General features: G+C 32.9%; 2 protein-coding genes, 3 non-coding genes and 1 pseudogene across 5 annotated transcripts; 2 read left to right on the forward strand and 4 right to left on the reverse strand.

Moving 5' to 3' along the window:
- Window positions 1-3,184: 3,184 nt before the first annotated feature.
- On the reverse strand, window positions 3,185-3,291 carry LOC121204368 (small nucleolar RNA R71). Its single transcript, XR_005899293.1, has one exon. It is a non-coding gene; the product is annotated as a small nucleolar RNA R71 (small nucleolar RNA).
- Window positions 3,292-26,550: 23,259 nt separating this feature from the next.
- Window positions 26,551-27,404, forward strand: LOC107953062 (uncharacterized). The gene has a single exon (XM_016888290.2). The coding sequence runs from the start codon at window positions 26,624-26,626 to the stop codon at window positions 27,209-27,211; it is 588 nt and encodes a 195-aa protein (XP_016743779.1). The 5' UTR covers window positions 26,551-26,623; the 3' UTR covers window positions 27,212-27,404.
- Window positions 27,405-28,789: 1,385 nt separating this feature from the next.
- Window positions 28,790-31,373, reverse strand: LOC107955857 (probable protein disulfide-isomerase A6; annotated as a pseudogene).
- A 19,100-nt stretch (window positions 31,374-50,473) lies between these two features.
- On the reverse strand, window positions 50,474-50,579 carry LOC121204309 (small nucleolar RNA R71). The gene has a single exon (XR_005899237.1). It is a non-coding gene; the product is annotated as a small nucleolar RNA R71 (small nucleolar RNA).
- Window positions 50,580-81,325: 30,746 nt separating this feature from the next.
- On the forward strand, window positions 81,326-83,881 carry LOC107953046 (transcription factor MYB15). Its single transcript, XM_016888271.2, has 3 exons — window positions 81,326-81,884; window positions 81,987-82,116; window positions 82,743-83,881. Exons 1-3 carry the CDS (start codon window positions 81,752-81,754, stop codon window positions 83,689-83,691), a joined length of 1,212 nt encoding a protein of 403 aa, XP_016743760.1. The 5' UTR covers window positions 81,326-81,751; the 3' UTR covers window positions 83,692-83,881.
- A 3,102-nt stretch (window positions 83,882-86,983) lies between these two features.
- LOC121204223 (small nucleolar RNA R71) lies at window positions 86,984-87,090 on the reverse strand. Its single transcript, XR_005899152.1, has one exon. It is a non-coding gene; the product is annotated as a small nucleolar RNA R71 (small nucleolar RNA).
- Between the last annotated feature and the right edge of the window lie 57,089 nt (window positions 87,091-144,179).

The raw sequence follows: 144,179 nt of genomic DNA on the forward strand, positions 1-144,179 counted from the left end.
ATTAGAATAATCAGCTACCTCCTATAGTTGCTACGAATCCTACAAATCCAAATCCTGCTCCTTGTACTATGTACGATTATGCCAAGCCCACTCTAATTGGGGCTAAATTGAGTATTGTGAGACCTACTATTGCTGCGAATAATTTCGAACTAAAACCGAAAACTATTTAGATGGTACAACAATTTGTTCAGTTCGATGGTTTGCAAGATGAAGATCCAAATACTCATTTGGCTAATTTTTTGGAAGTCTGTGACACTTGCAAGATAAATGGCGTTTCTGACGACGCCATTCGCCTACAGTTTTTTCCCTTCTTGTTGAGGAGTAAAGCTAAATTGTAACACCCCTAACTCGTATCCGTCGTAGGAATAGGGTTACGAGGCATTATCGGATAATACATTACATTCTCATACATTTATGCATTCAATATTATAAACTATCCACAACCATTCACATTGTCCCTTAAAAGGTTCTACTAGACCTTAAACCATACTTAGAAGTGGTTTGAGACTAAACCGATCACATATAAAAACTTTAAGAAACTTAGAAAATTTCCTTTAATTACAGGTCACACGCCCGTGTGAACAGGCCGTGTGAGGCTAGACACGCCCGTGTCACAAGCCGTGTGAAAACATGGTATACATACTAACTTGTAGCACACGACCGAGGACACGACCGTGTGCCAGGCCATGTGAAAATTAGAAAGGTTACTGAATTGGGTCACACGGCCGACCACACGCCCATGTGCCAGGCTGTGTGCCATACACGGCCAATAGACACGCCTGTGTGTCTAGGTCGTGCCAAAATTGTAGGGTATATTGACTTTATTTCGAAGGGTACCCTAGGGGACACATGGCTGTGTAACATAGCTGTGTGTCGCACATGGCCGAGACACACGCCCGTGTCTATACCTGTGTGGACAAAAATAGGCCATTTACAAAGCCAATTTGCCACCCTTTTCTCTTGCATAAAAATCAACCTAATTGGTATCATTTCAAGACATTTATAAGCAATCAAAACCAACTAATTCATACACATATTATGTCATCTTTACACAACATTTCAACTACTCAATTCCATAACCAAAATATACCAAAATCATTAAACTTGTATGACTTCTAAATGCATTTAATCATCACCTATTTCATATCACAAAACTCATCATATCATCATCTCAAACCAAATCAATTCATAAAGTATTATATACGTGATATACATCACGTATAACACTTATCAAACACATAATTCAAGCCAACTTAGATGGCTATACATACCACATTTACAAGCCAAAATCTCATGGCTAATATTATAACTCAAAACATAACAAGATAACACTAGCCTATACATGCCATATGCCATATATACAAAGCTTCAAAAGTACCAACAAGTTGATTCGATAGTGTGATAATAGTTCTTGGTGATCCCCGATGTTCGAGTTAGCTTCGATACTCTATAAAACAAAAACAAATAACACACAAAGTAAGCTTCATAGCTTAGCAAGTTCGTACTAAAAGTACTTAACAGTTCATAATATACAAAACATCAATTAATAAAAACTTAGTAGTTCTTATATCATCATTCAATTCTAATCTACAACCATTTAATATGTATATACAAATTCATCAAGCTTTATACACATAGTATTAGCTTCCACATAGGTAACGTACATACCTAAAGTTTCCCGTATTTATTTATTTCATTCTCACCTCTTTGTTCAACACATTAATTCGTTTGGAAGTCTTTTAATGCTCTACTAACTCGCACACTTAGTGCATTAGTGATTAGCAGAAGCTATAACAAACTCACACACCTAGCCCCATTACATTAAACCGAAGTTATCTTGATATCGCACACTAAGTACCTCATATAGCCGAAGTTATTCCAATTCGCACACTAAGTGTTATTTATAACCGAAGCTATTTTTAAACATACACTAAGTGCCAAATATCGTGGATTTATTGTCTTATGCAATCATAGTCACATATATACAATTTATGCATTATTAAAGCAATAAAAACATAATTGTAACAACATTTACCACGTACAAACTTACCTCGTACTCGGGATTGACGAATCGGATCAATTACTCGATAACCTTTGATTTTCCCCGATCTAAATTCGAGTTCTTTCTTTCTTGATCTATATGTATTTAAAATTAACCCATTTAATCACCAATTCATTCAATTTAATCCATAAACACATATTTGGGCATTTTGCACTTTAGCCCTTAAAATTCCACATTTATTCAATTTAGCCCCTATTACATAAAAACACAAATTACTCAAAATTCAATTAAACCCATGCTTAGCCGAATTCTCTATAGGTCCCTAGCAGTCCAAAACTTTTATTTATTTCACAATTTAACCCCTCCATTTACACTTTTCTCAATTTATTCCCTAATTTGCATTTTTATTCAAAAATCACTTTATAAAACATGTATATCAAGCACCAAGCTTCCATAATTCATCATCAAACATTCAAAAGCTCAAGCATTCATCAATGGCAATTCACAAATTCATCAGAAAATTCATAAATTAGGGCACGTGCTAGCTAGTACTCAAAGCAACGATCATAAAAACATAGAAATCATCAAAAACTGAGCTTAAAACACTTACAAATTGAAACTCACAAGTGCCGAACCCTAAGTTAACATGAAAGCTTCCTTTTCTCTTCTTCAAATTCGGCTAGATGATGATAATAAGAGAAAATGGCTTTTTTTATTTATTTTATGTTTAATTGCTAAATTACAAATTTAACCTTAAATAAAAACTATTTAAAACATCCATTTAATGCCCCTTTTTTTTGTCAATTTCCACTATCCATAGTATAATATCAACATAAAGACATTTAATTTAATGTCACATAACATTTAAACACCTTTAGCAATTAAAATGCAACTTTTGCATTTTACGCGATTAAGTTCTTTTTCCAAATTAACCATTTAAACAATAAAATTATTTCACGAAACTTTTACACATATATTATCAAATGCTGTAAACACAAAAATTAATATTAAAATAATTTTACAACCTCAGATTCGTGGTCCCAAAACTACTGTTCTGATTTAGCTAAAACCTGGCTGTTACATAAACAATGGTTGAATTCTTTACCACGAGGTTCTATCACTACGTGGGATCAAATGACCGAGAAATTCTTATTGAAGTATTTCCCACCGGCTAAGACAGCTAAGCTAAGGAATGATATCTCTTCCTTTGTGCAGATTGACTCAGAGACCTTATATGATGCATGGGAGAGGTATAAGGGTTTATTGAGAATGTGCCCTCACCATGGGTTACCTTTATGGCTATAGATTCAAACCTCCTACAACAGTTTGAATCCCTCAACTAGGCAGTTAATCGATGCAGCAACCGGTGTTACTCTGAATAATAAAACACTTGAAGCGGCTTATGAATTTATAGATGAGATGGCACTGAATAATAATCAGTGGCAAGTCATGAGGACGAAGCCGATGAAAGCAGTCGGTGTTTTCAATTTAGATGCAGTCACCATGTTATCAAATCAGGTAGAACAATTAAATAAGAAAATTGATGGTTTATATGTTTCTACGTAGGCTCATCCGGTGATGCAATGCGATACGAATGGAGAAGGAATGAGCAATCCAGAATATTCACCCTACGGTTCTAGCACACAAAATTATCAAATCAACTATATGGGTAATAATTCTAGGCCTCAAAATAATCCTTACAGTAACACCTATAATGCAGGTTGAAGGAACCATCCCAATTTCTCTTGGAGTGGTCAATGAAATCAGAGAGCACAACCCCCTCCAGGCTTCCAACAATAACCTTACCAGCAAGAGAAGAAGTCGAACCTTGAGGATATGTTGAAGAAGTTTATCTCGGTGTCAAAAACTCGCTTTCAAAACACTGAAGCAGTACTTAAAAATCAACAACCGTTGGTTTAAGGGTTCGAGACCTAAATCGATCAACTTGCAAAGTTGATTTCAGAACGACCACAAGGTAGTTTGCCTAACAATACCGAAACTAACCCGAGAGAGCAACTTCATACAATTATTGTTCATGAAGAAGAAATGTTAGTTGAATCTGACTCAAAACCGAGGCAAGAATGTGTGGTAAGTAACGGTAATGTTGAGATAAGCCAAAATGAACAAAAATCGGTTAGTAAAGATTATAAACCTCGAGTGCCATATCCTAAGGTGACGAAGAAAGACCACACGGACGAACAATTTGGTAAATTTCTTAAACTTCTAAAAAAGTTACATATTAACTTACCATTTATTGAAACTCTTTCGTAGATGCCCAATTCTGTTAAATTTTTAAAGGAGCTTTTGGCAAACAAACAAAAGTTAGATGATTCGTCGCATGTGGAACTAAATGCAGTGAGCTCAGCCATTTTGCAAAATAAATTAACTAACAAATTGAAAGATCCAGGGAGTTTTACTATTCCTTGTTTAATTGGTAGTTTGAATATTAATAATGCTTTGGTTGATTTAGGGGCTAGTATTAATGTCATGCCCTATAAAATGTTTAAACAATTAGGTCTTGGGAAACCCAAACAAACTAGGATGAGTATTCAACTAGAAGATAGAACCATTAGATTCCTTAGGGGTGTTATTGAAGTTGTTCTTGTCAAGATTGATAAATTCATTTTCCTAGTTGATTTTTTTGTTTTAGGCATGGATAAGGATAGTGATGTACCTTTGATTCTAGATCAGCCCTTTTTAGCAACTGCCAGAACTATTATTGATGTTAGTACAGGTGAATTAATACTTCGTATAGGTGAAAAAACGATTACTCTCTAAGCTCATGATTTTGTTAAAACATCTAGTGATCGAGATGATCTTACAAGTTTTGTTAATATGAGTAACTATGTGGCTCAACATTCTTTGTAGGAAACACCTCAGTAAAACACGATAGAGCTACGTTCCAGTCCATGCAACAAAAACAGAACGACTCATGAAGAACGAATGTTATAGATCGATGAACTAGATGAATGGCGGACACATGTCAAGAAGAAACCGAGAAAACACGATAAAAAACCAAAGCGACGCCATGACAAGCATATGGATGGAACGAAAAAATTTAAGGTTGGAGACAAGGTACTTCTAGATAAAACGGATCCTCGAATTGCCACTTTGGAGCTTGATGCAAACAGATGAAATCCCTTTATGGTACTGAACATCTTTCCATACGGTACAGTCGAGATAACTAATTCTGAACTTGGCACATTTAAAGAAAATAGTACTCCACTTAAACCTTATTTTGATCATAGAATTGATAATGAGAAAGAGGAGCTTCGGCTCCGCAAACCACCGTGACCATGCGAATACGAGGTAAGTTGAGCTTAGACTTTAAATAAGCGCTTCTCGGGAGGTAACCCGAGTGTTAACAGCGCTAATTTTCTTAATCTTATTTCATGTTATTTTTAAAATTAATTAATTTTCAAAAAAATCTTTAAAAAATGTTTATTTTTTGACCCACACGGCCTAGCCACACGGGCGTGTCCTAGGCCATGTACATAATAAAGGGTTCGACAGTGAGTTATAGTGCCTAGACAGATGGGCCGTGTGAAACCTAAAGCTAATTTTTTAATTTTATTCCAATTCAGTAAGTTACACGGCCTGACCACACGGGCGTGTGTGATCTCACGTGGGCGTGGGAGAAGCGAAGGAAAACACACATTGGCACAAAATACGACCGTGTGAGAGACACAAGCAAGCCACATGGGCGTGTGAGATTTCATATGAGCGTGGGAGAAGCGAAGGAAAACACACACCTGGCACATGGTTGTGTGAAAACTAGGTTAACTTTTAATTGCACACGGGCTGAAAATGCTCCACACAGTCGATTGTGTTACACGGCCATGTGGCCCAAACCCTAGATTTCCTTTCTCAATTTGTCTTTTTCTTCTTCCCCAACCAAGCCACCCATTTTATTTTATTTTATTTATTATTATTTTTTATATTATTTATTTTTATTTTACTAATATTTATTTATTTATTATTCTTATATTTAGATTTTAAATTTCTTTTAATTTTTTTAAGGAAAACACACATGGCCTGACACATGGTCGTGTGAAAACTAGGTTAACTTTTAATTGCACACGGGCTGAAAATGCTCCACACGGTCGGTTGTGTTACATGGCCATGTGGCCCAAACCCTAGATTTCCTTTCTCAATTTGTCTTTTTCTTCTTCCCCAACCAAGCCTCCCATTTTATTTTATTTATTTATTTTTATTTGTTATATTATTTATTTTTATTTTACTAATATTTATTTATTATTCTTATATTTAGATTTTAAATTTCTTTTAATTTTTTAAGGAAAACACACATGGCCTGACACATGGTCGTGTGAAAACTAGGTTAACTTTTAATTCCACACGGGCTGAAAATGCTCCACACGGTCGGTTGTGTTACACGGCCATGTGGCCCAAACCCTAGATTTCCTTTCTCAATTTGTCTTTTTCTTCTTCCCCAACCAAGCCACCCATTTTATTTTATTTATTTATTATTATTTGTTATATTATTTATTTTTATTTTACTAATATTTATTTATTTATTATTCTTATACCTTGATTTTAAATTTCTTTTAATTTTTTTTACTATTTCTATTTTTTAGTATTTTTTTACTATTATTATTACAATTACCTTTAAGTTTATTGGTATCATTGAGTTTATTGTTATTATTTTTCGTTTTATTATTTTCGTTTATTTATTTATCTTTTTTTTTAATTTTGTTTTAGTTGCTTTATTTTTATTTTTTATTTTCTTCAACTTATTTTCATTATTATCTTTTGAAATATATTTTTATGGTTGTTCCTATTCGAGTTATAACCCCTTAATCTTCACTATTTGTATTTAGTTTCTTATTAGTTTGCTCGGAATCATCCACTACATCTAAATTTGTCTACAATTCTGCTTTTCACCATTCTGGCAATTTCATCCAATATTCAGGACAGTTTCAGTTTTCTCTCTCTTATGATATTATGTTTATACTGTGATTATCTATGTTGGTACATTGAGGACAATGTACATTTTAAGTGTGGGGAGGTTACTTATATAATTATTAAAAAACCCTTGAATTATGTCTTGTGTTTAAGTAATTTTCTCATACTTCTATTAGAATGAATTTTTATGGATTTTTTATTTTTATTGATGTATTTTGGATTAAATTCATAGATATTTGTGCATTGGTTGTTTTAAACTTTAAGACATGAGATAATCAAGCATGATAAGTTTATTTTCAGAATTAAAACTTTTAGGTTGTTTCCCTGAATTAATGTATTACCTTGAAGTTTTAAATTTACAAGTTTGACATCAAAACCATAATTTTTTTTGAGATTTTGAGCCTTTAGAGCATATATTTTTCTTGTTCATTTTATTATTGGTTATGAGTGTGTCAATTTGATTTGTTATTCTAGAACTTGCTTCGATTATGCATGTCGAGGCCACACCTTTGATTTGATATACTAAGATGATAAAGGCACTTAGGTTTTAACCCACTTATCCCATAAAAAAGCCTACCTACATAATTAACCATTAGATAACCCTATTGAGCCTAACATATCGTTTCTTGATTTAGCCATTAATGTTAACCCATAACTCATTTTTTTTTCTTAGAAACTTTTTCCCGTTTTATTGAATCCTTTTTTGTCGAGATTTGATTTGGTTAGTTGCTTAATTATGCTCTCTCGTTTGATTTTTTTTGATTTGCTGAATTATTTCTTATTGTTCTCAAAAAAAAAAAGAAGAAATAATAAAAATTATATATAATAAAAAATATTGATCATTATTTAGTTCTATGTTGATTGAGCTTGAACAGTTAAATTCATATTTTGAGAAGAAGTTCGTTTTTTTTAATAGTTTTTGATTGATGTAATTGTTTTTTTTTTAATCAACATTTTTTTATTTTCCTAGTTTGGTAATTTATCAATTAGATATCGATTTTAACCAACTTCTTCATCTTTTCTACACACTCTTAACCTAAGCCCCATTACAACCTCTTAAAGACTTTTTGATTTGTGTACTATATCATTTTATAGTGGTGGAGATTTGATTTTCATGCAAGCCTATAGGAATGACTTTTCATGATTGTCTATTGAGTGCTTATTATTGAACATTAAACAATTTGAGTGATTTGTGTGAATCTTTAGTGAGGATGTCGATTTTTGTCGATTTTGAATTAAAGGTAATTAATTAGATAAGGGGAAATACCTACGTTTTCATGCTTTAAAAATGTTCGACTTGGATTGTTTGAATCTTTAGTGCTCTTGTAGTTGCATCATCAATGTATGATTATTTTTGCATTATGACTAAACATCGTTGATGAGAGTTATAAGTTGAGAAAGATTAATTTTAATTGTGAGTTAAGGATTTTGCTTGAGGACAAGCAAACGCTTAAGTGTGGGAATATTTGATAAGCTGTAAAAATTACATATTTTAATCTCATTCTTAATTCATTTTCTGGATGATTAATTATGTAAATTAGTGAATTTGATGCTCCTAATTCTTTAAATTCATGTTTCTATACTTAGGAGAGCATTTGAGAGCGAAAGGAGCAAAAAAAGAGCTAAAATCGGACAAATAGAGTTGTTTCCAGGATCCACATGGCCTGGGCATTTCTACACGGGCAGGCCACACGCCCATGTGCCAACCAGTGTTGATATCGCACTCTACTTCCAAAATACGCGAAAAAACCCAATTTTAGGCTTTATGAGCATTCTAAAGTCTATAAATACCAATTAGAAGAAGACTTAAGGGAGCACTCAAAGAAGATTGAAGAAATCACTCGAAGAACGCCATTGGAATCAACTTAGAAGCAGATCTCCTTCAAGAATGAAGATCTCCATCTAATTTCCTTTGAAGTTTTATTGAGTTTCTTTATGCCTTTTGGTTATTCTGACTTTGAAATGTTTTCATTCAAGATTATGAACTAAATTCCCTAGATACCTAGGGAAGATGAAACCTATGATGAATATTATTATTTGATTTATGATTTAAGCAATAAATACTTGATTCTTGGTTTTCAATTATGTATGCTTATATCTTATTTTAATATTTTTGAGATATTAATTCAAGTTTAATGTGCTTATTTCAGTAGAGCAAAAGTCTCTGTTTAAGAGTAGATCTAGCATAATTGAGTGGAGTTGCATGCAATCCTAGAAATAGAACGACATAAATCTACTGGATTAGAGTCAAATCTAATAGAGGAATCCATAGATCGAGTTAATGCGACAATAGGGCTTTTAATTATAAAGAGATTTCAATTAATCAACCTAAAGTCAGTTGTTCTTACTCTCAAAAGAGATATTAACATAATTTAGGGATTTCTACAGATCAAGACACAAGTGAATAAATCGTTTAATTCAGATTCATAATAATAGGTGAAGTTTAGGTGGATTTTTTCCCTGGTATTGTCTATCTTATTGGTTGTCTTCGGTTATTTTTCTCATTTCATTCTCTGTTGCGTTCGTAGTTAAATTAGATTAGTTAAATTAGATTAAAAACAATAACTTCAATTTATCGGCTAAATAATAGAAAAACGATAATTACTAGTACTTTTAGCCCTCGTGGATATGATATTCCCTACTCACCATAGTTATACTATTGTTCGATAGGTGCGCTTGTCTTTGTCGTAATTATAGTTAGTTTAGTAACCATCAGCTACATAATCATTTTCGAGTCTGATGATCATTAAACTAACTAAAAGTACGACAAATGTAAGCACACCTATCGGATAATAGTATAGCTATGGTGAGTCGGGAATATCGTATCCACGAGGACTAAAAGTACTAGTACTTACTATTTTTCTATTATCTAGCCGATAAATTGAAGGAATTGTTTTTAATCTAAAATTAACTAAACTAATTACTAAGAATGCGACATAAAATAAATTAGGAAAATAATCGAATTAAACCAATAAGATAGACAATACCCAGGGAAGAATCCACCAAGACTTCACTTATTATTCTAAATCTAAATTAAAAAATTTATTTACTTGCACTTTGATCTATAGAAATCCCTAAATTATGTTAATATTTCTTTCGAGAATAAGAACAACTGACTCTAGGTTGATTAATTGAAATCTTTTTCTAATTAAACCCCTATTGTCGCATTAACTCGATCTATGGATTCCCCTATTAGATTTGACTCTAATCCGGTAGATTTATGACATTCTATTTCTAGGATTGCATACAACTCCACTCAATTATGCTAGATCTACTCTTAAATAGGGACTTTTGCTCTACTGAAATAAGCACATTAAGCATGAATTAAAATCCTGAGAATATTAAAACACGAAATATGGATACATAATTGAGAATAAGAATCAAGTATTTATCATGTAATTCAAAAATCAAATAATAAGATTCATATAGATTTCATCTTCCCTAGATATCTAGGGAATTTAGTTCATAATCTGGAATAACATCATCTCAAAGTTAGGAAAACAACAAGACATAAAGAAACTCAATAAAACTTCTAAAAAAATTGAATGGAGATCTTTAATATTGAAGGAGATCTGTTTCTGAAATGAATTCGATGGCGTTTTTCTAATCTTTTCTTCATTCTTCTCTGCGTGCTCCCTTAGCTCCTCTTCTAGTGTGTATTTATAAACTTTAGAATGCTCAGAAAGCCTAAAAATTGGGTTTTTCTGCGTGTTTGGGAAACAGGGAGCGATATCGACATGGACTGGCACATGGGCGTGTGGCCAACCTATGTGGCTCACACGGGCGTGTGGCCAGCTCGTTTCGCTCACACGGGTATGTGTCAAGCCCATATGAAAGTACCCAGGCCGTGTGGTTCCTAAAAATAGCTCTTTTTGTGCGCTTTTGGCCCGTTTTTCGCTCCTTTCAATATCCTATGCTCACCTAAGTATAAAAACATAAATTTAAAGGATTAGGAGCATCAAATTCACTAATTTACATTATGAATCATCCAAAAACATGCCAAGCATGGGATTGAAACATGTTACTTTTATGGTTTATCAGAGTCTCATACGAGCATACGAAAGCTCTTTTGCTAACCTGAATCCGAATTAGGACCAAATTGTAAAATTTTTAAAATCTCAAGCCGACATTGCGACATCATGGTTTCCATGTCATGACATTGCCAGTAAATGAGTCATGTCACGGCTTCAAGCATCATGACTTCATGACGTCAGTCATTGTTGGTCTATATCACGATGTCGGAGGCTTGTGGTCGCAATGTTGCTCCTGTTATTGGTAATAATCACATTGGTATACTTTTCATGCTTTCCATTGAACACCTATATGCATTCATACATTTTTCTACAATCTAAAACACGATTATTCCATATCATTTCATACCAATTCAAGCTTATAAACAATGTGAAATCAACATTTAATAGAGTACTAACCAACCTTCATCATTTAGACATAATCAATCTTATATAAACTATCCATACCTAAAATAATTCATTTTTTCCAATTCAACATGTCTCACTTATGCAATTTGGGAACCAAGCAATTTAATGAACATGACATAAACTAACCAAAGCATACACTATGCTATATATCATGTTTAACATTCAATCTTACCATTTTTAAATCATTCATCAACTTAGCTACTCCAACTAGCTCACTTGCAACCTTTAACATGCCAAATCATACAAGTTTAAGGTCACCATTCTTAGTAGCATTAACTTGACCAAATCATGCATCAATTGAGCTATATGCCATGTTAAACATTCAAGTTCAACCATCATCAATTTACCATATAACTATCAACTCAAAATGACCATTTGCACACCAAGATACCTTTATGTATTGTCACAATATTTAGACTCAAAATGCACATAATCCTACCATCTTGTTGATAGTGTATGCTTCACACCGATCCGGTTTGACAAGTTTCGCAATGTGATGATCTATAAATAGGGAAAACAACTAGAGTAAGCATATAATACTTAGTAAGTTCAAATGGAAAATACTATGCTTACCTTGTTCCTACATAAGCATAATAACTACCATAGTTTGACATAATGTTGTCTAGAACATGACACTTACAACATCAACAAAACAAGGTAAGCATATATATACATACATATCCATGAAATTTAAACATTATAAGCAACTCTAAACATATCAATTCATATTATTTTACACAACTTATCACAATGACATATTCAATCAACAATCCATAAGATTATACCAAGTATACATGATGCATTTCAGTCACATTTTTTATCATCAATTTATAAAGATGTACCATTTACGTATCGATCCTTTTAATGATATTTCAAATTGGTTACCAAGTCCTTTTCTTCACATTTTGATGTTTCCAATTTCATTGATATCATTTTGCTCAATGGAAAACTAGTAAAATAGACTTGGATATACAAGTAAACTACATCATACTAAATTGCTCATTTGTAACACCCCTCACTCGGTCCAATTGTCAGATCCGAGTTACAGGATGCTACAACAATTATTGGAACTTATACAAATGCATACACAATAACAAATAAGAGAATTGGCTACCACAATCAACCTTTAGAGATGAAATCATTACTAGTTAAACATTTTAATAAATAATAAAAATATAATTATTCGAGAAATAAGGATCATTTTGAAAAATTTGGAAATCTAGCATAAGTATCGATACCAAATTAGCATGTACCAATATTTATGTGCTAGGTATCGATACTAAAGTAAGTATCGATACCATTTTAGCTTTTTGCCAATTTTTGGTTCAAAACATTTTATCAATGCCTTTGCAGAGGTATCAATATTTTTATCACGAGTATCGATGCTCGTGTTTGTGTATTGATACCAAACTTGGTTACTATCAATTTTTGAAAATGTTCCATTTTATAATATATCGATACTTTGGTCCTGATAGGTACTTTTATCCAGTTTGCTAAAAATTTACAAGTTAAAACATACTTTATGTTCAAAACAATTTTCCTACTTAAACATACTAATAATACTTAACTCAACCAAGCTTATATTAAGTATTCCAAAAACATTCATACATCAATTTCCTAACCTGTAAACCAATAAATATCACCTATAAACATTTAAGTAATCCATAAATCAAAACTATAAGAAAGTCAAATTTTAACAAAAATATCCCATATTACATTTATTTCTAGAGTTCAAAACCACGAACATACTTAACCACAATGTCTTGCGTGGATCACTTCCTTGCCACTTCACACACCTCGAACACATTATTTCTTTACAGAATTTAGATTAAGAGTGTAAGCTCAAACAAGCTTAGTGAATATTTGAAAGCACTACTAAGCATGCGCGATAGCATAGGTTAAACAAAAGCATTCTAAGGCAAATTGGTATCCTATTTCCTATTAGGTCAAAGAAATATTCTCATGTTTCATTATCTCATGTAACCAATTACATATATTCACATACAACACAACTCATACATATATAAACATATATTTAAAATATCAATAATTTGGCAACCTAGGAATATGAAACATATAAATGGACTCAATTACCACATATTGGATAAACGCATCTGCATCACACTAATGACTTAAAGAGTCTAACATGTCCTATAAGTGTAGCATTAAGCTACACACTCTCCAACACACCAACATGTTTGGATGAATAGATTTTAGCTCAACATTCCCTTATCTATCCAACCTGTCTTGGAGCCTCAACGCACAAAACAAAAGGGTGAGTGCTCACAATCCTATGGCATGCCAACTATATCCAATGGATACAAGAGTTCACAAGGCCAAAATATCCACAATTACACATGTTTATTTACTGCTTTAATGTACATAATATCTGTTCATATTAATCAGTTTCACATCACAATCTCATACATTACATGCTTTTCAAACACACATTTATTTGCACTACAAGTGCCATAATGGATCTCATCGAGCTATCATATATCAAACCACATAAACGTGCTTTAAAACTAGTAAATCACATATCACATTAATTTATTATCATATTTTACCTCTTGCACTAGCATCATGTATCACAACATATCCGACTTAATCATGATTTTACAAACAAGGTGAAAGTATAGTAAAGACTTACTCTTGGAACTTAGGATAGGGGTTTAAGCTAATCCTAAGCTCTCGATTAACACTACGAATCACGCATATCAATAGTAACTCTGAAACAATCACCGATCGCGCTTCTGCTTATTAGCCGAAAGCTCAAACAAGCTTTTCCTTGCCTTTTGACTTGCTTATAGTGACTCTTAATTGATTTGGAACTTTTTCACACACAAAAAACACATTCCAATCCATTAAAAACAGTCTTCAACAAAACCAAATAGTAAGGAAAACATAAATCAAGCCTCTCCTTTCTCATTACCGAAACCTAGCTATTTTTTCCAAAATTGAAGTTTTGACATTCTAGCCTCATTTTTAATCCTCAATTTCAATTTTAAACATCCTAAATATCATTTAATTTCATTTTTAAACCATTAATTTTACCTAATACATGGTTCTAAAATTTCTGAAAATTCAAGCTCTTAAGAATATATAAAAGAGGGAAAATGCTTGATTCTTAAAAATTTGATAAGCAGCTATCAAATTGAAGTGGAATAATCTACTTAGGTTAGAATGAATCGAAAGTCACTTTGAAACATGAGTTTACTCAAGATTTTGAGATTTTCCATTTTTGAATTCAAGTTTGGTTTAGAAATATTAAATCTAAATAAATCTTCATATAATCGTTTAAGACTCAATTTGAATTAACAACACTCTTTATTTAATCCTAAAAAGTCAGAGTATTACCTTAATTTGTTCATAACGACAATCTACAACTCTAATTCAATATTTGAACACAAGAAAAACAATGACAAAATTGAGGAAGAAAACATCATATTCTTTGAAATTAGAGGTTATTTTGGTGTTTGGGAGGTTAATAAATCTGAAAGGATAAGTCAATTTTGAAAGAAACTCTTTAATTTAAGTTTAGGGAAAATTTGAATGGGTTTAGGTTTTAATAAAGAAGAAGACTAATTTACCCTTTAAAAGACTAATTTCCATAAAATTGGGTGATTTACCCTTTTGGTCACCCTCTATTTCTTCCATTTTCTAATTAGGTCCTAACTCAATTAAAATCCACTATTTTCAAATTAGATCTTGTAATTAAATTTATTTTTAAGTCCATTAATAAAATAAAAACCTAATTATGTAATTTTTTATATTTCAACTAATTATTTACAACTCTAAGTTCGGTATCCGACTCAACCCTCGATTTAATAACCTGATTCTACTAACTCGATTTTTAGGATATGACATCGTCCAAGCTAAATTTACTTCAGGTTAGGGCTGAACTTATATCACAACACATCAAGTTACTCATCCGAGCGAAACCTGTGTTATATAATACTCGAGGATCCGCAACGAATGTTGGATCTCGTTAAAGTCTGTAATAATCTTTGTACAAGAGTGCATAAGACCTATTTGTAATGCCCCGTACCCAAGACCGTTGCCGGAGTCGAACACGAGGTGTTAACGGACTTAATTCATTACTTAAACAGCTCATACAATTCATTTTAAAATTTCTAGACAAGCTGGCTAACTGCATCATAGTCGCTTTAAAAATCATATATTGAGTTCCGAAACTTGAAATATAATTCCGTAAATTTTTCCTGAAACTAGACTCATATATCTATCTACTAATTTTTTTCTAGAATTTTTGGTCTGGCCAATTAGTACAGTTTATTAGTTAAAGTCTCCCCTATTTCAGGGTTCAACTACTCTGACCTCTGTGTATTACGAATCAGGTATCTCCCTGTACAGAGCTTCAATGACTATGCCGTTTGTCTCTAATAAAACTAGACTCAATAAGGAATCTGTAAATATAAAGCATGACTTCTAATTATCTTTGTAAAATTTATGGTGAATTTCCAAAGTCAGAACAGGGGATCCAGAAATCACTCTGGCCCTGTTTCACAAAAATTTAAACATCTCATAAAGTATAACTCATATACCTATTTTGTTCCATCCATATGAAAATAGACTCATAATTCTTCAATTCCATATATTATTCATCATCTAATTGTATCTCTAATATTTTTAGTGATTTTTCAAACTCACGTCACTGCTGCTGACTGAATCTATTTTATGGTAAATTTTACCTATTTCATGGTTTCCATGGATTAGCTAGCAATTTAGCATACATAACACCAAATATGATCATGATTAGCCATTCCAATGGCTAATCATTACCAAGCATTTCCATACCACTCAATAACCATATCATAAGACTATATACACAAAATGATTATAATGCTATACATGCCATACTCAAAATATACAAGCCATTATGCCAAGATGGTATACGGATAGTGTGAGCGTGCCTCCGACCGTTTCTGATTTCCGAGCTGGCTTGTCAACACTACAAGGAATGAAAAGGAGGGAGTAAGCATAAATGCTTAGTAAGTTCACATGCAAATAGCAAGTAACATAACTATATAAGCAAACATAAAACATCATTTGCATAATCATCACCGAGACATTCATATCACATTTTCATTTATCATCTTACCATATTGTTGTTATATCGAGTTTTCAACCCGAGGGTTAAGTACATACATGTTCAAAGTATCCATTTCACAACACTTACCAATACGTCCCTTTCATCTTGAGTATTCCTCCATTTGAGTAGAATTTTACCCGTTGAACACATCGGAATATAATTCGGATACATGGAAAGTTTGCACATAAGTGCCACATATGTAGCCAAGCTACCATGTAACCCGCCCATAAGTGAACTCGGACTCAACTCAACGAGCTCAGATGCCTAGTTACATCTCTCGAACTCGGACTCAACTCAACGAGTTCGGACATTCGCATCCATAAGTGAACTCGGACTCAACTCAACGAGTTCGGATGCTCAACCATCCTAATGACATGTCACTTGTATCCTAATCTATTCCTAAGGTTCAAACGGGCTTTTTCCCTCGATCTCACATTTGCCGTCTTCCATGGAATATCGAAACCGATACTTGTAGCAATTCATATTTATCAAGTAGTAAACATAATTTGCATATTACTCAACATTAACCACAAAGCATAATATTTCACGATTAAAAATCAGCGTATCATATAATTAACATCAATAACTTAAAAATAACAATTATGCTACATTATTTACACATGAACTTACCTCGTATGCGAAAATGGCTACTTTTACCATTTCGTCCACAACTTGGTATTTCCCCATTTTAGCCCGAATTTTAGTTTTCCTTGCTCTATCATTTAAAATATAGTCTAATTAGGACTCACATTATTCAAATTGACCCAAAATCATATTTTGGAAAAATTACAGTTTTGCCCCTAAACTTTCGCATATTTACACTTTTGCCCCAAAGCTCGTAAATTAAACTTCAGCCTATTTTCTTATGTTTTATGACATGCTGATCATTTTTCCCTTCTATGGAAACATCAAATTCTCACTCTAACATGTACTTATGACTATTAGGTATTTTTACCGATTAAGCCCTTTTGCTAGTTTTCGCTTAAAACCGAGTAGCACAAGTTGTCTAACATAATTTAAAACCTCATATTCTATCATAAAACACCAAAATACACAAATTTCACCTATGGGTATTTTTCCAAATATGAACCCTAGGTTGAATTATTGCTAGCAGAAGCTTAATCGAGCTACCGGGACTCCAAAAACGTAAAAATCATTAAAAACGAGGCTAGAACGAACTTACAATCGAGATTGGAAGCTTGAAAAACCCTAGCCATGGTTTCTCCTTGCTATATTTTTCCATGGGGTTGAAGATGAGAAAAATTGGCTTTTAATTTTGTATTTTAATTCATTTTACCCCTAAATGACCAAAATGCCCTTACTACTAAACTTTCCAAAAATTCCATCCATGTCCAATTTTTGTCCATAGACTTAGAAATTGGTAAAATTTCTATTTAAGACCTCCTAATTAATATTTCAAAACAATTTCATACTAGAAACTTCTAGAATGCAAGTTTTACAAATTATTCGATTTAGTCCCTAATTTCAATTTAAGCACTTTATGCATAAAATTTCTTCACGAAATTTTCACAAAATCATGCAATCATATCATAGACCTTAAAATAATCATAAAATAAATATTTCTATCTCAGATTTTGTGGTCACGAAACCACTATTCCGACTAGGCCCAAAATCAGGATATTAGAACTCTCCCCCCCTTCAGGGATTTTCGTCCTCGAAAATCTTACCAGAAAAGTGGTCTTCACTTTTAATCTCATATTCGGTGTCGAAGAACTTTCACTTAGGCTGTACCTCCAATACATCTCTTTAATTTCTCATATGATCTAAAAGCTTACAGTCTCAACTCTCAACTGTTCTTAAATTTTCAACCCTTCTCAGTTTCCCATGATATCATGACATAAAACTCGGATCTTAACTTGATTAATGGAGACCAGAATTCTAAGAAATCCAACAATAAAAGAGACCTAAAATTCCATGAATCTGATGAGTAGGAATTCATTCAATACAGATATGATTTATAGATCTCGCTAAACATTTAACAATAGGATACATCACATTTTTCCTCTTTCCACCATAGAAATAATTCTGATATGGCCTCAAGAATAATCCTTCTCATTTCCATCCCAATATCAACACTGACAAGGATAATTTTGATAGATCCCAATGTTCAGCTTTAACCCCTTTAGCAACTTCGATTTTATGTAACATCGAATGCTCTAAACTATCACATTACCTCACTGTCTTGAAACACATCACAATTCATACAACAGTACATTACTGAAAGTCAGGAAGTCTTTACTCAACGTAGACTAGTCTAGTTCAGACGCTACGGTTACCAATATTCTCATCTATCCAAACTTTGTCAACATGTAATAAACTTTTCAGCTTTCACAAGACGAAAACCTTATCATTCGTAGTGATTTTAACTAATATCCAACTCTTTCTAATAAAAATACACTTCTCGTTCAGACTATTTACTCTTTTATCCGTACAAAAATGAAATTATATTATCAGACTTGAAAAAAAATAATCCTGACATAATTGTCACATGAAATCTTTCAAATAAATAATTCACCATACCGACTGAAACTCGCGCTTTTATCACCTATGCCTTTACTGATGTCAAATCCTTATATAGAAATTAGAAAAAAATCCCAATACTAAAATCACCACATTACCAAGATCAAATTAGAAGTATAGTCATATTTGATATGATTATCACGAGCTGAAGAACGTACTTCGAACATGAGTCATAATTGACAAATTATGGAACAAAGATAACAAGAAAACTGAATAAAGAAATCCAGAATAAAGAGATCCAGGATAAAGAAACCAAAGATACGATACTATGCCGGAGAATCGAAAACCAAACTCATAGAGAAAATACAGAATACCCCGATAATTCTTCAAAGAAAGAAAGTCCAAAAGAAAACATCATTTAATCCCACTGGAATCAAATATAACAAGAACAATATATCTTCCCATACATATATATCAGATGAAGCATCAAGTAGAAGAAACAGAATCATAATATCATATGTATTCTCTCATCAATTCTTATCAGACGAAATGAAATAGAATACCCGATGAAATAGAGCAATATAAATTATAAACCAGTCAGACTACCAATGCTTTCATCCAACACCAAGATTAAAAGACATTCCCATATAACAAGAATTTCTTCAGAAGATCAATAGCCATAGAAATATTTCTGAGAACGGGTAAACACATAGAACATCTTAAAAGAGACTGCTAAATCTGTCCAGTCATAACTGTCACACTCAGATAGTTCACATTTCAAATATCATTTCCCCAACTAGTTCTGCCGTCACAAATTTCATATTAAACCATTCACTAAAGAATGCCAGTTCTGAATAAATTTCAATTTACACTTTTCTCGATCTTGCACCTGAGTAATTCGATTTACCAAAGAGAATTCCTTCTCTAATTGGGATAGTGCATAACTCCAATAATCTTTACGTCAATCCGATACTTTACTGGCTCTGACTTTACTTATCAGCTCATTTTCAATCTCTGATCATACTTATAATTATTCTATCACTAAACTCTTTGGGTTCTCAACTGGAAACTTATTCAATACAAATCTCATGAAATTCCATTATAAGTACCACTTCGGTAAGGGGGAGGGGTTGTAGGACCTCTGACTCGACTTTCTTATACATACACATATGACACAACTTCCATCATCATAGTAACATCATCAAAATCATGTCATTCATTCATGTTGGCTTACACCAATTTTCCTATTGTCCCATTTAGACAATTTACTTATGCATACATTCTATGTTTTCTAGACAGCTTTACTTATCCATTCATTTAATTAAATTAAGTCATGCTCATGACATCATATAAGACCAAACAAACATAGATATTTGCATCACAATCACAACTTTCATTTCGTGCATCATCATGTACATATCATTACAATCATATAATTCAGTCCAACAATTTAACATAGATAAGTTCATTTCATTATAATCCTTTATCTCATAAAAATTATATATCATTAACATTTATCAACATTCGACGTCCAAATCAAGACAAGGAAATTTTCACTCGTATCATAATATTATGACCTTTATTCATACCTCTACAACTTTCTATTTATTCCGTTCATCTTATCAAGTAAGCCATATACACTACATCATATGAGCATGAAGCAAATATGGATATTTATCACATATGTATCATAAACTTTTATTCATACTTTTCTAAACCGAGACTTATCATAATCATAATTTTACTCAAATACCTTCACATAACATTGAACATGTTCGGCGCAGCTCGGTTGGAGAGTACCCTGTCTAAATAAGACGGTACTCATACGCGTCGGAAGACATCACACTATCACAGATCAGTGGCATGTATAGCTAAACTTCTACACATGCTAGGTTAGTCCGAGAACCGACTAAACCTGCTCTGATACCACTAAATGTAACGCCCCGTACCCAAGCCCATTTCCGGAGTCAAACACGAGGTGTTAACGGACTTAATTCATTACTTAAACAGCTCATACAATTCATTTTAAAATTTCCAGACAAGCTGGCTAACTGCATCACAGTCTCTTTAAAAATCATATATCGAGTTCCGAAACTCGAAATATAATTCAATAAATTTTTCCTGAAACTAGACTCATATATCTATCTACTAATTTTTTTCTAGAATTTTTGGTCTAGCCAATTAGTACAGTTTATTAGTTAAAGTCTCCCCTATTTCAGGGTTCAACTACTCTGACCTCTGTGTATTACGAATCAGGTATCTCCCTGTACAGAGCTTCAATGACTATGCCGTTTGTCTCTAATAAAACTAGACTCAATAAGGAATCTGTAACTATAAAGCATGACTTATAATTATCTTTGTAAAATTTATGGTGAATTTCCAAAGTCAGAACAGGGGATCCAGAAATCGCTCTGGCCCTATTTCACAAAAATTTAAACATCTCATAAAATATAACTCATATACCTGTTTTGTTCCATCCATATGAAAATAGACTCATAATTCTTCAATTCCATATATTATTCATCATCTAATTGTATCTCTAATATTTTTAGTGATTTTTCAAACTCACGTCACTGCTGCTGACTGAATCTATTTTATGGTAAATTTTACTTATTTCATGGTTTCCATGGATTAGCTAGCAATTTAGCATACATAACACCAAATATGATCATGATTAGCCATTCCAATGGCTAATCATTACCAAGCATTTCCATACCACTCAATAACCATATCATAAGACTATATACACAAAATGATTATAATGCTATACATGCCATACTCAAAATATACAAGCCATTATGCCAAGATGGTATACGGATAGTGTGAGCGTGCCTCCGACCGTTTCTGATTTCCGAGCTGGCTTGTCAACACTACAAGGAATGAAAAGGAGGGAGTAAGCATAAATGCTTAGTAAGTTCACATGCAAATAGCAAGTAACATAACTATATAAGCAAACATAAAACATCATTTGCATAATCATCACCGAGACATTCATATCACATTTTCATTTATCATCTTACCATATTGTTGTTATATCGAGTTTTCAACCCGAGGGTTAAGTACATACCTGTTCAAAGTATCCATTTCACAACACTTACCAATACGTCCCTTTCATCTTGAGTATTCCTCCATTTGAGTAGAATTTTACCCGTTGAACACATCGGAATATAATTCGGATACATGGAAAGTTTGCACATAAGTGCCACATATGTAGCCAAGCTACCATGTAACCCGCCCATAAGTGAACTCGGACTCAACTCAACGAGCTCGGGCGTTCGCATCCATAAGTGAACTCGGACTCAACTCAACGAGCTCAGATGCCTAGTTACATCTCTCGAACTCGGACTCAACTCAACGAGTTCGGACATTCACATCCATAAGTGAACTCGGACTCAACTCAACGAGTTCGGATGCTCAACCATCCTAGTGACATGTCACTTGTATCCTAATCTATTCCTAAGGTTCAAACGGGCTTTTTCCCTCGATCTCACATTTGCCGTCTTCCATGGAATATCGGAACCGATACTTGGTAGCAATTCATATTTATCAAGTAGTAAACATAATTTGCATATTACTCAACATTAACCACAAAGCATAATATTTCACGATTAAAAATCAGCGTATCATATAATTAACATCAATAACTTAAAAATAACAATTATGCTACATTATTTACACATGAACTTACCTCGTATGCGAAAATGACTACTTTTACCATTTCGTCCACAACTTGGTATTTTCCCCATTTTAGCCCGAATTTTAGTTTTCCTTGCTCTATCATTTAAAATATAGTCTAATTAGGACTCACATTATTCAAATTGACCCAAAATCATATTTTTGAAAAATTACAGTTTTTCCCCTAAACTTTCACATATTTACACTTTTGCCCCAAAGCTCGTAAATTAAACTTCAGCCTATTTTCTTATGTTTTATGACATGCTGATCATTTTCCCCTTCTATGGCAACATCAAATTCTCACTCTAACATGTACTTATGACTATTAGGTATTTTTACCGATTAAGCCTTTTTGCTAGTTTTCGCTTAAAACCGAGTAGCACAAGTTGTCTAACATAATTTAAAACCTCATATTCTATCATAAAACACCAAAATACACAAATTTCACCTATGGGTATTTTTCCAAATATGAACCCTAGGTTGAATTATTGCTAGCATAAGCTTAATCGAGCTACCGGGATTCCAAAAACGTAAAAATCATTAAAAACGAGGCTAGAACGGACTTACAATCGAGCTTGGAAGCTTGAAAAACCCTAGCCATGGTTTCTCCTTGCTATATTCGGCCATGGGGTTGAAGATGAGCAAAATTGGCTTTTAATTTTGTATTTTAATTCATTTTACCCCTAAATGACCAAAATGCCCTTACTACTAAACTTTCCAAAAATTCCATCCATGTCCAATTTTTGTCCATAGACTTAGAAATTGGTAAAATTGCTATTTAAGGCCTCCTAATTAATATTTCAAAACAATTTCATACTAGAAACTTCTAGAATGCAAGTTTTACAAATTATTCGATTTAGTCCCTAATTTCAATTTAAGCACTTTATGCATAAAATTTCTTCACGAAATTTTCACACAATCATGCAATCATATCATAGACCTTAAAATAATCATAAAATAATTATTTCTATCTCAGATTTTGTGGTCACGAAACCACTATTCCGACTAGGCCCAGAATCAGGATATTACACTGTTGGCATGCCAATCATATTGTAACCTTTTACTAAGTTTACACGGGCATCAATTTCACAAATTTCAATACCATCCCTGTAATTATTGACATTTACAAATCACACCTTGTAAAGGATCACATCTTTAATTTCCATATCATGTAATCGTCCATATTTTCACATTCGTACCTTGTATTACTACGTAATAGTCATTCATCACACAATGTTCAATTCACTCCATTACTATCCATATATGTCAATTTCACAAGTATTTCAACTATATTCAAACATATACATATATATATATATTAAATTAAACACAAGATTACATATAACATAAAGTGAGATAGTAAGTTTCATATGGACTTACTTGTTTAAAATGTGAAATGAGTGGATTCTTCAGGGGTTAATCCACAATTTTAGCTTTTCTCCTATTAGCCCCACATTGACACAAATCTTGATCTATACAATTATTTTTTTATAACCAATCAATACCAAACATTTTCATACTATGCCATGATATGCATGATGCTATATAAATCTATTTTCTGATTCATCTCATATTTTATATTTTATTCAATTTAATCCCTGAACTCTAGATAAGCATAACTTTCGGTTCCTAATTTTGGATTAAAATTCAATTTCATATATTTTAATTAAGGACTATATACTTTCTATTTCTAACATAATTTTATGACAATTTTTATATTTATTCAATTTTTATTATATATAGTATATTTTTATAATGTAACTATAAGAATTGTTTTGGAAGAGAAGAAATGAGGCAGAATGGCCAGGGGCCAAGTGTGGCTTGCTCAACTATTTGCAAACCTAATTTAGAGACTTGGAAACCCTGATAGCAATGCCTGCATCCTGCAACATATATGGACTATTCTATTCCAGTTATCTCTCCTGAATAACTAGGATGTTGTTTTTTAATTTTTTTAATTATTATAAATATAAATATTTAAAATTTCAAGAATTAGAATCAAATTTACTTTATGTAAATATTAAAATTAAAATTTTTTAATTTTTTTTAAAAATTAACAAAATATGTGAACTTACAAACTAAATTTCTTATTATATCAATAAAAAAGATTACTCAAGATTCATTAAAGGTTAGAGCACTTAAGCAATTAAAATGGGTAAAATATTGAAATGATTACTAAACTACTATTTGTGTTCTATTTTGGTAATTAAATTTTTAATTTTTTCAATTTAATCATTAAAATATTTGAAATTAAATTTTTTGTCATAAAATGACAAATGTTGTAAAAAATTGAGGACTAAATATGTTAATTTTGTTATGTTTAGAATCAAATTAATAAAATGTGAAAATATTGAAAGGCTAAATTTATTATTAGACCATATCAACACTATCAAATTTAAAAAAAAAATTGATTTTAACTAATTTATGACTAAATAAAACATTAAAAATTGAATGAAAAAAATTTAATTACTCAATAATTTAATCACCATTAATTTTTGGTAATAGTTTAATGAATTAAAATTTGCAATTTGTTTTTCTTGAGAAAAGTTAACATTTTATTTCATTTCTTAATCATAAAGGCAAAGCTGAAGGGAAAATAAATATACAAAAGCGTGTGTTCTCATAAAGGAAGGCCTTTTCTCTTCCACTTTAATCATTTGCTTCACTCTTTCCAACCAATATATTATTGACTATAATACCCTTTCACATTAGAACTCATATTTATTTCTCATTTTTCTTGTTATTGTACAATTGAAAAATAAAAACATATACTCCCTATTTTTTATTTATATTCTTTTTTGAAGAAAGTCAATAATTTTTTATTTGAGTTTTAAAACTCACGTTTATCCTTCACAATATTTAATCATCTCTCCACTATTTGATAATTTAATTATCATATTTGTCTATTCATATAATTTAATATGGATTTGGAAAAAAAATTAAAAAATTAAAAAATTTAATTCGTTCATTAAGTTGTAATTTCACTTCTCTATATTAATTAAGATCGTTCTTTTTACTAAAATTTTTTTTCATTGAAAGCTTAGCTACAAATTGTACATTAAAAAGTTTATTACAAAGTATTCACCTTAAAAATATATTCCTACCATGAAATATAGTTGTATTATTTCTAAATTGTACAAAACCAAGTTAGCATGCATGCTCGCTCTAAATAGGCATTATAAATTTGTAAATTTTCAGATAGTATGAACATTATATCTTTAGAGTCGTGTTTTAATGATTTTACTTCCATGGAATCTAGAGGTAACATGATTACATATAATAAGTTCAAATAAAATCTTAACTAAAATTTTTATAAAAATATTTCGATATTTCACAAGTTTACAAATATACTATCAATTGAAACATGCATCTAAAACTAACATTATATAAACTTAAAAGAACCGCAGTTACATTGACAAGTTCAGTTGATTTATTATTAAATTATTAAATTAATCTTTCGATGAATATAGGTAAATTAATAGTCTAAAAATATTAATAAGATTAACATTATAAAATAAATATATTTATTACTTAATTTTTATTAATTTACAAAAGTCAATACTTATAAAATTTAATATTTTATGAAATAACACCGTTTCAAATCAATTAAAAGGAGCCGCAATTTTCAGTTTTGTCATTTGTGAAAACATTTTGTTCTGCTGATGAAACAGTAATAGAGGACAAAGAGAGGGTTAGATTTGGAAGAAAAATAGGGGACAGCTAGATTTAGTATTCTTTAATGTGGCGTGAAACCGTGTTTTGCTACGAGGTTCCGCCGCCCATTCTGCACACTTGTCACCAATCACCCTCGTTTGTTTTCGTCTCTCTGCCTTTCCGCGTACCAAACCCCCTAACGTAATTTGCATAACACGACACGTCCACATACTAATCCCAATTATCATCCCCAGTCCTTCACTTCTCTCATCTGCAATTATAAATCTTATCATCTCTCATCTGCAACCAAATATCTTAGGCTTACTAACGAAGCTTAATATGGCGAAGACGAAGGGTGATGTAGCTCAAAGAGCATGGAGTCTATTGCGTTTAGCATTATTATGGGCGAGAAAAGGTGGGGTGTTCAGGAGACGGCTGATGATGGAGCTACGATTGCTGCCTAAGTTCCTCAAGGGTCTTGCTCATCATCAACCTCATCGTCATCACCAACTGATGAGCCATTATAAGGAACGCCAGCTTTCATTCGACGAGACGCCCATTTTTCACATCAAGATGCACCGTCCAGCCTCCATGCGATTCCTCCTTCCTTGCATTAGCACTGAGGAAGTCGATTTTGACTATGATTTCGGTCCCAATGATTACGATGGGGTTTACGGGTATAATGATGGTGGGAGAAAGAGTTACTCAACGGCATCTGATACTGACGAAGAAGATGGAGAAGTGGAAGAGTGTGGATATGAAGGATGTGATGAGAAAGAGAACAGTCCATATTATGCAGTGGAGGAAGAAGGGATTGATTCAAAGGCGGAGAAGTTCATAGCTAGCTTCTATGAGCAAATGAGGTTACAAAGACAGGTTTCATATTTGGAATATAGTGAAAAGCTTAGCACAGGCTCAAAAAGCTAGAATCTCCACAAATATGTCAACTTCATCATATTGCATATCCTACAATATCTATATTTTTTTCTTCTTTTTAATTTTTTTATTATTTGAGTTACAGAGCGTTTTGTAAGAGATGATCAAACAAAGACACTACAGCTTTTTTTTTTTAACGAGGATTCGTGTGTTTATAGTTTCATCAATAAGATTTAAAGACTTACATTTTGAGTGCAATAAGTTGATGCTTTTGTATTCAATAACAGATTCACAGGAGTTTCATGAATTTTCTTAAAAAAATAATTTGGGGTGTAATTAAAAATTTTAAATTTTTTATGAGATTAAGAATGAAATTTTTCAAAAATTTTTGAGAGGTCCTGCAACCATTTAGCACTGCCTTTGTTTGTATTAATGCTATTTATAAACGTCCACTCAACGGATGAAGTACGAATTGTTTGAACATCCCTACCTTTATAAATAGGAAAAATATTTGCTTCCAAAATTTTAAATTTTACAAATAAATTTATTTTAAGAAAAAGAGATATATGTTAATCTTTTAAACCTATTTATAAAAATAAAAAAAATATTGTTAGTGTATTATATATTTATAGATATATATATAAAAGATTATTATCTTATACATGGCCAGTGAAATGAAAAACTCTACAAATAGATAAAATTATTATCCTATACACTATTAATGAAATATACCACTTGTTTTTAAGTGTATATATATATATATATGTGTGTGTGTGAGTATTTGCGAGTGTAATTACTCAATGAAGTAAAAGGCAAGGCATTTAGCAAAACGTAAATATCAAACATATGTTTATTATTTAAAGCCGTAAAGTTGTTGGTATTTTAGGCTAAAATCAATCATTTTCATCTCATGGCGCCTGATATGTACACATTCCTTTCAGCAACTCATAATGCAATCTCTCATCAAACCAACACCAGAAATCTACTATTTTTTAAAATCTGAATTCACCTTTGAATTTTAAATTTATTTATTATCTGACTTTACTATATATTTAAATCTAATTAAAATATTCTTTGAATATTTGAATTCATTAAATATTCATATTTAATATTTTAAAATAACAATTTTTAAAAATAAAAGGAATAATGAATTAGGATATCAAATCTAAATCTATTATTCATAAAAAAAAATAAAGTCTATTATCCAAACAATCATTACCCACAAAATTGAAACAAATTCGAATAATGAATATTCAAAGATTAATATCTGCATTCAACATTAAATAATCGTAAAGTGCAAGTAAGGTACTCAAATTCTAATAGAAAAATTTTAGATTGGGGGCAAAATGAATTTTTAATTTTTACAATTTATTTGAATAGCTTATATCTTTATAGTTTTTAAAAGGTTAAATCGATTTTTTATCATTTTTAGAGGCTAAAGTGTAATTTTATTTTTACTAATTTAAAATTTTAAAAAATTTAAAAGACTTAAATAAAAAATTTTATATTTTAGGAGCTGCCAAAGCACCTGCGAACCACTCGGCTACACCCCTGCGAACATGTGTTTCATCCACAATATAACGTGAACAATAAAAAGGAAAGCAGTCAAAAAGCATATCTCAAGCCAAATGCAGGAAGAGCTCAATTATGGGTTGCTAGACCAAGCATGTGAACTTTATTCAGATTCCTTCATCTTTGGTTATAGAGACGGTGGAGACTATATGAGGAAGCATGTGAACTTTATTTAGCTCCTTCTTAGTTATTCACATGGATGCAGCATGAGGATGCTCCATGTTCTTCCACATATGTACAATAAAATTTACTTACATATCGTAAAAGAACTAATATCAAAATTTAACCATTAAAATATGATTGAAAGGAGAATAAAGACTTGTTAGAACAGTCTCAGAATTACAACTATATGAAAACTTTGTTTGAAGAGGCAGTTGAAGCAACCTAAATTTGATAACTACGTCAAATAGGAGCTTCAATTGCCTAACAACTAAAGTTGTAAGTTGCAAACATAATTCTGCTTAGCATTGGGGAAAGAGAGTTAAAAAAAAAATCCATGGAAATTCAGTGATGTAAGAAGTTCAGGCAAACTTCGACACATAATTCTGCTTAGGATTGACAAAAGGGAGTTATTTTTAATTTAAAACGTTAAAAAAATGAATGGAAATTCAGTGAGGTAAGAAGTTCAGGTAAACGTTGATAAGATATTCCTCTTCAGCGTGAATTCATCAGTTTTTGCTTGGCTTATTGACTGCACAATAAAACCCAGAAAACAAATAAAAAATTCATGGCTTAATACCATCTCAAATGGCACAACAAGAAGAATTTTACTTATATTCAACAGCAAAGATTCTTACCTTGTCAAGAATGCGTTCCAGCCGTTCAATTTCCTTCTTGGGATAATCAGCACCTTTTTCCAAACAGCTTTTAGCAGCTTTCAAGTAGATCTTTCCATACCTGTTCAAGCTTAGACAAGACTGTTTTCTTGTCGTCATTGCTAGCAGACACAAATTCCTTCACTAATGTGTCCAAGCTTGGCAAAATACCAGCCTATGCAGAAAGGAAGGGGAGAACGATTTTACCTCCTATAGAAAGACAAACATGATATAGCATTATATATACTATGCTAACCTTTGAAGTTAGCTGCCCTTTTGTATCACGACTGGTGCCACACTTCTCATTGATGAAACTAACAAAGTCATCCAATTCCCTTTCACCATGGTAGTCTTCTCCAGCTTTATTGCCCTTTGGGAAAAATTGCAATGTTGGATATCCACTTACTCCATAGCTGCACTTAAAGCAGAGAATTTCTAATCTTTAACTCTCAAAGACAAAGGGTTGGGCTTATTGGCTAAGTTATGCTTACTTTTCAGCTACATCTGTGTATTTGTCAACATCTAGATTGGCTATCACTACATCTTCTTCCAATTTAAACGCTGTAGCTAATTTCTCATAAATCTGTAGGGACAAAGACAAAGGGTTAGAAAGGAAATCACCACTTGGAACCAAAACGATCATGCTGCCTTTATTAAGCATCGATATAGATGATAACAGGAGTGAGGCTTTTGCAATGACCACACCTGGCAGAAAACCAATACAGAACTTGATCAGACCACTTTTTGCAGAAAAGATTGAAGCAAAAGAATATCAACAACAAAACAAAAAAGGTGCATGCTTACCAAGGTGCATAAAACTCAACCAGCACATATTTGGTCTCATCAAGGACAATCTCATTAAAATTATCATCATTTAGCACCACAACACTGGATGGCAAATTGGCAATCTTCACATTGGTCCCTATAAAACAAGACATTAGCAAATCAAAATCCTAGTGGGTTTAGACATTGGTCCCTATAATCTACCTCCTTCACTGTTTACGAACTCAGCAAGGGACTCTGCAGTGCGTGGTCCTACATACCTGGATAGAACAATTTTTATCTACTAAGAGCATGTTTTAAATAAAATATTGATTCCAATACCAAAACTTAAACAAGACTAAAACTCACTTTTTAGGTTCCAAAGAGCCTTTAGGAAACCACTGAATGGTTGGGTAGCCTTGAACATCATACTTGGTGCATACACTCTTATGCTCATCACAGTCCACCTACAATGGCATCAACAAAAGAAAAGAATTCCAAATAAAACCAATTGCAATATATAGCAAGAAAAACATTATATCGCTAACCTTTCCAATCAAGACGGACTTAGCCCTCTTGAAATTAGCCCCAAGCTTCTCAAACTCAGGAGCTAGCTTCTTACAGTGACCACACCTGTAATTGGATAAATATATGATTTTGAGAATGTAAATAGCACGAAATGGAATTAAGGAAAAAAATCGTTTGATCCTAATAAACAAGCATTAAAAAACCAAGGGAAAAAGAAAAAAATCATGGATGTTGTCGTCACATTGGTGTAGCTGAAGATGGATCTAAGGAGCGATTAATGTAAAACACCAAAAATCATAAAGCATGAGATTAATAAAAAAGAGGGCGATGAAGAATGTAACCAAGGGGCATAGAACTCGACGAGAGCTCCTCGGTCGTGACCAACTTCTTTGTCGAAGTTTTGTTGGGTTAGAACGAGGACGTCGTCGGCCAAGGCTGATGAAGCGAATAACAAACCCAAGGTTCCGAACGCTAACAACATCTCCATTTCTTGTTTATCCTTTGTTTCTAGTTTTCGATCTTACGTACTATTTTCTATCGACAATTACGATACCATTTCGTTATAGTAAACTATCTTTTTTTTGGGATAAAATTTTAGAAAAGGTTGGGCTTTGGTGGACTTAAAGCCCAATCACTGAATGGGGGACTCTGCTTCAAACTTAAAACCCAATCTGTCATTCCATGGACTAATGAAGTGAGCTGCTAATGATGAAATGTAGCATCAAATCAATGTGAATCTTTTCAACTAGTTTGTTTTTATTTGGATCAACGAGATTTTTTTTTTCTTACAATCGCAAAAAATATTAGGGTAAAAGTAGGAGTTAAATTATATTTTCTTCGTTTTATTTAAAAAATAATAAATTAATTTATGTAGGTTAGATTAAAAAGTAAATTCATTATTCTGCTAAAATTTTTATCCATTTTTACTATTAATAACTAGTCTTTGTACATGTGCATGGGTACATATGGTGTGCCAAATGTCACTGTCTAATTTTTCCATTAGTATTTAACAATATAAATTGATGAATTTTTTAACAAAAATGATTGGTTTACTTTTTGGCTTAACGTACAAGGATAAATTTATTCATTTTTTAATTAAAGGGGTACAATTAACGTACAAGGATAAATTTATTCATTTTTTAATTAAAGGGGTACAATATAATCTGATTCTTAATATAAGGACTTTTCATGGCATTTTTACCAAAAACTAATGCCAAAAATATATTTATAATTTATTTCACAACTTAAAAAGAGTTTTTTTTAATATAACAAAAAAAATTAAAATACCAATTTAATAATTTTTTTTATTCTTTACCACTATTTAACTATTAAGCATTTCACTTTTATAAAATCAGTTGAAAAGTTGATAAAAGAGAAAATACAAATTCTTTTTGCTCTTAAGAAAATAATTATAAAGGGAAAAGTTAATAAAAGAGAAAAGCAAAATTCTTTTTGCTCTTAAGAAAATAATTATAAAAGAAAAAGTTGATAAAAGAGAAAAACAAAATTCTTTTTGCTCTTAAGTAAATAATTATAAAGAAAAAAAAATAAAGAAAAGGAATGTTAAAAGAAAGAAAATAATGTATAATAAAGGAAAGTAAAATATTCAAAATCTTCTTTTTTTGTTAAATTATGGAAAATAAAGAAAATGACTGGTTATAATTTTTTTCTCAATTAGATCTTTTTATGAAATAATTTATGCAAAAATTAATAAGATAAAAAATGTACTTTTGTATATTAAAATAAACCTCACTTTTCTTTTCATGCTTTTTCTTAAAATTGAGGTAAATAAAAATAAATGCTATATTTGGTTGGAGTGTTATTTTTTTTCCGAATGTTTTAGTTATTAGTTATAAATTAATCATAATTGAAAATTTTTAATTACTCATATGACTTGTTTGTGATAAAGAGAAGGAAATTTTTTTACTTAATTTGAAGATGCTTTATTTTTTTTATTGCGTGTTTAAATTTATACTAATTATTTTTTATTTTATGTCTAAATATTTTAGAACATATGTGTTAAATAAATTTTTCCCTTGTATCATTACGTTAATAACTAAATTTAATATAAGAAATTTAAGAGAAGAACCTCAAGTTGTGGTTTTAATGGCTTAAGTATTCATCTATCCCAAAAATTACTTCATTTCGAATCATCATTATATCCAAAATGTGTACCATAACTTAGTATGATGAATATAAAAACTCATACTGGTTTCTTTTTTAACTTAAAAAGGAAAAAAGGAGACGAAAAATTTTTCTTTTCTGATTTAAGGTGTAATTAATTTAAAATTTTTAATTAATTAAATTTATTTAATTAAAAATATATTCTCGTCCCAATTAGACATCCAAGTTGATATTTAAAACACATTTAGAATACCATGTAGGATTGTTGTTAAGGAGGTAACAGAGCTTAACGACAAAGTGACTATTTCGTAATAAAATGATAATATAAATTACTAAAACATAATATTTCAAATATAAGTGACTAAATTATAACACGAGGTAAAACAAAATTTAGTTTGCTTTTTTATTTTATTTTCAATTAAAAAATCCAAAAAGGTAGAGACAAGAAGAGTAGAAATTCATATTATGTATCAAATTTAAGAAGGGGACAGTTGAAGGAGCAGTAATAGACAAAATTTCTTATTATTCCACCCCCCCCCTCTTTTCTTTCCAAAAAAGTACGTTCGATTTTAATGCTTCCATATCAAATATTGACATGCGTTTGGAATTAGACTGCTAAATGTTTGTCTGGCCTCAACTCTTTACGCCTTTTTCATATATATTGTATAAGATAATGGTTAAATTTCACTTTATATCCCTTGTTTAAACTCAAATTTAAGTTTTGGCCTTTGTATTACACTCAAATTTGAGATCTAATCTCTATACTTTGATTTTAGATAATGTCATTAGCTAGTGTGAATACTTTATTCTAATTAAAATTTTGACATGGACTTTAAGAATTATTAGCGTCATTAAAATTCTTAATTAAATTTAAGTCCATTATAATGCTATTTTTTTATCATATAGCACCAAATGTGTATTTTTTAAATTCTAAAATGTCACAAGAGTATTTATCAAAAGTTATATTTAGTAAAATGATTAAATTTTAGGGTTGGTGTGATTAACTGTGTTTTAGCGAAGTTGATTTTATTTGTATAATAAGAGCTCTCCAGCATGATGAACTTTTAAAAGAAAAAGCAGGAATGAGTGATATTTGAACACGTTTTAAGAATGGTGATGTTCATGGTACATTGAGCAATTAATTAGGTAGTTGAACATCAGAGGAATCACATGAACAACAATTTTTGTTTTCTCTTTTTGCTATTTTCCCTTTCACCTACTGTTTTTGTTATACAAAAAAAAAAACTATGAAAACTGATATCCAAAACAACTAAAACCCCACGTGTACTTATTTAATTTGAACTTTGATTTTTTTCATTATCATGCATGAACACCAATTATTTTTATTTACTCACTTTCAAAATTATTAAAAACTATATTACCCTCTCTTCAAAAGACCAATTAACTCATACAAAATTAATTTTATTTCCGTTTTAGGCTAATTCATATTTAATTTATATTATTTTAAATTTTATATGTCTTTTTATTTATTAAAAGTTTTTATGTAGGTAACTTAATTTTTTAATGCTCAAACATATTATTATAAATTTAATTTTTATATGTTATAAATTACATGATATATAAATACAACATAATATAATATATTATAAAATAAAAAAATATACAAGACATGAACTTGGCCCATACCGTAAACGGATTTTGTCTATAACTTATGTTTCTAGTCTAAAATCTGAATAAATTTTCGGCCTTAGATAAATAGCTTTCATCTGTGAAAATTTTAAACTTAAAAGAAAACAAAACTTTGTTTTCAAAAAGCAATCAATATATATTCAATGTGATGTACGACATTGATGACAATTTTTTTTTCATAAAATATAGTTGTAAATATTATTATTTTTACCAACTCCATAAGTATAAAGTTATGTTTTATTGCAATGACAAATTTATGCATGTCAATCATTTAACCATGAAATGGGACTTCTGATTCTTACAGGATTAATGTAAGTTTGAGAGACATCCAACTTCTATTTCGAGTTTTAAGTACATTTAAACTGGAGACGAAAGAAAGAATTGTGGTCGTCTTGCAAAGTCGACTTAATAGGTATCATTGTTTCGTATAAGAATTTATCGAATTTAGAAAGAGAGATATAACAATTAAGTAGATTTTGGTTGAAAACTTTGACACCATAAATCTACATATAATAGATTACTGCAAAACAAATTCTTTAACACTTACTAGAAAATAAATAAAGAATTAAAAAATTAGAATTTTACTACACTATGTAAAATTTACTGTCTTAGAAACGAATTTACCCTGATCGATGTAATCATGTAGTAGATGTCGTTCTCTAAGGTTAGCACAGTGCTTTAATATTTGTATACCCAAATAAAAAATGTGGAATTCCATTGATATTGCTATTCTCCGGGAAATCCTAATAGGATCAATTTTCATTAAAATTTAGAAGGATGAACGTGATTCAAAGAAAAAATGACAGAATTTATAAGAGAATTATAAAGGAAGGTGATCCTTTCTAAAGTTTCTTATCCTTATAATTTATTATCCTGATTAGAGTATTTGATGTTGCTGAGGGACTTGTTTATGGAGACTTTTATGAGATAATTATTTAAGATAATTCAAGAGATAAATCTAACTTTTGAACTAGAATTTCAAGTCTATCAATAACACTGCTAAAGGAAGAATTGTCTAAGTTGAATGCTTTCCTATATTTTTATGGTGTTTTATTTGACACTCTTTTATGTTTTTTCTAGAAAGTTTAATTGATTGGTGTCACATCCACCAATAATAATTTTCTACACCTAAACAATAAATAAATTGCAGTATAAGGTAGGGTCTATTTTATAGAAATTAAGTTATTTAAAATTGTTGTTCAATTCAATCACGTTGCATGTCTAAATATTATATTACCCACGATATGTGAAGGTATGTACAAAAATAAAAAAGGGAATTTAAATATGACAAAACTAAAAATAAAAATAATAATTGAAATAATAATAATAATAATAAGCAAAAACAAAATTTAATTAAATAAACCAATATGATGAAATTCCAACTTCAGGCTCGATTTTACTACAGTTTCAAACCGATCCTTGATAACAAATCTTCTCATTCAACCGATAAGTTAGTTATGGTGATCAAGGATGCCTTAGACCACCAACCCTTTCGTGTGTAAATTCATCACAGAAACGCTCAACAGCTAGTCCTTATCGAACGAACAACCACGAAACAAGCATCCACAATTTAGTTTTCTAGTAGCCTTGCGAATTAGAAGAGTCCAACTCGTGTAAATTAATCACAAGAATGCTAAAAAACTAGTCCTTACCGAACGAACAACCACGAAACACGTATCCATAATTTAGCTCACTAATAACCTTATGAACTAAAATAGTCTAATTCAAAACAACGATATTAACCGGGTGAATTGATTAAATCTGATTACTATTTAACCTTTTCTTCAAGTGAACAGTTAGCCGGTACAAAGATAATTTTCTTTCCATTTGTTGTTTATCTTTCTAATAATTAAAAGGAAGAAAGCTACCTATTGAATTGCACTTGTTTAAATTAATGATGACAAGAAATGGAGCTAACTAGAAATCATTTCATTCACTTTTATTTCATCTTTATTTAATATTGAAAAATCTAAATTTATTACTTTTGATTATATCTATAATTACTTAATATTACTCCAAATCATCCTATGCTACTTCTTTCATTCATAATTTATTTTATTTTATATTATTCATGAAAAATAATTCTGGTCTATCTAATTCTTTAGTATATGAATAATATAAATATATATAGAGTAGCATATATAACATGTTCATGTATCTATAATTTTAATATATATTTTTTCATATAATGCTTAGATTATTTATATCTTCCATTTTCAAGATAGAGAATATTACGTGTTTAAACACATTTAACTTCATTCCTTTATTTTGTCGCAATAACAATAATATCAGTTGAGTCTTACAAAGCTAAACTACAAAGCTAAACTCAATTAACATAATTTTAATATATATTTATTAAAAATATAAAACTGATACATAAAATATCATAAGGAGTAAAATAACAATTTAAAAGTAAGATGAAACCAAACAAACATTTATCACAATTATCTCACTTCACTACAAGCAACTTTTTTTTTTAAAGCTTTCCCTTCTGAATTGTTGAAAACTCTATTGCTTGTTGTACTTCATGTTTGAACAACTACAATAATAGTTTTCGTGCAGTCAAAGTTCTTTTGTTGACATGTTTGATTGTTACATAAGCCTTGATTGCATCTTGTTAAATTAACAAGTGAGGAGAATTTTTTAACTGGAATATGGATTAATCATCCTCATTTATTCGACTAACTTGAAGGAGAAGGAAGTGTTGGATCTAGTGCCCAAAGTATATTATTTCGTCTAAGTACACTTGTAATTTTTCGAATAGATTGGTTAATAAAATTATTCATTAATTACATTAATATATTTTGTATAATTGTCCTTACATGGTTGTTGCACTCAAAGCAAAGTGGAAGTAAATGTTGCTCATTAGTTGTCTATTGTTTAAACTGATGCTAAACAGTATTACGTACTCAGATCATAGTACGAAAAGATAACTTGTATTAGTAGATGAACCTAAACATGTCCTTAGTCTAACTATAAATGAGCAAACCGATTAAAAAGACTAATATGTCATTTATCAAGTCTAATTGGGGAGATGCCTTGTCTTGAGCATTCGAAGCAGTTTGTGGTACGAGAATAGCGGAGAAGATAGCTTGGTTGAAAGCCGATAACAATGACTGTCCGCTAAGCCAAAAACACAAGTACAAATTCAATTAAGGTTTATTGCTATAAATATCACAAACCGGGTCGGTTTTTAAAATTTTAAGTTTTCGCTGTGCAAGAAAACCATTTTCAAATCGGAATTTTTCCAACAAGCTGACTGCCTATAAATGACTCATTTATAGAATAAATATAACACCTAAAATATAAGAGTTAGCAATGGCGGTGTCTGCAAGTGCACAAGTCAAATTGTAATATAGTTGCACAACGAATTATCGAAAGTATTTCAAGGATCATACCCAATCGAGGATGGAATAAATAATGAAACATTTTTTATAATAATATGTCTAAATAGTAATAGTTAATTTGTATATTACGATAGACCAAAAAATATATTAAGAGGAATAAAAATAAAATAAAAAAACAACGAAAATAAATAAATAAAAATAAAACAAATGAATTAAATCGATAAATCAATTAGGAAGATTAACTCGCTTTAGGGTTTGTAACTAACTTCGAATTAGGGTTTTGAGATGGATTAGTAACCTATTAACTAATTATTACGTCCTAGTCTCTAATTAACTAATCGATTGGTTGATTCTAGCTTATCTCCCGATCTCACTTTCTCAACCAGGACAAATTACGATTTACTCGGTTCGACTTATCTTCTGAACTCGTCTAGCCTATGATAACTTATTACGGTTGTCAAGCCTAATAGTTTAAGAAAACATAATTTATACCAACTAATCCATCTTGGGAAATCTCAAAGACTCCGTTAATCACATCCCTATCCACTCGTTAATCTCCCCTTAGGTATTTAGCCACTCATGTTATTCATAGTCTCAACTTCGATTGAATAAACATGTGAGAAACACGACCAATTCGGAGAAAAAAAGAGATTTGAATAATCGTGGATTGAATATCAAATGGGGAACGGAGTAGTAAATCTCTCCATTGGAATAAAGAAATAAAATGAATGCAAAGGAAAATATAAACTGAATACTTTAATTAAATAAACAAACTCTTGAATCAAAATTGATTCAAGAAAAAAAAAGTTATGAAAAGCCAAAAAGAAAATAAACTAAAACTAATTCTAAACTATGAGGGTGTAACACCCCAAAACCCGACCTAGAAGTTTAGACCGAATTTCAGAAGTCACATTAATTGTAACATCCCGAAATAGGGCCTAAACGGAATAGTGGTTGCGAAACCACAAATCCGAGGTAGAAAATTTTATTTTATTATTATTTTGAGGTTCATGGTATGATTGCATGATTGTGTGAAAATTTCGTGATGAAATTCTATGCATAAAGTGCTTAAGTTGAGGTTAGGGACTAAATCGAATAATTTGCAAAACTTGCATTCTAGAAGTTTTTAGTATGAAATTACTTTGGAATATTAATTAGGAGGGTTTAAATAACAATTTTACCAATTTTAAGTTCATGAAAAAAAATTAGGACATGGAAGGAATTTTTGAAAGTTTAGTAAGGAGGGGTAATTTGGTCATTTGGATATTAAATGAATTAAAAAGGGAAAAATAACACAAAAATGGTCATCTTCTCAATTAGTTTCTGCCGATTTTTGCTCTCCTCCATAGCTGGGGTTTCTTCAACTTTCAAGCTTCATAGTAAGTGATTCCAAGCCCTGTGTTTAATGATCTTTACGTTTTTGGAGTCCCGGTAACTTGATTAAGCTTATTCTAGCAATAATTCAACCTAGGGTTCATATTTGGAAAAATACCCATGGCTGAAATTTGTGTATTTTGGTGTTTTATGATAGAATATGAGGTTTTAAATTATGTTAAACAACTTATGCTACTCGGTTTTAAGTGAAAACGAGTAAAAGGGCTTAAATTGGAAAAAAATACCAATAGTCATAAGTATATGTTAGAGTGTGATTTTGATATTGCCATAGAAGGGAAAAATGATCAGCATGCCATAAAACATAAGAAAATAGGATGAAGTTTAATTTACGAGCCTTGGGGAAAAAGTGCAAATATGTGAAAGTTTAGGGGTAAAAATATAATTTTGCCAAAGTTTGGGTCAAGGAATTTTTTAATAAATGTGAATATTAAATAAGTTAAATTTTCTATTATAGATCAAGAAGAACGAAATTCGGGAGTAGATCGGGGAAAAGAAAAAGTAAAAGACTAAATTATAAAGTTTAGTCACATTTTGTATCAAGGTAAGTTACAGTAAATAAATGCAATATTCTTTTATTTTACATTATTATTGTCAATTTCCAGAATTTATATATTTATGTTATGAAAATATTTAAATTCGAATTTAAGGTGACAGAGGAAAAGTGTTAGAAAGCCTCGGTTGAACCCTAGGAATGTTAGGATATTAGGGTTGACAGGACAGAATAGAAATGAGCCATGTAAGTCCATATTAGAAATATGGCTTTGGAGACAGGATTGAGCCATGTAAGTCCATATTATATATGGCATTGGAGACAAGAATAATTCATGTAAGTCCATGTCAAAGACATGGCATTGGCAGGATATTGATAGACAGGAACGACCCTAGTATCCTTAGTATTCCGAGTGGTTCAACGGGTCAGGATACGAGTTAAATTACAGTGAATTAACAACAAAGGAAAAGTATATTATACTTATGAAAAAGGAAAGGTCAGGTAAGAAAGAAGGTAAGGGAATAAAGAAGAAGATAGAAATTGAGAAGTAAAGAAATTTATGATGTTAGATGATATTATGCATAATTATCCATTATGTTGAATGTTGTGATTTATTTGCTTGTAAGCTTACTAAGCCTAGTGCTTAATATCTTTATTTTCTTCTTCGTATAGTACTTATCTAGTCACTCGGGATCGAAGGAAACGTCGGAGGCCGATCACACTATCAAAGAAATAACTTGGTATAATTAGACGTTTTGTGTTGGGTATGGCATGTATAGAAACTTAGCTACTTTTGGTATAATATGAACAATGAATGATGTATAAATACTTGCTAGTGATTAGCTAATAAAATAGCCGATGATATACATGTTTATTAATATGTATGATTGAATGATGATTATCACATGAAAATTATGAAAAATGTGAAAGTAACCTAAAAACAGATTCAAGTAACAGAAATGATGTAACTTTGAAAAATCACTAAAAATTGTATAAACATAGTTTGAAGATGAATAATATATTAAATTAAAGCTTATTATGTATATTTTCTTATGGAATAAGCAAAACCGGTAAAGGTATTATATTTTATGAGATATCTGAGTTTTAGTGAAACAGGGTCAGAGCGATTTCTGAATCCCCTATTTCAACTTCGGAAATTCGCCATAAATTGTACAAAACTAATTAGAAGGTTTACTTTATATGGTTAGAATCCTTGTTGAATATAGTTTTAAGAGAAACAAATGTCTTAGTCATATGAATTTTTTACATGAAGAAACGTGATTCGTAGTAAGAAGAGGTCAGTGCAGTCGAGTTTTGAAAGAGGGGAAACTTTAACTAATAAACTGTACTAATTGGCCAAGTAAAAAATTCTAGAAAAAAATTAGTAGATAGATATATGAGTCTAGTTTCAGGAAAAATTTACGGATCTTAATTTTTAGTTTTGAAACTTGAGAAATGATTTTTTAAGCAACCATGACGCAGAAAAATAGTTTATTCCGAAAATTAAAATAAGTGGTTTAGAGTTGTTTAAAATGTAAGATAAGTTTAGTAACACCTCAAGCTTGACTCCGGTGACGGTTTCGGGCGTAGGGGTGTTACATTAATCATTGAAGTGATTGTGGGAAATTTTAGTTTGACAACTCAAAAAACGTTACAGTATTAATAACATAACTTACAGTCCAAAATCGTTTACATAAAATCAGATTTATAGAAAACACTTTATTAACTAGTTTTAAAAACAACGCGACGCTTCCGAGACCTCTGCAAACCGAGGCTAGCTTCAGAACACTTAAATATACCTGAAAGGGAAAAAATTAAAGAGGGTGAACTACACAAGCTCAGTGTGAGTTTGACAAGTGACTAATCACAGAATTACGGAACCCAATTCAATAGCGAAACAAACTTACAAATATACGCAGATTCAAAATGTAAACTTGGAATCAACGTCCCAACAGAATGTAACAACTCAAGCACACCAAGTCACACACAGACACTCAGTCACAAGTGTTATTCAGTGAGATAACCTTACACCTAATACACTCAAATAGATGCATATGAATGCAGTCAAGTAATAAAGACCCACCCATCCAACCAAAACATCTCTCCGTCCCCCGACCATACCCTAAAAGAGTTGTTTAAGCTTATCAAACACACCACATAGGACCTCGAAAGGCCTATCCATCCCTACACACCATGTATGTAGACTAAGCCACTTAGATATTAATGCGCAGTAGGGCTGGCGTATATGCAGTACAATGCAATGCGGTAATCTACTGTACAAATATGTTGCAGTTTAAACTGCCAGATCAGGTAATGGTACGCAGCAAAGCTGACATACGTGTGGTACAGTGCGGTAAATCGCTGTACGAGTAAGTTACAGTAAACTGCCAGATCAAATCAGAATCGGTCTTTTTTCTCTTCACAACCAAAACCCCAAAAGTTTTATGCAAATGCATGTATACAGACAGATGTACAAAATCAAAATACAAAATTTCCAAACAGTCATTCGGACACAGAAACTCACATCCAGTCAAACAATTACAGAATTACCGTGTAGTCACAGAATACGCACCACACACAATTACTCACACACCAATCACTCAGAACCAGAATTGCGTACATTCAGCTACTCGGATTCAGAATCAGTTGCATAGTAACCTCAAGTAACAATTAAACAATCTGCTTAAATAAAGGTATATCTATATAACTTACACCAATCTAGGCCGAATCGAAGTCCTAATCACCTTTGGTAAGACTTAGCTAGGAGTCGAAACATACATAATCACAATCAAGCTTTGATTTGCCATAGAATAAAATTTAGCGAGGTAGGGCCACACGACCATGTGCTTCGGGCCGTTTAGAAATGCTTAGGCCGTGTGGGGGTCAACACGCCCATGTGGAGGGACACATGTCCATGTAGAATGAGGCATACGCCCGTGTGACCTAGGGACACGACCGTGTGATCCGGCCGTGTAACTCTCTGTCCGGTTGTACTAAAATAGAGTGCAAGGCAGACACAGTCGTGTGAGGGTCTCACATGCCCATGTACCTACCAAACACGACCATGCATCCAAAAAACATGCCCGTGTGGGATCTCTAAATCCCCAAATTAGCCACACGGCTATGTGCCCAGGGGACACGGCCGTGTGAAAATCGACTAATTTCCCCAAATCAGCCACTCAACCGTGTGGCACCCAAATTAGCCCAGAAACCCTAATTCCCAGTTGCACACGGGCATGTGAAACGCCCGTGTGGGGGCACATGCCTGTATGGCCACCCGTGAGGTCACGAAACCACATCGAAATTGACTGAAAGCTCAGTTTTGTGACATCAGAACAAACCCCAGTCATTAACCACTCTTTAATCAATAAAATCTTACAGAAATCTTCTAGATTCAACAACAATTTCATGTAAAAAATAAACAGTTCAGAACACAAACACCAGATGCTGAATTTCACAGCAATTCGGTACCAATACCCAGTTTAGTACACACTCGAGATTATCAAATACTACAAAATTGAATTAACAAATAAAAAAATTGAATAGAAGAGTTTCAAAACCCACACTTGATTTGTGATTTAAGTACCCGCAAAAACTCGAACACCACACCTCTCCAACCAATGCTTTTACCGACGAAGGAGTGACCAAGTGACAAACAAGAAATGTAAATTGAGCAGCGCATATAACACATATTTGACGGTAAGAGAACAAAAAATTCTTTATAAACCAAAGGTTAAGTTTGAATTTTGAAAAAAAAAAGAAAAAAGAAAAACAATAAACAGACAGAGAAAAGAGAGAGGAGAATGTGAGATTGTGAAAAGATTTCTCTTTTTTTTCACATCTCCCAATAAAAATAAATAAAATAAGTATTTTAAACCTAAAACAAAAATAAACCAAAATTATTTCCCCATATCACACGTATAAGGACTCAAACCCCAAACCTCAAGGAAAACTAACTTACAACCAACCACTAGACCAGCAAGCCCATTTTGACACTAAAACGTGGAAAAAACTCAAATACCTGATCTAGCCGCTGGCCCTACTTACAAATCTCAAAACTTCTAACCCCAAAACCAGAACGTTACAGAAGGTTTTTTGAAGGCGTCTAGGATGACTTTATTACATTCAACCCCTAATGTCTTATTTATAGAGGTGTTGAAAACCCAAATTAGGTCATTGGCATGTCCTAGGTCTTCATATAAGTTTGATTACACAGATGAAAATAACCCTGAAGTACTTGGGTAACATGTCGGCTTTGTGTCGCGCGACACCCCTTGAATGGCACAGCACGACACTCTTATACAACCTTGTGTCATTCCTTTGGTGCTTTGACATCCCAAGAAGCTTGTGCATCACTTGATCCTTACTTCCACATTAGTTGGGCCTTTATATCTCCATCATACACAATCAATTGAACCAATTAGCACAATCTAAGACCCATGTCGGCCTATTGAGTCACAACATCTACAAAATGTGTTAAAAACACTTGTTTTTATTAACTTTTAATCCTAAGGCCTAATTATTGAAAACGTAAGTTAAAATCCTATATTGCCTAGAAAACAAGCTCCTTGAATACAGAATTGACCCGAATTGACAATTACATTTGACTGCAGGTTAAATACCCCCACGCTTAAGTCTCTGCTTGTCCTCAAGCAAACTACCCAAAAATAAAAACTAAAACTAAAACTGCGAACAAGAAATAAATAGGCAAGAAAAAGAAAATGTGCTTGAGCCTGCTTGATACACGAGATTAGATCGGAACATTGACACTAGAATGATTTGCCTAAATATATAATTCTAGCTAGAAATTTAAATAATTCAATGTTATTTACATCTAAACAGGTTAGTTCAATAAATTACAAAGTAAACATGTCAAAGAAAATTAAATATAAAGCTTCATCAAAATGTATGTACAAATATAGTACTTACTTGTGCATAATATAGTTAGTTTGAATATTTTTCTCTTACTCAGGTTATTTTAATCCGCGCCTTGAACTATAATGCAATAATATTTCCCCGTTCCAATAACCGTGGATTTTTCTCGAGCATTTTTTATAAAGGTTATACTAGTTATACTACATCGTTCCAATACCAATAGATTTTACCGAGTATTTTCTATTTAATTCGAACATCCTATATTTCTACATATATAATAACCTATTCATATCTACTTTTATCACTTGGTATATTTAATCTATTTTTCATATTTACAGTCTAATGAACTTAACTAATTAGTCTAAATATAAACAACCTAAATTATTTAGTTTCATGCTAAATTTACAATTTACACAAACAACTTGGGTATATGCTCCTAACCAATCACTTGTATTTCTACAAGCTCAAGTACAAACATGTAATTAAAAATTGGAAATAAAGAAAAGAAAATAACAAAAAAGAAAAATATTATTTTCTTTTAATTTTTTTAAAATATTTTCCTAAGTCACCCCCACACTTTATTCGACACATTGTCCTAAGTTACCCGATTGGCATAATACATGCAATCTCAATTGGTGGGACTACTCCTCCTTTCGATTTTAGCTCACAAATGCAGTGCCATCATAAATTGCGGGGTTACTACTGAGAAGAATGCAATATATAAAATACCAAAGCTCCTAAAAAATTTAAAATAAACTAATAACCAACATCCCAAAAACTTAAGTTCAATGTTCGAATTAAAAATAACTTAAAAATTGTCCAAAATTAATCGGGATCAATTTTCAACTCATCGTCATCGTCATCGTCATCTTCTACCAATTGTGGGAATCGTATAAATAGCTTTAGTAGTGGCATTGGTATCGACCATCCATTCTATTGTCAATGTGAATTAGGATGTTGCTCATGTCTTGTTGATCTGCTGTAATTCGGTGTAGCATATTAAACTAGCTTTCGTACTTGAGGAGCTTGAATACGAGCAATTTTAGTATGTTTTAGTTATGTTTTCTTAGTTTAGTTAAATTCAATCAAAAGTGTATTTTGAATCTTTTATTGTCCTTAGGGGTCGAATGAGGCCTAAATGCAAGACCATTCAAAGGCATAGGAACTAAAAGTTGGTCACTGTGTTTGTAACACCCCTTACCCGTGTTTGACGCCGGAACAAGGTACGAGGCATTACCAGACTTAATCACTAATCAACGTATAAAAACCGATTCGTAATTTCACTCTAATTTAAAAATTTTTCAAACACATTCAAGTTGTCCCTTAAAAAGAGCTTACAAGGCCCATATCATGCTTTAATTCAACCACACACATAGGCAAGCATGCACATTCATAAATTGCATCATTTAATTAATAACATAATCAAGACTATCCACATTAAATGACTTTATACAATAGAGACCTTCAAATAACATAGGTCAGTATTTTAAGCCAATTCTTAGCAACTTAATAACAATTAAACGAGTCTCCATACATGCCAAAGACTTAAAATACTTTAAAACCTTTATATATCGATCAATAGTTTGATAGTGTGATTTAACCTCCGACGACCTCCAACTCAAGCTAACATCTGCGACACTATAGGAAAAAGGAAAGGAAGGGAGTAAGCATTATAGCTTAGTAAGTAAGTATGTAAATATTAATAAACAATACATTATCATACTTTAAACAAAGTCACAATATGTTCCCGGAATATTACCATCACAAACACACATACTTTCACTATTACAATCATAAACAGGTTCAAAATAAGCTGTCTAACAGAGTTCCAGAAACTAAATTATTTATTTTTGGAGCTACAGAACTTCAAATTACAAACTGTTAATTTTCCTTAAAACTAGATATATTCTTACCATAAAATTTTCAGAATTTTTGGTCTAGCCAATTAGTACATTTTATTCATTGAAGTTACCCCTGTTTCACTACTCAACTGTTCTGACCACTCTTCACTACGAATCAATTTTATCCTCGTACAGAATTCAAAGGATGTTCTCGTTTATTTAATTTGAAACTAGACTCATTAAGGATTTCAAGCATATAAATTATATCCCCTAATTATTTTTGTACAATCTTTAATGATTTTTCCAAGTCAGAATAGGGGATCACATAGTCATTCTGAACCAGTCTCTCAAAAACTTAAATATCTCATAATATAGAATTCCTTTGCTTGCTCTGTTTCTGTTATATGAAAATAGACTCATTAAGCTCTAATTTTATATCTCATTCAGCCTCTGATTCAATTTCTAATATTTTTGGTAAATTTTTAGATTCATGTCACTGAACTATCCAGAACAGTTTTATTGTCAATTTTGATCTTTCACACTTCAATTGTATTCATCACTTTCCCATAACAATCTTTCCAATTTCCAATCACATATCGAGCATATTGCTCATAAGTTACACACGTATATACTTACACTTATCATCACAAAGTCATACACAATTTCAATTAATCAATTTCCCAGTTGAACACTTTGGAATAATAACAGATACGCGATGGTATCGCACATAGCCCACCTTTAAAATCGAAGCTCTCTTGTACACATAGTGGCCTTCACTTAATACCAGTCATGTGACCTAGCTCGATTGTACACATAATTTTGGCTCTCTTGTACACATGGTGAACACTTAGTACCACCCATGTGACCTAGCTAGTTTATCTCGTAGCTCTCTTGCCTACATGGTGTCCTTCACCTGGAACCACACATGCGACCTAGCTACATATATCCCATAGCTCTCTTGCCTACATGGTGTACACATAGTATCACCCATGTGGCTTAGCTACATCATAATGTCTCGTAGCTCTCTTGTACACATGATGTGCACTCAGCACCATACATGTGACCTAGCTACATACCATCTGTATCATCCAATCTTTCCGAAAGTTCAACCGGGATTTCTCTCTCTTTCTAATACTTGATTCCATACTTCCAATAGTCAATTATGATTCAAAAATCAGCTACAATACATAAAATATGCTGAAATACAAAAACATAATAAAGATATTGTATTATTTACATACAAACTTACATACTTTCTCATTTCCATGTCGAATTAATATTGAACATTTAAATCATCATAATTATACTTACTTTCAACACCTCGAAAATCATAGTAAATATATCAATTTTACATTGAAACATGCATAAATTAATGCTTATTATACATATGAACTTACCTCGATACTAAAACGACCATTTTACCAACTTTCTCGATTTTCAATTTTTCTCCCATTTTAGATTCAAATCTCGTTTTTCGGGATATTAAACATCATATTTTACTTATTTAATTAATTTAATATTCAAAATAGTCCTTAACTCAAACTTTGGAAAAATTACAATTTTGCCCCTAAACTTTTGCATATTTACACTTTTACCCCTAGGCTCAGGAATTAAACATCATCCCTTATTCTTATGTTTTATGACATGATGATCATTTTTCCCTTCTATGGCAACATCAAATTCTCACTCTAACACATAGTTATGAATAATAACAACTTTTACCGATTAATCCGTTTTACTCATTTTTGCTTAAAACCGCTTAGCAAAAGTTGTTTAACATAATTTCAGCCTTCATATTCTACCATAAAACATCAAAATAAACACATTTCACCTATGGTTATTTTTCCAAATATGAACCCTAGCTTAAATTATTGCTAGAATAAGCTTAATCAAGTTACCGGGATTCCAAAATCGTAAAGAACTTGAAAAACGGGGCTAGAACGGACTTACTATTGAGCTTGGAAAGCTTGAAAACCCTAGCCATGGCTTCCCCCATGCTAATTTCGGCCTCCATGAAAAAGATGAGTCAATTTTGGCTTTATTGTCCCTTTTTATTTCTTTTAATTACCAAATGACTAAAATGCCCTTAAGGCCTTTCTTTAAAATTTTGTCCTATTCATGCCCATTTTTGTCCAAATGAAATATAATGGTCTAATTACCATTTAAGTGCCTCCTCTTTAAACCCTCATTTCAATCAAGTACTTATGAATTAGAACACATATTTTGCAACTTTTGCAATTTAGTCCTAAAAGTCCAATTAAGCACTTTATCAGTAAAATTACTTAACGATATTTTTACACAATATTTTAATCAATAAATAAACCTTAAAAATTAATCGGAATAAATTTTTCAACTTCAAATTCATGGTTTTAAAACCATCATTCTGTTTAGGCCCTAAATCGGGCTGTTAAAGCAACTTCTGCAAATAAGCCCTAATAGGCAAATTAAACATGCAATCTATAAAATTTCTTATCAATACTCTAACACATGCATGTAATCACTTGGTAAATCATAAAAATTAATCGAAATAAACTTTTCTATCTTAGATTTGTGGTTTCGCAACCACTATTCCATTTAGGCCCTATTTCGAGATGTTATAGTGTTGCAACATGGGGAGTTTAAGTCGCAACATAAGGAGTAGAATGCCAGAATTGCTACACTGTCGTGGGTGTCGCGACATTGCCAAAGGGTGTGAGGACACACCCCTAAAACTACTCCTAAACCATGTATACTACCTTCAATGTCACGACACAAAGACTAAGGTGTCGCGACATCGGTCCTGTACGGAAAACACTTACGAGATATGGGTATTTTGGTCTTTACAATGGAAATTAAACACGAGAAGGTCAACTTATCGAGGGCTAAGGGTGACGGTAACCCTAAATCTATAAATAAGCTCTTAAAATACTATTTAGGGACAACTTTTACATTTTAAGTTTTTCTTTGTAAATTTAGTCTATTTCTTTTTCCTTTTTTTAGGCTTTAGTTTTATTTTAGTTCTTTTCTATTTCGTGTCATCGGAGAACGTGAGTTGTAACCATGATCAAACTTTTGTGGATTCTATGCTTCAATCAATAAAATTCAGGATTCTCTTAAACTTTTCTCTTGATTTATTATTCATGTTTATCTTTATTTTCAAGATTACTTTTTAGGTTGTGCAAACCAAAGAGAATGGTGACTTTGGGTTGTACCAAGCCTGAAACCAAATGGATTCATTTTTGCCCCATAATCCTCTACTACTATATATTAGTATACGTCATATTTGTGTTCTTATTTATCTCTTTTTTTAGCCATCCTAGCCATCCAGTGTTTTTTGGTTTTGGGCGCAACATATGTCTGTCAAGTGGTTCAAATTCAAGATCTTTCTATGCAATAGTTAGATGATAAGTGGGTTTTTTTATCAAATAACTCCGTCCTCGAGCTCGAGGTTTTAGTTTTTTCAGAGTAGTTCCCTCATTTACTGTGACTTGACTAATGACTAAACTAACTTCAATAAAACCCATATTGTGACGAACATTTGGTGCTGCAGAATAAACCAATTTTAAAATGGGATAACATGCTCGATAAGGCATGAGTTCTAATATCATAAGTGTTTCTTCGTAGGAATCTCCACAAATCTGATTAATTATTCATTTTTAGGAGATCCATATAGATCTAATCCTTCTATGGAGGATTAATAAGTGGAGATGTGATTAACTAATCCAAATATTCATTTGGTCAACTTTCTGGAATTTTGCGACACTTGCAGGATTAATGGCGTTTCTAATGATGCCATTCGGCTACGGTTGTTTCCATTCTCATTGAGGAACAAAGCTAAACAGTGGTTGAACTCCTTACCATGAGGTTCTATCACTACATGGGACCAAATAATCGATAAATTTTTACTGAAATATTTTCCACTGGCTAAGACAGCCAAGCTGAGGAATGATATCTCTTCCTTCGTGCAAAGGATTTAGAGACCCTATATGATACATGTGAGAGATATAAGGATTTATTGAGAAGGGGCCCTCACTATGGGTTACCTCTATGGCTACAGGTTCAAACATTCTACAATGGTTTGAATCCCTTGACTAGGCAATTGATCGATCAGTAGCCGTGGTACTTTGAACAACAAAACATCTGAAGCGGCTTATGAGTTTATAGAAGAAATGTCACTGAATAATTATCAGTGGCAAGTCATGAGGACAAAGCCTAGCAAAACAGTCGGTGTTTTCAATCTAGATGTAGTCACCATGTTATCAAACCAAGTAGAACTTTTAAATAAGAAAATTGATGGTTTATATCGTTTTACGCAGGTACATCCGGTGATGCAGTGTGATAAGAATGGAGGAGGGATGAACAATCCAAAATGCTTATCCTACAGCTTTAGACAGAGAACGAACAAGTCAACTATATGGGTAATAATTCTAGACCTCAGAATAATCCATAAAATAATGCTTATAATGCAGGTTAGAGGAACCATCCCAATTTCTCTCGGGGTGGTCAAGGAAATCAGAGACCACAACCTTCTCTAGGCTTCCAACAACAACCTTACTAGCAAAAGAAGAGGCTGAACCTTGAGGAGATGCTGAAAAAATTCATTTCGCTATTAGAAACCTGCTTCCAAAACACTGAAACAACACTTAAAAATCAACAAGCATCGATTCAAGGGCTCGATAATCAAATAGGTCATCTTACTAAGATGATTTCAGAAATACCAGAAGGTAGCTTGCCTAGCAACACCGAAACTAACCCAAAAGAGTAACTTCATGCAATTACAGTTCCAGATGAAGAAGGGCTAGTTGAACTTGAACCATAACTAAGGCAAGAAAGTGTGGAAAGTCAAGGTAAGGTTGAGGTGAGCCACAGTGAACAAAAATTGGTAGGTAAGGAGTATAAACCTCATGTGCCATATCCAAATACGACGAAGAAAGACCACACAAACAAACAGTTTGGTAAATTTCTTAAACTTTTGAAAAATTTACATATCAACTTATCGTTTATTACATATCAACTTACCGTTTATTGAAGCTCTTTCGCAAACGCCCAATTTAATTAAATTTTTAAAGGAGCTTTGGCAAACAAACGGAAGTTAGATGATTCGTCGTATGTGGAGTTAAATGCAGTGTGCTCAGCCATTTTACAAAACAAACTACCCAACAAATTGAAAGATCTAGGGAGTTTTACTATTCCTTATTTAATTGGTAGTTTAAATGTTAATAATGCTTTGGCTGATTTATAGGAAAATATTAATGTCATGCCCTATAAAATGTTTAAGCAACTAGGTCTTGGGAAACCCAAACAAACTAGGATGAGCATTCAATTGGCAGATAGAACCATTAGATTTCCTAGGTGTATTGTTGAAGACGTTCTTGTCAAAATTGAAAAATTTAAATTCCTAGTCGATTTTGTTGTCTTAGACATGGATGAGGATAGTGACGTACCTTTAATTCTAGGTCGGCACTTTTTAGCAACTGCTAGAACTATCATTGATGTTGGTACAGGTGAATTGATACTTCGTGTAGGTGATGATATGATTAAACTCCAAGCTCGTGACTCTGTTAGGACATCTAGTGATCGAGATGAATATACGAGTTCTGTTAATATGAGTAATCTTGTGGCTTCAACATTCTTTACCGGAGACGCCTCGAAAAAATGTGATAGAGCCACGTTCCAACTCATATGAAAAAAATAGAACAACTCATGAAGAATGAAGGCTACAGATCGATGAATTAGATGAATGGCAGACACATGTCAAGAAGAAACCAAGAATACATGATGCAGAACCAAAACGATGTCATGAAGAGCATAAGAATGGAACAAATCAATTTAAGGTTGGGGACCGGATGTTGTTAGATAAAATGGACCCTCGAATTACCACTTCAGAGCTCAATGAGAATGGAGCAACTCCTTTTATGGTACTTAATGTCTTCCCATACGGTACAGTCAAGGTAAATCATTTTGTATTAGGAACGTTTAATGTAAATATTGCTCGACTCAAACCTTATCTTAGTAATAAAATTGATAGCGAGAAAGAGGAGTTTCGACTCCGCGAACCACCATGACCGTACGAATGCGAGGTAAGTCAAGCTTAGACTTTAAATAAACGCTTCTTGGGAGGCAACCCGAACATTAACATTACTAAATTCTTAATTTTATCTCACGATATTTTAAAATTAATTTAAAAAAAGTTTTTAACCTACACGGCCTGGACACATGGGCGTGTCCTTAGCCGTATGGATCCTATGACTTAGCTTTAAACTTTTAAAGAAATCGACTGTGAGTTACATGGCTTGGCAACATAGACATGTGACCCACACGGCCTAGGCACACGGGCATGTCCTTGGCTGCGTAAAGCTTGAAACTTAATTTTCTAAAAATCGACAGAGACATGGCTTAAAATAGTCCACACGGGTGTGTGACACGGCCATGTGGACCACACGAGTGTGTCCTTGTCCGTGTAAAACCTGGAGCTAAATTTTTTAATTTTAAAACAAGTTAGAGAGTTACACGGGCAAGACGCATGACCGTGTGCGAGACATGACCGAGTCATATGGCGTAGGAGAAGTGAAGGAGGTTGTACATGGCCATGCGACACAGCCATGTGACACACGGGTGTGTCTAAGGCCTTGTGAAGACTGGACTTATTTTATTAATCGCACACGAGCTGAATAGAAACCACAGGGGCATGTGACATGGCAGTGTGACATAGCCATGTGGCCCAACACGGGCCCTTACACGACTGTGTCACCCCATAAAAATTCTATTCCTTTTTCTTTTTTCTTGTTTTTTCTTCTTCCTCCCCTCTCAATCCCTAGCTGCTGCAACCCTCCAACCACCTATTTTCGACCGTTGTCTCATCCCTGACTAGACACCACACATAACCCGCCCCCGTTCCTTTCTCTCCTTCCTCTCCCCTTCATCGTCGAGCCTTCGACCTCGACTAGTCCCCTCTCTCCTCTCTTTTCCGTCCTAAGGCCAAACCATCCTTCCCCTCTTTTTCCTTCCTTTGTCGAACACCCCTTCACCCCGTACCAACCCCTATCCTTTCTCCCTCACCTCTCCCTTACCCCCACTGACTCTACTCTTTCCTCTAGCATAGCCCCACAACTCCTTCCACCATTCCACTACAACCTGAGTAGCCCCTAACCACCACACCTTCTCTCTTGTGCCGTCCCCAATCTCGTTGCTCGACCCTTACTCATGCCACCACTCCTACCGCCGTCGATTTCTTTTCTTTTTGTTCTTATTATTATTATTATTATTTATTAATATTAGTTTATTTTATTATGTTTGCTGCTTTTACTTATTTCTTTAGCTATTCTTGATTATTTAATCTCTTAAATATTGATTTTGTTTATTCTTCATATAAGTTTTGGACATGTTTTATTTTACTTTATTATTTTATTCCTTTCATTCATTCATATTATTCAATTCATTTGTTTTAGTTGATTTCATTTTTAATTTTATTCTTGCTAGTTTTAATTATTCATTTAATTATTAATTCTTATTATTTTTATTTATTCTTTTTACGTTTTTGTTTAGTATTAGCATTTAGTTTTATCATGTTAAAAGACCATTTATTTATTAGTTTAATTGTTAAGCTTCACTTAGATTTTAGTTTCCTCTTGATTATTTCTATTATGTTGGTTTGTCCATTTAATTTTTTATCGCTTTATTACAGGCATATTATGACGAAAACTTGTAGAAAGTCTAAGGTTGCCGTCCCTGCTTCGAAAAAGCGAAAGACCCATGGTGCGACTTCCTCCTCGAACGCTTTCTTCGAGGCCGCCACCCTTATCGCAGATTTTTTGCGGGCCCCGAGGAGGATCTATTTCAATTACTTAGACAACACCCACTCGGCCTAGGCTACTGTATTGATTGGGCTGCATTGGACAGGTCCGCCTAGCTGACTATGTTCGCGTCTTCATTACCATAGCTTCGTGGGACAAATTCTTTTCTATCATCGAGCCCACCTACATAGAGCTTACTTTAAAGTTTTGTGCGACGTTTCTTGTACAGCAGGTCATGATGACTCATGATGAGCCAGACACCATCACTTTTCGACTTAGTGGTCTGGTGTGACATATGAGCGTCCCCGAGTTCGGTACTGCTATGGGACTTTACACAGAGGAATTTATGAGTGTCGAGAACTTCCTTCGACTCATCGGTACATCCATCATGCGCCATCATCTTGTTGGACCGATTTTACAGTGAGCCAAACACTTTATAATGCGAGTTTTTCGAAGGTGACGTTTCTCTCTCCAGCTTTACGGTACCTTCACGTACTTTTAGATTACACTTTGGCTGGTTGGAGGGAGCGCACCGGAGTCGTCAGTACTCACGACGCATATTTTTTATGGAGCATGGAACACAGACATATCTTTGATTTGGCATACTTCATCGCTCTAGCCTTCCGCCATCAGACTAACCGCCACAGGAAGGGCCCCATCTGTTTAAGCTCTTATGTGACTAGCCTCGCTCGACACTTCGGTCTCTTAGACACACCGGAGCAGTCCTCCACACACACATTAGTCGGCTATATGTCCCCTCAGAAAATCTCGAGTATGATACACATGAGGATGATCGAGCGGTGTCGTGGAGTGGACCCCCTTAGTATCGATTGTTTCATTCTAACGCTCAGAATGAACCCGATGACTTCACTAATGATGTTCTTCCCTATCACGAGGACCCACCATAGCCTCCACATTCGAGTAACTACCATAATCCTTTTGCTCCTACTTCAATGATATCTTAGAGCGATTCACTCGTTTTGAGCAATACTATGCTCAGAGGTTTGATAGTCTTGACGCAACATTATAGAGGATCTGTTAGCATTTCCAGATCTCCTCTTCAGTGCTGACGACTCACGACACCAATGTGTAATATCCTGATTTTGGGCCTAGTCGGAATAGTGGTTTCGTGACCACAAAATCTGCGATAGAAATAATTATTTTATGATTATTTTAAGATCTATGATATGATTGCATGATTGTGTGAAAATTTCGTGAAGAAATTTTATGCATAAAGTACTTAAATTGAAATAAGGGACTAAATCGAATCATTTGCAAAACTTGCATTCTAGAAGTTTCTAGTATGAAATTATTTTGAAATATTAATTAGGAGGTCTTAAATAGCAATTTTACCAATTTCTAAGTCTATGGACAAAAATTGGACATGGATGGAATTTTTAGAAAGTTTAGTAGTAAGGGCATTTTGGTCATTTAGGGGTAAAATGAATTAAAATACAAAATTAAAAGCCAATTTTGCTCATCTTCAACCCCATGGCTGAATATAGCAAGGAGAAACCATGTCTAGGGTTTTTCAAGCTTCCAAGCTCGATTAGCAAGGAAAACTAAAATTCGGGCTAAAATGGGGAAAATACCAAGTTGTGGACGAAATGGTAAAAGTAGCCATTTTTGCATACGAGGTAAGTTCATGTGTAAATAATGTAGCATAATTGTTATTTTAAAGTTATTGATGTTAATTATATGATATGCTGATTTTTTTTATCGTGAAATATTATGCTTTGTGGTTAATGTTGAGTAATATGCAAATTATGTTTACTACTTGATAAATATGAATTGCTACCGAGTATCGGTTCCAATATTCCATGGAAGACGGTAATATGAGATCGAGGAAAACAAGCCCGTTTGAACCTTAGGAATAGATTAGGATACAAGTGACATGTCACTAGGATGGTTGAGCATCCGAACTCGTTGAGTTGAGTCCGAGTTCACTTATGGATGCAAATGTCCGAACTCGTTGAGTTGAGTCCGAGTTCGTTAGATGTAACTAGGAATCCGAACTCGTTGAGTTGAGTCCGAGTTCACTCATGGATGCGAACGCCCGAGCTCGTTGAGTTGAGTCCGAGTTCGCTTATGGGCGGGTTACATAGTAGCTTGGCTACATATGTGGCGCTTATGTGCAAACTTTCCATGTATCCGAATTATATTCCGATGTGTTCAACGGGTAAAGTTTTACTCAAATAGAGGAATACTCAAGATGAAAGGGACGTATTGGTAAGTTTTGTGAAATGGATACTTTGAATAGGTATGTACTTAACCCTCGGGTTGAAAACTCGATATAACAACAATATGGTAAGATGATAAATGAAAATGTGATATGAATGTCTTGGTGATGATTATGCAAATGATGTTTTATGTTTGCTTATATGGTTATGTTACTTGCTATTTGCATGTGAACTTACTAAGCATTTATGCTTACTCCCTCCTTTTCATTCCTTGTAGTTTTGACAAGCTAGCTCGAAAATCGGGAACGGTCGGAGGCACGCTCACACTATCCATATACCATCTTGGCATAATGGCTTGTATATTTTGAGTTTGGCATTTATAGCATTATAATCATTTTGTATATATGGTCTTATGATATGGTTATTGAGTGGTATAAAAATGCTTGGTAATGATTAGCCATTGGAATGGCTAATTATGATCATATTTGGTGTTATGTATGTCAAATTGCTAGCTAATCCATGGAAACCATGAAATAGGTAAAATTTACCATAAAATAGATTCAGACAGAAGTAGTGACGTGAATTTAAAAAATCACTAAAAATAATAAAAGTGGAATTAAATAATGAATAAGTTATGGAATCGAAGCTTGATGAGTCTATTTTCATATGGAAGAAGCAAAACAGGTATATGAGCTATATTTTATGAGATGTTTAAATTTTTGTGAAATAGGGCTAGAGCGATTTCTAGATCCCCTGTTCTGATTTTAAAAATTCACCATAAATTGTTCAAATATAATTATAAGTCATGCCTTATATGTAAAGATTCCTTATTGAGTCTAGCTTTAAGAGAAACAAATTTCATAGTCATTGAAATTCTGTACAGAGAGATATCTGATTCGTAATACACAGAGGTTAGAGCAGTCGAACCCTGAAACAAGGGAGACTTTAACTAATAAAATGTACTAATTGGATCAACCAAAAATTCTAGAAAAAAATTAGTAGATAGATATATGAGTATAGTTTTAGTGAAAATTTACGGATCTTAATTTTGAGTTTTGGAACTTGAGATACTAATTTTTAAAGTGATTGTGATGCAGTTAGCCAGCTTGTCTGGAAATTTTAAAATGAATTGTATGAGTTGTTTAAGTAATGAATTAAGTCTGTTAACACCTCATGTTCGACTCTGGCGACGGTCTCAGGTACGGGGCGTTACACAATGTGTCCGATGATGAGACCATTGAGTCCATTGATTTTATTTTTATTTTCTTTTTCTTTTTCTTTTTCTTTTTATTGTTATTTTCGTAGACTTATTTTACTTTTACATTTTGAAATACATTTTTATTTATTATGGTTGCTTCTAATTGAGTATAATCCCTTAATCTTCACTACTTGTGTAACGGTCCGATTTTGGGCCCAATCGAAATAATGGTTTCGGGATCACTGATCCGAGGGCGAAGAAATTATTTTTAATATTATTTTATGTGTTGTGGCATGATTATGTGAGACTATAAAAATTTTGGTGAATTAATTTTAGTGATTACATGTTTAATTGTGAAAAAAGACTAAGTCGCATAAAGTGAAAAAGTTCTATTTTGATGGCTAAGGGTGTCAAATAGCTAGAGAACCAAAATTAAGGGTCTTTAAAGGGAAAATAGACCTTTAAAACAGTGGTGGCCAGCCATAGGGACAGGAGGGATGAGAAAGTCAAAATTAGGTGGCCTAAATTGATTAAAATAAAACCTAAGAAAAAGGCTATCATCTTTTTGTTTTGCTCCTTCTTTGTAACACCCCCAACTCGTATCCATTGCCGGAATAGGGTACGAGGCATTACCGGAGTTTACTGAACATTTTTAGATAATTTTGAGTCATTTATTATTCATATTTTGAAAATAACCATAACGTTTCTCTATTGGGCCCTCGAAGCCCCAAGCATACATTAAAAACCAATCGGAATTAAATCAGGATCATAAAAAAATTTCGCAAAATCTTAAATTATATTTTCATCTAAGTACTTACCATTTCAATGCTTCTTATAATTAAACATGTTACCATTCAATCAATAGCTTGGCACTTGTCTAAGCATCATACAACAACATTGTTAGTATACTTGCACATACTTCATATAAATTCAAGAATGATATACCTATTTTCTCAACTTATCACACTTAAGTTCAATAATAGTCTCAACTTACATAATTTCCTTATATCAACATATCAAAGATAATTATATATGTACATGTCACAAAATATATTATTCTCTTACTATTTCTTCATAAGCATATATCATTCATTTCGTTATATCAATATTTCATGCATCATCATTTCCTTATATCTTATGTATATTTACTTTGGTAATAGTTCGTATTAAACTTAACATAAATTAATTTCCATGTATCTATACTTATTTCATTTACCTATCTTCTTAATTATTTCATACAACTATTTTGTACATATATTTCCATATGATCAATTCCTGTAAACATTTCACACAACCATTTTGTACAACCAATTCATATAACCATTTGTCATCTGGTACATATTACCTGAATATTAGTTGTTCAACAGATATCTTGGCATCTCTCTTCCACGGTCTTATTTATCTTTGACATGATGTCATAGTGTCTTTCAACTATGGTCTTACTCATTTTCTGTCATGTTGCCATGGTATCTTTCAACCATGGTCTTATTCATTTCATGTCACGCTGTCATGGTATCTTTCAACCATGGTCTTACACATTTCATATCAGAGAGCACACTCCCATGAACCTCATCCTTACAGTGGGATTACCAGTCCAGGCTAAATCCCCTACAACGACAATTACTCTAATGAGCTTGGATTTGAATTACCAGTCCAAGCTAAATTCAGACCCTAATTCGGATTACCAGTCTGGGCTAAATCCATTTTCCACATATTCTTCGGGAGGGCTATATAAGGATAGGATCACCCGTCCGGGCTAGATCCTTTTTACCGTCAATTCCTTTTCAGAGATCCATCGAATTTTCCTTTCATTCAACTGGGATTTCTTCCCATTTTTATCAAATATATCAATGTTTTATCAATTTTCATACAATGAACATTCAAATCATATTCACATCAATAACATACATTCCAAGCATTTAAGAATATAATTCAAGTTACATAAACTTAGCTAGCGAAATTGTAGAAATATTAAGATTTAGGGACACTTTGGTAATTTACCATTTTCCCAATTTTCACCCGATATTAAATTGAAAATTTCATTCAATTTATTAATTTAGATAATAAAACAATTCATTCCCTTCAATTTAATCATTTTGACATTTTTACAAAATTACCCCTGAAGTTTTACTTTTATTCAATTTAGTCCTTAAGCCTAAAACATGCAAATTAGCCATGCTAGCTGGATATTCATATATATTTTTCCTCCTCCTCCTCTCCATTCCACATCCTTAATGTATATAACACACTTGTAAGTAACATCATCTATAATTTTTATTATTTACTTTTATGAATATTCAAGCTGTCCATCTGTGTTATAGTCACTAAATTATTTATATCTGGAGCTATAGAACTCAAAATTAAGATCCAATAATTTTACCTGAAACTAGACTCATATATATTCTTACCATAAAATTTTCAGAATTTTTGGTTTAGTCAATAAGTACAGTTTATTCTTTAAATTACCCCTATTCTTCTGTCTGACAGTTGTGACCCTTCTTCACTAAAAATTAATTATCTTCTCGTACAGAATTTTAATGATGTTCCCATTTATTTATTTTGAAACTAGACTCATTATAAATTCTAAAAATATAAATTTAAGCCCATAATTATGTTTATCCAATTTTTTATGATTTTTCAAAGTCAGAACAGGGGAACCCAAAATCATTCTGATGTTGTCTCATAAAATTTATTATATCTCATGATTTACAAATCTATTGCTTACAAAGTTTCTTCTATGAGAAACTAGACTCAATAAGATTTAATTTCATATTTTTTTCATCTTACAATTCAATTTATACAATTTATGGTGATTTTTAAAAGTTAGTATACTGCTGTTGTCCAATATTGTTTTAGTGCAAGTTGTTTATTACCATTTTTCCCTTAAGCTTTAATAAATAACAATTTCGTCCCTACTCAATTAGCCTCTCAATTGAGCTGATTTTTCTCAATTAACACTTTATTCTATCACTTTAAACTACTTTAAAACTTTTGGAAATCATAATTTCAGCACTAGACTTTAATTCCAACATTTTCACAATTATGTCCTAAAATCAATTTCCATTAATTTTACTAACTTAATTCATACTCTATCTCTATTCAAGTTCCATCCCAACTCAAATTTAGCTACTAAATTTTCAGCTTATTTAACTAGTTTCAAAATTTCCTCAAATTAGCCCTTCAACATAAAACTTATGATTTACTTTACAATTCAATCCTTATTTCATTTCTAACTTGAATTTCTATTAATTTAACCCTTATTTCATCATTTTACTCAACATGAACATTATCTAATATCTTTCAAAATATCAACTTAATTTCATCAAAATCTTGTCCAAAGCTTCTAAAATATCAAAATTAAGTAAAAAGGGCTCAATTGACTTACCTATTAAACTTCCAAGCTTCACACCTTTGATTTTCCCTTTTCTTCTTTCTTTTCTCTTTTTCTTTCTTTCCTTCCCCTGCTTTCTGTTTCGTTTGCTTTGTTTCTTTATTTCTCTCTTTTTTTTTCCTTTTTATTTTCCCTTTTTTTTATATATACACACATGTATTTATACTTGAATAATAAGTATTATTTATTTATTCATGTGTATATTATTAGTACATTTGTATCCATTTTTAACTATACATTTGTCATTATTTAATATATTTATCATATAAAATCTTATAATATAATTATTTAATTAATAAATATCTGTTTAATATCTAATACATGTATTACAAATGTATGTATTTTTATCCATACACTTGTATATTTTATTTACTATACATTTGTCTTTATATTAATTTGTTTATCATATAAATATCTTATAATATAATTATAATAAATTAATTTAATATCATTTATTACTAATATATATTAATTAAAATCTAAGTAAAAATCTTAGATTTTTATTTTATATGCTGCCTCACTTATGCTAAATGGCATAATTGCCATTTTGGTCCTTTTTATTTTCTTTTAATCTATAATTCAACTTTTACACTTTATTCAATTTAATCCTTTTATCCAATTATCCTTAATTAAGCTAAATTCACTTAATTAAACTCTAATTAACCACTCTGAACACTTTTTTTTAGTAACGAAAACTCGAAAATACACTTTTCCGATAACCGCAAAATTCGGGTTATTACATTCTTCTCCACTGATATTCCTCCAAAAAAAAGGCCATGGAAGCTTGAAAATTTTCAGCAACTTAAATCCTTTGCAAGTAAGTGACTTTGAAGGCTTTTCTTAAATATTTTTGTACTTTTGAGATCTTTGTAGCATGAGCTTTCTAACAAGAGGGCTATTTTGCAAGATGATTGAAAGTATAGGGTTTTACCATGAATGTGTTCATGTTTTTTTCTGAAATTTTATGGAAGAAAATGAATCATGGTTGTGAAATAAACAACTTTTGTGAAGGGACTTCTCATGAAAAACCCTAATAGGGCCATTTTGTAAAGTTTGCAAAATAGATAGTAATGTTGTGAAATAATGGAAATTTTGGGTTGCTATAAGAGTAAAAAGGGTTCGGTTGGGCTTAAGATATAAAGAATTTTGATAAAAATTGATTTTTGGACCTAGGGGTAAAATGGTCATTCTACAAAAGTCTAGGGGAGAAATGGTCATTTTTCCCAATTTTTAAATTTTCGATACCTAGATTAATAAAATGACTAAATGTGTGAATTTTCATCATTATAGATCAAAAATTACAAAAACTGGGCCTCGATTGGGGAAAAGTAAAGTAAGTGGACTAAGCCGAACTAGTCATCAACATTTTGTAATTCGAGGTAAATTGTGTGTAAATAATACAACTACATTGTTATTATATGTGTTTGAACTGATATAGCATAATTGCTTGTTTGTGGAAATGATTATGTATGATGAATATTGAGATAGTAGAACTCTCGTTTGAACCTTAAGAAATAAATTAGATATTCATACTATGACATTCGGGTTATTTGTGTGCTAGTGTAAGATATGTCTGGGACATGCATCGGCCACATTACGAGAGCCAGTGTAAGACCATGTTGAGACATGGCATCGACATTGAGACAAGAGCTAGTGTAAGACATGTCTGGGACATACATCGGCCTCGAGATGTAAGCCAGTGTAAGACATGTCTGGGACATACATCGGCTACTAGATGTGTCAGTGTAAGACCATGTTTGGGACATGGCATCAGTACAGATATATGAGAGCTTGTGTAAGACCATGTTTGGGACATGGCATCAGCCTCGATTTCGATAGTCAGTGTAAGACCATGTCTGGGACATGGCATCGACTTGATGGATGAGCCAGTGAAAGACCATGTTTGGGACATGACATCGGCATTATACCCTATGTTTGAGGTTTAGTGAATATCCGATAGCTTTCTAAATGGTTCAACAGTAAGAGTTACAGTTTAAGTTAAATGAGAAAAGTATAACCATGTTGTGAGTGGTACAAGTACCTATTTGAAATGTATGAGACGTGAGCTCAATATATATGCTATGTGAATTGTATTGGTTAGTGACGAGTAAGTTATGCTTATGCCTACTTTTGTATTATAAGCATGATGATGAATGGTAAAGTTGCTATTATATTTATTTGCATGCAACTTACTAAGCTTTATGCTTACTCTTTCTCTTTTCCATTTTCTTATAATGTTGCCTAACTAGCTCAAGGATCAACAGACGTCGGAGGCATCGATCACACTATCAGCTGAAGTGCTCGGTATAATTAAATTTATCATTTTGAATATGGAATGTATAGAAACTTAGACTTTTGAGTTTTGTGTCATTGTTAATTGGCCAAATGTGATGGCTTACCTTAGCATTTGATTCATTTTGTATAAGGCCATGAAAAACGGATAATATTGAAAGTTATTATATGAATGCAAGATAGTCTTTCATGAATGTGAAATTGTTGTCATGTTTGAGTACATGAAATGTATATAAGCCTTAGCTATGGTTGTTTGGTCAAGAAGTCATATTAAGTTAGATTTTGATATGTTGGTTGGTATTAGATTGTGTTTCAGGGTGGCAAAAGGCTTGGTAGATAGCCTTATATTGTCCACACGAGTAGACACACAGGCGTGTGTCTAGGCCGTGTGTGACACACGGTCAGCCCCATGGGCGTGTTACTTGGCTGTGTGTCCCCTGTACGTAAAATTTGCAAGTCAGTATGCATGGTAGTAAACAACCATAGCTGCCGTATGAAGGGCACGGCCTAGCACACGGGCGTATGCCTTGGCCGTGTGACCCTTAAAGATTGCTGACGTCAGAAACAGAATGTCAAGGTTTTGAGCATAGGCTAAGACACGAGCGTGTCGAGGCCGTGTGAGAGACACGGTCTATGGACACGGGCGTGTGCCAAGCAGTGTGAAAACCCCAGTAGGTTCGAATTGAAAAATAAATCTACACGGGTATAGGACACGGGCGTGTCCCTAGGTGCTTAGGCCGTGCGTGTCACACAGGCCATTAGCACGACCATGTTCAAGTTCCACACGGGCGTGTTGCCCATCTACACGGATGTGTGCCATATTTCAAAAGTCATTTTCCTAGTGTTGGTTAAAGGACCCGAGTTGGGCCCGAGTAGCTTCCAAGAGGTGTTTCGAGCCTTGTAAGCCCAAGACAAGAAATTTTAGACAAAGTTTGAAAAAGTTTTAAGTTTTAACGGGCTCGTATAATTCTTCTTATACATATATATGTGATTTATGAATGGTAATGCCTCGTACCCGGTGTTGGCGTCGAACCCGAGTTAGGGGTGTTACAACTTGTGTTTATTTTCTTAATAGCTTGCTCAGAATCATGCAATAGATTTAAGATTTGTCTACAATTCTTCTTTTCACTATTTTGGGGATTTCATCAATATTTAGGGCAATTTCAAATCTCTCCCTCTCTTATGATATTCTGTTTCTACTGTGATTATTTTTGTTTGTACATTGAGGACAACACACATCTTAAGTGTGGGGAGGTTATTTATATGATTATTAGAAAATCCCTGAATTATGTCTTGTGTTTAAGTAATTTTCTCATATTACTATTAGAATGAATTCTTATCGATTTGTGATTATCATTGATATGTTTTAGATTAAATTCATAGATATTTGTTCCTTGATTATTTAAACTTTAAGACATGAGAGAACCAAGCATGATAAGTCTATTTTCAGAATTAAAAAAAAATTAAGTTGTTTCCCTGAATTGATGTATTACCTTGAAGTTTGAGATTTGCAAGATTGATATAAAAAACCATAATTGTTTGTGAGATTTTGAGCCGTTAGAGCATACACTTTTGGTCATTTTATTATTGGTTATGAATGTGTCAATATTGATTTGTTATTCTAGAACTTGTTTCAATTATGCATGTTAAGATCACATATTTGGTTCGATATACTGAGATGATAAAGACACTTAGGTTTTAACCCAATTATCCAATAAAAAGTCTACCTTCATAATTAACCCTTAGTGAACCCCTTTTGAGTCTAACACACCGTTTCTTGATTTACCCATTAATGAAAACCCATAACTCATTTTTTGTTCATTGAGAATTTTTCCCATTTTATTGACTCCATTTTTTATCGAGATTTGATTTGGTTAATTGCTTGATTAAGCCTTTTGATTAAGTTGCTGAATTATTTCTTCTTACTTACATAAAAAAAAAGAAAAGAGAAAAAAAATACTTATATAGTTATTTAGTTCTTTGTTAATTGAGTTTGAATAGTTAAATTCATATTTTGAGAAGAAGCTCGTGTTATTCTTGAATAGTTTCAATTGATGTAATTATTTGTAATTCAACATTTGTTATTTTTATAGTTTGGTAATTTATCAGTTCGATCTTGATTCTAACCTCTTTTTCAGCCTTTCTCTACACCTTTAACCTAAGCCCCATTACAACCTCTTAAAGACCTTTTGATTTGTGTATCATCTCATTTTATAGTGGTGGAGGTTTGATTTTCATGCAAGCTTATGGTAATGACTTTTCATGTTTGACTATTGAGTGCTTATTTTTGAACCTTAAATACTTTGAGTGATTTGAGTGAATCTTTAGTGAGGATATCGATTCTTGTCGATTTTGAATTAAAGGTAATTACTTAGATAAGGGGAAATACCTATGTTTTCATGCTTTAAAATGTTCGACTTGGATTTTTTGAATCTTTAATACTCTTTTAGTTGAATTATCAATGTATAATTTTTTGTGAATTATGACAAAACATTATTGCTGAGAATTATGAGTTGAGAAAGTTTAATTATAATTGTGAGTTGAGGATTTTGCTTGAGGACAAACAAACGCTTAAGTGTGGGGATATTTGATAAACCTTAAAAGTAACATATTTTAATCCCATACTTGCCATGTTTTTGGATGATTTATTATGTGAATTAGTGAATTTGATACTCCTAATCCTTTAAATTTATATTTCTATACTTAGGTGAGCATAGGGAAGTGAAATGAGCAAAAAATTGGCCAAATTTGGAAAAAAAAGAGCTGTTTTCAGGAACCATATGACCTGGGCACTTCCACACGGGCTGGCCATACGCCTATGTGCCAACTTGGGTCGATTTCGCACCCTGTTCCCTTTTACGTGGAAAAACCCAATTTTTAGGTTTTCTGAGCATTTTAAAGTCTATAAATACACACTAGAAGAGGACTAAAGGGGATTCATAGATTAGAACAAAGAAATTACTTGAAGAACGCCGTCGAAATCAACTCAGAATCAGATCTCCTTCAAGATTGAAGATCTCTAGTCAAATTTCCTTCAAAGTTTTATTGGGTTTCTTATGTCTTATTGTTATTCTAATTTTGAGATGTGTCCCTCTCAGATTATAAACTAAATTCCCTAGATACCTAGGGAAGATGAAACCTATGATGGATCTTATTATTTAATTTTCTGAATTACATGATAAATACTTGTTTCTTGTTTTCAATTATGTATGCTTATTTATTGCTTTAATATTTTCAAGATATTAATTCAAATGTGATGTGCTTATTTCAGTAGAACAAAAGTCCCTGTTTAAGAGTAGATCTGGCATAATTGAGTGGAGTTGCATGCAATCCTAGAAATAGGATGACATAAATCTACCGGATTAGAGTCAAATCTAATAGGGGAATCTATAGATCGAGTTAATGCGACAATAGGGGTTTTAATTAGAAAGAGATTTCAATTAATCAACCTAGAGTCAGTTGTTCTTACTCTCGAAAGAGATATTAATATAATTTAGGGATTTCTATGGATCAAGGCGCAAGTGAATAAATCATTTAATTCAAATTCAGAATAATAAGTGAAGTCTAGGTGGATTCTTTCCTGGATATTCTCTATCTCATTGGTTTTCTTCAAATATTTTCCCAATTTGCTCTCTGTCACATTCTTGGTAATTAGTTTAGTTAATTTTAGATTAAAAAGATCCCTTTTAATTTATAGGCTAGATAATAAAAAGATAGTAATTACTAGTACTTTTAGTCCTTATAGATACGATATTCCCAACTCACCATAGCTATACTACTATTTGATAGGTGCGCTTGCCTTTGTCGTGATTTTAGTTTGTTTAGTGACTCATCAGTTAAATATTAAAATAGAATTGTAGTTGCTTCAACAATGAATATGACATCTCATATCTTAGATCCAACGATCGGTTCGGGTATAGGATATTACAAAACTCATCGCCATCCATCCAATGGTTTATGCCCTAGTCGTCACCCACTATAAGTTATTTGTCCTATTTTGCTTTACTCTTAATTTACGAAGAAATTTATTAGGAAATAATCTTCTTTTATAGCTTTTTTATTCTTCATATTTCCATGCAAATATTAAATTCTCATACATGCAATTTTTCTTAACTGGATTTACAATATTTTGTAATATATTTAATAATATATATTTACAAATTTAAAAGATAGAGAAAGAAACAATCACTATTATATTTGGATTTTGTGTTTTAATTTTGGTTTATGTTTTGTAAGAGCTGTATAAGCTTTTTTTATTAAAAAATACATCGTATTTTTGGTTTTGCCAATTAACAAACCAAATTGAAAAAAAGCCAATTTGATTTAGTCAATTTATAAAGGTCATTTTTATTATGGTTTAAAAAAATTATAAAGTGTGATATGTTTTAGGTTAAAGAGATATGAGATTTGCACCACTGGATGAGATTTTTTTTTTTCCTTTAACCAATTGTCAACATCTATCATAAGGCCTTTATTTCCTTCATTGCATCTTTATACTCTTTAAAATAATTAGCTTTAGTAGCTTTCCATAATGCATCCTTCAATGATTTCTTTTTTTTTTAAGGTTTGGAATTGTAATTTTTGTACAATAGGAAATACAATTTATTTTCCTAGTACAACTTATAAACCATTAGTAGGAGCAAATCAATTCCAACACACACATACACACACTACAAGCAAGCAATTCCAGCGACTTGAACCCATGATGTGAGTTATAAGGTGAACGCTCCTAGCTAATAGGCCAACAATAAAGGTTCACAAACCTGATTTCTAAGCTCCACACTAGGAAACATTCCTATAGCGCATTCACAAGTCTCCATAGACAACATATGACAAGTTGTTAATAACCATTATAGACCTTAAACTTTTATATAAATAAGTCCATAATATTCCTTTTATTTTCAAAATTAAAAAATAAAAAAATAAAATATAAGAATTTATAATCTCTAAATCCTTTTGCATCAAGTCAAGGAACCATTACCTGAATCATGGTTTTCATTCTCGAAAGTTGCATGAGCTATGATAATTACAACCATTGCATAATATCCCAACAGTTGGAAGTAAGTGACAACCATAGTATCTTTTTAAGAAACAATCATCCAAGATAATAATGGACCTACATTTAACTTTGAACCTATCTTTATGTACTTGTAGACTGATATACATTCTCTGCAATAACCTACAATTTAGGTAACATATACTGATTTCGTCCCAAGAATGAAATACTTAAGCTCCATTGAGTATTTTTAAATATTAGTTTATTGTTCTTGGTGATTTCCTACAACAATTTCAAATGCCTTGTGCTTGGCCTATTGCATTTAGCTAGTGGAAAATAAACTATAATTTTTTTTTCATATATTATTGAAGGAAGGCTATGGACTAGTTGAGATTAATAAAAAAAATTTCTAGATAATGATAACTCATCGACCTAGATGTTATGTTTCTATTTTTATATATATCACATATGTTGAGAAACATATGTCTTAATTTTCCAATTAGGGCAACTAACTGTTTTACATTTAACGTTGATGCCCTTAATGTCCATTAACACACTTTACATTATATTTGTTTTTCCTCCTATATCATTTTAGTTCTTATTTTAATATCTCCCTATATACAAACAACCACATTTTCTATAACTCATGATTTCCCATGTCTACCCTACTACCGAACTGTAGTCATTTATAGTTTCTACTAGAACCATATGAGTCGAACTCATGTACCCTATGCAATGAATAAGATTTCTCAGCATTTGAACCATTGTCTACTACGACACGTTTTCCAATATCTACCCTTATGTTAACTACGTTCAAACTGCTCAAATCATTTTTATCTACCAACCCAATATATACCTAACAAGCTTCCTCTTCATCAGAACTACATTATTATCACTCTCACTAAATTTAGAATTAGAAGCTTCCAAATTAAAGGTTTTTAAATTAATACCTTCCTTATCTTTAGTCTTTTTTCTTCAATCGATCTCTCCCCGTAAATTCAGATGGAACTGAAAAATGATTGTGAGTTTCTTTCATTTTCTTCAAAGAAGGGGAAAAAATTTACCCAAATTCCTTTTATCGGTATGTCGAAATTTTAAATCAGCCGTTTTCTTCTTTTTACTGATATCTTCCATCTTCTGAGCTCTTTCAGATAAAACAACAAATTCTTTCAATTCAAAAACCTCGAAAAGTAACTGAATTTATTCATTCAAGCCTTCCTCAAACTGAGTACACATGTTAGCCTCTGCCGGAACTATTTCGTGAGCATATTTACTGGGTCGGACTAATTCCCTCTCTTATTCAACTATTGTCCTGAGGCTCTATTTTAACACGAGGAATTATTTCTTCTTGTCTAAATACTATTGACTAATGTAATTCTTCTGGAACTCAATCTAAAAGAATTCCTAGCTCAATCGGTCTTTCTGTACCACTACAATTAACATTACCAACTACTGATATGCTTATTCCTTTTTTAACAAAACAACGCACCTTAGCAGTCTTCAGGAGAGCATATCAATTCATCTAATACCTCAGGGTATTTTCTAACCAATATTCGACCCTTTTAGGATCATCATCTACTTTTTGATGGAATTCCTCAGCCTCAAATTTACAAATTTTATCAATAGGAGGCCTATGAACTTGTACCTGATGTAAACCTTGGGGAATAGGGGGTATCTATTGTGGTACAGGAGAGGGTGGAGGTTGCTAAGCCATTGGATTTGCTCGCATAAAATAGGTAAACCATTTAGTCATCATACGGAAGAAGGCTCTATGCGCCTCACTTCCTTCGCTCTCAAAGTGGGCACACTCTGAGCAATCTCATGCTCCGAGGCTAGAACATGACTTTCGACTTCATTGGAATTTGCTCGATTGGATTCACACTATTGCACGTTATAAGGTGGCATGTATTTCTAGTCTCATGCTACGTTCAGTCTGAGAATTGACTAGATTGTAGCTTTGATACCACTAAATGTTACATCCTCACCTGTCTTTATCACTAGATTAGGGTTACGTGATGCTACTACACAAACCTAAACGAAACCATGGGTTATCAATGTAAAATTTCTCATAAAAATTAGTAATCATCAAACTTATAATCAAAAACATATTATTCATATATTTTTAGGGTTAAATTAAACTTACGAAAGCTTTAAAATAGTTTAATACAAAAAGCAAGGACTCATATGAAACATTTAAGAAAAACAAGGAAAAAATACAAAACAGGGGTCACACAACCGTGTAACAGAATGAAGCTGTGTAAAGCTACGTGACATGGTCGTTTTGTTCAACTGTGTGCAAGAGATAAAACGATATAGGTGGAGTCACATGACCGTGTCTTCAGATTGTGGAACAGACTATGGTTGTGTGTGGGCTAAATTACAAAACTATGCAAACTTTCACATGACCATATGGCTGGGCCGTGTAACTCACTGATGCCATGTGTGCTAATTGTCATCTAAAACACACAGACCACACGACCATGCCATATGCCCGTGTATGGCACACGGTCATGTGGAAGGCCATGTATCAGCTTGTGTATACCTAAAGACCCTTTTTAAACAAGTTAACCATTCCTAGCTCACTTATGCCACAAGCTACAACATACCATCATTCAAACCTATTTAAAAATCATCAAAACATACCCAAAACAACATATAATTCATTCATCTTAAGTACCTAACCAATATGCCACAATTGGCACCTCAATTTAAACATTTACAATTTAACATTCATCAACACTCAAGCATCATTCACATACTATACATATTTGCTCACTTTCAACTTCACATACCAAATCAACCTTAGGAAAATCAACCAAAAGACCAAAGTATATATTTCACTTCATCTCAAAAGATAACAACTTGAAATTAACATTTCAAGCCATTTCAAACATAAACTTACACCTACATGCTTGTAATCAAAATATCTATTTATAAAATGATCAAAAGTCTACTGGGTCTTTGAATGGATAGTGTGAGCTTCAACTTGACTTCCAACTAACCACAACTTCCAATGATCTATAAGAAACCAAAAAGAATAGACGTAAGTAACACAATGCTTAGTAAGTTCATGCAAAAATTAACTTAACTTACCATGTTTAATGTAACATAAACATTGAACGTAGAATTATATAATCAAGAATATGTGTCTGTTGATAGCGTATGCAAATCACAATCTCACAAGGTTAGTTCTTTCACAAATGAAACAAATAATTATTCCATGCTTATAAATCATATACAAGCAACCATACTTGGTACAAATATCATATTTCACGTATAACACTTTCCCAATTCATATAACCAATTACCATATTAGACCTTCATATGTCATTATATATATATCCATTTTTCCATTCCATATATATGTTTTCCATCCAATGAACTACGACGAAATAACATTGGATACATAGGATAATAATGCTCACATGAGCTGTGAAAATGGGCTTGCTCACACAAGCTGTAGGTTGGAATGATAAGGCGACAAGATACTTCTCACACGAGTTGTGAAGAATCCGCAATGAATGTAGGACCTTAGCCATCGGTAGGACATCCAAGACCAACATACAAAATGCCCTAATGGCATGTCATTTTTATCCTAGTAGTTTGCTAAGTTCATACAAGCTTTGATTCATAACCATATGATTTAATTTATGTAAGCATTATCACATTCACAAGAATTCAACCATATAATTTCCATTTTCAATTACATACCTCAATTATAATATTGTTACATTTTGATCCATCCAATTTTTAAGATTACTATACAAGTAAATTCAATCACAAACATACACAACCATATTAAATAAAAAGGCAACAATTAAATCAATGACATCAAGGACTACTCAGAAATTTTTCCTTTTCTGTGTTTGTCTACTAGTTAATCCATTTCTTGATCTATATGATAATTTAATTCAATTAACCAGTCAAATACTTTTAAACATTCAAACTCATGCATATGACCCATTTATTAAAATTTTACAATATTACCCTAAACTTTTACCTTTTGTTCAATTTAGTCCCTAAAGCCAAATTTGCACATTTTTTTGCAATTTTAGCCCAAGAATTTTAATTCAATTCCTATACCATCCTTTAATAGCTCAAAATCAACTAAATATCAGAAAATTCATGAAAATTTTAACATTTTATTATTTTAGTCCCTAAACTCAAAACTATCCAAATTCTCTTTACAAATTAGTCCTACTTCTTAACAAAGTTTCACATTCTACCATTTAACATAAAAAAATATAACAATCATTAATGAGTAATTTCAAAACCTTTAATATTTTTACAGAATAGTCCTTGGGTTAGCTAGATTAAGCTACAACGATCTCAAAAATATAAAATTCACTAAAAGCAGAAGTAAAAAACACTTACATGCAAGAAAGAACATGAACCAAACACTCTAAGATTTTCTTTAAATGGTTTTTTTGGTAAATATTAGTAAGATGAAGAAGAAGATTATTTTTTCCTATTTTGTTTATGTTAACATTTACCTAGTTACCAATTAACCTTAAGCCAAACCTTTATATTTAATTAAATCATAGCCCTTAACAGTCCATTATAATTTCTTATGGTCTAGTTACTATATAAGACCATCCAATTATGCTTCTTTAATAAATTAACACATTTAAACTAATAGCGATTAACTTTTTTAGTTTTTAAAATTTAGTCCTTTTTATCTAATTAACCAACCAAACATCAAAATTACTAAACTAAACTATAATACGACACTCTAAAAAACTCATAAATATTGAATAATTAATATTTACTGACTCACTGGTCAAAATTATGGTATCGAAACCACCATTTCAGACACCACTGAAAAATGGGCTGTTACATATCTCAACTTCAAGATGTATCTTATTCTGAAACCAAAGGTTATTTATAGAGATATGTGAAGAGGAAAGTAAAAATGCAAAGGACTTGCTAGTAATAAATTGCCAGGACCACTTCTTTGTCATCATTTGAGTCATTTTTCATATGTTAATTTCTTTTGTCTAAGTTAACATCTGTAACGCCCCGAATTTTGGGCCTAGAAGTTTTGGGATTTGAGCATAGGGATAGTGAGGAGGTTACACGTATGAGTTAGGCTGTGTAATTAAGTGGTAGAATAGGGCTGCTAGTCTGGTGGTTGAGTGAGTGTTAGCATACCTCAAGGTTCTGAGTTCGAGTCTCTGTATGGGCATTTTGGAAAAACATTTTATTTATTTCTTTTTGTTTTTAGGTTAAATAATTATTTTGTTATGGGTTTATTGTTATTATTATATGTTTTCATTTTCATTTTGCTTTTTTCTATTTTTTTACGTTCTTTTCTTTTTTGTTATTCTTCTTCGGTTTTCTCTTTTTGGCTCTCTTTGTTTTCCATTAAATTGGTTACTGACTGATTGTAAAATTTCACTCCTCTATCGTCATCTTCGATCACGTATCAGGTGTGGGATTTGAACCTTGTTTACAGTTTTCTTTTCTATTTATTTTGTTTGCGAACATTTGTTTTTGGCTTTTCTTGATTGAATGCTAACCCATTGATTTTGGGTTTTTAGTCGATGGAAGTGATGAGAAATCGTCACTTTTTGGTCGTTATTGATAGGGCAAAGGTTAGAGACAAGTTTGGTGGCTAAAACAGTGGTTTCAGGGCTATTTTGGGTTGGTTTCGTGACCTCCTCGACGGCCACACGGCCGTGTGCCATGGCACACGGCCGTGTGGATTTGGGAACTAGGGTTCTGGGCAAAATTTGGGTGCGATTTAGGGATTTTTATCGAATTTCCTTCACACGGCCGTGTCCCTTGGGTACACGGGCGTGTGAGAAGTCCACATGGCCGTGTTTCTTTTATTCTTAAGTTTTAGCATTTTTGGATTGTGAGTTACACGGGCTGTTCACACGGGCATGTGCCCCCTCCATACAGGCTTATGGGCCTTTCACATGAGTGTGTGAGGCCTCCATATGGGCGTGTAGGCCCCCACACGGCCTGGGCAATTCCACATGGCCAGGGCATACGGCCATGTGGTTCTAACTTGCGAAATTATTGTATTATGTTGATTTAAGTGTAATTGTGACTCTGTGGGTGTCAACCCTCGACTGAGCTTTACTAAAGGTAATTATGACTCTGATCTGGACTTGATATGTGTGTCATATATGATTGGTTGTGCGACAAGCTTGATACTGAATTTGAGTTATGAGTGTGTGCACATGTCTGATTCTGTATTGACTGACTGAATGTGAACGATTTTTCTAATTAAATGTCTGGAACTGGTATTCTAAGTTGGGGCATTCGCATACATACGTCTGCATACATACATCTGCATACAAAGCTTTTGAGGTGGCATGTTGAAGAGAAGGGAGATTTACGATTTGGCAGTTTATCTGTATTCTGGTAGCCCTTAATACCCAGAGGGTCGTAGGCGGTCCCAATACCCTAAGGGTTGTGGACATTACTGATAACGGTATAGCGGTTTACTGCCTTGCACTGTACTGCATGTACGTTAGCTACGCTATGTACCATTATCTGATCTGGCAGTTATACTGCACATCTGTACAACGGTTCACCGCATAACACATTACAACTTATACACTAGCATTGTTGTGTAACATATCTGATCTGGCAGTTATACTACATGTTTGTACCGTGATCTTCCGCATGGCACCATAAAGCTTACTGATAGCCCTAATACCCAGAGGGTTATGGGGGGTTCCAATACCCTGAGGGTCGAGGACAATGTTGATGATCATTGTTTCCGGGTAACCTAGGATGTTGTTCTGTGGTGTATAAGTTTGGATGGGCTTTTCAAGGTCCTCTTCAGAGTGCAGGGATGGGTGGGTCGATTCAATCCCCACAGGATGTGCGAGGTTGGATGGGTTGGTTATTTTATAACTCATTTGCACTCATATGCATCTGTGTGATTCTGCGACTGCAGTATCTGATTGACTATTTGACTAAAATATTTGACTGTCTAATTGACTGAGAAGTCTGATTGTATTATTTGACTGAAAGACACTCGTGTCTAAAGGAACCTTGTGTAATAGGCTAAGGCCCAACCGATTCTGATTCTGGAAAAGGGCTTAGGCCTAGTTTGTGACTACTGAGAATTACTGTTATTGGGTCTAACAAAGCCATATGACTGTAAAGTTACATATGGTCTGTTTTGTTATAGTTGCTCTGTAAGTATGGTCCGATGCTGAACTATTTTCAGGTTTCCTGTATTTGTTTTTGCTTCGGTAGCTAGTTGGTTTAATCTCACGCTAAGCTCGTATAGCTTACCCCTTCTTCTGTTTCCCCTTTCAAGTACACTCAGAATTTTGGATGCTGGGCTCGGTATGTAGAGGACTCAGGCACTATAAACCATTACTTTGTGATTTCAAATTTTTATTTTGTTATTCAGTTGAAATGTAAAGTTTTAATTCTGTGGTACTATTTTGGCTTTAAGACTTAATTGTTTTATTATTCCGGTTTTAAATACTTGATATTAATGTTTTCAGAAATTGAATTAAGAGTGGCTGATTTTTGTAAGATTTTCTCACGATTAGTCTGATGATAAATGTAGCATTCCAAATTCGGTCTAAACTTCTAGGCAGGTTTTAGGGTGTTACAACATCTCTTAATGGGAAAAGTGTGAGAAAGTTGATTGACGGTCTATGTCTTGTAAATTTAGTGTAGAAATTTCAACTCAAAACTCCAAGTATGCTAGGAGATATGATCCAAACATGGAAATGTATCAAAATTGTCCATCAATATGAAACTTGTAACTTTCTTTTTACTTTTTGATTTCTTCTTGATGCATTTTGGGATTGGTGTTCCAATATTTGAATATATCTTCAAATTTCCTTTCCAAAATTATAAAGTACACCTAAAATAGAGTCTTAGAGCTTGATAAATGATTGAAACACTAAGAAGTGCTTTGGTTAGAAGTTCTGAATGTGTCCAAATCACAGATTTTGAATATTTAAGCATTGGACTATTACTCAAAATTTTGAATAAACTTTAGGCTCTGTACATTTAATCTCATAGTTCCATGTATTGACATATTCTTCCCAAACCTATTTTACCTGCAAATTCCACGTGGAATATCTTATTGAAACTAAATGAGTGAAATACACTATAAACATAGAGTATTTATAATAAAAACAAAAAAAATTCAAATAAACTAAAATGAATCCAAAATATATAAAAATACTCAAGAAATTAAGCAAATTTAAGTAATATATAGCCCAAAATAATCATATGATGAGGACACATCAGTTGCGAAGGTGTAATATCCCAAACTAAGCAAGTCGGGCATGGTATTAAAATCGAGAGCATATGTGTGTGAATAGGCGAGGGCAATAAAATACAAAGCATTGTTTAAAGTGAAGGTTAAGTGATACTAAAGGTAATTGAAAAGACTCATGTTTTGAGATAAATAAATTTGGGTTATAAACTAAATTGTAAAAGGAAGAAAAGTATTGGGGAAAAAGTGTGAAAGATAAAAATATAAATTATTAAATTGAAGAAAAGGGGAAAACAAAAAGGATTAGAAGAGTAAATATATCAAGGGATATGAATCATGGATGGAATTGTATAGAAAGTTATGGGGCAAAATGGTTTTTTCAGATATATTTTTTAAAAAGTTAATTATTAAATGAATTAGATATTTTGGGTAGAAAAATGTAGAAAACTTACCATCTTCCTTCCATTCTCATGCCACCCTCCTCGCTTCATCCTTTCAACTTTTGTTTCCATTCTGTTTAGGTCTTTTTCACCATTTTTAACCATTTCAATTTTCAAGCTTAATTCCTTTAAATTTTTTCATGAATTCTTAGAGAAGTCAATAGAACAATAACATAGAAAACTGAGTTTCAAGTGGAAAAAAGTATGTTCTCGTAGGAAAAAAGAGAAATTCAAGACTAAGTGAAATCTTAAGGGTTTAAGGTAAGGATGATAACATTTCTTCATGAATTTTTTGTTCATTTTATACAAAGTGATGGAAACAATATTTGATTATTTTATTGATGTTGAAACATGTATATTTTTATGTGAAAATGAAGAGAATGAGAAGAAAAATGAATTTCAAGTAAGTAACAATGGAAAAGAGGAGGCTAAAGAGTAAAAGAAGAAGGAGGAAGGAAACTTGTTCAAGCCTTTGGTTGTAAGTAAAACAATAAATTTTACTTTACCTAATAAAATTTAAGTGTAAAAATATCTTAGAATACCTATATTAATAATTATGTGAATACTTTATTTATGATATGTTAATATTTAATATGAAATTCATTAATGAATGTACTGATATTAAATATGTTAGATTAGTTATAAAATATGGAAAATGAACTAATTTGTAAAATGTATAAAACTGATATGGAAATTAAATATTATGTTTGAGCATATAAATGAAGTGATATATGATAGTGAATTATATATATAGTAATGTTGAAGTGTTATAAAAATGGTTATGGAATTCCATGATGATGAAGACTAAATTGTAAATAATGTAAAATTTTATAAATGACTATTTTGAAATGTAAATATGATACTAAAAATGTTTTAATTTCCCAAGTAGACAATATGTGAACTAGTAGAATATAGATGACATGCCATTAGTAAATAATCAACGCGCATTCTATTATAGCACTTTAGTGCAACTCTATTATGGCATTTTGGTGCAACTTTGTTAAGGCACTTCAATACACCTTTGTTATATTAACTCTTCGGGGCACCTCTGTGATATTTTCGTATATCTTTCATTTTTAATTAAATCTACATCGGGTGCCAATGAAAAGATAGTTAAGAATCAAAATGCAAAGGCTATATGAATCTGATATGCAATTGGTAAAATGTCAAGTAAGTAATAGCTTTAGTGTCACATCCAAAAAATTAGGTTAAAAGAAATTGGGTTAGTGGAACTAAGAATAGTCACGCCTAGATTTTTGAGTTGTGAATGTTCAAATCCCCCTTTCTTTAAAATTTTTATTTAATCTTTTTTTTTTTGCCATTTTGTTTTTGTTCTTTTGTCTTTTGCGTCATTAGTTCCTCTCTAACCATGGTGAGGGCTTTCCCATGTGCATTTGGAGGTCTAAAAGCTACAGTACAGGTTCATAATTCACTGCTTAATAAAGTTATTAATACACCTATCCAGTTCTTTGATCAAACCCCAGGTGGCCGAATAGTTAACAGGTCTTTTTCCTGCTTCTTTTATTGCCATTTTGGTACATCTATAACAAGTTGTAGTCTTTTTACAGGTCAACATCTAGAGAACTACGAAGGTCATCAACTATACAAGTTTTCAACTATGAGGGGAAGATCGTGAGATGATCGATTCTTCAACAAATTAAATTCTCGTTTAATTTGCTAATTCGTACAAGGGTAAGTAGTTTCGTTGTAGTAAGAGTTATTTTGTATTGTAAATAAGGTTCGTTGAATGATAGTTGTATTGATTTGGTCAATCAGGTTAGCAAAAATTATGTTAATTAATTTGTGTGAGTTGCTGATTTAGGTTACCGGATTGGTTGTTCGTGAATCTTCATTGAGACCAAATCAGATGTGTGTTTCTAGCTCGAAACCACCATGGAAAATTTTGAAATATCTGTAAAATTTGAAGGAATTTTTGAATCTTCAGTTTGTCACACGGCTGTGTGTCTGGCCGTGTGCACCACACGATCATGTGGCTGGCTGTGTATGGGTTGTATAGGTGCACAAGGGCGTGTGCGATTTCATAGGCATGTGTGAGGCCGTGTGGACCACACGGGTTGGCCAGTTGGATCGTGTGGGCCTATTTTTCGAAAATTTTCCACTTAGGCCTGTTTAACCTAGAAATGCATAATTAGACCTTTTGTGGGGTCTGTTTGTCTTAAATAGGACTCGAAACGTGGCATCTGTCAAAATTCCTTAGTATGTTCTATGGTTAAGGTAGGTGAAAATCTTATGTACGATTTGTGTTTCGATAACTCTGAAACTACAATTACGTGTAAAAATGTGCATGACACCTGTATGTAAAATAACTGTTTGTATAAGCAATATGATATGCTATGATTTGTGTAAGTTAGGTGTTGTATTACACTTCGTATAATATCTGTTTATGTATGCATGCCATACAACCCATGTGATATGTATGTATGTTAATGTGATTTTGCATATGCATTGGAGTAGGTTATGATATGATGGAGGAAGTGTTATATGACAGTTTTTATTTCAATTATGGTGGCTAGACTGCAAAATTTCTGTCTGGCAGCTCAACTACATATAAATGAGTGGCTCACCGTCACATATTACTGTGATTGGATGGATGGACTCTCGTAGTCCCATATGGTGTGATTGACTGGTCAAAGATGGTGTGTAGCAGATAGGAACTCTTCGCGATGAATTGTAGTAAAATATGAAAAGACCAACTTCTCAACTATATCATATATTACAATTATAGAAATATCATAAACATTACAAATATCAAAGCAATCAACCTCCCTATTAGTACATTTCATAGTTAATGTATTCACAAAAAGCCATCATGATAATTATTGTAAAATAATTTGATTTTGGTTTTATAGAATACAATATACAACATATTAGTTAACTCAACAAACACACAATCTCTAAAACCAACACATTAAATATCACTAAATACTACTACTCATGGTCCAAAAGCACATGAATCTAGCATGACATTTTTTTTTACTTTGGAATTAGAAAACAAACATAAATAATAAACCAACAATATTCTATTACCATATGGATGGGTTAGTAAAGAATTTGATGGTTGAAAACAATAACAACCATAAGGCAATAGAAAATAGATAATCATTTAAAGAGAAAACATGAATCCAACTTCTTGGAGGGACTAGAGAGGTTTCTAATTGAGCCTTTGTACAAGCTAGAGGGTTTTAGTTAAGCCATAAAAAACTAAGGAGAAGGTTCTATCTTGACCTTTGAGAAAATATAGGAATTGCAAAGGTTATACCTTTTCCTTGAAAGGTAACAATTCAAGTATAATGAACTGGAAAATCATTGGTTGAAGTATACAAAGGTAATGAAGGTAGGCAATTGGGGTTGAACCACCATAAATCATTTGTGCAAGCTTTCTTTCCCTTTCCTTATCATTTAGAAAAAAATGTAGATAATTTTCAAATACCAAGTCACCTCCTCTTAGTATTTTCTAGCCTAAAAATTGGTATCAAAGTTAGTTCACCATCAAAGTTTTCACCTCCAGAAGAAGTAATTTAAAGAAAAAATACCAGGTTTGAATATGACATAAGATTTCGGCTTAACTTGTTCGGATGAATGTCAATCCACTGTGAGACCTTCTTACTTCAATGGAGAGAACTGTGCATATTGAAAGACAATGATGAAACTCTTCATTCAAGTATGTGATTGTTATACATGGAGGATAATCTTAAATGTTGACTTGAAGATGCCCCAGGCTGAAGATGGGTGGAAAGGCTACAAGAAGAAGGCTCAAGCTAATCTAAAGGCTATGCACACCTCTTTTGTACATTAAAGCCTAATGAGTGCAATAGAGTGTTCAAATGTCAAAGTTCTAAGAAGATTTGGGACAAGTGTAAACAAGCAAAGTCAAGGAAATAAATATTAGTATTCTAATACTTGATTATGAGCTTTTCAAGATGAAGTCGAAAGAGAGCATAAAAGAAATGTCTAGTAGATTCAATGATATCATCAATGAATTGAAAGTACTTAGGAAGGGTTATTTTAATAAGGAAATGGTAAAGAAATTGCATAGCCTTAGGAAGGCTTATTTTTTCTATTCAAGAGCTTTGATCAAGTGTCAATATAATATAATCTTTATTATTTATCTATTAGTTAATTTAAATTAATTAAAAACAATAACATGCTGTCATTATTTTTAACGCATGACATAACACTTTATAATGAATAAAAGCTATTCGTTTACGATAAAAAACAAATTTAATTTCACATTTAATATAAACAGATGACTGCCTGATAACATAGTCCAACAAATCAGTTTTATACGAGCGGCATCAAGCCATTGACGTGGGAGACGCATACCTTTGATTAGCCTATGGACGGCAGCGATGCCACGACTATAGTCTATTAGTCTCGACTCAGGCCATACGTGGCGCCATGTGTCACCACAAATGAATCCCTCCAATCACGTGCGCCACCACAAGCCTCTCCCCCCTTGTCCTTCTCTATATAATTTTACAGCTTTTACCTTTATATAGATAGATAATCCAAATAAACACTTGCTTGCGAAAATCAAGTTTTAATGCTATTGTTCCTTTTGTTGCTACTATCCGCAAGTCAAACTGCTAAATTTGTTTGTTTCCTTCTATAATTTTAGCCAAGGATAGACCAAGTTATCTGCATTTTGGCCCTGATTTCCCATCTTGACAAGCTGGTGGTGGCAGTTACACATAGGGAGATGGGGAGGGCGCCTTGTTGCGAAAAAGTGGGGTTGAAGAAGGGGAGATGGACGGCGGAAGAGGATGTGTTATTGACCAAGTATATTCAAGCTAACGGTGAAGGCTCCTGGAGATCATTACCAAAGAATGCAGGTATAATTTGCGTTTTTCATGTTGTATTTCTATGTTTTTGCTACCTTTCATTTCACTTTTGGAATGTTGGGTATTGATTGTGTACGGGTTTGGCATTTGAAGGAATACTGAGGTGTGGGAAGAGTTGCAGACTAAGGTGGATTAATTACTTGAGAGCTGACTTGAAAAGGGGAAACTTTACTTCCCAAGAGGAAGAAGTCATCATTAACTTGCATGCTACTTTGGGGAATAGGTGAGTGCCCGGCATTGTTTTTCCTCCTTTAAAAAGATCCTAGAAAACAAAATGTGTGTACCCTAACTAATCTTACTTGAGGGATGGTAATTTTCCATGCTTGACTAAAATATACATGCGTGTGAAGCGTCTATGTGGGTGAGATAGGTTTGTACTAGCTGTCATCCTGAATAATTTACTTCTCCACTTTTTGTAAACATTTTTTTCTTTCAGCTCTTTTCGCTGTCTCTTTCGGTCTATTTATCAGCTCAGCTTTAAAGTCTCCTTATTTAATATATATATTTGGCCTTATGAAATTACGTTTTATCTTTATATATACCAAAACAAAAAAAAAATACGATGTCAGTATCAGTTATTATGTTTTTATTTTATTAGTTGATAAATTAATAATTTAACTAACACTTTTGAGTTCTGAAAAACAAAAACCTTAAAAATTTCGACATCAAACTTAATAATTAAGCAAATTAATAAAGAGGTTCCTCGCTTCATTCTATAGTTTCCACAGCATCAGGCATTCCAAGTCCATTTTTGATGTATTCGTTTGCTGAAATTTGTCTTCTGGATTATTGCACAGTTTTGACGTGAAATGAATACTCTTCCTTTTTCTTGCTCCTGTTGTCCTGCAGGTGGTCTTTAATTGCCAGTTACTTACCAGGAAGAACAGACAACGAGATTAAGAACTATTGGAACTCTCATTTGAGTAGAAAAATCCATAGCTTTAGAAGGCCATTAACTCAAAGCATGCCAGTCATCATGGACCTCACCAAGACGGCCGTGATTGCTAAGCGGAAAGGAGGTAGAAATAGCAAAGGGTCGATGAAGGAAATCAAAAGCCGCAGTACCGCGAAAGATACTGGAAGTTGTTCAAATAAACCTGCTGAAAACGTTTGTGTTAATGAAGTTGTGCCATTCCCATCCACTCCATTGTTAGAAAAAGAAACCTTGTCCACTACTGCCATTGAAGATCGCATGGTACTGGATCAACATGGAGAAGATAAGGAGAGAACAACCCATGTTGTACCCAGTCCTTGTCAAGACACCGTTGTTGAAGGAATGTTGGGTTCAAGCGAGGAGAGAGAGAGCCTGGTCAGTGAGGAAGGAACCATAGAGAATTCAATGCAGTGCCCTAGTGGCAACGCTGAGAAAGGGACTGGTATCTTAGCACCACATGAGAGTATTGATAGCAGTGAGACAGAGTGGTTTAATGATATCCTGGATAGTGAATTGCTACAGCCAAGTGGGGATTTGACGTTTACTGAACTAGGAGAAGACAGTGGTAATGTGAAAACACACACAACTGCAGCTAATAATGAGGAAACAGTGAGTAGGAACTGTAGTGCAGATAGTGGTGGGGACTTGAGTTCATGTACTTCAACAACATTTTACTTTGTTGATGATTGGGAGTGGGAAAATGTTGTTCCAAGAAGTGAGCTTTGGGATGAGAAGGAATACATGTGTTCTTGGCTGTGGGAGCCAAGCGACTATCATGGGAAAGGAGAGAGACATAAAGTGGATGATAATGGCTTTGAGGGGCACAATCCCATGATTGCTGCTAATGCTTTGCTTTTCTCCTAATGCTCCTTCTGCTTTAGTGTCTAGCTACACTTCCATGTCAATATTTTATCTAGGTAGACAGTGTGAACATGTCCTGCCGTTTTTTCTTTTAGTTTTACTTTAAGATTTTGTTTCTCTTTTCAATTCTGATGCTTTGTTTTCTTTGTAAAATTATTAGTGATGGAAAAAAGATTGAAGAAAACATTTTCAACTGTTTGATTTTTTTTCCTAAATCATGTATTGCCACCATTAATGTTATAAGTAAAGATTTGTGAGCCAATATTGTGGCACAATGTGGACCTTCATGAAGGGGCGAATCCAAGGCCACTTCTTATAAAATGGTTTAACTTTTTTTTTAGTCCCTCCAAAAAGTTATTAAATTAATTCAAGTCTTTTTAACATAAAGCATTTACTTTTAACCCATAATAATCTCTAGTGTTATCTTTGACCCCTAAAAACAATTCCTGACTTCACCTTGATTGTTTGTTTGGATTGAGAAGAAGTATTGGACATCTGTTATTGCCATCTGTTATTGCCTTAGCTCGGTCTTTTTCCTTGTGCCAGTTATTATCTTTCTCCTTGTGCCAGTTATTACTCATCTCATGTCATGAAAACTTGATCAATTATAGTATTATAGGTGAACCAAAAATGGAATGCCTTGTTTATTATTAATAACATACATCCTTTTTATACAAGAAATTCAAAGACATGATAATGGAAGTACATAACCAAAAAAAAAAATAGACAGCTAGATGATAAAAGAGAATAAATTCAAAATAGAAAAAGAAAAAAACATCGACCAACCTTTGACTTAACAAGCTATAGGAGCTAACATATCATATCCTTTATTAATAAGCAATCATCCTTTGATGGAATATAGCAATCAAGATTTAAAATCTTGTTTCCTTATTATTGCCCCTCAAGATGATGGGACATGAGGAAACACCAATCGTGACACAATTCTATTCAAGCACACATTAAGGTAAAGCATTTAGTAATATATCATTGAAAGGATACCATTAACTCTTTATTTGAGAATGATTCTAATATCTATAAGTGAAGTTTCATCATGTATGAGTTATATACCCAACGTACCAAACTTTTGTTTATTATTTCTAGATGTATAAGTTTTTATTGTATGTAAGTATGTGAGCCATACATATGTAGTCTTTAATTTACTTAAGTATGTACACAATGAATGTCATAAGTAAATCATTGATAAACCGTAATTTATATATATTTTTACCCTATGCTTAACGCATTTTATGGATGATTTTTCCTTAGAATTGGTGAATTCGATGCTCCTAATGCCTTAATTTCATGTTTTATACTTAGGTGAGCATAGGAGAGTGAAAGGAACGAGAAACGAGCCAAAAACTAAGAAAATGGGCTAAAGTACGAAATCAACACGGCATGGATTTCCTCACACGGGCAAACCACACGGCCATGTCAATTTGGCAGAATCGAAGCACGACTCACATGGGTAGACCACACGCCCGTGCCTATTTAACATGCTTGACCACGGCCTGAAGTAATCGCACACGGGCGTGTCACAAAGGCGTGTCCCTACCGAGCCTAAGTTGAGTCCAAATCGAAAAAGGCTAATTTTGAGGGCTTTTAGGCATTCTAAAGCCTATAAATACGCCCTAAAGGAAGAGGAAAAGGGACACAGAGAGAAGGCGGCAGGGAACTGCTCAAGGGAAGCCGATTGATCCATCTCAGAAGCTGGAGTCACCATCAAGACTGAAGATCTCCCCTCAATTTCCCTTCAGGAGTTTTGGGTTTTCTTTATGTTTTGTATTCATTATTCTTCTAAGATGTTTTCCTTTTTAGTTATGAACTAAATCCATTAAATACCTAAGGGTAATAAAACTTAAGACGAATCTTGTTATTATTTTCTGAATTGTATGATAAATATTTAACTTGTTCTTAATTATGTATTCTTAATTCTTGTTTTGATATCTCAGGATACTGATTCAAGATAAGCTCTTATTCAGAGGAGGAATAGACCCTGTCTAAGAGTACATTTGTCATAATTAAGTGGAGTTGATTGCGTGCTTAGACATAGGGTGACAAGATTTTGCCGGATTAGGGTGAAACCTAATAAGGGGATCCATAGATCGAGTTAATGCAACCCTAGGGTGTTAATTAGAGAAAAGTCTCAATTATTCAATCTAGGGATTAGACGTTATTAGTCCTGAATAGGGACAATAACATAACTTAGGGATCTCTACGGGACAAGTTAAATGAATAAATCGTTCGATTCGGAGCCAGAATAACAAGTAAAGTCTAGGTGAATTTTTCCTTAGGTATTGTTTTAATTCAATCGTTTTCCAAAAGTAATCCCCCAATTCTACTTTCTGCAAATTCTTAGTTTAGATAATTAGTTAGTTAAAACAAAACCCCCTTATTATTAGGCTAGATAATAAAAAGACAGTCATTACTAGTACTTTTAGTTCCTTTAGGTTCGATAATCCGGTCTTGCTAAAACTATACTACTGTTTGATAGGTACACTTGCCTACATCGTGATAATAGTTAGTTTCAAGAACGATTCTTTATAAATATTTAAAACCTGTTACACGAAAATTGCGATCAAGTTTTTGGTTCCGTTGCCGGGGAACTAAGATATTAGGAACACTCAATTTTTATTACTTTAGCCAATTATTTTTCTTGAAATTAAATTTTAATTTTAATTTTATTATTATTTATTAATTTACTTTTTCTTTCTCTTGGCAGGTTTTTATAGTTTATGACTAGAAGAAACTCGTCAGGACCACTACTTTTTGACGAAGAAATCGATCGTACAGTTCACAGAAACCAAAGAGAAATAAGGCGAAGCTTAAGATACATAGAGAACGAGCAAGAGGATGATACACAAACCCCAACCGAAGAGATGGTTGAAAACCAAGACAATCAACTACCTCCTACAATACATGTTGAACTAGCAAATCAGAATCCTGCTCCTCATACTATGTATGATTATGCTAAACCTACTTTAACAGGAACTAAGTCAAGTATAGTTAGGCCTGCTATTACTGCAAATAATTTTGAACTAAAACCTAACACTATTCAAATGATACATCAATTTGTTCAGTTTGATGGTTTGCAGGATGAGGATCCGAACACTCACTTGGAAAATTTCCTGAAATTTTACGATACATTTAAAATTAATGGTATTTTTGACGATGCTATTCATCTTCGGTTATTCCCTTTTTCATTGAGAAACAAAGCTAAATAGTGATTGAACTCGTTACCACAAGGAATCACTACTTGGGAACAAATGACCGAATTTTTTCGCCGGCTAAAACGGCCAAATTACGTAATGATATCTCTTCGTTTGTACAGATGGACTTAGAAACTCTTTACGATGCATGGGAGAGATACAGGGACTTACTGAGAAGGTGCCCTCATCATGGGTTACTGCTTTGGCTACAGGTTCAAACATTCCATAATGGCCTGAATCTTTCGACTCGACAAATGGTTGACGCAGCTGCTGGCGGAACCATAAATAATAAAACACCTGAAAATGCTTATGAGTTTATTGAAGAGATGTCACTGAATAACTATTAGTGGCAAGTCATGAGGATTAAGCCAACTAAAACAACAGGCGTTTATAACGTCGATTCAGTTACTATGCTGTCAAACTAGGTCGAACTTCTAAATAAAAAGATTAATGGTTTCCTTGGTTCTACTCAGGTAAATCCAGTAATGAGGTGCGAGACAAATGGAGGAGGAGCATGTACAGAGTATCAATCCTTCAACCCTAGCATCGAGGAGGAACAAGTTTTATATATGGGTACAATAACTCTAGATCCCAAAATAACCCATATAGTAACACTTATAGTACAGGTTGGAGGAACCATCCTAATTTCCCGTAGGGCGGCCAAAGAAATCAAAGGCTACAACATCCTTCGAGTTTTCAACAACCACCCTATCAACAGGAAAAGAAACCAAACCTTGAAGAGATACTGTCTAAATGTATCTCGGTGTCAGAAACCCATTTCCAGAACATCGAGAAAACACTTAAAAATCAACAAGCGTCGATCTAAGGGCTCAAAACTCAGATCGGCTAGCTTTCCAAACTAATCTCCGAACGACCACAAGGTAGCTTGCCAAGTAATACTGAACCCAACCCAAGGGAAAAGCTCAACGCGATTAATGTTCAAGATGAAGAAGGACTCGTTGAGCCTGAGCCAGAACCGAGGCAAGAAACTGTGGTAAGCAGAGGTCAAGGTGAGGTAGTTCATAATAAAAACAAATCAGAGAATGTCAAATATAAACCTCGTGTGCCATACCCCAATGCGATAAGGAAAGACCGCTCAGATGAACAATTTGGTAAATTCCTTAAACTCTTAGAAAAATTACATATTAAATTACCGTTTATTGAAGCTCTATTGCAGATGCCAAATGCAATGAAATTTTTAAAGGAGCTTTTGGTAAATAAATGGAAGTTGGACGAGGCATCGCATGTGGAGCTAAACGCAGTTTGCTTAGCTATTCTACAGAATAAACTACCTAAAAAACTAAAAGATCCAGGGAGTTTTATGATTCCTTGCTTAATTGGGAGTTTAGATGTTAATAATGCATTAGCTGATTTAGGGGCTAGTATTAACGTTATGCCCTACAAAATGTTCAAACAATTTAGTCTTGGGAAACCCAAACAGACTAGGATGAGCATTCAATTAACAGATAAAACTATAAGATTTCCTAGGGTTATTATGGGAGATGTGCTAGTTAAAGTCGATAAATTTATATTTCCCATTGACTTCATTGTTCTAGACATAGAGGAGGATAGCAACACTCCTTCGATTTTGGGACGGTTCTTTTTAGCAGCTGCTAAAACGATTATTGATGTTGGCACAGGTGAGCTCACACTCCATGTGGGAGACGAAACAATCACCCTTCAAGCTCGCAATTCTGACGCCACATCGGAAATTAAAGGTGATCGTCTAAACTATTCTACTAAAACTGACAATATGGTACAACCTACTTTGCAGGAAATGAGTTTGAAGGAAGCACATGAGTCATTATCAAGTAGTAGCAGATGACCTATTCATGAAGATTAAAGGCTACAAATCAAGGAGCTAGATGAATGGCGGACGCATAAACTGAGAATATATGATAAACCAAAACTACGCCAGAACGAGCTCAACACCTTCCCACGTCAACTTAAGGTTGGAGATAAAGTCTTATTAGATGCCGCAGATCCTCACATTGCCACTACCACACCGAACAAAGAAATCCCTCTTACGGTACTTAACATTTTCCCATTCAGTATAGTAGAGGTAAGTCACCCCAAGTTTGACACTTTTAAGGTAAACAACACCCATCTAAAACCTTATTTTGATGAGAATGATAGCAGGAATGAGGAGTATAAACTCGTCGAACCACCATGACCATTCAATAGAGAGGTAAGTCGAGCTTAGACTATAAATAAGCCCTTCTCGGGAGGTAACCCAAGCACTAACAATATTAATTTCTTTAAATTTTAGTATTTAACACCTAACTTACTAACAGAGATCTTGAATACGGGTTTTTCCACATAGACACGGCCAAGCACACGGGCGTGCTTAGGGCTGTGTGAAAATAGGGGAAAGATTTCCCCAGCACAGGCTACGATAAATCGCCACGGTTGTGCGACATAACCGTGGGCGAACCTGCCAAAACAACACGGGGGTGCGACACGCCCGTGTTTAGAACTCATGGTCGAACCTGTTAAACGAACACGGGCGTGGGCCTACATACACGGGCGTGGGAGAAGCGAACAAAGCCAGGCATGGTCGTGCGACACGGCCATATGCACCCACACGCCCAAGGAACACGGGCGTGGACTAAAAGTCAGACACACCCAAATTCAAAATTCGCGAGTCACACGGGCAAAAATTGGGGAACATGGGCGTGTTCTCTGGCCATGTGCCTCAAAATATATAAATAGGTTGCACTATTCATTGTCTTCTTTACCTAAAAAACCCTAACCCTAGCCGCTGCAAGTCTACACGCCCTCCTAACCACGCCCGTGTGCCGCTTCCAACTGCATTTTCGACACTCAACCTCTCTCCTTTAGCGTTTGTTTACTCCTTTCTCTTTTATTTCACTAATTTATAATGTTATTTATCATAGTAATCTATATTTTTCATATTATTTTCATCTTTCTATCACTCAAATGTCATTTATAGAACAATTTATCATCTTTTTCTTGTTCAAATTCTTATTCATTACATGATTTCTCTACTCCACTTGATTAGTTAGAAGTGCATATTCATGGTTAGGATAGTTGAAATACTCATGCCTCTTGTGTTGACATTTATGTTCATTCGTATAGTATGATAAATTTCATTCTTTTCCGTTTTTACTTATATCACCATGCTAATACTACAAAAGTAGGTCATTGAACTTATTGTTTTTGCTAAACTTAGTAATTGTGGCAGAACGTATTTATGAATTTTTCTCTTCGAATTTAGTCTCATTTTCCCCTGTCTACTCATCAAGACGAATTAATGTTTCCAATTGCAGGCATACAATGTCGTCTTCATATTGTAAAAAGGTCGTTGTCCCTACTTCAAAGAAAAAGAAATGAGCTTCATCTTCTTCGGATCCTACCGCGGAAGTTCGTCACCCTTTCCTAAGGTTCCTTATCTAGCCTCAAGAAGAACATTTCCAAATACTCCGGTCCCGACCTTTAATTACGGGCTGCTGCATCGACTAGGCTGCAGTAGAACAAGTTCAGTTGGCTAATGCGATTCGGGCCCTCCTAACCACCGACCCTTGGAAGCTTTTCTTTGGGATCATCAAGCCGACGTATCTCGAGCTCACGATGGAATTATGCTCCACATTTCATCTTCAGACAGTGATGATGAACTACCATGATCCCGGTACAGTACAATTTCGACTAGGCGGATTAGTCCGCCAGCTCAGCGTCCCAGAATTCGGTACTGCACTGGGTTTATATACGGAGGAATTCAAGGAGGATAATGACTTACATGATCTCAACCGCCACATCCATCATTCTCCTTCACGGTGCTGGGACGCACTAGTACCAGACGCGGCCACCTACAATCCTAGCCACTCCAAGGCATCGGATTTCTCTCCATCTCTGAGGTATCTACACGCTATTTTGGCTCACACGATAACAGGAAGGTGAGAGAGCACTGGCGTCGTCAATATTCACGACGCCTACTTTCTATGCTGTATGTCGCACGGGTACGTCATCGACCTTGCCTATTTCATTACCCTCGCTATTCAACACCAGACGAAACGGCATAGGAAGGAGGTTATCTCTATTGGCCCTTATGTAACGCGATTGGCTCGACACTTTGGGCTCTTCAGCACCGCGACCCAAGAATCATCCTTTACCCTTATTGGCCAGATGTCTCCACAAGGCATCTCGAGCATGCTTAGCAAGAGAATGATCAAAAAGCACCGAGGAACCTACCTTCCTCAATATCGCCTAGCCCAATATACCGAGGAGGAGGCCCTCGAGGACATTACTGATGATGTCTCCCCACAGCATGAGGACCCACCATCTCAGCCATCACCACCCTCTCGTCCAGTTTATGCGGCGGCTTCATATGCTGACATCTTTGAGCGCCTCAGTAGATTCGAGCAGCAGTGTTTTCAACGATTTGACAACATTGATGCTACTCTACAGCAGATTTGTCAGCACCTCCACATCTCATCGCCACTCTCAAATCGCGAACCATTTAGCGATAAAGATGTTTAAAAACATTTATTTATTATTTTATGTTTTTATTTTTATTTTATTTTAAAACTACTTTTTATTTTTCTTTCACCTTATTTTTATTAGGACTTATAATTATTATTTTACAATTTTTAATTTTGGCTAATTCCTATTGAGTACTTACCCTTCATTATATATTTCCTAAAAGAGTTCCTGATTTTATCACAGTTAGAAAGAGCTCACTAATACTCAGGAACTCGAAACTCTACTGGTAAAGGTTCTCCACGACTGTCATGTCCTGCTCGACCATGATCATAACCAACTTCAAATATAATAGTCTTTTGGCGCAGGACTTATGGACTAATGAACCTCTACCACTGCGGAGTATCCTCCTCCACCCTCACGTCGATTATTCTCCAAAACTCCAGTCCAAGGAAATTCACTCATCACTCAGGAAGTTTCACTCCTCTCCGTATCTTATTTCTATATTCTTATATCTATCTTTGTACATTAAGGACAATGTCCATCTTAAGTGTTGGGGTATTCATTTCATTATCAGAAAAATCCCTGAATGACTGCCTTGTTCTCTTGAAAAGCTCTTATATCATATTTAGGATAAATTTTGATTGATTTATGATTTATTGATATATCTTGAATTAAAACATAGGCATTTATGCATTAATTGTTTAAACTTTAGGACATTAGAGAATCAATCATGATAAGTTGATTTTTAAGAATTTAAAATTTTAGGTTGTTTCCCCAAAGTTTAGGTATTACTTTGAGTTGGAATTCACAAGTTTTAAACATCAAAAAGCCATAATTTTTGTGAGATTTTTGAGCCTTTTGAGCATCTATTAGTTCTTTCATGCTCACTTTTATTATTGCTTTGAGTGCGTCAGTATTAAACTGTTATTCTAAAACTTGCTTGATTATGCATGTCAAGACCACACCATTTGATTTGATATGTCAAAATGATTAGGGCACTTAGGATTAACCCACTCATGCCATGAAAAGCCTACCTCCAAAATTAACCCCTAGCAAACCCCTTTGAGCCTGAAAACCCTTTTTTTTGTATTACCCGTAATATTAACCCTTAACCCATTATTGTTGAAATCCCCTAAATTAAATTTGATCCCTATTTTTTTCTAGATTTGAATTGAAATAGTTACTCAGCTATGTCTTGTTCTTAATAGTTAGTCTATGTTATTTAACATGTTCTTAAAAAAAACTGTGCATACACATTAGTAGTAATCTTTTATTTTTGAGCTTAAGTATTTAAATTCGATATTCTGAGAAGAAGCTCTATTGTACTCAAGTGATGATTAAATCTTTTTCTAGTTAAGTGATTTTTCAATTCAATCTCGATTCTAACCATTTCTTTCAGCTTGTGACCACACCTCCTAACCAAAGCCACGTTACAACCCTCTAAAGACCTTTTGATTGATGGATCATCTCAATTTATAGTGGTGGAGATGTGATTTTCATGCAAGCCTATGGTAATAACTTTTCATATTGACAGATGAGTGCTACTTACATTGTCCTTAAACACTTTGAGTGATTTGAGTGAATCTTTAGTGAGGATGTTAAACTCCGTGAGATTTCGAATCGAGGTAACCACTTGGATAAGGAGAGATGCCTAAAGTTTTGCATGATTAAATACTCAACTTGGAACGTTTGAAACTTTGATGTTCTTTCAGTTGAATTTTCAATGTATGACTACCTATGGATTATTTTGAGATATTATTGATAGAAATTATAGGTTGAGAAGAATTTATTTTGATTATGAGTTGAGAATTTTGCTTGAGGACAAGCAAATGCTTAAGTGTGGGGGTATTTGATAAACCGTAATTTATACATATTTTTACCCCATGCTTAACACATTTTATGGATGATTTTTCCTTAGAATTGGTGAATTCGATGCTTCTAATGTCTTAATTTCATGTTTTATACTTAAGTGAGCATAGGAGAGCGAAAGAAACGAGAAACAAGCCAAAAACTAAGAAAATGGGCCAAAGTACGAAATCAACACAGCCTGGATTTCCTCACACGAGCAGACCACATGGCCGTGTCAATTTGACAGAATCAAAGCACGACTCGCATAGGTAGACCACATGCTCGTACCTATTTAACAGGCTTGACCACAGCCTGAAGTAATTGCACACGGGCGTGTCATACGGGCATGTCCCTACTGAGCCCAAGTTGAGTCCAATCCGGAAAAGGCTAATTTTGAGGGCTTTTAGGCATTCTAAAGCCTATAAATATGCCCTAAAGAAAGAGGAAAAGGGACACAGAGAAAAGGAGGCGGGGAACTGCTCAAGGGAAGCCGATTGATCCATCTCAGAAGCTGGAGTCACCATCAAGACTGAAAATCTCCCCTCAATTTCCCTTCAGGAGTTTTGGGTTTTCTTTATGTTTTGTATTCATTATTCTTCTGAGATGTTTTACTTTTTAGTTATAAACTAAATCCCCAAAATACCTAAGGGGAATGAAACCTAAGACGAATCTTGTTATTATTTTCTGAATTGTATAATAAATATTTAACTTGTTCTTAATTATGTGTTCTTAATTCTAGTTTTGATATCCCAGGATACTGATTCAAGATAAGCTCTTATTCAGAAGAGGAATAGACCCTGTCTAAGAGTACATTTGTCATAATTAAGCGGAGTTGATTACGCGCCTAGACATAGGATGACAAGATTTTGCCGGATTAGGGTGAAACCTAATGAGGGGATCCATAGATCGAGTTAATGCAACCCTAGGGTGTTAATTAGAGAAAAGTCTCAATTATTCAATCTAGGGATTAGACGTTATTAGTCCTGAATAGGGATAATAACATAACTTAGGGATCTCTACGGGACAAGTTAAGTGAATAAATCGTCCGGTTCGGAGCCAGAATAACAAGTAAAGTCTAGGTGGATTTTTCCTTAGGTATTGTCTTAATTCAATCATTTTCCAAAAGTAATCCCCCAATTCTACTTTCTGCAAATTCTTAGTTTAGATAATTAGTTAGTTAAAACAAAACCCCTTTATTCTTAGGCTAGATAATAAAAAGACAATCATTACTAGTACTTTTAGTTCCTTTGGGTTTGACAATCCAGTCTTGCTAAAACTATACTACTGTTCGATAGGTACACTTGCCTACATCGTGATAATAGTTAGTTTTAAGAAAGATTCTTTATAAACATTTAAAACCTGTCACACGAAAATCGCGATCAATCATTCCATAAACGAATTTAGAATTGATTCATCTTAGTCCAGTCCAATTTATTGTCAACTTAAACAATCACATCTATGTTATATCTTGAAAGTCAATCCTACTCCAATACCCAAGAGAAGTTATCTCCCCAATTGTACTTATAGACAACACAATAATTCTAACATGAATCATTTGCTCATAGTGATCCCATGGACTATGGACTTAATTTCGATTACCCACTAATATAAATTATCTTCTACATTACAAAACATTTTTTGTTGTGTAACTTATCATTAGTTTAAAACCAGTTGTAATTAGTGAGATGATATTTGCTTTACATGCATTAAATGAGAGAGGACACATGTGCATAGATTAAAAAGTAATAAATAGAGATTTATTGATGAATCAATTTGAATAAGTACAAATCTTAAGGGCACAATGTCCTAATAACCATCCCCAATCAATAATGGAGTAAACATAGAAAGATAAAGAAGAGTTATGGTTAAATACCAACCAACTTATTGAGGCAAGTTTTTGAAGTGGGCTGCTAATTGCCAGTCAAAAGTGGTCATTTCCATCATCTATGCAACAGTATGCTAACTTGCCATATTTGGAGTTGGTAATGTATTAAAACAAAATCTTTAGGCATTAAATTGTGTTAATATTGTAGATGTGTAGAAGCCTGATTTTGAAAACCAATCATTTAAAGTAATTATCCTTGAAGATTGGATTAGCCCGGATCAAATAAATAAACCCCTTGGATTATGAAAAATCGGTCGGGACCACGTTGAAGATATTTTTAAAGAATGAATCTCTATTAGTTCACTTTACATTATACTTTATTAGTATTTTACTTCTGTTATTTTGTAGCTACTATACTAAGAGAGTGATAGAGCTTCATTCACTTGTTTTATTGTGGCTTTAAGATAGTGGAATTACTCACTGAGTTATGCTCCGTAGAGGTAGGGAAACTGAACAATGTACACAGTTTTGTGTGTTTATTGTTTATTTCTTTATAATAGTGGTAACTAAAATGGCCACTATAGTTAGGCACTTCCATTCAAATTTTGGTTTATAAGGAATTAGTAACTATTAGGTTTCAATAGTTGATATAAGAGCTATCCACTTCACATAACTAGTGATGATTGTTGGTGTTGTTGATTGCTAGCAATGGAAAGATCTTTGACTACCCATCCCCTTATGTTGGAAAGTAGTAACTATCCCTACTAAAAAGTAAGAATGAAGGACTACATTAAGTTTACCGATAAGAGGGCATCATGTTCAATGCTCACTAGTTTGCAACCCCCTATGGTTGAGTCTGAAGGTGGTGGAGTTCCCAAATCTGAATTAAAATGGATTATCGAGGAAGAACGTGTTCTAATGCCAACTCTAAAGCACTATATGTCATATTTTATAGTACTGACCTATAAGAATTCAAGAGGATCTCTAAGTGCACTATTGCAAAGGAAGTTTGGGATATTCTCTAAATAACTCATGAAAGAACCAACACAGTCAAGCAATCTAAGATGCAAATATTGACTACCAAATTCGAGGGCTTGAGAATGTAGGACTAAAAAACCATTGGTGAATTTTATGCTAAATTGTGTGACCTATCAAATCAAGCATTCACCCTTAGAAAGGAATATTCCAACATATAATTAGTAAAGAAAGTTCTGAGATCCCTGGTTAGAAGGTTTTTGATCAAATTGACTACCATCGAAAATGCCAAAGATCTTGAAATTCTAAAGAATGATGAGTTAATAGAATCTTTTTACACTTTTGAGATGAATCTGGATGAAACCAAGTGAAGTAGGTACAAATGTAAAAGAAGTATTGTACTACAAGTGACAGATGAAGTGCCCTCTTTAAACATTACTGTGATTAAAGAATTTTAAGAACATATTTCTCTATTTACTTAAAACTTCAATAGAGCTTTCAAGAAGCAGTAAAAAAGATTCAAGAAGATGGAGGTCTCTAAAAACAATCTCAAGACCAAAAATAAATGAGTTGTTATCAAAGAATAAACTAAAAAAGAGAAGAAAAAGGGAATCGAGTGCCATGAGTGTCATGGTTATGAACATATTCAGGTCGGGTGTGCTAACACTTTAAAGAAGAAAAATAAGAAAAACTCTCTATGCATGACCTAAAGTGATGAAAGTTCTTCAAGCAACTCTAAAACTAATGAGGATTACCTAAATAATTATGTGTCTTTTACAAAAAATGTGTCAAAAGATCAAAAGTGAACACATATGATGAATTAAATGGATGAGCTTATGAAAACCTAGAAAACACCAATATGTGATGTAAATGCTCGATCATTACAAGAAAACATACAAATGAAAAAGGGAAACTCTAAGTTGATCAAACATATAAAAGCCAAAGAATTATTGCTTGCTGAAGAATTGGACAATCCAGTGAAAACTTAAAAGGAGTTGGCAACTACCAAACTGATACTTGAAAATTTCAATACTATTAGTGGCAAGCTCAATGAAATATTTGATGTTAGAAGAAAAAAATTCAATCAAAAAAGACAATGACTATGTAAATAAAGGAAAAGCAATCATGAAGAGCTCAACTATTTTTGTAAAAGCCTCAAGTTGCAAAGAGCTAGGTGAATGTTCCACCAAACCTGTGTTGATAATGTCAAATAAGAAGTTAACAACTCACCACGATGTTATTTCCATTACTATAGAACTCTTAGACACATAATACAATGGTGTACCAAAATTCTACATGATCTGAAATAGTGATACATAATGCTAGTTGAAGTGCCCATTTCACGCGGCTTATTGTCTGTAAAGAAGCAAAAGCTTATTTGGAAGAAGAATGAGCCAAAGTGTTTGCTTGTATCTAATTAATCTTTGAAGACTTATTTAGATGATGTGTGATACTTCAATAGTGGAGCCTTTAGACACATGGCATATAATCAAAACTACTTATCTAACTTTGAACATTTCCATGTTAGATGAGTCACCTTTCGAGATGGCAAGAAGGGGCATATACTTGGGAAAGGCAAACTTGATGTCCCAGAACACCAGAACAAAAGAATGTGTTTTTTCTGGATGGCCTGAAGTCTAACCTTGTGAGTATTAGCCAGTTGTGTGACTGAAGCATGTTAGTCAACTTCACGAAATATAAATGTCAAGTTTCATCCAAGTCGAATAAGAAGATCATGAAATGTGCTTAAAGTTTTGACAATTTCTACAATGTATTTCAATCTTTCAATTGTGGCAAGGCTAGTATGTTTAACTTGGAATTATGGCATGAAAAGCTCAACCATATCACTAGAAAGGGCTACAAAGACTAGTATGATATGAAGTTGCTAAAAGGATACTAACGTTTAGGTGAAATTGTTCCTAAAATGTGCAATAGTTGCTTGAAGGGCAAACAATATAGGGAGAAACATCAAAAATTACCTCATGGTCAAACATCAGAACTACTAAAGCTTTTACACATGATCTCATTAGTCCTATGCAAATAGAAATCATACATGGATACACTATGTGTCTATGTGTGTTGACGATTTCTTAAGGTATACTTGGGTGAAATTTCTTAGAGACAAGTCTAATACATTTGAAGAATTCAAAAAACTATACAGAAGTCTCATGCAGAAAAGTAGGATGGTCGAAAGTTTGGAAATGAAGACATCATTGACTTCTTTGATGAGGAAAGGATCAAACATCAAAGGCATTGCTTACAAGTTTTGGGCTGAGGCTGTGAAAATTGTTACCTATGTGATCAACGGGAACCTTATCATACCAAAGACTTGCATGACATCCAATGAGTCGTGGAAAGGAAGAAAGGGAAATGTTAAGTATTTATAATAAAAAGTATATATAATAACTAATATGTGTATATAGAGATTATAGAATATTATGTAGCAGATTTGTAGGAATTTAGGTTTAATTAGATTATGTTTTCTTTACTTGTGGAACAAGCACTAAAATATATATGTGTGTTCTTTGATAAAGTAATATACATAATAATTTGATCCTCTCATTCTTTATTTTTCTTTTTCTTTCATCTTATAATTTTCTTACATGGTATCAGAGCCTCTTTGGTTAATTTAGTAATTTCATTTTAATGATTTTAAACATGAATCGTTAAAGTTTTTTTTGGTCTCTTTTCAAAGTGGTCTTTTGCATACACTGTCGACAGAGGGAGGTGTTCCACCAGCTCAATAGCCAAATTGTAGTTTCTAGTGTCCATGGGTCTACATGTGAGTGTCACGTATTTCTAGAAGATTTAAGTACTCTCTCCAGATGTCAACACATGAGGGCACATGTTGTGTTACTTGGTCACCAGATTTTTCCTTCAATGTTGACTTAAGGTTCCGAACTATTCCATACGAAGGTGTTTGGTTGGAGGTAATTTTAGATGATGTTTATTTTTTTACGAGTTTAGTACTATTTCAACACTATATATTGATTCAAAACTAATTCTATAAACTATTTTGTTGTGGGTTTTTTACTTATGTTTTGGGTTGTTGTAGTACTAAGCTTTCGGGTTCCCTAGCTCATGTGAAATATGATGATTAACACAAAAGCGACAATAAGTTAAATGACCCAAAATGTCTAGAATTTTGGAGCATAAGATAAATAGATCTAATTATTTTGATTGGAGCAAGACTATATGAATTTACTTAAGAAACATTGGTAATGATGATCACCAAACTAAAAAACCCACCAACCGATGAGACTTGACAAGCTTGGCTGAGAGATTATGTACGATTTTTTTGTAGTTCCTAAACTTGATTGATGATTAGGTGATTTCCTTGATTAAATTATTGTGAATTTTTTAAAGAATTAATGAATTACTTGTATTTTCTGTATTCTGGAAAAAGGGAATATTTCTTGTACTTATAAGGTGTACCATGTGTACTACCGTTCAGAAAATCAAGGCAAGTCTGTCACATCTTATTTTATGGATTTCAAGAGAGTGTATGAAGAACTTAATGCCTTAACACCACTTAGTTCAAATGTGAATGTGCAACAAACCTAACTGAAGCAAATGGAATTTATGAGTTTTCTATCTGGTCTTCCTTCAGAATTCAAGGTTGCTAAATCCCAAATTCGCTCTTGTTTTGAAATTTTATTGTTAGGAGATGCTTTCATAAGAATATTATGGACTAAAAACTTACATTGAATCCAAACTCATGGTAATACATTAGCGAGTCGTGATAATAGGACACAAGGATCAAACAACCATGATAGTGGCAACTAGGAGACAAAAAGGATCGTGTGCTATTATTGTCATGAGTGTAACACCCTCAACCCAATAATTCACCGGATCCAAATCTTAGGTGTTATGCTCTCTTATCGCTATTAATTAAACTTGTTCATGCAAAATTTTCATACTTATACATCTTTTTCATTAATGTTTCTCAGCCAAAAAATCATCTGGGTGTATAATGTATACTTACAACCATTTAACAATACTTATCACCCAACGAGAACTTACAAGTATAAATATATGACACTTATCTTGTCTTGCCTTTAAACAATATCACTAGCACCATTTATTTGGCCAACACATTTTATCTACACTGCTAGGCTTCCAAATAGTTTTCCTAGCCTAATCATAGTATTCTTGTCATACTCAAACATGTCGCTTCACTCACTTTGTATGCTTAATAGCCTAACGCGCCCCTCATTGGGAATAGTTCTGGCGTCGTCCCTTTTGGCTTAGCCTTGATCGACTTACCTATGACATAAGAACACAGAGGTAAGTTTAATAGAACTTAATGAGTAAGCCCTCATTTACTTGGGTCTCATCTGAGAACTATTTTATCTAACTCCTTATCTCTTATTCTTCAACTTACCTTTGATGGCTACATCCCTTAGATTCTATTCATTATACCATGGGTGTCACGCTTTGCACTGAGGACTATCCTACCTGTCATAAATTCTGTACCACTCTTGCGTTACTTGCCTTATTCTTTCATGATTCCTTAATCATTACCATTGTAGAGGGCCTTTCAGAGAAAATGTTCTAGGTCCGCCACGTACTCTGGCACATTCTAGTCTCATTGTTCTTACCATGTTACTATACTGGGAAACACTTCTTACGAAGATTTTTTTTGCAGAGTTCACCATACTTATCGTTCCTTCAAAAGACTTCATATGAGGTTTTATTAGAGTTCGTCATGGGTTCCTTTCTTTTCATTTAGAGTCTACTACAAAAGCATTTCTTTCAAATGGTTCTTGCAAGGTCATTCTTTAGATGGTGCCATGAAGGCATTCTTTTTTAGAGACAGCCACAAAGACTTCCTTATCCAGAGATTGCCACAAAGGTGTCATTTTCATTAAGTACTCACCACAAAGGCTTTCCTTACAGAGTTTCGCCACAAAGGCATCCTTTAAGAGGTTCGCCATGAAGGCTTGCCGTTCCAAAGTTTTGCCATAAAGGTTGTCCTTTAACAAGTTCGCCACAAAGGCTTACTTTTCAAATTTTTGCCACAAAGGCGTCCTTTACTGGTGTTTTAAACTATAGGGATTTGTCTAAACTCACACTTAATAAGATTTTCCCCTCATCATTCTAGGACACACAGAGAACTACGTTAGGTAAGAATCTAGGACACACAGAGAACTACGTTAGGTAAGAACCTTCTTTTAGTCATTTCAATATGATGTCATAACCCACCAGTTACGGTTTTACATGATATGGTCTTCTTTCCATATGATGTCCTAACCCACTAGTTACGATCTTACACGATATGATCTTCTTTAATGACATGGCCATGGATTTATCCTTTCAGATATTCATGTTTTTAGTCTCATTGGTCCCCTTTGATGACTCTAATGATAGATACTAACTCGTCATGCATTGACTCACTGATGACAGACATTCTTATGCATATCAGACACACATGCACTTCCTATTAAACATGTTCTTACTTTCATACATAAGCACACCATATTCATTCAGATTCATAAGTCTTACATTTCTTACCAGATTCGTTACATCACACTATACTAATTTGAATCTCATGCTTTGGCCACTTAGCACAGAAGTTTCTCGATAAGCCTAATACACATACGAGAGTGAATCTAAGGACTCACTTAGTTTTTACCCTTTTTACAACTTCAAACTCCAGATCCAAACTTTCCTGGAACAATCAGCTTCAACCACTTCTTGGTATGAAGCTCTCAATGGTGGAGATCCAGATCAGCACCTCAACTTTCGTGAAGGAAGGAATAACTCCAGATTGCTTCAGATCTAAACCAAAGAAATTCTTACTGAAGGAGGAGGAGGAGGAAAAACGCTTCTTCTTTCCCATTTCTAATTATCTAATGTACCACCTTTATCCCTATAAGAACTTGACGCACATCAAAATCCTATCCTATTTGTCATATGGGTGGTTTACAATTGTAAGAAAATGTGTACAATAATCCATGGTTATATGTATAAATAAATATTTCTAATTCAAATCCATTATTCATTCCTAACCATCTTATTAGAATATAACTAACACCTTAATTGCACAAACTTGGCTTACAACGCCATCCAACGATATCCTGATTCTTCTCGAACTTTTCTAACACTTCACTAAGATCCACTCTTCGAGATGTCTCACTTTGTAATAAATTTTCACTTTTTGCCTCAATGTTAACAATTTATCCAATCTATCCGCCAAAGTATCATTTGGGGGGGATAGAACTATGCTACTGCTTTCCTCTGACTTGTTCTCCTAATCAAGAACTCATCCAAGGGTACATCCGTAGACTTCAACCCCTTGGTTAAGTCCAACACTTAACTCATTCAAAACCTATTCTGAAATTCTTACTCCTAAAATAACATTCGAGCACTAAGGCTTCATTGGGCAGAACGTTACAATCAGCTTGGTTATACATAATATTATTTTCAAAAGTTTTAGAATAAGGCTATTATCACAATCGACACATGTTACAACAACAAATATTGAGCCCATTACACCTTCTAAGAAGGTCATTCCTTCTATTCACTATTATTTCTAAGTCAAGTACCTTTACCAAATGCCTCATTTCTTTATCATCTAACTAGGTCTTTTACTCTGTTGCTATAGATCACATGACAAGTAATCCAATCTTTTCTCTACCTTTAAACCAGATACAAATACTCCTAAAATTGTTTTAGCAATTGGGTCAACCTTTTATGTCCTTGGATCAAGAACCATTAACCCTACGATATTTATTTCTCTAAATCATATTTTAAACCTCCTTAATAGCACATTTAACCTATTATCTTTTAGGAAGCTTACTCTTGATCTAAATTGCTTTGACTCGTTCTTTCGTAAAAATGGTCTCTTTTAAGATATTATGAAAAAGCAAATTATTGGTAGGGAACATGAATATAAAAGTTATTATGTTCTTGATACACAAGTTTCAAAATCTATCGCTTTCTTTAGTATGCAATCACCTTTTAAGGTACATTATCAATTGGGTCATCTTTCTTTCCCTTCCTTGAAGAAATTGTTTCTTTAGTTTCAAATTTTTTCATCATTAGATTGTGAGTTGTGTCAATTTACTAAACATCATTATCTTCCTTTAGTTCTTAGAGTTAATAATAGAGCTGGGTTTTTGTTTGGGTTGTCCATTTTGATGTTTAGGGTCTGATTTTATTATCTAAAAGTTTTTGTTTCATTATTTTATTACTTTTGTGGATGATTATTCATGTGTAACTTAGTTATATTTGATGAAAAATAGTTTTGAGCTATCTTCTATCTTCTTACTTATCGTGCGAAAAGTTAAAAAAACCAGTTTAATGCTTCTATCTGTATTTTACACAGTGATAACGTAAAATAATATTATTCTGATGCTTTTGGAACCTATATGAATCAAAATGATATTATTCATCGATCTTCATATGTTGGCACTCATTCTCCAAATGGTGTGTCCGAATGAAAAAAAATAATAACCTTCTAAAAGTAGCTAGAACTCTCCATTTTCAAATGAATGTCCCAAACACTTTTGCCCTTAATGGCGATATTCCCTACTATACTCTTTTTCCTTCAAGATATTTTTTTACTTATTAAGCCTAAAAGATTTTATAGCACATATTTTGTTTGTGATGTTCTTCCACAAGTCACAAAATTAGACCCAAAGTCTCTTAAGTGTGTGTTTCTTGGTTCTTTTCAAATTTAAAAGGGTTATAAGTGTTACTCTCCTTATTTTAAATGATATCTTGTGCCTACTAATATTACTTTTCTTTAAAATACACTATTTTTTTTTCCTTCATCATATGTTGGTATTAGTTATAAGAAGGATGATCTATTAGTTTACACTGTGAGCCATCCAATTAGTTCCCAAAAATAAATATGTCCGATCAAGATACAACTCGCCCACTAATTATTCATGTTTACCCAAAATGAAAAGATCCTCCAGCTCTGATGAAAGATCTTGCTCCTAACCAACTTGATTCTAATACTGATCTTCCTATTATCTTGTGAAAAGGTAAACCACAATATACTTATAATACTTCATCATTTGTTTCTTATGACCATTTTTCACCTATAATTAGCTCTTTATTGCATCATTAGACTCTATTTTAGTAACATGGTAATGACACTCGGGAATTAGTGGATCTATCCTTTGCCAAAAAGCTATTAGGTGTAAGTGGGTGTTTACTATCAAATTTAATCCTGATGGGTTCGTTACACGTCTAAAGGCTTGACATGTTAGTAAAGGTTATGCTCAGACTTATGGTGTTGATTATTCAAATACTTTCTCTCAAATGGCTAAGTTGGCATCAATTTGATTATTTATATCTATAGAGGCCACATATGATTGGCCTTTTATACCAACTTGAAATAAAAAAATGTCTTTTTACATGGTGATCTTCAAGAGGAAGTCTAAATGGAGCAACCACCGTGGTCTGTTGCTTAAAGGGAGAGTGGGAAGGTTTTTCATCTTCAAAAATTTGTATATGGTTTGAAATAGAGCTCGCTAGCTTGGTTTGGATGGTTTAGTGACGTGGCCCGAAGATTTTGGTTTATAGAAAAGTAGTTGTGATCACATGGTTTTCTACAAACATTTAGGGCTAGCATGATCTTATTAGTGGTTTATGTTTATGATATTATAATTACTGAAAGTAATGATGCATGTATTTTGGCATTAAAGTCCTTTGTTCATACTCAATTTCAAACAAAAGACTTGGGACACTTAAATACTTTTGGGAGTTGAATTTAAAAGGAGTAAGAAATGTATATTTCTATCTAAGAAAAAATATCTTGTTGTCTTGTTAGTAAAATGTGGTTAGGATGTGCAACACACCAATTAATTCCAATTTGCAACTTATGAACGGCGATAGTAACATGTTTGAGAACCTTGACATTGAATGTTCGGTGAGTGTTGTCTTTACCAAAAATTAAACATTGAACAATATTCAGACTGTAGTATTTTATATAAGAATTATGGCATACAAATATCGAGTGGGCATGCAAACATTGAGTACTTTACAAATGCAGATTGAACATGATTTAAGATGGATAGGAGGTCTACTACAGGATATTGTGTACTTGTTGAGAGAAATCAAATTTTAAAAAAAAAATAAAAAGTAGAATATAGTATCATGGTCATGTGTAGAATCAAAATACAAAGCAATGGCATATCTTGTGTCTGAGGTTAATTATTGAATGAACTAGACTTTTAAACGTTGTTGCCAATGAAGTTGTGGTTTCAAAATTAAGTTGTTTTTTATATATCTTTTAATCTAGTTTTTCATGAACGGAACAAGCATATTGAAGTTCATTGTCATTTTATTTGTGAGAAGATTCAACAAAAACTTGTGTTAACAGGCTTTGTCAAAATAGGAGATCAGTTAAGAGATATCTTTATAAAAGCCTTGAATGGACTGTGAATTGATTATCTTTGTAACAAGATGGACAAAATCAATATCTATGCTCTAACTTGATTATAGGAGATTATGTAGCTGATTTTTCACACCCAGATATCCCAAATACCCGAACTCAAGAAAGAGTTGGGATATAATTGAATAGGAGTAGAATTTCGCGGGAACTAATAAGGCACTTAGAAACTTGAGTGGCTAGTTGATGAAGAGTTAAATTTCAAAATCAGTTTGGCTAGATTAGAATTGACTGGTTCCAAAACGGATGACACAATAATTAGGATTAAGTGGTAGAAACAGTCTGTAGAGATCATGCTAATAGGGTATAAACGGTCTGTAGGCTTTGCATGTTGTTATCATTATGTGAAGCCAAGTTTGGTAATAGAGGAATAAGGAACTGCAACCTAGAGGAGGAAAACTTTGGCGAAGTTGACAAGTTACGCCACCAATAAAAAGCAATGTAAGATTCTAATCTCCAATATTGTTGGTAAGATCTCTGTCGGGTTAGTAGGATATATATGTTTCATAACATACAAAATTGTCGTTGCATGTCAATATGCATGAAATAATCATGGTATGATTTAGGGGTATGTGGTTCTTCATGCCTTTGTGTTGTATGACAATGTTTGTATGCTTGCATGATAATTTTGGGAAAACTATAAGAGGTTAGGTGAAGATAAGAAGGGAAATAGAGAGAGAACTTATTAATACTGCCTTGGGTGAAGCTTCGAGTCTTGTGGAGGGAACACTACAGTGTTCGAACATCGAGGGTAGGTGGTGTAAGGAGGTAATGTGAGGAGGATTCGGGTAATATGAATTATTGAGTGGTATTTACCACGACGATAATATTGATTAGTCCTTTGGTGCGACACCATGATGATAGTATATGGCGTATAACAGTATATGAAAGACGCTATGACAATCTGGTATGTGGTACATAGCCCAAGACCATGGATGAAAGATGCCATGATAGTAAGGTACACGGTAATGGTATATGGCATAAGACCATGGATGAAAGATGCTAGGGTGACCCGACATGAGGTATAATGTGTAAGATCATAGATGAAAGATGCTATGACAGCCAAGTATGATAAGTAAGACTATGGATGAAAGACTTCATAGCATAATAAGATAGTACGTCAGGATGGTGGATTAGTGTAAAACCATAGGAGAAAGGTTCTATGACATCCATAGAGGTAGCCCGGTGGGATGATGAATATAGAACGAATAGTTCGTCAAGGCAATAAACACGAGGTGGGACCACTAGGACCAAAGGAACATGTGGTAAGAAATGTGTAAAACCTTTGCTCAGTTAGGGCATCCAAAGGGAAGTCTGCTGGTAAGCGATCACAAATAGTTCGTCAGAAAGTGAAACATGAGGAATATACTGAGTCAAACCATGGTGGTATAATTTTACGACATTACGAGAAGTATGTCAAAATGGTGTACGGGAAGGTCCACCAAGAAGTAATATGTATGCATACGCGAGGTGCATTGAGTGCTGTTGATCTCTGAATCAATAAAGGGAATTCACAAAGGGAAAATGCAAAGTAAGGCCAACAATATGATAATCAGGTACGCCAAAGCAGCAGTAGATCTTATGAAGGGATCCGCAGGTGATGGTCATAGGGGCAAAACAAGTTCGTTGACAACTTCGCTTATAACAGTTCGCCAGCGAAGAACAAATAAAATATGATGTTAAGGTAAGGCAAAGTTAGGTGTACTAACTCACAGGAAGACTTAAGCATGTGTTGCTATAAGATTCTACCAGATTGGATAAATTATTTGATAGGTCGACATTATAAAACAAGGAACATTAAGCGCTGGCTATACCAGGGAACCCATGTGGCTTCTGACAATATACAGAGAGTGTTAAATCTTGCATTTTATTTCTTATCTCTTGGAATTAGAGAAGATTGTATGACTTTACTGAATAGGATCTCACTAAGTTCATATGAACTTACTTTTAAAATGTATAGTTGTAGAGCCAATGGTTGACTCAAGGATTATGATAGAGGATCAAGCCAAACGTATCCAGACCCAAGTGAATGAGTGTAATTGTTTCATGTGTATAAAGGGGCAGCCCTCAAGGGCGCACCTTATGGATTAGTTGAATTTATTCAAAGCAAAGTCATAAGTCTTATTAAGTTGTAGTATCTGTTGAGCCTATGGACTTGGAAAGGTAACATGACCTTAGTGCATGTATGAAATATAAATTAATTCACTATTTAGAATGAGAAGTTATTATCATTACTCATGAAATGGACTAAAGTTATATAATATGTTTAGAATGCAAAAAAATCAGTCTGGTGCTTATTTAGTAATAATGGGTATTTATGGCATCTAGTACCTGAATTAGGCAACCAGCGTTGGGTATAGAGTGTTAGAAGATTTTTAAGGATTTAGATTTAATTAGATTATATTTTCTTTACTTGTAGAATAAGCACTAACTGATATATATATGTGTGTGTGTGTGTGTGTGTGTGTGTGTGTGTGTGTGTGTGTGTGTGTGTGTGTGTGTGTGTGTGTGTGTGTGTGTGTGTGTGTGTGTGTGTGTGTGTGTGTGTGTGTGTGTGTGTGTGCTCTGATAGGATATTTATTATACACAATAATTTGATTCTCTCATTCTCTATTTTGTTTCTTCATTCATCTTATAATTCCATTACACATGTTTGGAAGTACATGCTACATTATGAAGGATCGTGAATACCAAGGTAAGTTTGATTCCAAGTTAGATGAAGAAATCTTCCTAGGATATTCAACAAAGAGCAAGTCCTTTCAAGTCTACAACAATAGAACTTAGAAGGTTATGGACTCCTTAAATGTAGTAGTAAATGATGATGGATCTAGTGAAAATAGAAAAGATGAGGATGTTCCAATGCAACTTCTAGTGGCTACTGAAGTGCCTACTTCCACTCGTAGTGGCAAATCTAATAGAGGCAGACAGGGGCCTTAGCCTCCAAAAACTAAAAACAATCAATTGAGTTCTCTTATAAATAGTGAAACTGCAAATTAATATGTAGTGAAATTGCATTTTGGCCCCAAAAATAAAAATTTTCAATTTAGTCCTTTTATAAATAAAGATATTATAAATTAATATATAGTAAAATTATATTTTAACCCCTCTAAAAATTTAAAAAATTTGTTTAGTCCTTTCAAAATGATAAAATTATAAATTAATACATATAAACTTATATTTTTGATCTATAAAAAATTATAATTAAATTTCGACCCTTGCAAAAAAAATTATGGATTCACCCATGTTCACTGACACACTTCCACTAACACTTCAAAAGGTGCTGAAGAGTCTGTTGATGAGAATAATGAAGTAGATGTTGATCCAACTGATGATCAAAATGTAGTTATTGAGCCACCTCAACCTTTACCTAGAGTAAAAAAGAATCACTCAGCTAATAATATCATTAGGGATATAAATGATGGGGTTTTAACTAGAGGAAAACAAAGGAAAAACTATCATGACATGGTAAGACTTGCTTGCTGCACTTCATAGTTTAAGCGTAAACATGTTAAAGAAGCCCTAAATGATGTAAATTTGATTCAAGCTATATAAGAGGAACTCTAGAAGTTCGAGAGAAATGAAGTTTAGCATCTTGTGCCTAGACTTGCTGATTGTAATATCATTGCACTAAGTAGATCTTCAAAGACAAAACAGATGAACATGGGCATATAATTTGCAAAAAATAAAGACTTGTGTCCCAAGGATACATTCGAGTTGAAGAAATAGATTTCGAGGGGATATTTACACATATGGCGAGACTTGAAGCCATTAGGATGTTGTTTGTTACGGCCATCTACCTCATCATATAACTATACTGAATAGATGTCAATAGTGCATTCTTAAATGCCTTTTTGAATGAGGATGTGCGGCTCACCTTGATTATGTGTAAATACATAGAAATGTATTATATGGTCTTAAACAGGACCCTCGATCCTAGTGCGAGAGGTTATTTAGTTCCTGATTAGTCAAAGATTCCAAAAAAGGATTTGTTAACAAAACATTGTTTATTAAAAGACCTCGGGGCATAACCATACCAGCTCAAATCATTATGAATGACATGATTTTTTGTAAAACTTCAACTATTGCAAAAGAAATCTTTATGAAGATGATGCAAAGTGAATTCAAGACGAGCATGGTAGGAAAATTTTCATACTCTCTTAGGTTCCAAATTAAGAAAATGGAATATGGTGATTTACTTTAAAAAGAGAAGTATGCCAAAAATTTTGTGAAAAAGTTTTGCATGGAAAACTTTAAGCCTACTAGAACACTTATGTCGATAGGCGAGAAGATTTTCACAGATACAGCAAGAGTGCCAGCTTTCGAGACCACTTACAGAAGCATGATTGGAAGTTTGTTGTACCTCACGTTTCTGGCTATCAAAAAGATCATTAGATATGTTCATGGAACACCAAACTTAGGAATTTGGTCCCTGAAAGATAGTGCAATAAGCCTTATAGGTTATAATGATGTTGATTAGGTTAGAAGCATTGATGATAAAAATAACACATTAAAAGGATACTTCTACTTGGGATCTAATTCAGTGTCTTGGTACAATAAGAAGTAAACTTCAATTTCACTCTCAACAGTAAAAATATAGTACATTGCTACTAAGAGTTGTTGTATTCAGTTGTTGTGGAAGATTTTAGAGTGGAATTGCTAGTGATCATTTCCTACTATGATAATTTGAGTGTTATAAACATCCTAAAAACCCATTGATACACTAAAAGTCTAAATACATTAACATCAGGCACCATTTCTTTCGAGAGTTTGTTGAAAGTGCTTCAATGAAGCTAATGTTTGTGGGTACTTAGAATAAATTCGCTGACTTGTTTATTAAGGCATTAAACTTAGCCAAGTTCAAAACCTTAAGGAATTCAATTAGTGTTTGTTGATAAATATTTCATAACAAAAGAAAAAGGGTGACAGTTCAACTGAAACATTATTACCATAACACAACTATTGAAAACAAACATGACTTAGTTTCATATTAAAAAACAAAAAAACATTATTGAAGGTTAAAAGGCGAGTAGAAAAGGTAAAAGATATAGAACCAATATGAGTTATGGGTAGAATATTACCATTACCTATAATGACATCCTTACCATCATAATATTTAGCATGTAGCTAAAAGTTCTGCAAATATAAGGGCATATAATTTGATACACTTGAAGCAAGTAGCTAAGTAAAGGAATGTCTAGATTTGACAATAGTAACATTTACTCAATATTGTTTTTTTAGAGTTTTCAGACATGGAGAGGATATGGACAACCATAGGAAAGCCTCGAGAAGATGTCAACAAGTTTTACTAGGGTGACTAAGATTGTTGCACAATTGGTAAATAGCGCTTGAGATTAAATGGGGCATTTTTTTGTTTAAGTAAGACATTTTTATTTTTGAAATTACCTTGTTTGTTTTTGTGAGAATTCTTGTTCAAGGACTTGCCGTGTTGTTAACAAAATTTTTAATTATGGCAACTTTCTTTTGCTTCAATCAAAATTCAAATTCAACCAATTTTTGGTGTAGTTTTTTAGTCGAAATTGAAGTATTCCTTGCTTCAATCACGACAAAATAAAATCATTCTTTGCAGGTAGAATATTTAAAATGTGTAGAATAAGATTATCATGAGGCATAGGAGATCCAAAACTAGTTGATTGATCATAGAATACGTGTATAGTTTGGATATAAGTTCTGATAGATAAAGTATCTTTTTAAGAATTGGCAATGTTATCTCATAGACTTATAAGACGAGACATGTTTGATGTAGCATACATATGCTTAACTGTATTCCAAACAACATGAGAATTTTTGGTAGCGATTATAAAAGGTACAATCTCTAGTGAAAGAGTAGAAACTATTCTAATTCACAAGAGATGATCTTGTTAGAAAACGGGTTCAGAAAACGCAACAGAAAATAAATTTAGGGAAAAACAAGAGTTTTAATTTTTTTCTAAAACAAGATATTGGCTGTGATATCTAAAGTAATAAACACTTAATCGAAATTGTACCTTTTTCATTCGTTTAGGATGAGCGCTTCAACCAAGTAGTCTTCTTCGCTATCCTCAAGCTCATGTCTGTCGAGTGTGCCGTTTTGAATCAAAAAGAATTTCACAAAAATTACTAGTGGGGTAATTTTGGAATTTCTCTAAATTTTTGGGTCAAGTTGTAAATTAGAAAAATATCTCTAGAAATTTTCTGGAATAATCTTTTCAGAGAATTTTTTCTTTATAACTTTCTCTTGAATTCAAGTGTGTGTAAAAAATGACCCAAGACTCTCTTTATATAGGGAGAGTTCAGAGAGTTCAACTATGATCACTTTAATATTAAATTAATATAATATTTATCAAGATAAATTTTAGATTAAATTAAATATTAAATCTTATTAAAATAATAGAATTTTTATCTACAAGATAAATATTAAATTAAATTTAATATTAAGATAATCAATTTAATATTAAATTAATAAAATATATCAAGATAAGTATTTAATTTAATTTAATATTGAACTATTAAAATAATATTATTTTTGAAACAATTAATTTGGAATCAAATTCTCTCGTAGAGTCCCAGTAGGAGTGTAACTCTTACACTGCTCCACCGTCAATAACCAACCGCCGCCGACCACCGAGACATCACTGTCGCAGCCATCGGCATTGTCGTGTCCGGTGATGCAGGTGCAACACCCTTACGGCACCCTGAGTCGGTTCGGCTGCTGTCGGTTCAATCCGGGTCAATGACGACCCAACAGATCTGGTTTAGCCACCGGTTGGACTGTCGACTTGATTTCATATACCGAGCCCAATTCGACCAGTTTTTAGGTCTTAGTCTCAGTTTTGGGCTCCTTGGCCCAATTTACGATCTCATGTCCAATTTTCAAATTCAATTACCCATTGGGCCAATTTTCTGACTTGAAAATTAACTTCCAAAAATATCATATTAATTTTAGTTGATTTGATTAATTTAATTTTACTTGATCAAAATTAAATTTTCCAAAAATCACTTAGATTTTTCAAATTAATTTTTAAAGAAAATTCTTTAATCAAATTCTCTAGTTGAACAATTCTCACGACCACCTAATTTAATTCCACATCGAATAAATCGACTCAATTAAATTATTCCCAAACTCGTAGAATTTTCTTTTGATTTAAATGCAGTCCGATCAAGTTTTTGTTGAGCTAGCGAAGGGACCAACCACACAAATACAATTAGGCTTTAATGATTGCAATTATGTCCAGAAGTATCGTTCCGATAATTCGCAATTACTTAATCATGGAGTCAGTCCACAGGAAGTACCATGATTGAAAACTCCTTATTGTATACTCTTTACGAAAGCAATTCATCCAACTGCTTTGTCCAATGACCTCATCATGTGTGTGTTACCCTCATATTATATCCTTGATTCCTTTGAGTTAAATTCGTTCAATCAATACAATCCTATTTTATCTCATTGTCACTATTGTTTCTTCTTAATGATTAATATGACCACTGTCAATAAATGATTGTGATAAATTGCTCGTTCGAGAATAAGAAACCCGTGGTCACGTTCCATATTTATCAATCCACACAAGAGGAAATCATTAACTCTTTAATTGAGCTATGAATTTCACTGTTGCTAGTAAAGCCATGTCATACACAAATCATGTACCCAACATACCAGCTATGGGCTTGATCATCTTTATAGCATAAGTCTCCACTTATATCAAAGCACATGAGTTTTATACGCATGGTCAGTGACTAACTCAAGATTTACGTAAATCACACCATGAACATCACAAGTGAATTAATTCACAAATGGATTTAGAATTAATTCATCTTAGATCTATTCCAATATATTATTCTATCAATGAATACATCTATGTCTCTACTCATGGAGTCAACTGCTTCGATAGCCAAGACTAGCCATCTTCCTAATTGGAATTGTAGACGACATAATAATCCTTCTCAGTATTTGAATCAAATGCTCACTTTAATTCTTTTACGATATTACAGACTCATTTAGATTATCTACTGAAGTAAATTATCTTTCTCGCAATGTAAACTTTCTTTACAATGCCACTTATCTTCAGTCTGAACTTTTGACAATCAATGAGCTAATATTTGTTTGTCACAATTTTACTTGTATGCAAAATATAAAAGACATAATAGTGAAATATGAATTTAACTTTATTTATTTATTCATTGTTTAAATAAATAAAAAAACAACTACATGTTTATTATAATATGGACATATTTCTCAACAGATCTATTGTTGGCCGACCTAAAATGATATGGTTGCTGAATCTAGTGGTGGAGTGTTGGTGTAAGATTGAAAAGCATACCCAACAAAAAGAGATTACAATTGGGTATACCAAGATAAATAATTGGTGGAAGTGAGTTTCAGTAGAACAAGAGAAATGTATTGATAAAGAGCAGTTGGTTGAATAAGGTTCAATCTGGAGACGATATTTTCTTAGCTTCGGCCCTCTTAACATTTTCGAAATAACAATTTTAAGTTAATGAATTTAAATACTATTAACATTGAATTTTCAATTTTTTAAAAATAAAGAAACTAAAAATATCTAAGCTAAAGAATCCATATCCACGTCTTACATAAGGATTGGTAATAAAATTTGACACATATATAATTATAAAACCACATGAATCATATAAAATAATATTTTACAAGTCGATAGGCAGTGATGAGCAGGCTGTGTGTGGGTGGAGCCAAACTGGGCCAACGCACAGTTAATGTAGAATCTTCCCATCACCTTTGAACGATCCTGTCGTGACTGGAGTGTGATTGTGAATCTCCCACGAATTAAAGAATGAAACAAATTGATGAATCCTTCAAACATAGGACCCAAAAAGTACCCCAATACTCCACAAAAGTTACAAATGAGTTATAAGCATTTGGACCTTTATAGTATACTATTAATAATACTTGGTGGTTGATAGTTGTTTAATAATTTTAAATAGAATCCACATCTTATTTAATATTATTTATTATGTCTTAGACCGGGGTTTATCCCTGGCATGTTATGGGTTTTTGATAAAAATTATATTAAAAATAATTAATTACAAAAATAATATTGGATCTAGAATTTTTTTATAAAAATAAAGTATTTTTTCTGGTAACTTTGGATTTGGTCTAATAAAAATAATTATAAAAAAAACCCTATATTCATAAATAATTTAAATTCAATATCTTATATATATATATCAGTTATTTTACTTAAGCGATCCAAGTGTTTGAAATCTTGTGGTTGAGTGAAAGATTGAAGGAAAAGTCTCTTTTAACTTTGATTCCACATTTATATATCTGATTTGGAGGGAAGGAAATTATAGGCAAAAAAAAGATCTGTATGTATTAGACTTATTAATAGAGTTGATCTTGTCAACATGCAACTTTGTATAAATTGGAATATACTATATGTACTTTGTATCAAAGAAGAATAAATATCGAATATCTAAATTGTTTGACTTTGATAACCTTAATATCTTATTTTTTTGTCCCGTTATAAATTTGTTTATAATTTTTCTTCAAAAATAAAATAAATCTGAAAGTTCTATATTATCGAAATCTTTTTTGTCTTAAAACTTGTATTACATGAAGAAAAAAAAAGTGCTATGCTCTTTATTTTAATGAGATAGATTATCTCAAATTTAAGATTTAAATTTATTTGTTTTGATCTACAGGTTAAAAACAATTTAATTCTATTTTAAGAATTTTCACTATAATTACTACAATTTACACATAATATAATTTTGAAATTAAAATATATTAATTGATAAATCAAATAGTGAAAAAATAATAAATGATTATAATAGAATTTTGTGCATGAATATTTTGTAAAAGATGTCAAATAATTTATTTTATTAATAAGATAATCGATAGAGGATTATATTAATATATAATCCTTATTACTTATTTTCTGTTGTAAAAAATTATATATTATTGTAATGAATTTAACGTATGGAATTAAACTGATAACTCATTTCTAAATATGAAAATAATACTTATTTTGTTAGGTTTAATAGTATAAAAAATTTTTTTTGAAAAAAACAATTAAGTCCTTGTGACCTTTTTACACTCAATTGGGCCCCTAAATTAATAAAATTAGTCAAATAGGCCCTTTGATCAACGTTGATCGTTATAGCACTAACGTGGCCGTTAATGGCGCTGATATGGCGCTCTATGTCAATGATAGTTGTTGTAGTGTCACATCAGCAAAAAATAAAAAAATTAATTTTGTAAAAAAAATTATTAATTTTTTAATAAATTTGTAAAACATTATTAAAATTTATAAAAATATTAAAAAATTTAAAAATTATGTTTGATTTTGCACACTTGTTGATTGTAGATTTAGGAGTTTAAAACAACCCAATAGTGAATACAATATTGCAACATTGTGCAATGTCATAGTTTACAGTTAAAAAAGAGGATTAACTTTGACCTCAATATTGTGACCTTGCAAGATTTACGTTGCAACATTGAGGTTGAAATTATCAAATTAAGAATGGTTATCAAAGGGTAAAAGATGGAAATTTTCATCAACATCATGACATTGTGCTTCAAAAAGTTGTTTAATGAAAGGCAATTGAGACATTTTGCTACTCTAGAGCTTATGGTATAAATACCATGTCTTCTACAATTAAGAAATAGCAATGTTCATTTTCTTAGGTTAGACTTTGGGTTAGCAACTTTTTTAGAAAGGATTTGCATTTCATTTGTTTCTCTTTTTATTTTCTTTTGTATTTGAATTTGGATTCCCAATGAAGTTGAAGATTTCAAGCTTAGGCATGGATAACTTTAGCTTTTAAAAAGCTAAAGATTTGGATGGATCTCTTTATCACTTTTTTTTTGAGAATTTCTCTCTTATTATTTAATTTCTTTCTTTTGAATTGTGATACAATGTTATATTTTAATGTGTTTGCTATTTTTTTTCATGATTGAGTAATGCTGGTAATTGGTCGATTGTGAACTCTATGAGATATTGTGAAGTTGGAATAATTGTTGATTGGATGATTTATGTAATTGTTTGTGTTGATTTATGTGCTTAGTTTGGCTATGATTAACATCCTTAGGAAAAGTCATAGACTAGGGAAAATGAGGACTAACTCTAGTCGAAATAGGTTAGCTAGGGAAAACAGAGACTAACTTTAGTTAACTAAACCAATCAACCATGTCAAGCATTGTTGAGTTCAGAGACACAATGTGTGCTAGAGCCTAAAAGCGAGAGCTGCATTTCTAACTGTGAACCATGGGATTCAACATGGGTTGAGAGACTAAATTGGAGGCTAAGGTTAGCAATCACATAAGAAGTCTAGTTAGCATGTTGTTTGCTAGTAAATGGGTGGATCAATTAGCCAATGCTTGATCTTGTTGTTAAAAGTATAGTTGAGAATTGATATTGTTAGGGTTAGTATTTTTAATTAAGTAGCTTAGTCTTCAATTCATTGAATATGGTTGTGCTAATAATCTTTAATCTAGTTAGATTAGTAGTTGATTAGCTAGTTGAGAGTATTTCAAATGAACAAAAACTCAATTCTACAATTAACTTTCTATAGAGTATGGTCCCTAAGAATACTTTCGAGTGAGTTTTCTCATTATAATTTTCTATACTATAACTTGGTTGTTGTACACTTGCAACATAAAACTTGTTTTGTATCTAATAAATTTTGAATACATAGACCGAGCAAGACAATCTATACCTACAAAATGCAATACTCACCATCCAAAAAAGCAAACTTATAATTACAATGCAATCCTCACCATCCAAAAAAGCAAACTATAATAACAAGTAGCAAATAAGCAACCAAAGCTAACATTTGCATTAATCACTCTTTCTTATTATTCATTTTCACTATTCTGATTTTTCTTTAAAGCCCAAAGAATGTGTTTATTCATGGGGAGTCGTAGGTGGATCATACTAACTAGAATTTGATGTGAACTACAAAACTCATAATTTTTGTACAAAAAGAAAATATCTTCCAACTAGATCATCATTTGGCAAAGTTTTTCATAAACCACTTAGCAATCCATAATAGCAAACAAAACTGAATTTGATACATTCATGGTTAGACAAACAGTGAATGAAATGAAATCTTGAATCCTTAAAATGAGTTCTTTTTAAGGTTAAAGAAATTTATTTTCGAAGGATGTTAATTGGGGAAAAATAGTCTACCTAGATGTCCACGTGGACAAAATAATAACCACATCAGCCAATTATTAGCTACTTAGTGGTTAACTGACCTAAACATTCAATATCACTAACTTTAGTAACCAATATATAAATGCTTTGACCAAAATCAAAGCTACGTAGTAATTAGGCTACCATTAAAATATTTTAACCTTTTTTATAAAATTTTGAAGGGTTGTCTTTAGCATTCAAAAATGAAAATTTTTTTCTTGTAATTTGTTAAAAAATTGTAAAATTTTAAATTACTCTAATGGGCATTTTCTCTCATTTAAATTTGAAATTTAGTTTTGGCCCTTTCAAAAAAATTTTTTTTTGTAAATTTTATATTAATATAATAATAAATTGTGTTTTAACGTTCTAAAAAATTATAATTTTAATCTGAAAAATAAAAGTATTTGAGAAGCTGACATTTTTGCTATGTAGGGTATACCTAATTCATTTATTGATATTTAAAAAAGAAGAGAAATTGTAACAATTCTCAGACATGTTTGTTTGCCTTGAAGTTCAAGGTTCGATTATGTTGAGTGAGCTACTACTGCCGCAGACTGTTGTTTCCATGGGGGTCATGTGTCATTTGTGTGAAGGACAATTAGTATAACCAACCCAAAAAGAAAAAAAAAAGAAAAGAAAAAAGTGAGACATGATTCTATTAAAATTAAACATAATGATTTTGGTCAGATTATTATACAAGGAAAAAGTGACTACGAGGATAGTTGTGTGACTGCAAAAACATCACTAATGGTGTAACTAATGTTGAATATTAATTTAACTGGTATCGATATTATTAGTAGTATAAAAGAATGTAGATGAGCATGGTGTATCTATCTTCTTATTTAGAAGTGAAAAAGGATTATGAGTAATTTTAGACACTTTTACAGTTATTTTCTTTGGTTCCTAATTCATATTGTTTACTGCCAACTATTGAAATATGATGTATGAATAAAATCAAAAGACTAGTTGGTCTGAGTACTCTATCCACCATTCCAAACTTGCATATTTTCATGTACATAGACAATGACATGAATTTTTTTTTTAAACAAGTAGAATGATTGGTTTTCTTGTCGATTTTTTTTCATAATTTCTAAGTTTATCTTATCTCATATTTAAAGAATGTATGATTATAAATCAACAACTATGTGGTCATTGGAAGAGTTTTAAACTTTTAGTTTTATCATCTCACATAGGTTGTTTAAATAGATGCTTAAATAGATGTTTAAACATGCAGTGTTCAAAGAAGTGTTTGAACAAGAGTCGAGTCAATCATAGACAATCTTAATACAGGTGATCTGATTGCTTGATCCTATTCAATCTAATGTTTAGGATCTACTTCTTCATATGGATCACTTTTCAATGGTGGACCAATAAACGTTCAAATCAACAAAAGTAATAGACCAATTATTTTGTTACAAAAAATTGTCAAATTTAAATAAGGTAAGTTATGAAGGTTGTGCATTGGCAACTACAATTGTAACTGCTAATGACACTACTCTCATTGTAACGCCTTAAAACCCGACCTAGAAGTTTTGACCCAATCTCGGAGGTTGTGTTGGCCACCGAAGTGGCCCAAAATAGATTACTGATCGAATTTCTAAATTCATTTTCGAAAGTCAATTTTCTTCTTAAGTTTAACAAATTTTGATTAAAGCTCATTTTCCGTTTTGCAAACAGTGGTTACTTGTAGTTAAGATTAAAATAAAACCAAACTAATTGTCATTATTGAGTTGCAAATAATTCAAATTTTGCTATTCACTAACTAAAATTTCAAAATCAATGAAACAAAAAAAAGCCCACCATTTTTTTTATCAGAAACCATAAAACATCTCTTGAAAACTAAGTAATTTTTTTAAGAAAATAGCAAATCGGTTAGCTAAAATCCATGCATGGAAGCACAAATTTAGTTCAGAAAACAAAACCCAAAGTTTAATGAAAGTTCAAAATTAAAACTCATACCACAGTTCTTATAGAATTAATTTACAAATCCAACTGGAAAACTTATTAACTAACTTTAAAAAAAATTGTTTAAAACCAAACCGAAATAAGAAATTCTGAGACCTTCGATTTGCCGAGTCCAACACCTAGTCTCGAGGGTTACCTGAAAAGGTGAAAACTAAGGAAGTGAGCTACAAAGCTCAGTGTGAGACTAAAACAAATGCAAGTAGGCAGTTGCAAAACATCACAAAAAAAGGCTAATTAGTTGCACAAATTGTCAATAGCGAAAACTCAAAACACAAATAGATAACACATTAAAATAACGCATAGCATCAATAAGACATTTAACATATATGTATAACCAATTCAGATGAATTGTGGTACAAAATCCCCACCTAACTGGCCGCTACACACCAGCTCCGTAAATCCCATAAACACACCAATAAAGGTATACTATACCCTTTCCAATCTCTACGCACCAATATTGGGTTATGGTGGACCCATCCAACAATACACACCATAGAGTAGTCGTATGTCACTTGTATTATTGTGAGTTTACCGTTAATTATGCAGTTCAACTACCACAAACAAACTTTCTTCTCTTCATCATCAACTCCCAACCCAAAAATGCATATGCAATCCATATCGTACATACAAAATTACAGATTTAGACATACTCATCCTTAATTTCCATAATCAATTACATATTGGCAAACAGTGCATAATGAGAATCTGACATTCACATATATTAGAGTTTCCATAGCACATTCATATTCATTAATTTTACAATTATCAGAACTAAACCTTACGAACGATTATAAATAATTTATTCAAATAGTAACACGCCTACCATAAACAAATTTCATGTTCCAAACACCTCTACAGAGGCTTAAACATGCACGAAATCAGTCAAGGACTAAAACGAAAAAATTTGCGAAACAAAAGTAAAAATTGTAAAAACAACACTACACGATCGTGTGGCTAGATCGTGTGAGAAGGTCCAGACCGTGTGATAGAGGTACATGGCCGTGTGATTGAGGCACACGCCTGTGTGACTGAGAGACACGCCCGTGTGATTGAGAGGCATGGCCATGTGGATAGGCTGTGTAACTCTCTGAACTATGTGACTACATTTACATCATAGGAGCAAGCAAGACATGGTCGTGTGGTTGAATGACACGCTCATATGATTGAAAGACTTGGCCGTGTGTTTAAAGGACACATCTGTGTGTGATCGAAAATATCCCTACAGGGGTCACACGGCCAGGTGGCTGGTCCGTGTGACTCGAAAATTAACCTATTTCCTACAGTGGCACACAGCCATGTGAACCCTTTATTTATTAAGTACCACATTTGACTTATTTTTTTAAAAGGGGTCAAACCACATTTGACTTATTTTTTTACTCTTTTTTTTGTACAATTGTGATTCGAACCCAGGTTAATTTGAGAAAGAGAGTAAACTGCGTTTAACCTATTAAATGTTTGTAGTGCGGTCAAATTCTATTATTAGTCTATATATTATATTTAAGTTGTGGGTTTAATTCATATACTTTAATTTAGAGGTGCTCATGGGTCAACACCTTTTTCACGGATATATTATGCACGACCATCGCCCAACATGCCATATTACATGTCGATCCCACTAACAACACTGACGCATCTGGTATCACCTTCAGTACCCACCTTCTATACGCAATCAGGCCAGTTGATACCATATAGTGGCCCGCTGATAATGTCGTAAACACCCCTAGCATCGTTGTTCTACCGAGGTGAGTCATCCTCGCAACCACTGACTCAACCCGAGGGGATCCATGATAGGTGGCTAGGACATGATCAGGTTCAACCAAAAAGGAAGGAGACGAAGTCAGCGATCAACCCCGACATGCATACCAAGTTGAAGTCGAAATCGAGGAGTAGTCGCCAAACGCAGTAGTGCAACAGAACCCCAGGCGTGCCAACGCCTACTCGGTTGTGGTACATATTCGGGATGCCCATGATGACTTTATTTTATAATTTTGTAATTTTTTATATACTTTGTTTTACATTCAAAATGTACACTTATTTACAATGTACGGAATAAATCTATTAAATTGGTTTAGTTTGTATGCAATCAAGCTGTGAGTTTAAATTTTACAATTTGAATAACATATTTTATATGTAAAATTCTAAAAATTTCAAAAAACAAATTCTAAAAAATATATAAAGAAAGTTAAAAATTAAAAACTTTCTAGAATGATAATTTTAGGGACTGAACTAAGCTAATTAATTATTAAAGTTTGTCATACTAAAACATTTTTTTATTTTGATTTGGAAAAGTTTTCAAATATATATGGTTTCAAATTTATGTGGTCTAGCATGGAATTAGTTATAATGACACAAGATTTTAACTTGACATGTTTAATTTTTTAATTTAACCCCACACTTTCACTCGATTCAATTCAACTTTACTCGAATTTTATTTTACTCGACTCTATTTGAAAAATATTCAAGTCGAGTTAGGATGATAAAATAGGACTTGTCAACTCAATTAACTCGAATTCTTGTCACTCGATTCAATCGAGTTAGGATGACAAAATAGGACATGTGCAATTTTTACATTTTCCTTGATCAAGTTCATCCTAGGAATCCCGAGTTGCAGGAGCTCAGAAGCAATCAAGTTTTGCAGTTGAAATGGCCTGAAAGAAAATGCTCCCTGCAAGGGGCGTTTTCATCTGACATGGTAGTGAAAACGCTTTCTACAAAATGCGTTTTCAAGTCACATGTTTGACATGTCAGTGGAAAATGCCCCTTGTAAGAAGTGTTTCCACTGCCATGTCAGATGAAAATGCCCCATGTAGGAAACATTTTTCTCTGGCCATTTCAACCACCCTAGCTTGATTGCTTTCAAACCCTACAACCTGGGATTCCCGGGATAATTTTTTTCGATTTATACCCTGCCCCAACCCCTATATAAATGCTCCTTTTTTATCCCCTACTCACCACATCTCAATCTACTCTAAATTGTTTTTTTTCTTTTTCTTCCGTGTTGAAATTTTTCGAGTTTAAAAATTTATTTCTCTTTCACTTTAAGGGAGACGTAGTCATAGATTTAAGTTGTGTTTAGGTTCACAATGATCTCGTGGAGCTTGGTAACCTACAAATTTCACTTAAATCTATGACTACGTCTCCCTTAAAGTGAAAGAGAAATAAATTTTTAAACTCGAAAAATTTCAACACGGAAGAAAAAGAAAAAAAACAATTTAGTATGCTAAATTGTAAATTTTAAGAATGGTGCCATAAGAAGTCGGATCACTTTGCAACTCAAGGTCCAAGTTGACGAGGATTATATCGTCTCGAGTTGAAGTGTAACTAAGGCTTCAAGTTTATAAAGGTTATATTTTCAAGGGATAGAGCATGAATGGTGCCGTAATTGGTAGTGCTAATGCGGGCACGACAACGAGTCTTCTCATCAAAAGAGCAAGTTTCATAATACTCATAGGTACGAGGAAGGAAAACACAATGGGTCTTCCAGTACAATCAAGTTTATTCATGTTGCCCATCTCCACCGAAGGCGGTGACCTTGTTAGTATAACTTGGTACACCCCAATGTTTTCACATGTTATAATAATAGGGTCACTGCCTCCAATGGTGGTGGATAAGATGCATCACTTAATTAAACTAAAATGACACTGTTTTTTTCTTCATTGTATTTGTGCTTGAGTTTTATAGAGCAGCCTCTTCTGATGAGAAACTTGTTGTTGTGCCCACATAACCATCGTCAACTACGACCCCATTTATGCTCCATCGCCTAATAGCATAACCTTTGTAAACTTGAGGCCCCAGTTACACTTCAACCCCAGACTGTATAATCACCGCCAACTGGGACCTTGAATTGCAACACAATCTAGTTTCCCAGGAGATGGCTCCATACTCACATGGCAAATGAAATTTGTAGGTCACCCAGCTCCACAGCACCACCAAAAATTCAAACATTCCTTAAAACTACAATCATGTCTATCTCAAGTATAGATAAAAATAAATCTACAGACTTCTAATTTCTAATCGCAAAAAAGAAATTACTTGAGTGAAAATGCATCCTGAAGGATATGTTTCCACTTCTCTCTCCAAAAACAATACAAATCAATAAATTTTTAAGATTTCTCAAATAATTTTTTTTCACCATATATATGTAAATTAACCATCATCTCCATTTTGATTGGAAAAATTTTAACTAAATATTTGTTTAAAACCCAGTCATTCTCTCTCCATTTTTTCCTTTGATCATATCCAATCAAAATCTTTTCTTTAATCCCCTTCCACCAATCTAACTCCTCATAACTTATTTTCTCTTTTCCTCTTTATCCTCCTCACTACAACTCCATCTTCTTTCTGCTTTGTTTGGTCACCAAGAAAATATAAAGCCAACCAAAAAAACTATTAAAAATGGACTGAAAAATGAAAGAATAATTGTGAGGTTAGCTTACTTTACATTCTCGGTAATAAAATCTTTGTGGCATAAAGCAGCGAATAGAATGTTAATACAAACTTCATGCTTTTTAAATTCTCCTATACCTGTAGAAAACCAAATCCATACCCTCTGCATATAGCATGACTCAAAGAGCAAAAAGTTGTGTAGGAGATGAATTCTCAGACTTGTAAGCGTGATCATCAATCGAAGTTTTGCTTCTACGAGTCATATAATCAGAATTTGACTTGTTTTAATTGCCATGAAAACCTTTATATAATATATGCAAATCCACAAAGCATTCAACAAAAACTTTCTTCAGTCTATTCACTCCCTCGCCATCTCTTCGTAATTTCTTTAACAGAAGAATTTTTTTCATTGCTTTTTCGGTTAATCTGCTTAACTTGTCACTGGGAAAACTAATTTAATTTTACACTAATTCCTCACATACATATACCTCTAATAAATAGCAATAAAGCAAAACCTATATTTTACATGCATTCTTAAAGAAAAAGGGTGGGGTTAGCTTGGCGTGAATTCCTTAAATATCCCAATTTTTAGGAAAGATTATGATAGAATGCCATTTTTTTTTAAATTTATTGAAATAGATTGATTTTGAAGAGGAAGTGTGAAAATGAATATAATTGGATGCGTTTTCAGTGGATTTTACAAGAAAACGCTTTCAATTGAATGTGTTTTCAGCTTTGGTTAGATAGTTAAATGTTAGTATTTTTATTCTTGAATTCCGAGTTTGATTATTTTCCTATTCACATTTGTATTTTTTGTTTCAGGTTGCTTCAAGTTTTTTTTTTATTTTTAATTAATACTTTTAACATATTAGCTTATTTTATTAGATAGTTATTAGATAATTGCGTATGAGGTTCCATTATTTTTATAAACATATTATGTATTTTTTTCATGTTGTTTCGAGATTTTTTATTTTTAATTAAAAATACATTAATATGCTTATAAAAATAATAGAACCCTTGTAGTTTCAATTATCTAACCATCTAAATAAATAAGAAAAAGGGGCTAATATGTTAAAAATATTAATTAAAAAATTGAAGCAACATAAAATAAAAAACATAAATTTGAGTAAGAGAGGAATTGAACTCAAGACTCTAGGATGTAATTGTAACTGCCTAACCATTAAAGTAACTAATATATTAAAAGAATTAATTAAAATTTTAAAAAGCTTGAAGCAACATGCAATAAAAACTACAAATGTGAGGAGAAAAAAATCAAACCCCAAACTCAAGGATAAAAATATTAATATTTAATTATTTAACCAAAACTGAAAGCACATCTAATTAGACTTAAAATATATTCAGTTGGATACATTTTTACACTCTCTCCAAAATAGACTTATTTCAATATATTTAAAAAAAGAAAGGCTTAATCTCATGATTTTCCCCAAAAACGGTATATTAAGAAATTCACCCTATCGAGTGACAATGGAATAGCAGTGGAAAAATGAGAAAATAAAAATAAAAATAAATTATGAATGGTGGGGGGTTTGATTGATGGAAGGAAATGAAGAAAAAGACTTTGCTTGATGATGAAATGAAAGAAACGGAGAGAGTCAGTTTTTAACAAATATATATGTATTAATTTTTAAATTTTTATTTATTTTTTAATATATTTATTAGAGTGAACTCAATAACTATTTCTCCGCATTTTGTAGGCTCATTAAGAATGTAAATATTATTTTAAATTTTAATTTTAATATAATCAATAATAATGTTTTTAAACTTTTTCAATAAAAATGAAAAAAATAGATTACGTCCCACATTTGTATGCTTTAAGTATTTAATTAAGTAAAAAAATTTAGGTAATAAAATGGAAAAATGATATATTTTAAGAGTTAAATTGTGAATTAAGTTTATAATAATTAATCTATTGTTTTTAATAGTTATATTGTATTGTTACAATAATTTATTTTACCTCTGTCACTACGTTTTTATCTAAAAACATATTTTAGTTTTAATTTTAAATATATAGTTATAATATCTAATTTCATTACTATAATAATTAATTTTTTATTATTGTTGATTTTAATTTTATCAAAATTAATGACAATGTCCTTCCAAATGAATGATTAATACGTTCATGACACAAGTATTAACGTTGTATAGAATGTGAGTTGGTTTGCCCGTATTAAATCACATAATTATGCAGCATATAAAACTAATTGAACTCATTTATTATATTATTCATGTTTAAACAAATCAGTTATATTTAAATGTGATATCTGTTGTCTATCATTTCATATGACTTATATAATATATGTTGTGTGTTGTGCATTTTTAAAAGAGCCCTCAATGTAACACAATTTAGAATTCAATGCTTGAATAATTCCTAACCTATTCTTTATGAAAATGATTTTAATTAGGGAAAATTCATTTATTTTATCAATGGGATTATATAATTCAAAGAAAAAAAGACAAGATAAATTTCAGTATCATAACAAAGGTTTCAACCTGAGCATTAGTAAAACATTATGACACATTAACAACTGACTCTATGACAATTCAAGCACGACATATCTAAAGTGATTGCAAGCATTTAACAAGATAACTCAATTAACCCTAGATGGTCTAAAGCGACAGGCAAAATAGGCAAAAGAACCAATCATCCACTAAGTTAGAGAGGATTGCGACGAAAAAATTTCTAAAATCACTTGCAAAAGCAAGACTATATGCATAAATAAGACTAAAAAACTTGTACAATACAAGACAAAAACTTACAAAAGTGAAGACTTATTAAACAATGAAAAAAAATTGTAATACTTAAGACAACACGAGTCAAAATCGACTCGTGAAATCATTTATTATTTTAAAATACTCTCAAAACATAAACATATTAAGAAGTCGACGAAGAGCCACCTTTTGAATATCTACGACCAACCCACTTCTCAAGAGAAACTGATGTTCAGTGGCAACAAGCAAAGAATATAACCACAAAATAGATCTGCAAACTGAAAAAAAAAAGAAGACATGTGGAGTGAATGAGGACAATAAAAGAGAGGGTTGATAGGATAAAGAGAGAAAAAGGTGGGCGATAGCCAGCCCAAGCATAGCACCATTGCTGGACAAAACAAGAGAGAAAAACAACCTTAAAAAATTGATATGTGTTCTTCTTTTTTAGTATTTTATTATATCTATACGATACTTATCAATTCTCTAACTTTGCTTGTATCAAATAATTTCCTTATATATTTTGTATCATTCCTATTTGGTAATATATTTTTTAAATTTTGTAAATTTAGGATATGAGATTTGATCCAAATTTTCTCAAAGGTGTAGTGGGCTGGACTTTAAACTCCAAAATTTTTGGTAGGTGGAAGAGAGAATTAAGGAAGACGTGAGAATATTTTGGGCCATGCCCTTTAAATGAGGATCAATCTCAAAAGCCCAGAGCAAACTTTTTGATCAATTATTTTAAGCTCCCACAACACGAAAGCTACCCTACGTGGTCACAAATATAAAGTCACCATTCTTTATAACAGTCACATTTTATGATAATAATCAGATTTGTTATCAAATTATTTTTTTATTTTTTATTTTTACCATTTATAATAGACTTTTATCTCAACTTTAGTAAAATTAGTTTTATTCCGAAGTGAAGTAAAAATAAAATATTATTCTAATAAAATACTCAGATTTTATATAAAAAAACTATTAATCATATTTTATAAAATAAAAATAAATTTTAATAAATGAAATTGTATTTGTAAATTTTATTAAAAACATAGTCTAAATCTCACTAATTAACATTATTAATATATTATAGTTTTTTTAATTAATTTTTTAAAATAAAATATAATTTGAATTTCAAATGTTGTTATAAGTGTACAACAATCACATCTCTATAACATCTAAAATTTTGACAAACAAATATAATTGTTATAAAGAGAATTGTTGTATCTCTTTATCCAAAAATTGCTACTTGTGAAATCAAATGTTAGAAGCCCTAAAAGTTGAACCTATCATGGTGTAGGGAAAAAAATAATCACAGAAGAATATTGTCAAACAACTTGTATGCAAGGAAAGTACTAAACTGGAAAGTTTAAGAAAAAATAAAAGTTGAACTTAGAATGCCTGAAGTTGCTGTATTATTCACACCCAAAATGAAATAAATGAAGGCATATAAATAGCCGTTACACCATAACTAACTAACATAAAAAATGTACAACACTATTGCACGAACATAACAAAAAATCAAAGAAATAAGAAAATAACAAACTAAGCACAGCAGAGCCAAATTTAAATTTAGAAAAATTGACTTTGAATCTTTCTCCAACACTCCCCATTGATTCAAAGTTGCAAACACCAAGCTGAAGTCTGAAGTAAACATGTTTTTCTCTAGGGAGAGACTTCATTAGAATATCTACCATTTGCTCATTTGTGTTGCAATATTTCAGAATAATTGACCCATCAGACACAAGATCACGAATGAACTGTACCCGAATATTTATATGCTTTGTTCTTCAATGAAAGGATGGATTTTTAGATATGGAAATCGCTGCTTGATTGTCACAGCAGATTACAGTTGCTTCCTTCTGCTTCATATTAACATCAACTAAGATTCTTCTTAACCATAAGGCTTGACAAGCTGATATAGTTGTAGCTGTATATTCAGCTTCTGATGAACATAGAGCTGTCATTGCTTGTTTTTTGGAACTCCAACAGATAACATCTGATCCAAAACCAAAGACATAACCTGACTTGTTTCTTCTATCTTTCAAACATCCAGCCCAATCACTATCTATATAACCACTCAGCTTGAACTCTAAGATATTATCATACCACAGCCCAAAATCAATAGTTTCGGCAATATACGTAAGACTCGTTTTGCAGCGCCAAAGTGATGCCTTGATGGACAATGCATGAACCTGAAAATAACTCCAACAACAAAAGAAATATCAGGTCGTGTATTATTCAAGTAAATCAAGCCACCAACTAGACTTTTAAAGCTCCTTGCATCTATTGCTTCAGTACCATCATCAATTTTCAACTTTTCATTCAAATTCATAGGTGTTGCTGTAGTTTTGCATCTTAGCATGTTGAATTTTTTAAGTAAATCAGCAGTATATTTCTTTTGCAACACAAAGATGCCATCTTCAACCTGCTTCACCTCAAGACCAAGAAAAAATTGCAATACTCTAAGATCTGTCATTTTGAATTCCTTTTCCATACAAGCTTTGAATTCATTTATAAGACAAGAGGAACCCATGTAGATCATATCATCAACATAAAGGCAAAAAATGAGGAAATCATAGGTACCTTGCTGTTTAAAATAAAGATTGGGCTCATACTTGCTTCTCTCAAAGCCATTTTTAGGAAAGTATGGCAATTTTGTTGTACCATGCACGCGAGGCCTGTTTCAGTTCGTACAGAGCTTTTCGTAGCTTGTACACTTTTTCTTCTTTGCCTTTGATTTTGAATCCCTCGGGTTGAGCAATGTAAACCTCCTCTTTTAATTCACCATTCAAAAAAGCCGATTTAAAATCAAACTGATACACAATCTTTTTCAAATGTGCAGCCAATGCCAAAACAATTCTAACAGTTTCAAACCGTGCAACCTGAGAGAAAGTGTCGTCAAAATCTACACCTGGTTGTTGTGAATACCCTTTTACCACCTGACATGCTTTGTGCTTTAGAATGGTTCCATCTCTATTGAATTTGACACCAATAATTTTTTTGTCTTTGGGAAGATCTTCAAGCTCGCATGTCTCATTACGTTGTATTGCTGCAATTTCTTCTTTCATTGCAATTTTCCATTCTTCTTTGTCCGCTGCTTCTTCGAAAGTTGTAGGACCAGCAAGAAACAAGGCCTGTGTAGATGCATAAATCTCAGCCAAAGATCTGAACTTCTTTGGAGGAGTCTTATCATCAAATGAACTGTTACTATTTGGAGATGCACTTGATGAACATAAAGGAGATGACAGATTTGGAGAAGGGGGTTGTAACACTTCAGTCTGTGGAGCTACATCTTCACTCGCAATTTCAAATTTGACATCACATGCATTTTCTTTCCAAAACCAGCTTGCATCTTCATTGAAAATCACATTCCTACTGATTATCATTTTTCCATTAATAGGACTATACAGCCTGTAAGCTTTGGAGTCAGAACAATAACCAACAAAAATGCATTTTGTTGATTTTTCATCAAGTTTTTTGTGTTTATGTGAATCAACTAAAGTATAAGCAACACAACCAAAAACCTTTAGATGGCTTACCCAAGGTCTTTTTCCGTACCAAACCTCATATGGAGTTTAGTTGAAGACAGTCCTTGTTGGTGACAAATTCAACAAGTAGACTACAGTCGCTATAGCTTCTGCCCATAATTGATTCAGAAGTCCTTTGGCTTTCAACATACTTCTTGCCATTTCTACAATCGTCCGGTTCTTCCACTCAGCGACACCGTTTTGCTCCGAAGTATATGGAGCAGTCAGCTCTCTTCTCAGGTCGTATTCATCATAAAAATTATTAAACTCTTGTGATACAAATTCACCGCCTCTGTCTATACACAGTGCCTTAATATATCTTCTAGTTTGCTTCTCCACAAGTGCTTTGAATTTTTTGAATTTTTCAAATGTTTCTAAGTTTAATTGTAAGAAGTACACCCAACTCATCTGACTACAGTAATCTGTAAATAATAAAAAATATCTACTCCCACCAAATGATTGAGTTTTCATGGGACCAACCACATCAGCATGTAAAAGCTCGAGGCAGCTCATTTCCCTTCTAAACTTCCCCACAAGAAATGGTTTTTTTTTTACATTGTTTCCCATATATGCACCCTTCACATATATCTAAAGACTCAATTCTGGGCAATCCAAAAACCATTTCTTTTTTACAGAACATTCAAACCTTTGACGTTTAAATGCCCATACCTTAAATTCCATAATCTTGACTCACCATTTTCTTTGACAGCGAGTGTATGGTTCTCAACATCAGAAATAACAAGTGGGAATAACTTGTTTGGTGTCATGCGAACATCAATAATAGTTTAATCTGATTTTTTATCTTTGATCACACATGGGATATCATCGAACATGATAAAATATCCAGTAGCCATGAGTTGCCTTACACTCAACAGATTTTGTGACAGACTAGGAATGTAATAGACATCATAAAGAAGTTTCACATTACCGGAACTGCTTTTGACTGCCACATTAACCTTCCCTTCCACTTGAATCTGCTTGTTGTCTCCAAGTGTTACTTTTTGTTTGAAGGTTTCATCAATCTCATTGAACAATGACTTTACACTAGTCTGTGGTTCGAGCACCCACTATCCAGAAACCAAATGTTTTTTATGACTTGCTGCATTTTCTTGATAAGCCATGAATAATTTAATCTCATCATTTTCTTGCTCTACGTAACTTGCTTGTTCTTGCCTTGGTCTTTTCTAGCAATCTGTCTTCACATGCCCAAACTTTTTACAATAAAAGCATTGGATAAACCTTTTGTTATCCTCTTATTGTGTTTGATTTTGGTATCCATTGCCCCGACCTCGTCCTCTGCCACGACCTCCTCTCCCACGAGATCCAACCTGACCTCGCCATTTTTGTTCATTTTTTTAGGGTAATGCCTCCCCTTTCACATGGAAAGCCTTATCATAGGTATTCTCCTCTGATCTGTTCAACCTTGCCTCATGGGACTGCATTGATCCCATCAATTCATCAAATGTGAATGTTTCCAAGTCTTTGGATTCTTCTATGGAAGCCACTACATAATCAAACTTAGGAGTGAAACTCCTTAAAATTTTTGCAACAATCATTTGATCATTAATATTCTCCCTATAAGACTGCATTTTGTTGACAATTTCAGCAACTCTGGATAAAAAATCCTACACCGACTCTCCACATTTCATCTGCAAGGTTTCAAAATCTCGACGAAATGATTGAAGTTTTATAATGATTACCTTAGAGGATCTTTAAAATGCTGTCTACAAGATCCCCCAAGCTTCTGTCGCTATATTTGCTGCAGTAATTTTCAAAAAAGTGGTCTCATGAACAGCTTGTTGGATAAAGAATAATGCCTTTGAGTCCTTCTTCTTATTTTCTCTTAATCTTGCCTCTTCATCTGGTTTGGTATAGTCATTCTCAATTAAGTCCCAAAGATCCTGAGACTTGAACAAGGTTTTCATCTTGATGTTCTAAAACTCATAGTTTTCTCCATTAAAGACTGGAATCGACAGTTGAGACACATTCACGACATTGTCGTTAGTCGCCATTAGTTGCGCACCCAACTAAAAATGAACCTGGCTCGGATACCAAAAATGTAAGAAAAAAATAATCACAGAAGACTATTGTCAAACAACTTGTATGCAAGGAAAATACTAAACTAGAAAATTTAAGAAGAAAGAAAAGCTGAACTCAAAATGACTGAAGTTATTGTATTATTCACACCCAAAATGAAATAAACGCAGGCCTATAAATAGTCTTTACACCACAACAAACTAACGTGAAAAATGTGCAACACTATTGCACAAACGTAACAAAAAATCAAAGAAATAAGAAAATAACAAACTAAGCACAGCACAACCAAATCTAAATTTAGAAAAACTAACTTTGAATCATTCTCCAACACATGGCACAAATCTTTTTTTGTCATAGTCTAATGGTAATTATGAAAACCTAACCAAAATGAGGACTTAGTTAAGTGTATATCCTCCATCCTAATAGAATTCCAATAACTAAACCAATAAACTATGGCCATAACTAAATTCAAAGTAGCCATATTATCAAATTTCACCGTAAAAGATTGTAACCAATATCAATAATGTCAAACTCTTGGTTGGTATTTCATAGACCTTGAAAATGCAAGATAAAAGCAAATAGTTTATAGAATCTATTTGTCCACACGAAAAAAATTAATGATGAATGATCTTCGGAACAATCTTTCAACCTTAATAACCTCCTTGTTGAAGGGGAAATAAGAAAACGAGGTGGAAGACAATGGTTGACAAGGTAATGAGAGGCTGCGAGTCGCTAGAAAAGGAGGAGAAAAGTGTATAGAGCATTAGAAGTAGATAATTAGAGAAAAAGATCCTTCCTAAGGTCAAAAATGGTTAATAGACGAGAATGACCATTCTCGGTGTTAGATCTTGAGACGTAGCCTTTACCTATCTGTCATGGTTGGGTACACTTAATCAACATGGTAACCTGCTAGATAGATGGTGATGTGAATAATGTATATAATATGTCATGGGCTGGTATAACAATAATAAAGCAAACACCCATAGTTAATATTTCTCTTGCAAGACCATGGGCTCAATCACTTTCTTGTGTGGCCCAACTCCATTCCAAAATATACAAATAGTATTTAGTATTATAACATAAAAACTTGCACTATTTTCGGGGAAAAATTGTCACTAAAGTTAGTTTTGATTCACATAAAAGTTTTTACAAAAAATATTTTCAGTCTTTTTTATGTTTGTTTCATATAAAATATGATGGTTAACATAAAATTACCCTATTATTTTCGTAAAATGTCTTACCAAAATTTTTTTGGTAAGACATTTTCTAAACTGATAAGACTTTGTTTACCAAAATGTCTTCAGACATTTTCCAATTGACTTTAGCTACAGATTAACATAAAATATATAACACTATCAATAATCAACCAATTCACATTCAATTATCAATTTATACAAATTTTGTAATTTACTCAATTTTGTCCCTAAAATCGAGACTAACATAACTTTCCATTTAAAGCTTCAAATTGAATTACGATTTCACTATTATACATTAGGGACCTCCTATTTCTTATTTTTACAGTCTATTTTATATTTTATTCAGTTTAGTCTCTAATGTACGAAACTATCAATGAAGCTTTACAATCTAGTCATTTCTCACATCTAAGCTTAAAATCTATCAATTTAACACCTAAAACTTCAAGAAATCAACAATGGCAACTTTCTAAAACTTTAACAATTTTACAAATTAGGACATGAGTTAGCTAAATCAAGCTCTCATGACCTCAGATCTATAAGAATTACAAGAAAATAACCAATGACTTACTTGAATTTTGAAGTTAAAAGCTTGGAGCCCTAAGAATGGCGTCCCCCTATTTGTCTTCATGTTTTACGATTTTACCATAGATTTGAGCCCCTGTATTCTACTAATTGAATAGTAATAAATTAGCTTTTATTTGATATTTATTCTACTATTTTTTAAAGCTAATTTATTATTCAAACAAATATTATAGTCATCATGTGGTATACTACTAATAATGCACTTGGGTAATATTATTAATTTAATGTTTTGTAGTACTAATTGTGGTTTGAAAGCTAATTTATTATTCAATCTTTTTTTTTATTACACAAATTAGGAATCATCTATTCAGTTTGGTTGTTTTCAATTTATGACTGTTAATATTCTAGCTTAATAATTGAGTAATATTATATATTTAATTTGATGTATTTAATTATAAATAAATCATTGCCATATATACAAAATAATGTAAAACAAATTTATAAATATAAAACAAACTTAATTAAACAATGAAGAGATAAGAAAATCTCAAATGTATGTCTGTTTCATTGAAAACAATTTTTATGAACTATTTTTTAGGAAATCTATCAAACAACAGAAAATATTTTACACAGATTCATACAAAGACAAGAAAATATTAGTTTTTTTTAGAAAAGTAAGTCATTTTCTAGAAATCAACTTCATTGAAACAAAAGGAGCCTAATAAAGAAGAGAAAAAGGTAAAAGTGTCGTGACAATTATTGTACTATACTTTTGATTGGGTAAAATTGTGTCCTCAATCTTTTTTAATTTAAATATTAAGTAAATTGATCCCTCTAAAAAATTGAAGCAATTTAATTTTTTTCAATTTTAAAAGTGAGCGTTTAAAGATAATTAATAACAATGTTAATATTTTTCATCATTTTATCTTACATGATAAAAGAAAAATAAAATCTATTAATAAATAGGAAATCCAAGTTTCAAATTCTTATTAGCCCATTAAAAAATTAAAAATAGATAAAAACTTTCAAAAACATTTTAATAAATTTTAAGTAACCTCCCCCCACCCCAACCTAGTGTCACGAACTTAGATTTTTTTCCTCGCAATCCGTACAACCTTAGGCTATCCTTTCGTTTCAAACACATCCAAGACAGTCTAACCACCAAATAATTGAGGATTTACAAAGAATTCCTCCAATGCACTAATTTATATAGCAGAAGCAACACAAATAAAAAGAAAGCTCAAAAGAACAGAATAGCCATAGAAAATAATGCACGAGAGGTGTTTGAGTAAATGCTCTCACTTTAGTATTCACAACTAAAGAATGTAATATAATGGATGAATGGATGATTTACAAAGTGAAAAGAAGGCTCTCTATTTATAGTTGAGCTCCCCCAAATCCAACAGTCTAGCTATATTTACATCGAAAAACAATATTAAGCCTATCTTTACAATCAAGGGAATACAAGATTACATAATCAAATATTATCAAATATGATTCCCCTCTATTTACCAAGATAATCTATGTATCCATATATGCATCATTGGGCCACCCAAGCTTTAAATGGATAGGCTTTTACATCAGTTCTTTGAATCGGTCCAACTCTTACGGGTCAAATGATCCCTATCTAACCGATAAACCTCATTAGGACTCATCTTGTGAAATGGTCACGGGCTCATTCTCCCCCATCCATTCTCGCAACGCCTTCGTTGCGCGTTCAAAATGGCACTAACTTGATTCGTCTTGATACTTTCTCGCCGCTTTGGCTCCCTCCCAACTAGTTTTACTATTGGGCTGTCCTTAAACTTTTTCCTTGGCTTTTGTCGCCTCTTAGCTCAATCTGTCCCACTTATTGGTACATCTAATTAGCAAGAAGCTCCAGTTTTCACTTGTCCACATTCTGACTCGTTTCGATCGAAATCCTCTTGATTCTCGTAACGAGGTTTTGAATTTCCCACAGCCCCTCAAACTCCTTGCTTAAGAACTTTGAAATGGCCCTTACTTCTTGACAAGTCAATAAATCAGAATTCAAAACTACTAAATTGTTCAAAATGTACCTTACTCGCAATATTTACTCGTCTTAACTGTCTAATTTGCATCATAACTTTTCCCTCAAATTCTGATGTACAACTCATCTCACTCAAGAGTTCTAGTTCCATTAATGACTTTATAAGCCTCATATTGGTCTTATGCTCCACTAGCAACTCTAAAGGGGTTTTCATAACATTTCGTTCTATCGAGTCAATGCTCCTACCATACAAAACATTCTTGACTAGCTAGATTGATGACAACACATTGGTCTCAACTTTCATATCTCTATTATTTGGCACAATTATTTATGATAACGAACCATTAACAATATAAATTTGATCGGCCCAAGGATAAAGAACTGCTTTGATCCTATCAAGAAATTTTAAGCCAAGCACAAAGTCGTAACTATCAATCTGAGTCACCTCAAAATCTTCCTTGCCTTTTCATTCGCCGATTTGTATCTCCATACCTCGAGCTACTTTCACAGTTAGGGCCTCCTCATAATTTACTGTATTGATCTTCTTATTTGATTTTGATATGAACAAGCTCGATGCTTCTGTATCAACAAGAGCACTCCTCTTTTGGTATACAATGTTAATAGACATCAACCCTTCTCTGCCATTCTTCTTCACAGGAGTGAGTACCATTGAATTAAAATTTGATGCTTTCTCATTAGGCTTTACTTCTTCTCCTTTACTGGTCGTGGACTGCTTAACTCACTTTAGACAGTTCTGCTTCCTATGTGGACCACTATAAGAGAAGCACTTCACTGTTTTCTTCTCACTATCATTAGTTCTATTAGCATTGTCTCTACTCACAATCACACCAAGCTTTATAGGTGCTTCTTCCGGCTCATCATTCCTTTTGATAGCTGAAAACAAAGATATCTTTAGGTAGTTCTTCATTATATGAGATCCATTGCAAAGGTAACATATTATCTTACTCCTATTCTCTTTCAGGTTGTTAGGTCTCCACTTTCCATTTTGTGGTTTTCCATTACCATCTTTACAACTACCATTACCATCATCGTTGTATCCCTCTTCATCTTTCTCACGGTCTCCCCCACCATGTCCCTTACTATTGGGTTTGGAAGACTCGAACCTATTTCTTCTCGGAATAATTTCAACTAAGGACTCCGCTACCATCATGGCTTTGGTAAGTTTTTAGACTCCCGTGCGTTACAACTCTTGCTTCATCCATGGTTTCAATCCATCTATAAAGGACAAAAACTTTTCCTTCTCGCTCAGATTAGAAATCTGGAGCATGAGTTCACTAAACTCCTGCACATACTCCCTAACTGTGCCTCATTACGTAAGCCGTTGCAACTTTGCTCGAGATTCATCCTCAACATACTCTCGACAAAATTGTGCTTTGAATTCCTTTTAGAACTCCACCTAAGTCCTAATCTTGGTCCCACCACATCTCACATATGTGGACCTACAATGCCACCATAACAAATTAACGTCAATGAAATACATATCAACAATATTTACCTTAGTAGTATCATTCTTGGTGCTCATTGCTCAAAAGTACTGCTCTATTTCCCAAAGAAAATTGTTTACTTCGTTTGCGGACCTTAACATTTTGAACTCTTTTGATTTTAGGCACATTCATTGCTTGTTGCTTCGATCTCGAAGCCAACATTCCATTACCTAAGGCAACCTTGTAAATCTTGAGCTCCCTCTTAAGCTCAGCCATCTCTTCCTTCAAGGTTATCACCATAACCTCAAGAGCATCATCCTTTCCCGTCAGCTTGTTCTCCAAGGAGCTAAGAGAATCCCACACATAATCTTTAAGCTTCTCATTCATAGACTGCAACCCTTTGGTGAGTTCTCCTTTGACTTCTCCAAATGTCTTTTTAATATCCCCATGGACTTCTCGAGCTTGACCACTCAAATTTCCAAAGCTAACAACATGTCCCTCGATTGACTTACTTTTCTGGCCCTCATACAGGTCTTCACTGGCTCACTCTGATCGACAACTTCTTTCAACATCTCAACGGTGCCTTTGCAACCTAAGCTTTGATACCAACTATCACTGACTTAGATTTTTTGCCTTACAATCCGTACGGCCTTAGGCAATCCTTTCATTTCAAACATGTCTGAGTCAGCTTAACCACCAGACAGTTAAGGATTTACAAAGAATTCATCCAAGGCACCAATTTATATAGTGGAAGAAACACAAATAAAAAGAAGGCTCAAAAGAATAGAATAGCCATAGAAAATAATGCACGAGAGGTGTTTGAGTATATGCTCTCACTTCAATATTCACAACTAAAGAATGAAATACAATGGATGAATGTACGATTTACAAGTGAGGGGGAGGCTCTCTATTTATAGTTAAACTCCCCAAATCCAATGATCTAGCTACATTTACATTGGCAAACGAGATTAAACCTACCCCTACAATTGAGGGATTACAAGATTACATAATCAAATCAAATCAAATCAAATCTTATCATATATGATTCCCTTCAATCTTCTAAGATTAGTTTCTCTATTTACCAAGGTAACTTATGTTTCTATATCTGCATCATTGGGACACCCAGGCTTTTCCATCAGTTTTTTGAATCGGGTCAGTTCTCATGGGTCAAATGATCCCGATCTAACTGATTGACCTCCTTATAACGTATTTTGTACAATGGTCATGGGCTTTAAACTGCAGCCCGTGACATTAGCTTAAGCTTAAACATTAGCTTTCTTCTCACCAACCATTAAAAATTTTCCATCCAGAGCTCTATTTCTTTACTTAAAAATTGAATTTCCTTTTCAATTAAATACTTTCTAGAATTATTAATTTTATTAAACCAGAAATTTAAAAACAAAAAAATTAATTAAATCATATAAAAAAGAAGGAAGATGAGAAATGAGAAATAAAATAATATTAAAAAAATTTTGAATGCAATATAAGAGACACAATTTTTGTTTTCATAAAAAACACAAGTTGCCAACCCAACAGAAAAGGATGGAGGAAGGAAAGAAAAAGAGGTTGGCACTGTCACTGGAGACAGTGATGCTGGAACACAACTCACTTGAGAAAAAAGGACGTTTGAGGGAATAATGAAGAGAGAAGATTTAACATAATTTTCAACATATTAGATATATTTAACATAATTTAAGCATTTGGAATTAATGGAGCTCATTTAAGCATTTCAAAACAATTTTTTTTAAAATTTCCTACATATTACAATTGTCTACAATAAATAGAGTTGATTTAAGCATTTCAAAATAATTTAATTAAATTATTATTTTTCTAAATTTTTAGTAATTAATTATATTTTAAACTTTTATCAACGTGACTTATATTTCTATTTTTTTTAAATGAATTAATAGAGTAAAACTTTTGAAATCTTTGAAGTTAATGGGGTGATTTATGCATTTTAAAAGAATTTAATTGAAAATTTAAATTTTAGCATTAGATAAAAATTATTCCATCAATTATTATTGAAAGTTTCAGATTTCATATACTTTGATTAATCTAAAAATAACTTTATTATTCTTTACTATGTTTACAAATTATTATTACATTTTATATATCTATATACTATCGCAATTTTGTAACTAAAATAAACATTTTCATTATTTCATTGTCTCCCTCCCAAAAATAGGTCTAGAAAAATAGGAGTAAAATTAAATTTTTATTTTTTTAAAGCATAAACTATGAAAAACTTAGAATGATTAAAAAATTATTTTTGTTAAAAAATTAATAAGAATGAGTTTGCTAGTTCAATAGTAAGGCATTAGCCTACTCTTAGGTCCCAAGATTGAAACCCCTAGTAAGCATTTAGTCAAAATATTTTATTTTCTCATTTTTAACCCATAAAAATACCGAATTTACAAAATAACCAAGCCCAAAGTTTTTTTCAATTTAATTCTTAATTCAAATTAAATCCTAATTTTTAAATAACTCCTAATACTGTTACAACTATGACAAAAGAGTTTATAAATATCCAAAGTTTTTCAAACCCTATAATTTTATTCAACAAAATTTTCAAGAACAAACTCCCAAGTTCATCTTTTTCTTCAACAACACCAAATCAACTTTTAAACAAAAGGAGTCAGAGTTTTCAAAATCATCCCTCTCCCTTAAGTGGATCTTCAACCTCCTCTTCCAAATTAAGGTTTTTTTTCTCAAATCAGGTGTGAGATCTAAACCTAAATCTTTGTGTACAATTGAAAATATTAGGAAGTAGAGAAATTAGCAGGCGTGAACCCTCTAGTATAAGAGAACCCCCTATATGAAGCGAGCCCTTGAATAAGTTAGCCCCTGTATGTGCGAGCCATGTGTGAGAGAATATGCGAACCACCCCCTTAGGTAAACCTTTGTGTGCTAACCCCTATAAGCGATCCCCATTTGCATGTGAACCATATAGGCTAACCCTTGTATGCAAACCCCTATAGATGATCCCCTTTTGCATGTGAAACCCTATAGGCGAACCCTTGTATGCGAACCCCTATAGGCAAGCCCTTGTATGTAACCCCCTATAGGCGAACACCTAGTTGCGAGCCCATGCGCAAAACTGTATAGGAATAGATAGTAAGCTAATTGAATAAACATGTGAACCCTAAACTTTTGTTACATACGAACCTAGGTCTTAGTCCTGCAAACCTTACATGATGATTTAAGCGAACCCTATATATATAAATGTATGTACATGCGAACCCTTCTTGTTGTTACAAGCGAACCTCTCATGATTGTTACATACAAACCTATGTCTATACATGCGAACCATGTTTATGCAAACTGTAGCATACGAACCCTAGCATGAAATCGTGTGCTAGCCCTTATGTGCAAACTACTTGTGCGAACCCTAAGTACTATGTAAGCCTATATATTATTTGAACCCTAGGAAATATATGAACCCTGTAGGTTTACCATGCGAACCCTAAATGTTTTTATGCGAACCCCTGTGATAATAGTATACAAACCCATAATATGCGAACGCCAAACTTGTAAAGCCTAAATGCAAACTCTGCATTCACGAGTCCTACATGTGAACTTGTATATGTGCTAGCTAACTAGGCCTAACTGTACGTATTGTGGTAAATACCACTCAAGCGAGCTAAAAAAAAGTTGGGTGCTTGATTGAGATGTGGGTTGACAAAACATAAGATTAAAAATTGTCTTTATCGAGTCGACCGGATGCAAGCTCTAGCCCAAAACTAGGTCCAAAACCAAAGATCGGGTTAGTTACCTCCAGGGGCCAAGGTCGAAATAGGACCACAAATACCGTAGCAGTTGGTGCAAACCAAACTAAGACTAGACAACTTGCCTTTATTTATGTCGTTAGAGGTCGTGGGGATAGAGATGCATTCGATGTCATCGTAGGTATTTTTACCTTTTATTTTTTTCCCATAATTTGCCTTAATAGACACAGGATCCACCCATTCGTATGTTGCTTGTAATATGTCGGATAAACTGGGTGTTGGGGTAGACAAAACCACTACTGATGTTACCGTAGTAAACCCTTTAGGACCATCATCACCGGAGAACAAATTCGGGATGGTCAGTTATTGTTATTTATTTTAGAGTGTCGAGCAATTTTAAGGGCGAATAGGATGGATGAGTGGGAATGTAATCTATAAAATTGCATCGCATCATACATAAATTAATTACACTATGATTTATTATATGTACCATGAAGAATGCTTAGTTCATTACTATGCTATGAATTGTATGATTTACCGTTTTACAAATATATATAATGATTTATAAGTTAGACTCATACCGAGCTGTTGTAAGCTCACTCCCCCTTTTCTTTACCTCCAAGTAACATAGAAAATTAGGACTCGTGATGGCATCGGAAGACCCTCGAATTAGCAAGTTTGTTTTAATTATTATTATTTTAAAGCTCTTATTAAAATTTTCTTTATTCCTTTTACTATGGGTTGTCATTATTAATTATTTCTCACTTTTATATATTAGGTTAAAATAAACTAGCTCATTTATTTTAAAGCATGATATTTAGCTAATACTCTGATAATTGCATGCTATTTTGGTTTAAAAAACTACTATTTAAAATATATATTTTCTGATGCTTTTCTAGACACTTAAAGATTTTGATAAAATCTCTCATCGAAAACCTTAATTATTTTTTTTAAAACGACATGATAATAATAATGTAATTGAATCACTAAGTAAAGCCAACCTAAAAACTAATGAATATTTTCTTAAAAACAAAAGTGTGATAAAGAGTTGCTTTCTTGGATCACTTCAGTGATCGAATGTAACACTTTCGACTTAGCCAAAACTTCTAGATCAGGTCGGGAGTGTTACATTAAGTGGTGTCAGAGTCAATTCTATACACGATTTTAAACTTTTGAATAAGTGTACATGAATAGGAGTAAATTGTTTTCATGATATAGTAAGTTTTTACTAAAAACTAGGTCGAGGATATCCGATGCCAAGTACTGTAGGATACTTTCTAAGTAGTAGAAAAACTTTAGATAGAAAGGAAGCATAAACTGAAAACTTGAATTAAGTACTAATTGCTTGAAATAATAGAAATATCATAATGAACACTCAAGGCAGACGTAGTAGGGGTAGACCTCGTAAGGCTATACTCGTGGAAACACCCATAGTTTAGGGAGAAAATCCAACCCAAGAATACGTAGAAAACTTTACCATCAATGATGGCGAATGTTGCGATAACAAAGATATGGGAATGGGAAATCAAAACAATGGAACCATGGGAGACGATGTTGTGACACAAGTTATGCTGAGAGCTCTTTGAAGGGTCATCGGATCGGGTAATGGAAACAGAAATACGGTCGTCGAAAAACTCAAATCGAATAGGGCCAGATTGTTCAAAGGAGTTGTTGGAACAACTCCCATTGTAGCGAAATACTGGATGGAAACAATAGAAAGAATTTTGGAGGACCTAGATTACACTCTAGAGCAAAAGTTAAAAGAAGTCGTGTCCTTCCTGAGAGACGAGAAATATAAATGATGGCAAGTCATTGTTAGGGGAACACTTGTGGAACGAATAACTTGGAATAATTTCCAAGAGACTTTTCACAAAAAGTATGTGGGTCTTTTTTATGCTGAAACCCGCAGACATGAGTTCATAGAATTAAAATAGGGAGATATGGATTTTATTAAAACTATGTTAGATATCACTTTTCCACCGCATTATTGCGTAAATGAGATTTGAAAAACTTATAAATCAAAAATCACTCTTTGCAAAGTTAATCATGAAAATCAACTGGTTTTTGAAAGATATTGTAACTTTTGCGAACACACTAAATTTTCTACTAAAATTAAGCAAAAGTTTTAAATTGACTATTTATAAAACTTCGTTAGCTTATTATGCCATTTCAGTGGTTAATGTAATCTTTCAAATTCGAGCTTCACATCTAGGTCGGGTTGGGGAGGTTACATGATGTTTATTTTTCTTGTTATTTTTATTAGTAATCGTATTATCAACTTCTTTTTTGTCATGTATTATCAATTGCTTTTTTAGACTAACATAATACACATGATGATTTAATTTTAGTTTTTGTTACTTGTTTAGAAATTATTTTTTTCATACTTACAAGTTCTTATAATAATTAATATTTTATAAAAAATATAAATCATTTAACTATGTGATTACAATTTGTATTACTAAACATGATATAGAGAATTACGATATAATTACATTTGTCTATCAAACACATCTAAAAAATTACATTTTTTTATAATTACATGATAGTATAATAAATTAATTTGTATTATCCAAACAAATCTTAAAATCAGTGGCGAAACTAGGGGCTAATAGAGGCTCTGCCACCCTAAAATAAATTTTTTTTTCATATGACTCATTTAAAATTTTTAAAAATTTAAATTAATAAAGATAATATTACACTTTACACTCTAAAATATAAAAAAAATTAATTTAATCATTTAAAAATTATAAATATATAATTTATTAAAATAATAAAATTATATTTTTTTATTGTAAAAATTATAACTTAATTTTCATCCCTAAAAAAATTTTTCAGATTTCACCCTTACCTAAAATATCCTATTCGATATTCATGAATCCCTAGTATGGAGTTGAAGATATAGAGGTTGCATAGCACTGTGCAGAATACCCAATTTAGTGAACCAAACACACTGTTATTTCCCTATTCTAATCTGGTCGATTAGACAATTCAATATCTATTTTATTCTATTCCAACAAACCCAAAATGTTATAAAATGATTTAGTATTTCTAAATTGGCTCTCCCAGGGCCTTAATTGAAC

Source organism: Gossypium hirsutum, chromosome A07, assembly GCF_007990345.1.
Source record: "Gossypium hirsutum isolate 1008001.06 chromosome A07, Gossypium_hirsutum_v2.1, whole genome shotgun sequence".
Taxonomy (NCBI): Eukaryota; Viridiplantae; Streptophyta; class Magnoliopsida; order Malvales; family Malvaceae; genus Gossypium; species Gossypium hirsutum.

What these genes read in the sequence shown, in the direction of transcription:
- LOC107953046 (XM_016888271.2), top strand. Translation starts at nt 81,752, where the DNA reads ATGGGGAGGGCGCCTTGTTGCGAAAAAGTGGGGTTGAAGAAGGGGAGA. An exon ending in ATCATTACCAAAGAATGCAG is followed by an intron (nt 81,885 to 81,986) that starts GTATAATTTGCG and finishes TGGCATTTGAAG; the next exon opens with GAATACTGAGGTGTGGGAAG. An exon ending in CATGCTACTTTGGGGAATAG is followed by an intron (nt 82,117 to 82,742) that starts GTGAGTGCCCGG and finishes GTTGTCCTGCAG; the next exon opens with GTGGTCTTTAATTGCCAGTT.
- LOC107953062 (XM_016888290.2), top strand. Translation starts at nt 26,624, where the DNA reads ATGGCGAAGACGAAGGGTGATGTAGCTCAAAGAGCATGGAGTCTATTG.